The sequence below is a fragment of the Salvelinus fontinalis genome, chromosome 3 (genome assembly GCF_029448725.1).
Source record: "Salvelinus fontinalis isolate EN_2023a chromosome 3, ASM2944872v1, whole genome shotgun sequence".
In the NCBI taxonomy this organism is placed as follows: Eukaryota; Metazoa; Chordata; class Actinopteri; order Salmoniformes; family Salmonidae; genus Salvelinus; species Salvelinus fontinalis.
Genome location: NC_074667.1, coordinates 39,381,242 through 39,490,347, shown reverse-complemented (window position 1 = coordinate 39,490,347; position 109,106 = coordinate 39,381,242). Strand labels below are relative to the sequence as shown.

The window sequence follows — 109,106 nt, the reverse complement described above, 5'->3', positions numbered from 1 at the left end:
TGGTGCCAGGTGTACAGTGTTTCCTCCAACACATTGGTGCAGCTGGCTTCCGTGTTAAGCGGGCGTTGTGTCAAGAAGCAGTGCGGCTTGGCTGGATTGTGTTTCGGAGGACGTGTAACGGATGTGAAATGACTAGCTAGTTAGCGGGTACGCGCTAGTAGCATTTCAATCAGTTACGCCACTTGCTCTGAGACTTTAAGTAGGGTTGCCCCTTGCTCTGCAAGAGCCGCGGCCTTTGTGGAGCGATGGGTAACGACCGTGCTTCGTGGGCGACCGTTGTTGATGTGTGCAGAGGGTCCCAGGTTCGCGCCCGTGTCGGGGCGAGGGGACGACGTAAAGTTATACTGTTACAGACGCATGGCTCTCGCCCTTTTCCTCTCCCGAGTCCGTATGGGAGTTGCAGCGACTACCAATTGGATACCATGAAAAAGGGTAAAAAAATAAAATTATAAGAAAATATAAATAGCATACAATTTTGTAAAGTATTCCAATCTGTTACTTGAACTATTGTATCCGTTACTGAAATGGTTGTTTCAGTTTACATGTTTAAGGTGGTCTCATATCTTAGTCTTCCCAACCCTGGCAGTCATTCTGAATGCAGGTTGCTGGTGAATAAAAAGTTAAAATGTTTATTTGTTGGATTCCAATAGGAATAACACATCACTTTGCAAGCCAGCATAATATCACTTGTAGCACTATATTCTTCCCTTCTGCACACACTCGACACATTACCAAACCTTTTACATTTATGACACTTCAGGGGCTTGTGCACAACAGCTCTTACAGGGTAAATCATGAATACTAATTTATATCAAAGAACAGTAGCATGGATGAAATTAACTTTTTTTCTCTGTCCACCATACAGGTCAATCGACGTGCATCAACCACTCCATCGATGTCTTCAGTTATATCCTCTTCCTTTATTTCTAGCGCCACCCCAGAAATAACCTTGATAGACACCCTGCTACGAAAATCCATGCAGGAAACATTCCACTCCGATATCTTTGAGTCTTAACACACGCTTCTTCTGCTCCGCAGACACACAAAACATTTAAATAAGACCACTAATTGTAACTATCACCGACTCCACACTTCCTTCCAACACATTCCAGATTTTCCTGGAGACGTTAAATGGATTTCCCAAGTAGCATTGATCCAAAACCCTGACCAAAAATGAATCTAGTGGTTTCCTATTTTCCACCATTGCTTTATTTCTCATTTCACTTTTTTCTTTGCCACTGTAACCCACTCATTTTCACTTTCTGCACTATTAGCTTCACTCAACTCACTAGCGGTTTCAAACAAAACTTCAGTTTCCGCCATCTCCGTCCCCTACATCCGTTACCTCGCCACATTAGTCTGCAAGTCATAGAGGAACATTTATTGGTTGATGGGATTAACCAAAGTGATCAATTATCCGGGGGTGAATTACTTCATGAATGTGTATTGTGTGACTCAAAGAAGAAGACATGGCACAAGTTATTGAAGTGTGGGTTTATGTAAAACTGTTGTTTAGAATGTTATATGTCCATGAGAACTTATGCATTTATGGTAGAAATGTGTTTTGGGGCTATCATGATGGAACATTCCTAGCGGAAGTGAGTTCATGCAAAGAGTACTTACTGCTCAGTTGGCCTTTGGCTGGGAGGAGAGCAGGCTAGGCAGGTAACAGGTTGGTTAGAGTAGAGCCATACCTGAGTTTTGTTATAGGCAAGGAGTTTTTGCAGGAATAGTTTATGCTGAGAACGTCTTTGATTTATTCAAATCTTGTCAACACCCCGTGTTATTTTCTGTACAAAGTTTATTGGCCAATTCATCCTGCATCTGTTAATTTTGTAAATAAAACCCTCTAAGAGAGGTGCGCACCAGAACATCCTGTCTGCCTCCTCACTGTCCGAACTACTGCGTCAGCTTCTGCTTCACAACAACATGTTCACTTAGAATCTCACGGTGAAGGCTACACGCCTGAAAATTAATAAATGCAACAACTATGTCTCTGTCACTGGCCAGCACAGTCATGGGTGACACTGGTAACTCAAAAAGTCACTAGAAAAGTAAACCTACAGCAGGGCTATTCAATTCCGGTCCTGGAGGGCCGAAACATTTCTGATTTTGGAATTTTGTATGGTTCTTCAGAGACCCTGAAAAATTGTTCCCCTACAGCCTGTCAAACTCATTCCATGGAGAGCCGAGTGGCTGCTGCTTTTCGTTCCTCCCTTGTACTTGATTGATAAATTAAGGTCACTAATTAGTAAGGAACTTGTCTAGGACTTAATTGAAACGAAAAAACAAAAACCAGCAGACACTAGGCCCTCCAGGGAATGAGTTTGACACCCCTGCCGTATGGCATTGCTCTTAAGATCCTTATTTGGTTCAAACGTGCGCCTTTATTTTTAAGAGAGTATGAGATATAAATAGATATTGATATATGTGGCTGAGAAGATCAGCTTGTTTCATCCAACACATTTATTTGAGAAATGTATAAAATATTATAAATTTTTATTTATTTTAAACACATTTTTAAACAAACATTTGACCCCCTAAATAATATATATTAAATCAGATATATTAAAACATTTCTTCATCTTGTTAAACTGGGAAAATCTATAGTAACAAATTTAGGCCAAGGCTAATCCTATAACTGCTAATAACAGCAGCTAATAACTTTTTGTAATCAATTTAATTCAGCACCTAATCAGATCTACGAGGAGCCTAACGAATAATTCAGCGTCATCCTCTGACAACCTCCTGGGGTCGAAGACAAACGCTTATCTGACAGGTACCTAGCTGAGTCACACGGCCGCCACACTGTCGCACCACGCAGCACACCTCAGCATAACAGCATCTGCCCTACTCTCATCAATACCCCATAAGGACAAAGCGGAAAAAAATTGAAAATATATTGAAAATGAAAAACAGAAAAATCTTATTTACATACATTTTCAGATAGGTGTCACGTTCCTGACCTGCTTTCCTTTGTCATGTATTTGTTTTAGTTGGTCAGGGCGTGAGTTGGGTGGGTTGGTCTAGGTTTGATTTTCTATGTTGGGATTTTGAGTTCGGCCTGGTATGATTCTCAATCAGAGACAGCTGTCAATCGTTGTCCCTGATTGAGAATCATACTAAGGCAGCCTGGGTTTCACTTGTGTTTGGTGGGTGTTTGTTCCTGTGTCAGTGTTTGGGCCACACAGGACTGTTTTGGGTTAGTCATGTTTGTTGGTTTTTGTATTTTGTAGTGTTTGTTGTTTTTCCATTAAATAATGAATACTTACCAATCCGCATCTTGGTCCGATCCATGCTCCTCCTCGTCTGAGGAGGAGAACGACTACGACAGCCGTTACAATAGGTCACAACAACAGACAAACACAGTCTGCTTAAACGAATAACACACAAACAATTATACGTTTTCATGTCTTCATTGAACACGCCATGTAAACATTCACAGTGCAGGGTGGGAAAAGTATGTGAACCCTTGGATTTAATAACTGGTTGACTCTTTTTTGGTAGCAATAACCTCAACAATGGTCAGGAGGAATTTTGGACCATTCCTCTTTACAACACTGTTTCAGTTCAGCAATATTCTTGGGATGTCTGGTGTGAACCGCTCTCTTGAGGTCATGCCACAGCATCTCAATCAGGTTGAGGTCAGGACTCCAGAAGGAGTATTTTCTTCTGTTGTAGCTATTTGGTTATTGATTCACTTCTTTTTTATTTTATTTTACCTTTATTTAACTAGGCAAGTCAGTTAAATTCTTATTTTCAATGATGGCATAGGAACAGTGTTTCATGCCCTTTTCTGAGGAAGAACGACAGATTTGTATCTGTGTTTTGGGTCGTTGTCCTGTTGCATCACCCAACTTCTGTTGAGCTTCAATTGGCGGACAGATAGCCTAACATTCTCCTGCAAAATGTCTTGATAAACTTGGGAATTCATTTTTCCGTCAATGCTAGAAAGTTGTCTAGGCCCCGAGGCAGCAAAGCAGCCCCAAACCATGATGCTCTCTCCACCATACTTTATAGTTGGGATGAGGTTTTGATGTTGGTGTGCTGTGCCTTTTTTTCTCCACACATAGTGTTGTGTGTTCCTTCCAAACAACTCAATTGTAGTTTCATCTGTCCACAGAATATTTTGGCTGTAGTGCTGTGGAACATCCAGGTGCACATTTGCAAACTTCAGACGTGCAGCAATGTTTTTTTTGGACAGCAGTGGCTTCTTCCGTGGTGTCCTCCCATGAACACCATCCTTGTTAAGTGTTTTACATATCGTAGACTCGTCAACGGATATGTTAGCATGTTCCAGAGATTTCTGTAAGCCTTTAGCTGACACTCTAGGATTCTTCTTAACCTCATTGAGCATTCTGCACTGTGCTCTTGCAGTCATCTTTGCAGGACGGCCACTCCTAGGGAGAGTAGCAACAGTGCTGAACTTTCTCCACTAACTCCAAAAAGTTCTGGGTTACTGTAAAGTCCATGGAGAATAAGAGCACCTCCTCCCAGCTGCCCACTGCACTGAGGCTAGGAAACACTGTCACCGCCGATAAATCCACTGTAATTGAGAATTTCAATATGCATTTTTCTACGGCTGGCCATGCTTTCCACCTGGCTACCCCTACCCCGGTCAACAGCCCTGCACCCCTCACTGCAACTTGCCCAAGCCTCCCCCATTTCTCCTCCACCAAAATCCAGATAGCTGATGTTCTGAAAGAGCTGCAAAATCTGGACCCCTATAAATCAGCAGAGCTAGACAATCTGGACCCTCTCTTCCTAAAATTATCAGCCGAAATTGTTGCAACCCCTATTACTAGCTTGTTCAACCTCTCTTTCGTATCATCTGAGATCCCCAAAGATTGGAACGCTGCCGCGGTCATCCCACTTTTCAAAGGGGGAGACACTCTAGACCCAAACTGCTACAGACCTATATCTATCCTACCCTGCCTTTCTAAGGTCTTCAAAAGTCAAGTTAACAAACAGATTACTGACCATTTCGATTCCCACCGTACCTTCTCCGCTATGCAATCTGGTTTCCGAGCTGGTCATGGGTGCACCTCAGCCACGCTCAAGGTCCTAAACGATATCATAACCGCGATCGATAAGAGACAATACTGTGCAATTGTATTCATCAATCTGGCCAAGGCTTTCGACTCAACCACCATATTCTTATCGGCAGACTCAGCAGCCTTTGTTTCTCAAATGACTGCCTAGCCTGGTTCACCAACTACTTCTCTGACAGAGTTCAGTGTGTCAAATCGGAGGGCCTGTTGTCCTGACCTCTGGCAGTCTCTATGGGGGTGCCACAGGGTTCAATCCTCGGGCCGACTCTTTTCTCTGTATACATCAGTGATGTCGCTCTTGCTACTGGTGATTCTCTGATCCACCTCTATGCAGACGACACCATTCTGTATACTCCTTCCATGGCCTCCAACTGCTCCTAAATGCAAGCAAAACTAAATGAATGTTCTTCAACCGATCGCTGCCCACACCTACCCACCCGTCCAGCATCACTACTCTGGACGGTTCTGACTTAGAATGCGTGGACAACTACAAATACCTAGGTGTCTGTTTAGACTATAAACTCTCCTTCCAGACTCACATTAAGCATCTCCAATCCAAAATTAAATCTAGAATCGGCTTCCTATTTCGCAACAAAGCATCTTTCACGCATGCTACCAAACTGACTATCCTACCGATCCTTGACTTCGGGGATGTCATTGACAAAATAGCCTCCTAAACTCTACTCAGCAAATTGGATGCAGTCTATCACAGTGCATCAGTTTTGTCACCAAACCCCCATATACTACCCACCACTGCAACCTGTATGCTCTATTTGGCTGGCCCTCGCTTCATATCCGTCGCCAAACCCACTGGCTCCAGGTCATCTATAAGTCTTGGCTAGGTAAAGCCCCGCATTATCTCAGCTCACTGGTCACCATAGCAGCACCCAAACGCAGCACGCGCTCCAGCAGGTATTTTTCACTGGTCACCCCCAAAGCCTTTTCCTCCTTCGGCCACCTTTCCTTCCAGTTCTCTGCTGCCAATGACTGGAACGAACTGCAAAAATCACTGAAGCTGGAGACTCATATCTCCCTCACTAGCTTTAAGCACCAGCTGTCAGAGCAGCTCACAGATCACTGCACCTGTACATAGCCAATCTGTAAATAGCCCATCCAACTACCTCATCACCATATTGTTATTTATTTTTGCTCCTTTGCACCCCAGTACCGCTACTTGCACACTCATCTTCTGCACATCTATCACCCCAGTGCTTAATTTGCCATACTGTAATAATTTCTCCACTGTGCCCTATTTTTTGCCTCACCCCCTTATCCTACCTCATTTGCACACACTGTATATATACTTTCTCTATTGTATTATTGACTGTATGTTTGTTTATTCTATGTGTAACTCTGTGTTGTTGTTTGTGTCGCACTGCTTTGCTTTATCTTGGCCAGGTCGCAGTTGTAAATGAGAACTTGTTCTCAACTAGCCTACCCGGTTAAATAAAGATGAAATAAATAAAATAAAAAATGTATATACAATTTGTCTTACCGTGGACTGATGAACATCAAGGCTTTTAGAGATAATTTTGTAACCCTTTCCAGCTTTATGCAAGTCAACAATTCTAAATCTTAGTTCTTCTGAGATCCCTTTTCTCCAAGGCACGGTTCACATCAGGCAATGCTTCTTGTAAATAGCAAACTCACATTTTGTGAGTGTTTTTTATACAGCAATACAGCTCCAACATATCCGATCTCTTCTCATTGATTAGACTCCAGGTAGCTGACTCCTGGTAGCTGACTCATCTTTTGGAGAAGTCATTAGCCTAGGGGTTCATATACTTTTTCCAACCTACACTGTGAATGTTTAAAATATGTATTCAAGTACACGATGTTTGTCTATTGTTGTGTCTTACATGAAGATCAGATGAAATTTGATGACCAATTTCTGCAGAAATCCAGGTAATTCCATAGGGTTCACATACTTTTGCTTGACACTGTAAGGTCCCACAGTTGACAGTGCATGTCAGAGCAAAAACCAAGCCATGAGGTTGAAGGAATTGTCCGTAGAACTCAGAGACAGGAATGTGTCAAGGCACAGATCTGGGAAATGGTACCAAAACATTTCTATGGCATTGAAGGGCCCCAAGAACATAGTGGCCTCCATCATTCTTAAATGGAAGAAGTTTGGAACCACCAACACTCTTCCGAGTGCTGGCCGCCTGGCCAAACTGAGCAATCAGGGGAGAAGGGCCTTTGTAAGGGAGTTGACCAAGAACCCGATGGTCACGTTGACAGAGCTCCAGAGATCCTCTGTGGAGATGGTAGAACCTTCCAGAAGGACAACCATCTCTGCAGCACTCCACCGATCAGGCACTCCACCAATCAGACGGAAGCCACTCCTCAGTAAAAGACACATGACAGCCCACTTGGAGTTTGCCTAAAGGCACCTAAAGGACTCTCAGACCATGAGAATCAAGATTCTCTGGTCTGATGAACCCAAGATTGAACTCTTTTCTCTGAATGCCCAGCATCACTTCTGGAGGAAACCTGGCACCATCCCTACGGTGAAGAATTGTGGTGGCAGCATCATGCTTTGGGGATGTTTTTCAGCAGCAGGGACTGGGAGACTAGTCAGGATCAATGGAAAAACTAATGGAGCAAAACTGAAGCATGTATGAGAGCACCAGCATGTTTGTATGAGAGCATGACTGTGTGATCACATTTGCCGTAGCTGATGTAAGACCTTTTAACAGGTCAACCTTCACAAGGCCGCAGGACAGATTACCAGGACGTGAACTCTGAGCATGCGCTGACCAACTAGCAAGTGTCTTCACTGACATTCTCTACCTGTCCTTGGCCGAGTCTGTAATACATACATGTTTTAAGCAGGACCACCGTAGTCTCTGTGCCAAAGAACACCAAGGTAACCTGCCTAAATTACTACTGTCCCATAGCACTAACATCTGTAGCCATGAAGTGCTTTGAAAAGCTGGCCATGGCACACATCAAAACCATTATCCAAGAAACCCTAGACCCACTCCAATTTGCATACCACCCCATCAGATCCACAGATAATGTAATCTCTATTGCACTCAACACTTTCCTTTCCCACCTGCTCAAACAGAATACCTACGTGAGAATGCTGTTAACTCTCTACAGCTCAGCGTTCATCACCATAGTGCCCTTAAAGCTCATCACAAAGCTAAGGGTCCTGGGACTAAAGACCTCCCTCTGCAACTGGATCCTGGACTTCCTGACGGGCCGCCCCCAGTTGGTAAGGGTAGGCAACAACACATCTGCCACGCTGATCCTCAACACGGGGGCCCCTCAGGGGTTTATGCTTAGTCCCCTCCTGTACTCCCTGTTCACCCATGACTGTGTGGCCAAGCATAACTCCAACACTATCATTAAATTTGCCGATGACGCAACAGTGGTAGGCCTGATCACCGACTACAACGAGACAGCCTATAGGGAGGAGGTCAGAGACCTGTCAGTGTGGTGCCTGCACAACAACCTCTCCCTCAACATGATCAAGACAAAGGAGATGATTGTGGACTACAGGAAAAAGAGGACCGAGCACGCCCCCATTCTTATTGATGGGGCTGCAGTGGAGCAGGTTTGAGAGCTTCAAGTTCCTTGGTGTCCACATCACATAACAAACTAACATGATCCAAGCACACCAAGACAGTTATGAAGCAGGTTCGACAAAACCTATTCCCTCATAGGAGACTGAAAATATTTGGCATGGGTCCTCAGATCCTCAAAAGTTTCTACAGCTGCACCATCGAGAGCATCCTGACTGGTTGCATCACTACCTGGTATGGAAACTGCTCATCCTCCGACCGCAAGGCACTACAGAGGGTAGTGCGAACGGCCCAGTACAACACTGGGGCCAAGCTTCCTGCCATCCAGGACCTCTATACCAGGCGGTGTCAGAGGACGGCCCTAAAAATTGTAAAAGATTCCAGCCTCCCTAGTTATAGACTGTTCTCTCTGCTGCCGCACGGCAAGCGGTAACGGAGCGCCAAGTCTAGGTCCAAGAGGCTTCTAAACAGCTTCTAACCCCAAGCCATAATTCTCCTGAACATCTAGTCAAATGGCTACCCAGACTATTTGCATTGCCCCTTGTCCCCTCTCCACACCACTGCGACTCTCTGTGGTCATCTATGCATAGTCACTTTAATAACTCTACCTACATGTACATACTACCTCAACTAACCGGTGACCCCGCACATTGACTCTGTACCGGGACCCCCCTGTATATATATTGTTATTTTTTACTGTTGCTTTTTAATTACTTGTTGCTTTTATATCTTATTCTTATCCATATTTTTTTGAAACTGCATTGTCGGTTAGGGGCTTGTAAGTAAGCATTTCACTCTAAGGTCTACACCTGTTGTATTCGGCGCATGTGATTAATACAATTTGATTTGATTTGTGTCCAAACTTTTGACTGGTACTGTATTTCACGGTAAAGTCTTCGCTAGTTGTATTCGGCACATTCTATTTTATTTGACCCACATTGGGAATATCGAAAGAGAAGGACAGAAGAGGACCAATAACTTAAAATTACTTTGTGGAAGGAAACACGGAGCAGCACCTGAAAGCCTTTTATAAGTTTATTTTAGCTACATCAGATCAGTCTGAGTAAGCACTACCCGCCTGGATCACTACCTCCACACCACAAATTAACAGACTGCAAAGAATCCAGAACTGTCACGATCGTCTTGAGGATAATGAGTGGACCAAGTCGCAGCGTGATATGAATACATCTTCCCTTTTATTTATAACAAAGATGAACACGAAACGAAACACTTTTACAAACTATACAAAACAACAAACGACCGTGAATCTACAAAACGAAAGTGCACACACAAGCTACTAACGTTTAGACATAGACAATTACCCACGAAAGCCTACGGCTGCCTTAAATATGGCTTCCAATCAGAGACAATGAATGACAGCTGTCTCTGATTGAGAACCATTCAGGCAACCATAGACTTGCCTAGACAACTATACTAAACCCAACCCCATACACTCAACAAAACCCCCTATACAATACAAACACCCTAAACTAGACAAAACACACAAACATCCCATGTCACACCCTGACCTAACTAAACTAATAAAGAAAATCAATATAACAGAGGCCAGGGTGTGACAAGAACCAAGCAATAAAACCTGCATTCAGAATACCCATACACACTACCGTTCAAAAGTTTGGGGTCAGTTAAAAATGTCCTTGTTTTTTAAAGAAAAGCTCATTTTTTGTCCATTAAAATAACAGAAATACAGTGTAGACATTATGAGTGTTTTAAATTACTATTGTAGCTGGAAACTGCAGATTTTTTATGGAATATCTACATAGGCGTACAGAGGCCCATTATCAGCAACCATCACTCCTGTGTTCCAATGGCACGTTGTGTTAGCTAATCCAAGTTTATCATTTTAAAAGGCTAATTGATCATTAGAAAACCCTTTTGCAATCATGTTAGAGTTCCTCTGTCCAGTGTCTGTGTTCTTTTGCCCATCTTTTATTTTTATTGGCCAGCTACAATAGTAATTTACAACATTAACAATGTCTACACTGTATTTCTGATCAATTGTATGTTATTTTAATGGACAAAAATGTCATTTTCTTTAAAAAACAAGGACATTTTTAACTGACCCCAAACTTTTGAACGGTAGTGTACATCAATAAGCAATACATCCACCAGATATCCGGAATCAAGACCATCAAAGACGAACAAGCTATAGTAGTACAGAAATACCTGAACAAAGCAATCCACAACCCATCATTCAAGAAAACCGTACAATAGTCACAGCGGGACACAGAAACACCTCTGTCAATCATGCTCCAGGTGTCAAGGCCAGAATGATACAAACACGACCTCACATCCCACACAACATCAACGTACCTCAGTTATAAACACAACTTAACCACAAATAACATGTAACCTATCCCCTACTCCAAACCCTTTCACTAATGCCCCCCCCCCCCCCATACTCCTTAACCTAGTCTGTATCCTCCCCCTCCCCTCCCTCTTACAAATTATTACTAACATCTAAACATTTTTTTTTTTTACACTTTTTCCTTTCTAAACTCCTTAACTATTTTAACTACACTAACTACGTTTAACTCATCTTGTTGGCACTCATCTTTCCTTTATCAAAAAATAAATACATCTCATCCTTTTCTTTTATCTCATCTAGGATTTTTTTTTTTTAAATACCTTACTTCTCATCATCATCTTTTAGTTTATTAAAGTTTGTTTTAATACATTTTTTATTGGGAAATAAGTTAGCTGATTGTGATCCTTGACCCATGAGCACCCAGATACCAATTAAAGGTGTTATCAGGTGCTCCACTAAGGCAGTTATCTATTAACTTGTCCTTGTGGTCATTTTGGGGGGGGAAAAATTAAGCAGCTAAAAGTTTGAATCTCTGAGCACCATAGCACCATTAAGTACAAAAGCTCGACGTACCCAGTTGCTGCCCACTTTTTGGTTGCAAACCATCCTATTTTGTCCCTTTGCTATATCGACATTGTAACGGTTCTCGTCCTTTGAGGAGTAGCAAGGATCAGACCAATACGCAGCGTGGTAAGTGTCAATAATAGATTTTTAATAAATCAAAATGAACACAGAACAAAAATAACAAAACACAAACAAACAACCGAAACATGGTGCATGTATGGTGCAAACACCGAAACAGGAAACAACCACCCACAAAACCAAGTGGAAAAACAGGCTACCTAAGTATGACTCCCAATCAGAGACAACGATAGACAGCTGCCTCTGATTAGGAGCCATACCAGGCCAAACACATAGAAATACACAAACATAGAAAAACGAACATAGAATGCCCACCCCAACTCACGCCCTGACCAACTAAAATAAAGACATAAAAAGGAACTAAGGTCAGAACGTGAGAGGCATCGAACTCGCCACCCTCCCTAGGTGAGGGGGAGATCTTGACAATTTATTGTTAAAATGAGAGGCCACCTGGATCTTTAAATTAAAGATCCTCTCTACTTTCAGTCCCAATGTAGAGTTTGATCTGAAACTATTCCTTAGATTTTTGTGTTTTCGCTATCCATTGTAAATAATATTGTACTTGTAGGCCTATATGAAAGACCATACTTTTTTTACTTCTAAGTTATCAATTAATGCTTTAAAAAAACATGTATGATCGATATTTGCAAATTGACCAATGAAATAATGCCACAGCCTGCCGTGATTACTGTCACAATGGCGTGTATAAGTGGCAGAGGAAGTCAGGCGCAGGAGAGTCAAAATAGAGTGTAGCATGGAGTACTTTAATAAAAGTCCCAGTAATTAGCTCCATAACACTCACGGAAAAATATAATACAAAATCTGGGTACGAAGACCCATCGCACACCTATACACAAAACACACAACACTTGACAACGAACAATCTCTGACAAACACATGAAGGGAAACAGAGGGTTAAATACACAACAGGTAATGAATGGGATTGACAACAGGTGTGTGGGAAGACAAGACAAAACCAATGGAAAATGAAAAGTGGATCGATGATGGCTAGAAGGCCGGTGAAGTCGACCGCCGAACACCGCCCGGACAAGGAGAGGTAACGACTTCGGTAGAAGTCGTGACATTACCCCCCCCCTGACGCACGGGCTCCAGCAGCGCGTCGACACCGACCTCGGGGACGACCCGGAGGGCGAGGTGCAGGGCGATCCGGATGGAGGCGGTGGAATTCTTTTAACATAGAAGGATCTAAAACGTCCTCCACCGGAACCCAGCATCTCTCCTCCGGCCCGTACCCCTCCCAGTCCACGAGGTACTGAAGGCTCCTCGCCCGACGTCTCGAATCCAAAATGGATCGATGTCTAGAGGAGGCGGAGGAACTTCACGCACTTCAGCCTCCTGGAGCGGGCCAGCCACCACCGGCCTGAGGAGAGACACATGGAACGAGGGGTTAATACGGTAATTAGTGGGCAGTTGTAACCTATAACATACCTCGTTCACTCTCCTCAGGACTTTAAACGGCCCCACAAACCGCGGACCCAGCTTCCGGCAGAGCAGGCGGAGGGGCAGGTTTCGGGTCGAGAGCCAGACCCTGTCCCCTGGTGCGAACACCGGGGCCTCACTGCGGCGACGGTCTGCGCCAATTTTCTGGCGCCTTATGGCACGCTGAAGGTGGACGTGGGCTGCCTCCCAGGTTTCCTCAGCGTGCCGAAACCAATTGTCCACCGCAGGAGCCTCGGTCTGACTCTGATGCCAAGGAGCCAGAACCGGCTGATACCCTAATACACATTGAAAAGGAGTAAGGTTAGTGGAGGAGTGACGTAGCGAGTTCTGGGCCATCTCAGCCCAGGGCACGAACTTCGCCCACTCCCCCGGCCGGTCCTGGCAATAGGACCGCAGAAACCTGCCCACATCCTGGTTAACTCTCTCCACCTGCCCATTACTCTCGGGGTGAAAACCTGAGGTAAGACTAACCGAGATCCCCAGACGTTCCATGAACGCCTTCCAGACCCTTGATGTGAACTGGGGACCCCGATCAGACACTATATCCTCAGGCACCCCATAGTGCCGGAAAACGTGTGTAAACAGGGCCTCTGCAGTTTCTAAGGCCGTAGGGAGACCGGGCAAAGGGAGGAGACGACAGGACTTCGAAAACCGATCCACAACGACCAAGATCGTGGTGTAACCCTGTGAAGGTGGAAGATCAGTCAAAAAATCCACCGACAGGTGCGACCACGGCCGTTGAGGAACAGGTAAAGGTTGAAGCTTACCTCTAGGCAGGTGTCTAGGAGCCTTGCACTGGGCGCACACCGAGCAGGAGGAAACATAAATCCTCACGTCCTTAGCTAAAGTGGGCCACCAGTACCTCCCATCAAGACAGCGCATCGTCCGACCTATCCCAGGATGACCAGAGGAGGGTGACGTGTGAGCCCAATAGATCAATCGGTCGCGGACAGCAGACGGAACGTACAGACGACCAGCTGGACACTCAGGAGGAGAGGGCTCTGCACGTGACGCCCGCTCAATGTCCGCGTCCAGCTCCCACACTACTGGCGCCACCAAACACGAAGCTGGGAGTATGGGAGTGGGATCCATGGACCGCTCCTCTGTGTCATACAGCCGAGACAATGCGTCTGCCTTGACGTTCTGGGAGCCTGGTCTGTAAGTAAGAGTAAACACAAAACGAGTGAAAAACATGGCCCACCTTGCCTGGCGAGGATTCATTCTCTTCGCCTGCCGGATGTACTCCAGATTGCGGTGGTCAGTCCAGATGAGAAAAGGGTGTTTAGCCCCCTCAAGCCAGTGCCTCCACACCTTCAAGGCTTCTACGACAGCCAACAGCTCTCGGTCCCCCACATCATAGTTTCGCTCCGCCGGGCTGAGCTTCTTCGAAAAAAAAGCACAGGGGCGAAGCTTCAGTGGCACACCCGAACGCTGAGAGAGCACTGCTCCTATCCCAGCTTCGGATGCGTCCACCTCTACCATGAATGGCAAAGAGGGATCCGGATGAGCCAACACAGGCGCCGAGGTAAACAGAGTCTTCAGGTGTCCAAAAGCCCTGTTCGCCTCAGCCGACCACTGCAAGCGCACCGGACCCCCCTTTAGCAGTGAGGTAATGGGAGCCGCAACCTGACCAAAACCCCGGATAAATCTCTGGTAGTAATTGGCAAACCCCAAAAAACGCTGCACCTCCTTTACCGTGGTTGGAGTCGGCCAATTACGCACGGCTGTAATGCGGTCGCTCTCCATTTCCACTCCTGAAGTGGAAATCCGATGCCCTAGGAAGGAGATGGATTGTTGGAAGAACAAGCATTTCTCAGCCTTGACATATAGATCATGCTCCAACAGGCGACCAAGCACCCTGCGCACCAGGGACACATGCTCGGCGCGGGTAGCGGAGTATATCAGAATATCATCTATATACACCACTACACCCTGCCCGTGCAGGTCCCTGAATATCTCATCTACAAATGATTGGAAGACTGATGGAGCATTCATCAACCCATATGGCATGACCAGGTACTCATAATGACCTGAGGTGGTGCTAAATGCCGTCTTCCACTCATCACCCTTCCGAATACGCACCAGATTATACGCACTCCTGAGATCCAATTTTGTGAAGAAGCGTGCCCCGCGCATTGATTCCATAACTGTATTTATCAGAGGTAGCGGATAACTATATTTCACCGTGATTTTATTGAGACCTCGATAATCAATGCACGGGCGTAAACCACCATCCTTCTTCTTCACAAAAAAGAAACTCGAAGAAGCGGGTGAAATGGATGGCTGAATGAACCCCTGACGCAGGGATTCAGAGATATATGAATCCATAGCCACCGTCTCCGCTTGCGACAGGGGATACACGTGACTCCTGGGATATGCAGCGTCTACCAGGAGATCTATCGCACAATCCCCCTGTCGATGGGGTGGTAATTGAGTCGCCTTCTTTTTACAGAAGGCGAGTGCCAAATCGGCATATTCAGGGGGAATGCGCACGGTGGAGACCTGGTCTGGACTTTCCACCGTAGTAGCACCAACGGAAACCCCTAAACACCTACCTGAGCACTCTCGCGACCACCCCGTGAGAGCCCTCTGTGGCCAAGAAACAGTGGGGTTATGACACGCTAACCAGGGTAGACCTAGCACCACAGAATACGCAGGGGAATCAATAAGGAAAAGACTAATCTTCTCCTTGTGACCCTCCTGCGTTATCATATTCAACGGTGCGGTGACCTCCCTGATAAAACCTGACCCTAATGGTCGACTATCTAAGGCATGAATAGGAACAGGCATATCCACAGACACAATAGGAAGCCCTAAACTATGAGCTAAATTTGTATTAATGAAATTTCCAGCCGCGCCTGAATCTACTAGCGCCTTATACTGGGACTGCAGGGAAAAATCCGGAAAAGTGACAGAGACAAACATAAGTGCAACAGAGGGCTCTGGATGAGAATGGTGCCTACTCACCTGGGGTGATGCCAGAGTGCCCTGCCTGCCTTCTCTATTCCCAGAGGAACCAACCCGGCACCGACCAGCAGTGTGATCTCTGCGACCATAGATGGTGCTCGAGCGGGAACCCCCTCCGGTCTCCCGGTGCACCGTCCCTCCCAATTCCATTGGTTCGGGAGAGAGGGTGCGGGAGGATGGAACAACCAGACCCCGATCTAGACGTCCACGAGTAGCCAGCATGTTGTCCAGCCTGATGGACATGTCCACCAGCTGGTCGAAGTTAAGGGTGGTGTCTCTACAGGCCAGCTCCCGACGGACGTCCTCGCGTAGGCTACAATGGTAATGGTCGATCAGGGCCCTGTCGCTCCATCCAGCGCCGGTAGCCAAGGTCCTAAACTCCAAAGCAAACTCCTGGGCACTCCTCGTCCCCTGCCTCAGATGATAGAGGAGCTCACCAGCCGTTTTTCCTTCGGGAGGATGGTCGAATACTCTCCTGAAATAAAGGGTGAACTCCTCAAAATGGTCCAACGCCGCATTCTCCTCTCTACACACAGCGCTGGCCCACTCCCGGGCTTTCCCGGTGAGGCATGAGACGAGGGCGGAACTCTTCTCCCGGTCGGATGGTACTGGGGAGACCGTGGCCAGATATAAGTTCAGTTTAAGGAGGAAACCCTGGCAGCCAGCAGTATCTCCGTTGTAACCCGTGGGTAGGGGTAAACGGATTTTGTTAGGTTCAGGTGGGGAAAACGCGTTAACGGTAAATCCCAGTTGTGGCAGTGGAGGCGCTGGAGAAACTCCCTGTCTCTCCCAGCGATCCATATTCTGGACAATACGATCCATGATGGCGCTCAAACAGTCAATCTCCTTTGCTTGTTCCATAACGCGCTTTTCCACCTCCATGGCCGTCGTGTCCTCTCCTGCTGACTTCATATATTATATGGTCAGAGATTCTGTCACAATGGCGTGTATAAGTGGCAGAGGAAGTCAGGCGCAGGAGAGTCAAAATAGAGTGTAGCATGGAGTACTTTAATAAAAGTCCCAGTAATTAGCTCCATAACACTCACGGAAAAATATAATACAAAATCTGGGTACGAAGACCCATCGCACACCTATACACAAAACACACAACACTTGACAACGAACAATCTCTGACAAACACATGAAGGGAAACAGAGGGTTAAATACACAACAGGTAATGAATGGGATTGACAACAGGTGTGTGGGAAGACAAGACAAAACCAATGGAAAATGAAAAGTGGATCGATGATGGCTAGAAGGCCGGTGAAGTCGACCGCCGAACACCGCCCGGACAAGGAGAGGTAACGACTTCGGTAGAAGTCGTGACAATTACAAACACCTGTCTGTGTCCTATGAAACCCTATATAACCTGGTGACTTGCAGTGTTTGACATTATACCCTAAAGTTGGTGAAAAATAAATGATTGTTTCAGCGTGTACAGCTTTTCCTTTTCTTTATAGATCACTTTCCTGCAGTCAAATGACCTAGTTGCCTCATTGGTGTAATGTTATTCATACTTTTTATAATTTCATAATTAATTAACATATATATTTTTTGAATGCAGAAATTCCTGTATTTCTATGTCAAATGGTTTTGTTATATATCAGTCTTCGGTGATGTATATAAAGTGTAATATTTGAATGCAAACTACAAAATTGAACACATTGTCTTCTTTTTTTTAAGCCCATAAGAATGCCTGTGAGGTGTATACTTTTGTTTCAAAGTATATTTGTTTAAAAGTCTAAGTTGTTTGGGGGGGTACAAAACTAACATATGGAATTGTTTTCAAATGGTCATATATGGATCATTTAGCTATTTGATTTAGACATTTTTTCCCCCTCCAAAATTATTTTGGACGGTACAGACGTTGTTGTGACAAAACAGATTTTCATGTCTCATGGAATGACAAACACCGTTGTACCTCAGCCACCTTCCACCGCAGATGTGGAAAGCCAACATAGGCGGATCTGATAGATTGAGACACAGCCCATGCAAAGCTAGTTTAAACTAAGGGATTTTGACGGGATTTTTTTATTATGTTACTTAGATTGACACACGGTAGTCCTCTTAAGGACTATCAATTAACATTCTGTGTGACCCTGATTTAGTCCACTGCAGTAAAAGGTTGAACAGGGCGAGGCTATATGCTGTAACAGGCGAGAGCTGCAGTAGATGTGGGGGTGGTGGTTTTGGTCACAAATGCATCGCTATGCATCTACATTCTCATCCAGTGTTGACTAACCATTGGTGTTTATAAATGCATTAAAGCAGACTCCTTCTCTCTCCCTCCCCTCCCATCTCCTTGCCTTTCCCACTTATCCCCCTCTCTCCTATTTTCTCTTTCTTCCCATCCATGTCCCCCACTCCTTCCTCTCTCTCACTCTCTCCCTCTCTCCTGTTCATATTCTTGCAAGTTTCTCTCTCATATTTTTGCCAGATTCTCTCTCTCTCTCTCTCTCTCTCTCTCTCTCTCTCTCTCTCTCTCTCTCTCTCTCTCTCTCTCTCTCTCTACTGCTCTTCTCCCTCTCTTCTTGCCAGTCTTTCCTTCATTTTCTTTCTTTCTCCCTCTCTCCCTCTCCTCCAAGGTGACTTTCCTTCCTCCACAGGCACTGCAGATGTTTTCCCTGAGTGTGGATAAGAAATGAGAAAGATGGGGTAAAAAGACTGAGGGGGAAAAGAGAAGGGGAGGGAGGAGAGGCAGTATAGAGTGAGGTGTAGAGAAGGGGAGGGAGGAGAGACAGTATAGAGTGCGGTGTAGAGAAGGGGAGGGAGGAGAGGCAGCATAGAGTGAGGTGTAGAGAAGGGGAGGGAGGAGAGGCAGCATAGAGTGAGGTGTAGAGAAGGGGGGGAGGAGAGGCAGCATAGAGTGAGGTGTAGAGAAGGGGAGGGAGGAGAGGCAGCATAGAGTGAGGTGTAGAGAAGGGGAGGGAGGAGAGTCAGTATAGAGTGAGGTGTAGAGAAGGGGGGGGGCAGCATAGAGTGAGGTGTAGAGAAGGGGAGGGAGGAGAGGCAGCATAGAGTGAGGTGTAGAGAAGGGGGGAGGAGAAGCAGTATAGAGTGAGGCGTAGAGAAGGGGAGGGAGGAGAGGCAGTATAGAGTGAGGTGTAGAGAAGGGGAGGGAGGAGAGGCAGTATAGAGTGAGGAGTAGAGAAGGGGAGGGAGGAGAGGAGGTATAGAGTGAGGTGTAGAGAAGGGGAGGGAGGAGAGGAGGTATAGAGTGAGGTGTAGAGAAGGGGAGGGAGGAGAGGCAGTATAGAGTGAGGAGTAGAGAAGGGGAGGGAGGAGAGGAGGTATAGAGTGAGGTGCAGAGAAGGGGTGGGAGGAGAGGCAGTATAGAGTGAGGAGTAGAGAAGGGGAGGGAGGAGAGGCAGTATAGAGTGAGGTGTAGAGAAGAGGAGGGAGGAGAGGCAGTATAGAGTGAGGTATAGAGAAGGGGAGGGGGAAAGGCAGTATAGAGTGAGGTGTAGAGAAGGGGAGGGAGGAGAGGCAGTATAGAGTGAGGAGTAGAGAAGGGGAGGGAGGAGAGGCAGTATAGAGTGAGGTATAGAGAAGGGGAGGGGGAGAGGCAGTATAGAGTGAGGTGTAGAGAAGGGGAGGGAGGAGAGGCAGTATAGAGTGAGGAGTAGAGAAGGGGAGGGAGGAGAGGAGGTATAGAGTGAGGTGTAGAGAAGGGGAGGGAGGAGAGGCAGTATAGAGTGAGGTATAGAGAAGGGGAGGGGGAGAGGCAGTATAGAGTGAGGTGTAGAGAAGGGGAGGGAGGAGAGGCAGTATAGAGTGAGGAGTAGAGAAGGGGAGGGAGGAGAGGAGGTATAGAGTGAGGTGTAGAGAAGGGGAGGGAGGAGAGGCAGTATAGAGTGAGGTGTAGAGAAGGGGGGGAGGAGAGGCAGCATAGAGTGAGGTGTAGAGAAGGGGAGGGAGGAGAGGCAGCATAGAGTGAGGTGTAGAGAAGGGGAGGGAGGAGAGTCAGTATAGAGTGAGGTGTAGAGAAGGGGGGGGGGGCAGCATAGAGTGAGGTGTAGAGAAGGGGAGGGAGGAGAGGCAGCATAGAGTGAGGTATAGAGAAGGGGGGAGGAGAAGCAGTATAGAGTGAGGCGTAGAGAAGGGGAGGGAGGAGAGGCAGTATAGAGTGAGGTGTAGAGAAGGGGAGGGAGGAGAGGAGGTATAGAGTGAGGAGTAGAGAAGGGGAGGGAGGAGAGGCAGCAGAGAGTGAGGTGTAGAGAAGGGGAGGGAGGAGAGGCAGTATAGAGTGAGGAGTAGAGAAGGGGAGGGAGGAGAGGAGGTATAGAGTGAGGTGTAGAGAAGGGGAGGGAGGAGAGGCAGTATAGAGTGAGGTGTAGAGAAGGGGAGGGAGGAGAGGCAGCAGAGAGTGAGGTGTAGAGAAGGGGAGGGAGGAGAGGCAGTATAGAGTGAGGAGTAGAGAAGGGGAGGGAGGAGAGGAGGTATAGAGTGAGGTGTAGAGAAGGGGAGGGAGGAGAGGAGGTATAGAGTGAGGTGTAGAGAAGGGGAGGGAGGAGAGGCAGTATAGAGTGAGGTGTAGAGAAGGGGAGGGAGGAGAGGCAGCATAGAGTGAGGTGTAGAGAAGGGGAGGGAGGAGAGGCAGTATAGAGTGAGGTGTAGAGAAGGGGAGGGAAGAGAGGCAGTATAAGGTGAGGAGTAGAGAAGGGGAGGGAGGAGGCAGTATAAGGTGAGGTGTAGAGAAGGGGAGGGAGGAGAGGCAGCATAGAGTGAGGTGTAGAGAAGGGGAGGGAGGAGAGGCAGTATAGAGTGAGGTGTAGAGAAGGGGAGGGAGGAGGCAGTATAGAGTGAGGTGTAGAGAAGGGGCGGGGGCAGTATAGACTGAGGTGTAGAGAAGGGGAGGGAGTAGGCAGTATAGTTTGAGGTGTAGAGAAGGGGAGGGAAGGGAGTCAGTATAGAGTGAGGTGTAGAGAAGGGGAGGGAGGAGAGGCAGTATAGAGTGAGGAGTAGAGAAGGGGAGGGAGGAGAAGCAGTATAGAGTGAGGAGTAGAGAAGGGGAGGCAGGAGGCAGTATAGAGTGAGGTGTAGAGAAGGGGAGGGAGGAGAGGCAGTATAGAGTGAGGTATAGAGAAGGGGAGGGATGAGAGGCAGTATAGAGTGAGGTTTAGAGAAGGGGAGGGAGGAGAGGCAGTATAGAGTGAGGTTTAGAGAAGGGGAGGAGGAGAGACAGCATAGAGTGAGGTGTAGAGAAGGGGAGGGAGTAGGCAGTATAGAGTGAGGTGTAGAGAAGGGGAGGGAGGAGAGGCAGTATAGAGTTAGGTGTAGAGAAGGGGGGGGAGGAGAAGCAGTATAGAGTGAGGCGTAGAGAAGGGGAGGGAGGAGAGGCAGCATAGAGCGAGGTATAGAGAAGGGGAGGGAGGAGAGGCAGTATAGAGTTAGGTGTAGAGAAGGGGGGGGAGGAGAAGCAGTATAGAGTGAGGAGTAGAGAAGGGGAGGGAGGAGAGGCAGCATAGAGCGAGGTGTAGAGAAGGGGAGAGAGGAGAGGCAGAATAGAGTGAGGTGTAGAGAAGGGGGGGAGGCAGTATAGAGTGAGGTGTAGAGAAGGGGAGGGAGGAGAGGCAGTATAGAGTGAGGTTTAGAGAAGGGGAGGGAGGAGAGGCAGTATAGAGTGAGGTTTAGAGAAGGGGAGGAGGAGAGACAGCATAGAGTGAGGTGTAGAGAAGAGGAGGGAGGAGAGGCAGTATAGAGAAGGGAACTAATATGATTAACATAGGGTGTAATAATCTATACTGCTTATTTATCGCACAAAACATAAACATGCTGGACATCACACACAAATGCATGCACGCACACACACAAACACACACAAAACATACTGGACGTTAACAATCTGTTTTAATAAGGTAACGAGGGTGTTAAAGGAAAACTCTAACCAAAAACAATATTTTGCTATTTGTTTCATCAGTTCTATGTTGACAGTCCAAATATTATTATTTTTTTGCATCATATAATGCAAAATGCATCATACAGGGATGATTTCAGTATTTAGAAAGTTACATATCTTGAAAACTTGATTGCTTACAAGCAAAACATTTTGGGACTATGTCAACAATGGATTAATGAAACAAATACCAAAAGAGGGTTTTTGTGTGGAATTTTATTTTAAGAGGATAAGTGAGCTGCAGGGTAAAGTGATGTAAGGTGTTGGTAGAGGACAAGTTTACCTGAACACCAGCAGTAATCTTCATTAGCTTCCTATTGTCACAGCACTGGAGAGAGGGAATGAGGGATGGCGCATATATATTATTATTCAAGAAAAGCGGAGTGGCTGCAGTCAGCAGTAAATACTGTAAGAATCTGGGACAGAGTTTCTAAATTAGGGATCAGAGAAAGAGAGAGAGGAGGGAGCGTGGTAGCAGAAGGGGAGGACGGTCAGGGGTAGAAAGACAGAGTGACAGATTTGGACAGTTGGAATGGATGATTATAAAGTCAGTCCAGGGCTAAGCAGACCTGGCAGGTCCTCCTATTGACTGAGCTAGATTGGACTGCTGAGACACAAGCTGTGCATATTATCTCTACAAGGTAGGTCAATCTTTCCACAAGTGTTAGTGTCAATGGTGGGATCTGAACCCAGGCCTCCAATGGGAGAAACCAACATCCACTACCTTAGCCTGCACAAAACATAATCAGTGACAATCCTAGAAAAACTTGACTCGATAGCCAGCAAATGGTAAATGTATTATTTTACCTCATGTAAAGAGTGGTGTTACATCGATTGTCTATGACAGGTTTTTTGGTGTCGATCTCATTGCAATATTCATAGAAATTGCAAGTCAATAATTGTTAATGATTAATATTGTTGGCCCCATGCCGTCAAAAGGTTAAATACGTGACTAATTGCAGGAACCACTTTTCACAGAGTCCTGTCATAGATTGTAATCAACTACATGCAAATTGTAACTGAGATTGGTCATAAAGGATATGTGATAAACTTTAACAATCATCACATGCATCATACTGACTGCCTTTAGGTCCGATAAGACCTATTCACACTAAACATCGAACAGCACCAATTCCTGAATGCTTAGAGCCACAGTCAAGGCTAACTGAGCAGCTAACATGAATCGAAAATGGCAAACCATGTAGCCTACAATACAATGAATCAGGTCACACCAAAATCCCAAATGGAATGGAATGTGTGCTGTGCAGAGTTGATTGACAGTAGAGCAGGTTCATGATGAGACTGGGAGTGCTCTCTCTCTCCCACACACACACTCAAGCTCCTCTCTCTGTGTAAGATACTCACTATGTAAATGAAAAGGCATGTGTCCACTTAGGCATGTGCACAGTCTTTTTTAATTATTATTCCAGATTTTGTCATGTTCTAATAAGAAACACAATATAACAACACAATAGAAATCATGTACAATACTATCTCTATATACATGGCAATAAATGTACAGTACGATACGCACATACAGAAACAAAATACATTTATATGTTTGATCTCTTCCATGTCTGTTTTCTTACCCTCTCACTCAGCACGGCTGATATTCTGGTCAGCAGATGACTGCTGCAACACAAAATAATCCTTCCACTCAAACCCCTAAGAGCTAGATATTAGAATATTTACATCCCTGAACATGTACATATATAAATACACAGGAATTAATTCCTTCCGTCTGGCTCCAAAATGAAGTAGGAGGGAAAAGGAGGACCTATATTATAGTAACCCACAAAAGAGACTGAAAAAGTTCCTTCACACTTGAGAGCCATACATAGTCTACCCAAACTTTTGATCATACAGTACCAGTCAAAAGTTTGCACACACCTATTCATTCATCTTCACTATTATTGTAGAATAATAGGAAAAACATCAAAATTATGTAATAACACATGGAATCATGTAGTAACCAAGAAAGTGTTAAAAAAAATCTAAATATATTTTATATTTGAGATTCTTCAAAGTAGCTACCCTTTGCCTTGATGACAGCTTTGCACACGCTTGGCATTCTCTCAACCAGTTTCATCTGGAAGGAGTTCCCACATATGCTGAGCACTTGTTGGCTGCTTTTCCTTCACTCTGTGGTCCAACTCATCCCAAACCATCTCAATTGGGTTGAGGTGAGGTGATTGTGGAGGCCAGGTTTCCATCAATGGTCAAATAGCCCTTACACAGCCTGGAGGTGTGTTGGGTCATTGTCCTGTTGAAAAACAGGACAATCATAGTTTTGATGTCTTCACTATTATTCTAAAATAGTACAAATAAAGAAAAACCTTTGAATGAGTAAGTGTGTCCAAACTTTTGACTGGTAATGTATGTAGCCTACCTACTTCATGGCTATAACTAGGCTAATACCTATCACAATAACTGAGGGCTGGTGCAATGATGTAACTGTATATGTTCAACATGCTTCAGAGGGAGATACAGTGCATTTGGAAAGTATTCAGACCCCTTGACTTTTTCACATTTTCTTATGTTACAGCCTTATTCTAAAATTGATTAAATAAATAAAACATCTTTATTAATCTACACACAATACCCCATAATGACAAAGTGAAAACAGGTTTTTAGAAATGTTTGCAAATGCATTAAACATAAAAAAAAACACAAATACCTTATTTACATAAGTAATCAGACCCTTTGTAATGAGACTCAAAATGTTTTTGCTTTGTCATTATGGGGTAGTGTGTGTAGATTGACGATTGAATGTAACAAAATGTGGAAGTCAAGGGGTCTGAAAACATGACAAAAGTAATGTATATATAAAGGTCATTCTACTTGTTCTTTATCCAAAAGTCATTACCAGTTTTTTAATTCTATTTTTTCTTCTTCAATTAAATCATTCAATAATCAAGTTCAAATATTAAGTTTAGAAAAGTAAAAAATACATAAACAAAATCAAATTCTAACACATGAAACATTAACAAATGATAACAATATAATGCTGTCTATTTTAGATATAAAGCCCTGAGGAGGAGGTAGACACAGATCGAAAACAACCTCCAAATGCTGCTCCAGGACCTGTTTAACTCTGAAGCCTGGGATGGTTCACAGTGGTGCAACCATCTGCCCTCTAAGAAAAAGAGGGTTCCTCAAGGGTTCTTTGGTAAGGGTTATGGTTCTATGTGGAACCATAATGACTCAATGAACCCTTTGAGCCCTTCAATGGTTTTTTGCAGTTAAGAAAATCGTTCTTTCATCTTTTAGTGATCATTCAAATGTAGGGGCAGCGGCTCATTGGAATATATTTAGGGTGTGGTTTGCGCACAGCTCTTTTTGTGCAACCATGATTGAGAGTGCTATCCCAGTTGATCTAATCTGTTGTATTATGTAAATGCATATGAGAAAAAGATTGGTCAATAATGATGTCTTATGAAAGACCCACATAAGGTTTTGTGTCAGCTATGAGCTGTTGACTATATCAGTGGTTTTTATTTTTCTCCTCAAGGACCCTGAGCTGTTCTGGAGCTAGCACACCTGATTCAATTTGTGGATTAACACTTATGGAAATGTAACAATATCATATGGCTACTAACCACAATATAAAACCCTGTATGGTTCTTCAAAAGGTTCTTTGTAGAACCTTTGACAAAGGTTATTTAAAACAGGTTCTAATTAGCCCCCAAAAAGGTTGTTACCATAGCGGAACTCTTTGTGGTGCTATATACTGTAGAACCTTATGAAATGGTTCTTTATAGCACCATAAAGGTTCTATTTAGAACCCTGTAAGCATGGTTCTTTACAGAACCTTCAAAAAAGGATTCTAGATAGCACCAAAAAGGATCCGCTATGTTTACAACCCCAAGAACCCTTATTTGGAACTATATAGAACCACACACACGCACACTACACTCTTGTAAACACAAGACATACAGTAAAACATTCAGAATCATTTGAGAAAGGAAATTAAGGAGTTTTTTTTGTTACAACCAAATCTCTATTTTTTAAAATATAAATAGCATGTTATAGAAGGGTGCAGGCATGATTTCACATGTTTTGAGAAACTTACCCCAAACAACAAATTACTTCCTGATCTTCTTTGTGTAGTATGGCCCCCCCCCCCCCCAAAACATGAACAAAGGCTCCAAAAACACCCAAATACATCCTTTTAGAAACTGCAAAGCTCTCAGTATAGTGATGCAGGTCTTTAGATGTTGTAAACATGAAATTGTGTCATTCTGAACTTTACATGTAATGTTATACTCAATGTTGTTGTAACTCTAGCGATACCTCTCGGTCTATTCTACAGGTAACTGCCAAAATAAAGGAAACACTTGAGTAAATGAGGGATACAAAGCATATTGAAAGCTGGGGTGCTTTCACACAGGAAGTTCCAGACACTTGTAGAATCTAAGCTAAGGCGCTTTGAAGCTTTTCTGGCCGGTGTGGTGGCCCAACGCCCTATTAAGACACTTTATGTTGGTGTTTCCTCTATTTTGGTAGTTACCTGTAGCAGCAGGCTACAAGGAGAATGAAACAGCTGGATAGGGGAAACAGATCCTGCCGCGCAAAAGGGAATATAACATTGCGGATAAAGTTCAGAATGGCACAATTTCATGTGTACAACATCTAAAGACCTGCATTACTATCCTTAGAGCTTTGCAGTTTCTAAAGGATGTACACATCACTGACAATCTGAAATGGTCCACCCAAACAGACAGTGTGGTGAAGAAGAAGCAGCAGCAACTCTTCAACCTCAGGAAGCTGAAGAAATTTGGCTTGCTGAACTTTAGTCACTGTCACTAGCCGGCTACAACCCGGTTACTCTACCATGCACCTTAGAGGCTGCTGCCCTATGTACATAACACTGGTCCCTTTAATAATGTTTACATACTGTTTACCCACTTCATATGTATATGCTGTATTCTGGTCAAGGCCTATCCTATTTAACTATTGCTGTACATATACTATTCTTCATATATACTACATATTCTATCTATATAAAGTGCCTTCGGAAAATATTCAGACCCCTTGACCTTTTTCACATTTTGTTACGTGAAAGCTTTATTCTAAAATTCATTAAATTGGTTTTACCCCTCAACTTACACACAATACCCCATAATGACAAAGCAAAAACAATTTTTTTGTAATCTTTGCTAATTTATTTCAAATAAAAAAACTGACATATCACACTTACATAAGTATTCAGACTCTTTACTCAGTACTTTGTTGAAGCACCTCTGGCAGCGATTACAGCATTGAGTCTTCTTGGGTATGATGCTACAAGCTTGACACACCTGTATTTGGGGAGTTTCTCCCATTTATTCTCTGCAGATCCTCTCAAGCTCTGTCAGGTTGGATGGGGAGTATTGCTGCACAGCTATTTTCAAACCTCTCCAGAGATGTTCGATTGGGTTCAAGTCCAGGCTCTGGCTGGGCCACTTAATGACATTTAAAGTATTGTCCTGAAACCACTCCTGTGTTGTCTTGGCTGTGTGCTTAGGTTCATGTCCTGTTGGAAGGTGAACCTTCGCCCCATTCTGAGATCCTGAGCGCTCTGGAGTATGTATTCATCAAGGATCTCACTATACTTTGCTATGTTCATCTTTCCCTTGATCCTGACTAGTCTCTCAGTCCCTGCAAATGAAAAACATCCCCATAGCATGATGCTGCCACCACCAAGCTTCACCGTAGGGATGGTGCCAGGTTTCCTCCAGACGTTTCATCAGACCAGAGAATCGTGTTCTCACGGTCTGAGAGTCTTTAACTCCAAGCTGGCTGTCATGTGCCTTTTACTGAGGAGTGGCTTAAAGGCCTGATCGGTGGAGTGCAGCAGAAATGGTCCTTCTGGAAGGTTCTCCCATCTCCACAGAGGAACTCTAGAGCTCTGTCAGAGTGACCATTGGGTTCTTTGTCACCTCCCTGACCAAGGCCTTTTTCCCCAGATTGCTCAGTTTGGCCGGGCGGCCAATTCTGGAAGAGTCTTGGTGGTTCCAATCTACATCCATTCAGGAATGATGGAGGCCACTGAGTTCTTGGAGACATTCAATGCTGCAGAATTTGTTTGGTACCCTTCCCCAGGTCTGTGCCTTTACACAATCCTGTCTCGGAGCTCTACGGACACTTCCTTCGACCTCATGGCTTGGTTTTTGCTCTAACATGCACTGTCAACTGTAGGACCTTAGATACAGTCGTGGCCAAAAGTTTTGAGAATTACACAAATATTAATTTTCACAAAGTTTGCTGCCTCAGTGTCTTTAGATATTTGTCAGATGTTACTATGGAATACTGAAGTATAATTACAAGCATTTCATAAGTGTCAAAGGCTTTTATTGACAAGTACATGAAGTTGATGCAAAGAGTCAATATTTGCAGTGTTGACCCTTCTTTTTCAAGACCTAACTTCTGGGCCACATCCTGACTGATGGAAGCCCATTCTTGCAAAATCAATGCTTGGAGTTTGTCAGAATTTGTGGGTTTTTGTTTGTCCACCCGCCTCTTGAGGATTGACCACAAGTTCTCATTGGGATTAAGGTCTGGGGAGTTTCCTGGCCATGGACCCAAAATATCGATGTTTTGTTCCCCGAGCCACTTAGTTATCACTTTTGCCTTATGGCAAGGTGCTCCATCATGCTGGAAAAGGCATTATTCATCACCAAACTGTTCCTGGATGGTTGGGAGAAGTTGCTCTTGGAGGATGTGTTGGTACCATTCGTTATTCCTGGCTGTGTTCTTAGGCAAAATTGTGAGTGAGCCTACTCCCTTGGCTGAGAAGCAACCCCACACATGAATGGCTTCAGGATGCTTTACTGTTGGCATGACACAGGACTGATGGTAGCGCTCACCTTGTCTTCTCTGGACAAGCTTTTTTCCAGATGCCCCAAACTTTCAGAAAGGGGATTCATCAGAGAAAATGACTTTACCCCAGTCCTCAGCAGTCCAATCCCTGTACCTTTTGCAGAATATCAGTCTATCCCTGATGTTTTTCCTGGAGAGAAGTGGCTTCTTTGCTGCCCTTCTTGACACCAGGCCATCCTCCAAAAGTCTTCGCCTCGCTGTGCGTGCAGATGCACTCACACCTGCCTGCTGCCATTCCTGAGCCAGCTCTGTACTGGTGGTGCCCCAATCTCACAGCTGAATCAACTTTAGGAGATGGCCCTGGTGCTTGCTGGACTTTCTTGGGCGCCCTGAAGCCTTCTTCACAACAATTGAACTGCTCTCCTTGAAGTTATTGATGATCCGATAAATGGTTGATTTAGGTGCAATCTTACTGGCAGCAATATCCTTGCCTGTGAAGCCCTTTTTGTGCAAGCAATGATGACGGCACGTGTTTCCTTGCAGGTAACCATGGTTAAAAGAGGAAGAACAATGATTCCAAGCCCCACCCTCATTTTGAAGCTTCCAGTCTGTTATTTGAACTCAATCAGCATGACAGAGTGATCTTCAGCCTTGTCCTCGTCAACTCACACCTGTGTTAATGAAAGAATCACTGACATGATGTCAGCTGGTCCTTTTGTGGCAGGGCTGAAATGCAGTGGAAATGTTTTTTGGGGACTTTGCAATTAATTGCAATTCATCTGATCACTCTTCATAACATTCTGGAGTATATGCAAATTGCCATCATACAAACTGAGGCAGCAGACTTTGTGAATATTAATATTTGTGTCATTCTCAAAACTTTTGGCCACGTGTGTGTCTTTCAAAATCATATCAAATCAATAGAATTTACCACAGGTGGATTCCAATCAATTTGTAGCAACATCGCAAGGATGATCAATGGAAACAGGATGCACTGGAGCTCAATTTCCAGTCTCAAAGCGAAGGGTCTGAATAATTATGTAAATAATGAATCAATATAAAAACCTATTTATATAATATATATACACGAAGTTGAAGTCGGAAGTTTACATAAACTTACGTTGGGGTCATTAAAACTCGTTTTTCAACCACTCCACAAATTTCTTGTTAACAAACTATAATTTTGGCAAGTCGGTTAGGACATCTACTGTGTGCACGACACAAGTAATTTTTCCAACAATTGTTTGCAGACAGATTATTTCACTTATAATTCACTGTATCACAATTCCAGTGGGTCAGAAGTTTACATACACTAAGTTGACTATGCCTTTAAACAGCTTGGAAAATTCCAGAAAATGATGTCATGGCTTTAGAAGCTTCTGATAGGCTAATTGACATCATTTGAGTTAATTGGAGGTGTACCTGTGGATGTATTTCAAGGCCTACCTTCAAACTCAGTGACTCATCAATGGAAAATCCAAATAAATCAGCCAAGGATCATTCTTGGGAGCAATTTTCAAACGCCTGAAGGTACGATGTTCATCTGTACAAACAATAGTACGCAAGTATAAACACCATGGGACCACGCAGCCATCATACCGCTCAGGAAGGAAACGCGTTCTGTCTCCTGGAGATGAACGTACTTTGGTGCGAAAAGTGCAAATCAATCCCAGGACAACAGCAAAGGACCCTGTGAAGATGCTGGAGGAAACGGGTACAAAACGATCTATAACCACAGTAAAACGAGTCTTATATCGACATAACCTGAAATCGACATAACCTGGGCCGCTGCCCCAAAACCGTCATAAAAAAGCCAGAATATGGTTTGCAACTGCACATGGGGACAAAGATCGTACTTTTTGGAGAAATGTCCTCTGGTCTGATGAAACAAAATAGAACTGTTTGGCCATAATGACCATCGTTATGTTTGGAGGAAAAAGGGGAGGCTTGCAAGCCGAAGAAAACCATCCCAACCACGAAGCACGAAGGTGGCAGTATCATGTTGTGGGGGTGCTTTGCTGCAGGAGGGACTGGTGCACTTCACAAAATAGATGGCATCACGAGGTAGGAAAAGTATGTGGATATATTGAAGCAACATCTCAAGACATCAGTCAGGAAGTTAAAGCTTGGTCACAAATGGGTCTTCGAAATGGACAATGACCCCAAGCATACTTCCAAAGTTGTGGCAAAATGGCTTAAGGACAACAAAGTCAAGGTATTGGAGTGGCCATCACAAAGCCCTGGTGGTTTGTTCTATATAAAATTTGTGGCCAGAACTGAAAAGCATGTGCGAGCAAGGAGGCCTACAAACCTGATTCAGTTAAACCAGCTCTGTCAGGAGGAATGGGCCAAAATTCACCCAACTTATTGTGGGAAGCTTATGGAAGGCTACCCGAAACGTTTGACCCAAGTTAAACAATTTAAAGGCAATGCTACCAAATACTAATTGAGTGTATGTAAACTTCTGACCCACTGGGAATGTGATGAAAGAAATAAAAGCTGAAATAAATCATTCTCTCTACTATTATTCTGACATTTCACATTCTTAAAATAAAGTGGTGATCTTAACTGACCTAAGACAGGGAATTTTTACTAGGATTAAATGTCAGGAATTGTGAAAAACAGAGTTTAAATGTATTTGGCTAAGGTGTATGTAAACTTCCGACTTTATATATATATATATATATATATATATATATAAACACACACACACACACACTCTGGACTCCGACATTGCTCGTCCTAATATTTCTATAGTTCTTAATTTCATTCTTTTACTTTTTAGATTCATTAGCATTTTTGTGTATTGTTATATATTATTGCGCTGTTGGAGCTAGGAACAAAAGCATTTTGCTACAACCGCAATAACATCTGCTAAATATGTGTATGCAACAAATAACGTTTTATTTTATTTGGGTGTTTTTGGAGCCTTTGTTCATATTTTCTTCGGGGCCCTCATACTACACAATGAGGATGAGGAAGCAATTTGCTGTTTGGGGTAAGTAAAAAAAAATAAAAAAACATGAAATCACAAAAAAGGTGTCAGGACCTTTGTATAACATGCCATTTACAGTACATAAAAAATAGGTTGTAAAAAAAGGTTGTAAAAAAAAAAACTTTTCCTTTAATGCATGACTAATCAAATGATAAACTGTTACTGGATATTGACTCTCATTGAGATCTGTGTGCAGGTAGATATTGTGTTGACTTGTTCCGTGAATGACAACAGGTTGATCAATGTGTGTGGAGATTTTTGCTCTGTACCTATACTGGGATGTATATCTACAGTAACTAATGTTGCGGCAACGCAGGTGATGTCACATATTGCTTTGTAGCTTGGCATTGCCATGGATTAGGAGTGGCCATCTTGTCGTTAACTGGGGGACTAATGAGCTGTGTACATAGATCACAGAGTAGGTCTGATCTTAATTAGAGCTCTGGGTCCACCTGCCATCATCACACATCTGGATGGAGGGAGGTGCTGATGATGTCGTGTGACCTTTGTCAACTATCACATACTGTACACCCAGATACACATGCACGCTCGCTTGCACACGCACGCACACACACAGCTGCACGGCCCCTCATTCTCTCACAGCCACTGTTAGGCAGTTACTGGTGGCGTCACTGCCCTCCAGTCGGGGCTTGCGTCCCTTCCTCTGTCCACCCCCCTGCACCCAGGAGTTGTGAATAACAGTTCCCCCGTTGGGCGCCGGGTCCACCTGCAGCAGGGACACCACCCTCTTCTTGACATGGGTCTTCAGCGCTTTACGCAGCTTCTGCCTGGTGAAGGCATAGAGTAGCGGGTGGAAGATGGTGGTGCCGTATGCCATGGCCAGGAAGCAGAGCCTCACACGTACCAGGCCATCGCTGGGGCCCAGACACAGTATCAACACGTTCACCATGGACAGAGGAGCCCAGCAGCCCAGGAAAGAAGAGATGATGATCAGGGACATCTTGAAGACTCTCCGCTGGCGCTCCCGCCGGTCCCGGTGGCGCCTCACGGCCCTCCTTAGGGCGATGATGGCTGACACAGAAGCCTGGACACCTGGGCGGTCTGCCGCCGCCGCTGGTGGGGGGGAGATGCCGTCAGTGGGGTTAGGAGTCGCTGGGGTGGTGGCGCTGGGGGTGGTGGCGGCGGTGTTGGTGACCCCCGTGGCCCCACTGTCAGAGGTAACCAGGGGCATGGAGGAGAGGGGCGGGAGGGAGCTGGGGGATGGGATGAGGGGCGGGTGGGTGAGGCGTTGGTTCTGGCTGGAGGAACCTCTCCCCTCTATGGCCAGACTCAGCCCCTTCCTCCTTCGTCTCCGCCTGCGGATCCTGCAGCCTGAGTCCTTATTGGAGGCCCGTGGGCCCCTCTTGATGTGGGTGCCGATGCGGATGTTGAGGGCCTGCAGGATGCGGGAGTATGTGAACAACATGACGACCACGGAGATGAAGAAGCAGGGCACCTGCAGGAGGAGGTGGTAGTACATGGCCAGGCCCGTGTGGTAGCCCTGCCCACCCACACATAGCAGTGTTCGGTTCTGCCTCAATGGCGGCAGGGGGTGGGAGTAGTATGGAGTAGAGGGGGTGGAGGGAGTGACGGTTAGCCCAGTGTGGTTTTGCCCAGTGGGGGTCAGTCTAGTAGGGGCTTCAGAATCAGACTCAGGTATCAGATCCCCCATGTTCATCTCCAACCCTCCTCCACTCTCGCTGTCCTCCGCGTCAGACCCTATTGAGAAGAAGTCCCCCTCCAGGAAGGGCAGGAAGAAGACGGCCAGTGATATGGCCCAAACGGCAGCCAGGAGGAGTGCAGCACGTCGCGGAGTCAGCAGCCGCGTGGCTGGGCGGACGGTGATGTCATAGCGGTCCAGGCTGATGACCAGCACATTGATGGCCGTGGCCACACTGGTGAAGGTTACGCAGGCCTCATGGAAGCAGCACAGCGTAGCCAGGCTGCCCCCGCCACTACCGTCCACTGGGAGCAGGATGATCGCCACGGTCAGCGGCAGACACAGCACACACACCAGGATGTCCAGCACGTGCAAGCTGACTGTAACCATGTTGCTGACTGAATCAACCAGGTTGGACTGGGCGCAGTAGAGCACCAGCACGGTCAGGTTGCTGCTGAAGCCGAGCACCAGCTCCAGCATCAGCACGGTGGTGAGGGACACCTGGAAGCCCAGGGGTAAGGGGACGCTCCAGCCCTCCTCAGTCCCCGACACGTCCCCTCTCTCCAAAAGTCCCGACCCCTGCCCATCGCTGGTCTCCAGGAGGTCAGTATAGCCCTTGGTCTCCATGGACACCATGGCACTCGCTCATGCATAGCAACGGCCAAGCCAGTCCATGCCCTGCCCTCTCCTTTTCTCCTGGCTTTGACTGGACGCTGATGAGGGTGATTGACAGGTCTGCACCTCTCTGAAGTTCTGTGGAGAGAAGGAGAGAAGGAGGGTGAATAGCTCAGCCAGTATCTATCACATTTTAGCTATAGGACCTAGAGCTCCTCTTAAGCCTCCAACAACAAATATGCAGCAACCATGATTAATTAACATCCAATCACATTAACCATTACTCTCTCGCGGGAAACCTTCACTCTTGTGCAGACATTTAGAAATGAAACATGACAATTTGAAAAATAAGCCACGGGAGTGTTTTGAGTGAGAATAAAGACGACTTTCGAGTAGTAAGACATGTATAAAAACAATAGATACCATTAATAAGAAGGGGCTAGAAGCGTCTTATATGGTGAGCTACCTATTGGCTAGGACAGGCAAGCCCCACACTATTGTGCAGGACTTAATTCTTCCTGCTGCCGCGGATATGACTGGGACAATGCTGGGGGAAAAGGCCAAAAAAACTATACAGACAATGCCTTCATCAAACAACACTGTTTCATGACGCATCAGTGACATGGCAAGAGATGTTATGAAACAATTACTGCTTCGCATACAAGCCAGTGAATTATATGCGATGCAGCTGGATGAGTCAACAGATGTGGCAGGCCTGGCACAGCTCCTGGTATATGTCCGTTACGTTTATGGGGGGTCAATTAAGGAAGACATCCTCATCTGCAAACCACTGGAAACCTGGACAACATGAGAGGGTATTTTTAAAGTACTGGACAGCTTTGTGACATCAAATGCACTTTGGTGGTCAAGATATGTCGGTATCTGTACTGATGGCGCAAAAGCAATAACAGGGAGACATAGTGGAGTGGTAACACACGTGCAAGCAGTTGCTCGCGACGCCACTTGAGTACACTGCAGCATCCACCAAGAGGCTTGAAAGACGTTTTCGACACTACAGTGAAAATGGTTAACTTTGTTAAAGCAAAGCACCTGAGTGATCTGGGTGTGCAATTACGTAGGTACTGTACTTTCCCGAAACGGACGACACAAACAACTGGATTCGTTATCCCTTCCATGCCCTGCCTCCAGTCCACTTACTGATATCTGAACAAGAGAGCCTCATCGAAATTGCAACAAGCGTTTCTGTGAAAACTGAATTTAATCAGAAGCCACTGCCAGATTTCTGTCAGGGCTGTGCTCAGAGTTTCTTGCCTTGGAAATCGCGCTGTTAAGACACTGATGCCCTTTGCAACCACGTACCTATGTGAGAGTGGGTTCTCAGCCCTCACTAGCATGAAAACTAAATACAGGCACAGACTGTGTGTGAAAAATTATTTAAGACAGACTCTCTCCAATGCAACCCAACATTGCAGAGTTATGTGCATCCTTTCAAGCACACCCTTCTCATTAACCTGTGGTGAGTTATTCACAATTTTTCATGAACAAATAAGGTTTTATATGTAAGATGGCTAAATAATGAGCAAAATGATTGATTATTATTATATTATTATTTGTGCCCTGGTCCTATAAGAGCTCTTTGTCACTTCATGCCCTGCCGAGCCGGGTTGTGACAAAAACTCATTCTTATGTTTAATAAATGTATTGTATATTGTGTGTGTGGCAGGCTTACAATGATGACAAAAAAACAATATTTGAGAGTGTGCTGAAACTGGTGCTAGAGGGGGTACGCAGTTGGAGGTTGAATGTTTTAAGTGGTACGGGACTATAAAAAGTTTAGGAACCACTGGACTAGAGGTATGATGTATGATCAGAGCTGAGACAACAACATGTGTCATGGAGGCACTGGAAATAGTTCTAGGGGGTGGAGGGTGGTGAGAATACTTTTCCTTCTCTGAGGATGGCACAGAGTGTGGTGTGTGTGTGTGTGTGTGTGTGTGTGTGTGTGTGTGTGTGTGTGTGTGTGTGTGTGTGTGTGTGTGTGTGTGTGTGTGTGTGTGTGTGTGTGTGTGTGTGTGTGTGTGTGTGTGTGTGTGTGTGTGTGTGTGTGTGTGTGCCGTGAAGTTGGAGGTGAGCAGATGGAAGTGCCACAAGCAGCACCCACAGCTTTTTAACAAGCCAATGGGGAGATATTGGCCTACAGAACTCCCTATCTCCTGTATTCTACCGCCTGTCTGTATCCCTGAACCAGTAAGGACGAGCTGCATATCTCACTGCCCACATTCTGAGAGAGTAGGCGGGCGGTTCATCCTTACACAACATACACCCTCCATTAACTAGGTCAGAAAACATGCATACGTTATGGAAAAGTCCTCTTTTCTCAAAAAAGACTCATAAATACATATCCAGATAGGAGACACATTCAAGCACTGTTCCAATGATGATCAATCTTCATATGAGTCCAGCCAGTCTTTCTCTGCCCACAGATGAGGTGAAACACAGTCAAACCTTTTTACAAAACAAACACCCTCCAAATCTCTGTTAAATCCCACGCTTTCATTGCTTAATTTAAACCGTGGATAGCTAATGAGAAGAGAGGTTTCACATGTTGATGAGCAGGTTTCATCGTTCCTTGTTGGGGTGCGTTATAGAGCGTATAGGGCTTATTGACATAGCCCAGGGCCAACTGAGTGTGGCGACAGTTAATAGTTTTCAGAGGGGTGCGTCGGAACATAAACAAGGCTAGTAGGAACCAGCAACACCCCTCCCTCCCCTCCATCTCTTCCCTACAACGCTCATCTGTCTGTTTTTTAGATCCAAGCCGTGCCTCCCTCCAGCTTATGTTGCCCTAGTTGGCACATATCTCCTTTTCAAGTTTGATTCTCTCACAGACAAGGTTCTGAGCCACATGTGCAGTTTGCTCAGATGTGGCTCAGAACGTTATGTAACCAAGTTGAATTGGTTAAACTATCTCCTCAGCTTGAAATACCATCAATTCTCTGGTGGACCTTTTCATGTTCAAACTGCATGAGAACACACACTTAATGAAGGGCCAAATTCATTCTGGTCAGATAAAATGACAATACAGAACTCACTTAGGGCACTTTAGTGTTGAGTGTTGAGTGTTGTACTGTTTGTCCTCTCTCCTGCATGCGTCCTATAGATAATGTCTCCTGAACCTTTCTATTTCTATACTATGGCATAAATAGTATACTATGGTGTAAATACTATAGTACTCACTCTAGTGTTTTTTGCAGACTTTATTGTAGTATTTACTGTAGTATACTGTAGTATTGACAGTGGTAACTAAGTAGAAATACTTTGAAGTACTACTTAAGTAGTTTTTTGGGGTATCTGTACTTTCCTATCCTATGTATATTTGTAACTTTTATGCCACTAAATTCCTAAAGAAAAAATATACTTTTTACTCCCGTAAAAAAAAATTACACCCAAAAGTATTTGTTACATTTCAGTGGGGTAAAAATTACAAAAATATATTTTACTGGGTGACTTTCACTTTTACTTTTCTATTAAGGTATATTTACTTTTACTCAAGTATAACAATTTGGTACTTTTTCCAACCCCAAGCATTTACAGTTAACTACATTATAAATACTACAGTAAAAGAAAACTAGTATATATTATTGTAATTAATGTTGTGTTTTGCATTTTGTAGTGTAGTGTTTTTGACATAGAAGTGGAAACTTTCTCCTACAGGAGAATTATTAAATATTGAGTTTCCATAATCATAGGAAGGACTCAGACCTCAAAAGATATTGCAGCACCTCTGCTCCATTTCTGAATCATGTAGGGACACAATATATGATCTACACTTAGCATGTAGGTTTCTCACTTATGGGTAGCACAAATTGGGATATGGGGGAGGGGAATGGGCAGGGTGTACGCTAAATAAACACCGTAGTATTTACTACAGTTCAGAAAGTGTAGTGCTGTTGCGGACTGTAGTGTTTTTACGGACAATACTGTATTAAATACTACAGTTGGTGGGTGAGTAAGTGTTGGTCCCAACATTCTGTCTATTGTAAATAGTTCCTTGACCTCTGTTCCGTTCCAGCGTACTTTAAAACTGCTCTGGTTCAACCTCTCCTTTAAAAGACCAATCTAGTCCCCTCCTCACTGAATAACTTTAGACCTTTCTCTAAGTATCCTTTTGTATCCCAATTTTTTTTAAAGTTATTTTCAAGCAATTGGTGGCTTATTTCAGTATGAACCAACTTATTTGACAGATTCCAGTCGGGCTTCGACTCACTTGGCAGCATGGAAAGTGCTTTATTGAAAGTCAGTAATGACCTTCTGTTGGCTGCAGATGCCAGTGAATGCTCTATTCTTTTTCTTTTGGATCTCAGTTTGACACTATTTATCATAACATCCTTGTTGACCTTGGTAACATCATCCGCAATCATAACATTCAGTTTCACTGCTATGCGGATGACACACAGCTCTTTACCAATCAGACCAAGTGACCAAGATAGCTTAGCTACCCTTCACAAGTGTCTTGCTGATATAAAATGTTGGATGTCTGACAATTTTCTCCTGCTCAATGATAAGAAATCAGAGGTTGTTGTATTGGGCCCACAACCATTTCGCCTAGATTACTGTAACTCTTTGTATACCTGTCTCAGTCAGAAATCACTCCATTGTCTACAGCTTGGCTTTTAACAGGCACCAGGAAACGTAACAATATTACAACAGTTTTAACTTCTCTACACTGGCTACTAGTCACTTTTAAAACGATACAAATTATTGTATTAATCATGTTTAAGGCTAGGCTTGGTTTAGCCCTGTGATAGAAAAATTACGTATTTACCTGATTTGATTGATATTAATAGTTAGCAATTAATACGTAACAAATGGGAAGACATTTCTGTTCTACTAATGCTGTATTTCTATGTTCTCCACTCTTGTTCCCTACAGATAGTCTGGGTGTATGGTCACTAGAGATGGCTTGAGCAGACAAATGAGTTAACGACCTGTATTACATAGACAAGAATGTGTTCAATTAGAAATAACTTAGGAGTAGAACAATCCCTCATTGTCTCAAAATCATCCTTGCAACTGGGAAACTAAGCCAGAGTGGGGTTATGACAACAACCCTGTGCAGATAACGACCGGATGAACCCAGAGTGGATTATGATGCCCCTTGGCCTGGATGGGAGGGGTGGAACCAGCAATGACTAAGCATTCTTAGTGTCAGCTATATAAAGAACTCTGCATTTGAGAGCCTAAAGGTTAGGCTCTCGGCCTGTTGAACAGTCTCATTATTGAAATAATTAATCAATATTATATGAAGATTGTTTGAAGAAATGACAAAGTCTCTCTCAGTATGAATTTCCACGACAGCCCCATCCCATATCTCAGATATTTTATCTCCATATGAGCCAGGACGCAGCCAAAGTCTAGCTTGAAAACGAAAGTAGGCCAGACATTTTCCATTAGGATCTCTAGTGTAGATCAAACTTGCAGATTCAGAAAAGAGGGACATTATAGACAAAAACTTGATGTAATGTGATAACAAATTGTATATTTTTCACATCCTTGATGTACACAGATATTTTGGTCAGTTGATCCAGTGTTGCATGAATGAATAAATAAGGACCACCAATAACAGATCAGATGTATGTTTATTGCAACACATTTTTTTGTCCCTTGCATAGAACTGCTCTGGTAATATTGGCAAAAGGTAAAAGTCATAGTGATTTAACATATTTAGTAGGTCCCATACATACCCTTACATATTTATGTAGATGGTGAAATAATCTGCATTTTCTACCTTATAACAATAAGCTACTGAGGGAACATAGGTCTGAGGGAACATAGGGTTGCTGGAACAAAGGGCTGAGGGAACATAGGTCTGAGGGAACATAGGGTTGCTGGAACAAAGGGCTGAGGGAACATAGGCCTGAGGGAACATAGGGTTGCTGGAACAAAGGGCTGAGGGAACATAGGCCTGAGGGAACATAGGGTTGCTGGAACAAATGGCTGAGGGAACATAGGCCTGAGGGAACATAGGGTTGCTGGAACAAAGGGCTGAGGGAACATAGGCCTGAGGGAACATAGGGTTGCTGGAACAAAGGGCTAAGGGAACATAGGCCTGAGGGAACATAGGGTTGCTGGAACAAAGGGCTGAGGGAACATACACTCTCAGAAATAAAGCTGTAGGTTTATTCCTAAAGGGCTATAACTGCTTGTCACTGGGGTAGTACCCTGTAAGGTCCTCCTTTGAGGTTTTAGTTAAAGTTACATAATTGTACCCCAGTTCATACGTCAGATGGATTTTCTACCTGTGGAGAAAGGTACTTTAATTTTACCTTTATATAGTACCACCATAGTGACAAATCCATTTGTTATCACAGGAAAATATACTCACAATAATATCAGCATTACAAGTTCATGTTGAGCTAATTACAGAAAACAGCTTATGGTTATGAGTGTTACGAAATAAAAGCAGGGCATTCTACCGGTGAATTTTAGAACTTAGACACTGTCTTGTTGGCCTAACATTATATGCTAATTTGACTTTGGTGCAGGTCATATTGTTCAAATACAATCACAAGTTTATTTGTAACATGGACTGGATAATGAAGGTGTAAACGGTACCAGTGGTGGAAAAAGTACCTAATTGTCATACTTGAGTACAAGTAAAGATACCTTAATAGAAAATGACAAGTAAAAGTGAAAGTCACCCAGTAAAATACTAAAATAAGTCTAAAATTATTTGGTTTTAAATATACTGAAGTATCAAAAGTAAAAGTTTACATAATTTAAAAAAATCTTATATTAAGCAAACCAGATTCTGCACCATTTTCTTGTTTTTTATTTATTTACGGATAGCCAGGGGCACACTCCAACACTCCGACATCATTTACAAACAAAGAATGTGTGTTTAATGAGTCCGTCAGATCAGAGGTAGTAGGGATGACCAGGGATGTTTCCTTGTGTGTGAATTGGACCATTTTCATGTCCTGCTAAGCAATCAAAATATAACCTGCACTTTTGAGTGTCAGGGAAAATGGAGTAAAAAGTACATTATTTTCTTTAGGAATGTAGAGAAATAAAAGTATAAAGTCAAAAATATAAATAGTAAAATGCAGATACCCCCAAAAAACTCCTTAAGCAGTACTTTAAAGTATTTTTACTTAAGAATTTGACACCCCCAAACAGTACAGTGAAATGGTAACTTGTATAGTGGAGTCTTTTTTTTAGACATGTAGCTAGCTAGCTAAACAATGAACCATAATCCCAACTCATAACGTTACTACCCTGCATAAATCTGCTGGTAGCTAATGCTAACCAACTAGCTAGGTTCAATGTTAGCTAGCTAGCTAACATTAGGCTATAACTAGCAATGCAAATGGCTCTGAGATACGAATAATATTACTACAGAGATCACACACGTAACGTTAGCTAGCTAGCAAACAGTATGCTTTCACTTGCAATGAAAATTACTTTCTAACTAAATTAGAAACGTATAATAACTGAAAACGTAGCTATCTAGACTCTCTTACCAGTATACATGGATGAACGCTTATCCTTCTCTGTCACGGATGCCATTGCTAACCTTAGTTTGAAGATGTAATCCGGAGACAGCTGTTTAATACAACAGCCTTTTTCAGTGGGTTCTCTTTTTGACTCCCTCCACATTATTTGCAATCAAACACCATAATTTTTTCCATCTCCATAGCTATCATACTCTGCATCCACCAGGCATTCCACTGATTTCAAAACTTGATACTCCAGAAAGTGGAGAGCATTAGTAACACTTATGCAGTTCTTTGTGATATCTTTCAAAATAGCCACATTAGAAAGGGTTACCTACATATACTTAGCAGATCATGTAACAATCATAAGAGTGCTACAAAGCAGACCAATCCAAATTCATCTTTCGGCATGTCCAGCCCATCCATTATCTCAGCCAATCATGGGTAGGTTCCTTTGGCTAGGTTCTTTTTCTGTGGCAAAACCAACAAGTTTCATAATTTAATGTTTTATTCGTATTTACAGATGGCATATACGTTTGTTATATAAGGCACATGAATCTGAAAGTCACTGAGCTCTTCAGTAACGGCCATTCTACATGTTCCAGAAAGCATGTCTTCCAAAAAACACATTTTGATACTCCAAATGCCTCTCCTGTAAAGTAGTGATGAACAACATACACCTAGTTCCCTGAAATAAGACACATTTGCTCCTTATAAGAGGTAAAACTCTACCTCTACCATAGATCACCTAAACTGGTACAATACCTCCACTCATGGGTGGTAAAAAGTACCATCAGAAAGCCACGCCCCCAATAAGCCACACATTTAAAATACACTACATGACCAAACGTGTGTGGATACCTGCTCGTCGAAATTTTCATTCCAAAATCATGGGCAATGCTTCCATTCAGCCACAAGAGCATTAGTGAGGTTGGGCACTGATGTTGGGTGATTAGGCCTGGTTCGCAGTCGGCGTTCCAATTCATCCTAAATGTGTTCGATGGTGTTGAGTTTAGGGCTCTGTCCAGGCCAGTCATGTTCTTCGTCACCGATCTCGACAAACCATTTCTGTAAGGACCTCGCTTTGTGCATGGGGCATTGTCATGCTGAAACAGAAAAGGGCTTTCCCCAAACTGTTGCCACAAAGTTGGAAGCGCGGAATCGTCTAGAATGTCATTGTATGCTGCAGCATTAACCACGAAAAATAGCCCCAGACCATTATTCCTCCTCCACCAAACTTTACAGTTGGCACTATGCATTGAGGCAGGTAGCATTCTCCCGGCATCCGCCAAACTCAGATTCATCCATAGGACTGGTGATGCGTGATTCATCACTCCCGAGAAAGCGTTTCCACTGCTCCAGAGTCCAATGACGGGCAAGCTTTACACCACTCCAGCTGACACTTGGCATTGCGCATGGAGATCTTAGGCTTGCGTGCGGCTCTTCGGCCATGGAAACCTACTTCATGAAGCTCCCGAAGAACAGTTCTTCTGTTGAACAGCTTGTGTGGCCTACCACTTTGCGGCAGAGCTGCTGTTGCTCCGAGACGTTTCCACTTCACAATAACAGTGCTTACAGTTGACCGAGGCAGCTCTAGTAGGGCAGATATTTGACAAACTGACTTGTTGGAAAGGTGGCATCCTATGAGGGTGCCACATTGAAAGTCACTGAGCTCTTCAGTAAGGGCCATTCCACTGCCACTTTTTGTCTATGGAGATTGCATGGCTGTGTGGTCGTTTTTATAAAACTGTCAGCAACGGGTGTGGTTGAAATAGCCGAATCCACTAATTTGAAGGGGTGACATACTTTTGTATATATAGTATTGCAACACACTTAAAACAATAAAAATAAAAAACAAGCCCGCCAATAAAGGATTGTTGGTCTTCTGTTGACCTCTGAAAACATTTTGTTGCTGAAATAGAAAGCACCAAAAACCATATACTGGACCATAGTCCAAAATGCATTTCTTCAAATGGCTGCATACAATGCATTCGGAAAGTATTCAGACCCCTTGACTTTTCCACTTGTTGTTAAATTACAGCCTTGTTCTAAAATTGATTTAATTACAAATAAGAAAATAGAAATACCTTATTTACATAAGTATTCAGACCCTTTGCTATGAGACTTGAAATTGAGCTCTGGTGCATCCTGGTTCCATTGATCATCCTTGAGATGTTTCTACAACTTGATTGGAGTCCACCTATGGTAAATCCAATTGATTGGACATGATTTTGAAAGGTACACAGCTGTCTATATAAGGTCCCACAGTTGACAGTAAATGTCAGAGCAAAAAGCAAGCCATGAGGTTGAAGGCATTGCCTGTAGAGATCCGAGACAGGATTGTGTCGAGGCACAGATCTGGGGAAGGGTACCAAAACATTTCTGCAGCATTTAAGGTCCCCAAGAACACAGTGGCCTCCATTATTCTGAAATGGAACATGTTTGGAACCACCAAGACTCTTCCTAGAGCTGGCCACCCGGCCAAACTGAGCAATCGGGGGAGAAGGGCCTTGGTCAGGGAGTTGACCAAGAACCTGATGGTCACTCTGACAGAGCTCCAGAGTTCCTCTGTGGAGATGGGAGAATCGTCCAGAAGGACAACCATCTCTGCAGCACTCCACCAATCAGGCCTTTATGGTAGAGTGGCCAGACGGAAGTCACTCCTCAGTAAAAGACCCATGACAGCCCGTTTGGAGTTTGCCAAAGTCACCTAAAGGACTCTCAGACCATGAGAAACAAGGTTATCTGCTCTGATGAAACCAAGATTGAAATATTTGGCCTGAATACCAAGCATCATGGCTGGAGGGAACCAGGCACCATCCCTACGGTGAAGCATGGTGGTGGCAGCATCATGCTGTGGGAATGTTTTTCAGCAGCAGGGACTGGGACACTAGTCAGAATCGAGGGAAAGAAGATCAGAGCAAAGTACAGAAAGATCCTAGACAATGCAGGAGTGGCTTGGGGACAAGTCTCTGAATGTCCTTGAGTGGTCCAGCCAGAGCCTGGACTTGAACCCAATCGAACATCTATGGAGAGACCTGAAAATAACTGTGCAGCGACGCTCCCCATCCAACCTGATAGAGCTTGAGAGGATCTGCAGAAAAATCATGGGAGAAACTCCAGGTGTGCCAAACTTGTAGCGTCATACCCAAGAAGACTCGAGGCTGTAATCGCTGCTAAAGGTGCTTCAACAAAGTACTGAGAAAAGATTCTGAATACTTATGTAAATCTGATATTTCCATTTTTTAAATATAAATTTGCCAACATTTCTAAAAAACGGTTTTTGCTTTGTCATTATGGCGTAGTGTGTAGATTGATGAGGGGGAAAAAAACATTTAATCCATTTTAGTAAAAGCCTTTAACATAACAAAAAGTGGAAAAAGTCAAGGGGTCTGAAAACTTTCCGAATGCACTGTATTTGTTGTGCAATACTGTTTCCCATACAACCTTGCAAAACTCACACAGATCTGTTGCAAGTGGCGATGAGCTTCTCCAACTTGCGCCATGGTGATACATTTTGTACATAAGATGTTACAGGCTTTGACAAAATGGGTCCAGCAATCATAATGGGCATATTCATGCCCCTTAAAACCTGTTAAGGATAGGGGGTGCTGTTGTCACTATTTATGGAAATCGTGTAATTTTTGAAACGGCTTCCTACAAAATTCTTGATCGTACAATATGCATATTATTATTATTATTGGATAGAAAACAGTCTATAGTTTCTATAGGCGTTGAAATTTTGTCTCTAAGTGGAACAGAACTCATTCTACAGCAATTTCCCTGACATGGAGTCAGATTTCACACATTTTGGCCCCTGTTCTGGAGTCAGTTTTAAGGCCACTGTTATTCCTATGAGTATACGGACACTGCTTACGTCTTCCCCTGAATGCCTTTACGTGATGACGCTTTGAATGGTATCGATTGCCCAATCACAGCCACTATAAATGAAAAAACCCTGTAGGTAGGAACTCTTTTCTTGGTGCGTCATGCGCGCGGAGGATACCGACCTACTGTTTTTAGTGCATTAGTGTAGCCAGTTATATTTCTCCGGTCATATTTTTACTCGTTATAGGAGTTAAAAACATCATAAGGTAGTTAATTTAAAGCGTTTTATAGCAATTTATATCCGTTTAGTGCGATTTTGGGACATTTATTTCTGAGCCACTGTGAATCTCTGGGCACCGTTCCAGTTCATGCCGAACGCAATGTGCATTTCTGCATGGCAAGAGGACAGCTTTCGACCAAAAGACGATTAGACCCAAGAAAGGATTCTTTGACCAAGATTCTGATGGAAGAACAGCTCAAAGTAGGAACAATTTATTATGATAAATCGTGTTTCTGTCGAAAGAATTAGTGGCTTAGGACGCCATTTTTTTTGACTTAGCTTCGCTTGGCGCAAACTGTATTGAAAAGTAAGGATAATTTAAAAAATGTAATTCCGCGATTGTATTAAGAATTAAATTGTCTATCAATCGCTATCCACCCTATATTTTTTAGTCACGTTTATGAGTATTTATGTATACGACTAGATCACTGTCTAATATGGCGCACAAACATTTTCTGACCAGCTGGGCTACTTTTCTCATTGTCTAACCATGATTTTGGTGGCTAAATATGCACATTTTCGAACAAACTGTATATGTATGTTGTAATGTGATGTTACAGGAGTGTCATCTGAAGAATTCTGAGAAGGTTAGTGAAAAAATTAATATATTTTGGCGATGTTTACGTTATCGCTCTCTTTGGCTAGAATCAATGCTGGGGTAATGTTTGCACATGTGCTATGCTAATATAACGATTTATTGTGTTTTCGCTGTAAGACACTTAGAAAATCTGAAATATTGTCTGTATTCACAGGATCGGTGTCTTTCGATTAGTGTATGCTGTGTATTTTTACGAAATGTTTGATGATTAGTAGTTAGGTAAACACGTTGCTCATTGTAATTATTCTAGTCCATTTGTGACGGTGGGTGCAATTGTAAACTATGACATCTACCTGAAATATGCACATTTTTCTAACAAAACCTATCCTATACCATAAATATGTTATCAGACTGTCATCTGAGGAGGTTTTTTCTTGGTTGGTGGCTATCAATATCTTAGTTTAGCCGAATTGGTGATAGCTACTGGTGTTGGTGGACAAAGAAAAAATGGTGGATTATGCTAATGTGTTTAGCTAATAGATTTACATCTTTACATATTGTGTCTTCCCTGTAAAACATTTTAAAAATCGGACATGTTGGCTGGATTCACAAGATCTGTGTCTTTCATTAGCTGTATTGGACTTTAATGTGTGAAAGTTAAATATTGAAAAAAAAATAATAATAATAATTTCGCGGCTCTGCCTTTTCAGTGGGGGTGGGGGGGGTGTGCCGCTAGCGGCACCCCGGGACTAGACAGGTTAAGGGCGAATAAGGAGTAAACGCATTTCCATTTTTTCCGTTCTTGTGCATTGAAATACTGCTATCCACAGTAAAATATTATGCATGTGGTCCAAAACTAGTGTTTCACAGTGTTGATCAGTACAAAACAATTATAAACTCAGCAAAAATAGAAACGTCCTCTCACTGTCAACTGCGTTTATTTTCAGCAAACTTAACATTAACATGTGTAAATATTTGTATGAACATAACAAGATTCAACAACTGAGACATAAACTGAACAAGTTCCACAGACATGTGACTAACAGAAATGGAATAATGTGTCCCTGAACAAAGGGGGGTCAAAATCAAAAGTAACAGTCAGCATCTGGTGTGGTCACCAGCTGCATTAAGTACTGCAACGCATCTCCTCCTCATGGACTGCACCAGATTTACCAGTTCTTGCTGTGAGATGTTACCCCACTCTTCTACCAAGGCACCTGCAAGTTCCCAGACATTTCTGGCGGGAATGGCCCTAGCCCTCACCCTCCGATCCAACAGGTCCCAGACGTGCTCAATGGGATTGAGATCTCTTCGCTGGCCATGTCAGAACACGGACATTCCTGTCTTGCAGGAAATCACGCACAGAACGAGCAATATGGCTGGTGGCATTGTCATGCTCGAGGGTCATGTCAGGAAGAGCCTGCAGGAAGGGTACCACATGAGGGAGGAGGATGGCTTCCCTGTAACGCACAGCGTTGAGATTGCCTGCAATGACAACAAACTCAGTCAGATGATGCTGTGACACACCGCCCCAGACCATGACGGACCCTCCACCTCCAATCGGTGTAACGCTCATTTCTTTGACAACAAACACCAATCCGACCATCACCGCTGGTGAGACAAAACCGCGACTCGTCAGTGAAGAGCACTTTTTGCCAGTCCTGTCTGGTCCAGCGACGGTGGGTTTTTGCTCATAGGCAACATTGTTGCCGGTGATGTCTGGTGAGGACCTGCCTTACAACAGGCCTACAAGACCTCAGTCTCGCCTCTCTCAGCCTATTGCGGACAGTCTGAGCACTGATGGAGCGATTGTGCATTCTGGTGTAACCCGGGCAGTTGTTGTTGCCGTCCTGTACCTTTCCCACAGGTGTGAGGTTCAGATGTACCGATCCTGTGCAGGTGTTGTTACACGTGGTCTGCCACTGCGAGGACGATCATCTGTCCGTCCTGTCTCCCTGTAGCGCTCTCTTAGGCGTCTCACAGTACGGACATTGCAATTTATTGCCCTGGCCACATCTGCAGTCCTCATGCCTCCTTGCAGCATACCTAAGGCACGTTCACGCAGATGAGCAGGGACACTGGGCATCTTTCTTTTGGTGTTCTTCAGTCAGTAGAAAGGCCTCTTTAGTGTCCTAAGTTTTCATAACTGTGATCTTAATTGCCTACCGTCTGTAAGCTGTTAACGTCCGTTCCACAGGTGCGTGTTCATTCATTGTTTATGGTTCATTGAACAAGCATGGGAAACTGTGTTTAAACCCTTTACAATGAAGATCTGTGAAGTTATTTGGATTTTTACGAATTATCTTTGAAAGACAGGGTCCTGAAAAAGGGAGTTTATTTTACTTAACAGTTGCCAATGAAAGAAGTCCTAAATGGAAAGGATTATTTGTCATCTGCAGCCTCTGCAGTTTATCAATAGAGATTTATCTTTAAACTAAATGATTACCTGTAACGGTTCTCCTCCTCTTCGTCTGAAGAGGAGAAGCATGGGTCGGACCAATACGCAGCCAGGTAGGATGACATAATAAATTTATTAAACACGACGAACACAGACACGAACTATACTTGAAAATATTTACAAAACAACAAAACGACGTAGACTGACCTAAAACAAACTTACAAATACACTAAGAACGCACGAAACAGGTACAGACTACAAACCAACGCTACAGTCCCGTGTGGTACTAACATACATACAGACACGGAAGACAATCACCCACAAACAGTGAGAACAACCTACCTTAATATGACTCTCAATCAGAGGAAATGCCAAACACCTGCCTCTAATTGAGAGCCATACCAGGCAACCCTTTAACCCAACATAGAAACACATCACATAGAAATGCCCACCCAGCTCACGACCTGACCAACAAAACAAAAGATTAACACAATAACTAGGGTCAGAACGTGACAGTACCCCCCCCCCCCCCCCCCCCCCCAAGGTGCGGACTGCGACCGCACCACCTAAACCTATAGGGGAGGGTTTGGGTGGGCATCTGTCCGCGGCGGCGGCTCTGGCGTAGGACGTGGACCCCACTTCACCCTTGTCTTTGTCCGCTTCTGTGGCCTCCTAAAAGTGGCGACCCTTGCCACCGACCTTGGACTGGGAACCCTAGACATGGGTCCCGCTGGACCTAGGGGCAGCCCCGGACTGAGGGACCACTCCGGACTGAGGGACAACACCGGGCTGGCTGGCGGATCCTGGCTGGCTGGCGGATCCTGGCTGGCTGGCGGATCCTGGCTGGCTGACGGCTCTGGCGGATCCTGGATGGCTGACGGCTCTGGCGGATCCTGGATGGCTGACGGCTCTGGCTGGTCATGGCTGGCTGACGGCTCTGGCTGGTCATGGCTGGCTGACGGCTCTGGCTGGTCATGGCTGGCTGACGGCTCTGGCTGGTCATGGCTGGCTGACGGCTCTGGACGCTCATGGCTGGCGGACGGCTCTGGACGCTCATGGCTTGCGGACGGCTCTGGACGCTCATGGCTTGCGGACGGCTCTGGACGCTCATGGCTGGCGGACGGCTCTCGACGCTCATGGCTGGCGGACGGCTCTGGACGCTCATGGCTGGCGGACGGCTCTGGACGCTCATGGCTGGCGGACGGCTCTAATGGCTCGGGACAGACGGATGGCTCAGATGGCGCTGGGGAGACGGATGGCTCAGACGGCGCTGGGGAGACGGATGGCTCAGACGGCGCTGGGGAGACGGATGGCTCAGACGGCGCTGGGGAGACGGATGGCTCAGATGGCGCTGCGGAGACGGATGGCTCAGATGGCGCTGCGGAGACGGATGGCTCAGATGGCGCTGCGGAGACGGATGGCTCAGACTGATCCTGTCTGGCGGAAGGCTTTGGCTGCTCCTGTCTGGCGGAAGGCTCTAGCGGCTCCTGTCTGGCGGAAGTCTCTAGCGGCTCATGGCAGACGGGCGGCTTTGCAGGCTCAATACAGACGGGCAGTTCATGCGGCGCTTGGCAGACGGACAGTTCAGGCGCCGTTGGGCAGACGGCAGACTCTGGCCGGCTGAGACGCACTGTAGGCCTGGTGCGTGGTGCCGGAACTGGAGGCACCGGACTGGAGACACGCACTTCAAGCCTAGTGCGGGGAGCAGGGACAGGGCACACTGGACTCTCAAAGCGTACTATTTGCCTGGTGCGTGGTACCGGCACTGGTGGCACCGGCCTGAGTGCACGCACATCAGGACGAGTACGGGGAGAAGGAACAGTGTGTACAGGGCTCTGGAGACGCACAGGTGGCTTAGTGCGTGGTGCCGGAACTGGAGGCACCGGGCTGGAGACACGCACCATAGGGAGAGTGCGTGGAGGAGGAACAGGGCTCTGAAAACGCACTGGAAGCCTGGTGCGTGGTGTAGGCACTGGTGGTACTGACTGGTGGTACTGGGCTGGGGCGGGGAGGTAGCGCTGGAAAAACCGGACCGTGCAGGCGTATTGGCTCCCTTGAACACCGAGCCTGCCCAACCTTACCTGACTGAATGCTCCCGGGCACCCGACCAGTGCGGGGAGGTGGAATAACCCGCACCGGGCTATGTAGGCGAACCGGGAACACCATGCTAAGGCTGGTGCCATGTAAGCCGGCCCAAAGAGACGTACTGGTGGCCAGATATGTAGAGCCGGCTTCATGGCACTTGGCTCAATGCTCAATCTAGCCCTACCAGTGCGGGGAGGTGGAATAACCCGCACTGGGCTATGCACACATACAGGAGACACCGTGCGCTCTACTGCGTAACACGGTGTCTGCCCGTACTCCTGCTCTCCATGGTTAGCCTGGGAAGTGGGCGCAGGTCTCCTACCTGCCCTTGGCCCACTACCTCTTAGCCCCCCCCAAGACATTTTTGGGGGTTTCTTATTGGGCTTCCTCTCTAGCTGCATACCTTCATAAATCCGGTCTCGAGCTTCATTTTCCGGGTTTCCAGCCACGTCTCCTAGCTGCCTCCTCATACCACCCCTGTTGGGCTCTCCTGCCTCCATCTCCTCATGAGCGCGACGATATTCCCCAATGTGCGCCCAGTGTCCTTTTCCCTCCAATACTTCTTCCCAAGTCCATGAGTCCTGATTTCTTGGCCGCTGCTCAAACTTGCGCTGCTTGGTTCTGGATTGTTGGTGGGTGGTTCTGTATGGTGCGACAAACACTGACACAGGCTATACTTGAAAATATTTACAAAACAACAAAACGTAGACTGACCTGAAACATGAAAACTTACAAATACACTAAGAACGCACGAAACAGGTACAGACTACAAACCAACGCTACAGTCCCCTGTGGTACTAACATACATACAGACACGGAAGACAATCACCCACAAACAAACAGTGAGAACAACCTACCTTAATATGACTCTCAATCAGAGGAAATGCCAAACACCTGCCTCTAATTGAGAGCCATACCAGGCAACCCTTTAACCCAACATAGAAACACAACACATAGAAATGCCCACCCAGCTCACGTCCTGACCAACAAAACAAAAGATTAACACAATAACTAGGGTCAGAACGTGACATTACCATTATGTTGTTTTGTAGTTAGACTGTTTTTACCAAAGTAAAATTGATTGTATAATTGATTAATTAATGCATAACATGGCTGTCTCTAAAAAATGTACATTAACATTTTCAAATGTAATGATACTGAACTCAAAAGATTCCCTACAATTGAACAAAGCAGAAGCTGAGTTTATCTGTCTGGATCAAGAGCCATTCTGTGACTTTGGCTAATACGCCTTATTTTTTGCTGTTGCGGTATCGTTTTGGAATCAAGTATCGTGATGATATCGCGTATCGTGATACAAAAAATTATGGTATCGTAACAACACTATCCACTACAACCATGTCTATGAGCATGAAATATGGAAATTTAAATAGCTCAGAGAATCTGGCCCCAGTTTCAGTCTCTATTGTTTTTCTCTCTGCCTTGGTCTTCGCCTCGGTCCACATACTCCCATTAATTTTGTGAAGTTCATTCTGACATTGCAGTACATGGTTGTCCGTCCACTGCATGATGGAGTAATCTGATTTTTCACCCCATTTCTGTGGATATGTCTGAAGGCATTTTTTGCAACCTGTGTGAGCTTGACCTGGATCTGTGTTGTTGAACAGAAAAAATGATGGTGGTGAAATCACAAGTCTGCTACATGAAAGTCAAAAGTTGGAGAATAGGCTACTGGAGGATACGATTATGAATGCTTTTACAGAGACACAAACAACTCCATAATAATAAACACACACCATGTTCATCCTGCCAAAAATATCTCCTGTCTCTGTTCTTGATGCAGTGGCTGTGTCTTGCTGTTCAACTGTCCATTGATGAGTGAATTTATCATAGAACTTTGTGTTCAAAGTGGGCTATCTTTCCCAAAAGTCTGTGGCGGTGCCCACACTCATTCATGAGCCAAGTCCTGGGTTTGAGATTATCTGCCATGATAGCGACACTAAATCAATTCTGACAGCCAATCGTATAATATGAGAGGCATAGATATTCTATTTAGAATTACCTATACAGGCTTTGAACGAAGTCTTGTGGACCTGTGCACCTAGAGCCAAGATGGTGGATAAATAAAAACGTCTTACTCAGGCCGTTTACCACAGAAAAAATGGCCACAGTTCCGGTCTACATAAGGGGTGGCTCTTCCATAGACACCAATGAGATAGCAGCTGGGTCTGGCCTACTTGTATATGAACTGAATTTTTTTGCCAGTGAGATGTCTAGCTTCCTCTCTGCTGGAGCAACCATATACAGTGGGATTGACGAACTTGTATCACCGAGTTTCTATTTTGATGGGACAGAAAGTGTACTTTCCCATACCACTTCCCTTCAAGCCATGACCCAATTTATTGGGGGTATTTTCTATTCATTCCTGTAGCTAACAATGTAGCTTCCAGAATTTCTATTGGTCGCACCAAGCCATGGAAATGTTTACGGATCAAATGTATAACATACTCAGAGTCTGCAATACTCTACACCCCACAGCCACAACCTTCCGAATGCGACTCCGCAACAACATAAGAAGCAGTCCTATTATTTGTCAACAAAGCGATCTAGCTAGGTGGCTAGCTAGCATAGCTAGCCTTCTCTGCTAGCTAGCACTGTAGCAGCTGTTATGTTAGCAGAGGTAGCTAATGTTAGCTAGCTAACATTAGTTAGCCAAGTTAAATTACTACAGTCAATACAGTCAATAACTAATGTCACTAGCTAAAGGAAAGGGGAATACCTAGTCAGTTGTACAACTGAATGCCTTCAACTGATCATGTTACCTTGGTAGCTACCTTTTCTTACTGTACAAGCCTAGTAAAATACAGCAAAGACAAGCGACCATTGAGTGTTTTTTTTTCATTGATACAATTCGTTTGTGGAGCCTCTTTGTGCGAGGGAACGATGCATCACTAAACAAGAGCATGGATTTAAAACAACTCAGGCCAGGCTAAATCAGATGCCGGACTACATCACGGTGGCTGACACTGTATGAACAAAAGGCTAATGACTCAAGTAGCTAAACTATTCCAGCAACAGCTACAGCGGAGCACTCCTCCAGCGCATGTACCCCGGAATGGTCGACAGGCATTCATTGAGCATATAACTATTTCTAATACACTACACTGACTCCTCGGATACAGCTGAAAATCGGTATTGGACTGAAAGAGAGGCATCGGACGAAGTCGTCAGACACCCCAGACAGAGCAAAGGAACGGTACATCAAAAGCGAAGGCAGAGTCTACAGAGACGGGTTAGTTTATACATTTAAAAGTTGAGACTTGTTCCACAGTTTTTAGTGTGTGTGATTCTTTAATTTGAGATATTCCAGTGTTCAAAACCGTTCATTTATTGGGCAAAATTACTTATTGTCTCCTGTTATTTGACAGGCTCTGGCAAGTTGGTCAAAATAACTCTGCTGAAGTGAAGCAGCGATTTACAGGGGCAATTGAAGACATGACGTCTGATGTGGAGACAGACCCAGAGGACCCGGATACATTTTTAATAACCTCCCGACCCTGGCGCTCCCCTGAGTTTGAGGACCTGATTGAATTAGCAGACAGGAGAAGAAGCGCCTACCGAGAACATCTGATTGTGCAATAGACCACAAATAATCACCTGCACCTTACACACTATTTTCACTGACCCTTCACACTTGCTTCTCAAGAGACTTTTTGCCCTGACTCCCACTCACATATTGATACACACACACAAAAAATTACCTTATTTTTACTACTCTTTATTACTTTGTTTTTTTTAATATAAATTTCTTCGCATTTTATTTTTTACATGATTTTGTTATTTCATTTTTAAATATTTTTTGTAACAAATGTTTTATGTTGTACACTTCTTTTAGTTATTATTTATTTAGAGATGTTGTATTTTTATAATTTGTTTGACTTTTGAACACCTGTTCTTTTTTGGGGGGTGGCGGGGCAATACAGAGCAAATATATATTTTTTGTATTTAATTGTACTTATTTTATTACTTATTTTTTTGGAAGGGGGTTAGGGATATATTTTTTTTAACTTATGTCTTGGCTTATCTTGTACACTTACGACAACCTGAAGAGAGTAGTTACCTGGTGAGGTACCTACTCTCTTCATCCAAACTACTCACAATCACTCGACCTCAACCCAATTGAGATGGTTTGGGATGAGTTGGACCACAGAGTGAAGGAAAAGCAGCCAACAAGTGCTCTGCATATGTGGGGACTCCTTCAATACTATTGGAAAAGCATTCCAGGTGAAGCTGTTTGAGAGAATGTCAAGAGTGTACAAAGCTGTCATCAGGGCAAAGGGTGGCTACTTTGAAGAATCTCAACTATAAAATATATTTGATTTGTTTAACACTTTTTTGAGATCCATATGGGCTTCTGATTGGCATAGCGGTCAAAGGCACTGCATTTTAGAGCAAGAGGCATAACTACAGTCCTTGGTTCGAATCCAGGCTGTATCATATCCGACTGTGATTGGGAGTCCCATAGGGCGGCACACAATTGGCCCAGCGTCGTCCGGGTTTGGCCGGGGTAGGCCGTCATTTTAAATAAGAATTTGTTCTTAACTGACTTGCCTAGTTAAATAAAATATATATATATGTTTTATTTCATAGCTTTGATGTCTTCACTAATAGTATACAATGTAGAAAACAGTAAAAAATAAAGAAAAACCCTGGAATGAGTAGCTGTGTCCAAACTTGTGACGGGTATTGTATGTGCTAAAGTTTCAAGTGGTAAAAACCTGGAAAAAGCCTGCCTTTTCAGAAGAAACGTGTCAAGAGCTTAAGTTGCTACAGCTCAACCACCAACATGTTGTTCATCATGTCAGCACTAAAGAAAAACAAAAGGTCCCATCAGACTTGAAAACCTGAGGCAATATTGAAACCATTTGAGGATGTTTTTTGAAGGGATGGGGGCCCTGCTAGGTGAGCTCCACCTGGTGGTGGATGAGTCTGTTAGACCAGTTTAACAGCTTCCCTGCCGAATCCCTATTCCACAGAAGGAAAAATAATAAAGGCTGTTGATTCAATGGAGGAACAGGGTGTCATTACGAAGGTCATCAAAAATACTAAGTGGATAAGCAACATGGTTGTGGTGGAAAATCCTGGCAAAATAAGTCTGCCTCGATCCAAGTGCCCTGAACAAAGCCTTATGTAGGGCACATTACCAAATGCCTACCATTGAAGAGGTACTGCCAAGCCTGGCAAAAGCGAAAATCTTTTTGGTTATGGAAGAAGCAGTGCAGGACCATGACCACAACCTGACTCAGCTCTTACAAAGAGCAAGTGGAGATGAATCTAAAGCTGAATAAAGACAAAGTTAAGCTCAGGCAAGTATTACATACATGAGACATATTTTAACAGCTGAAGGCCTGAAGCCAGACCCCAAGAAGGTGAAATCAGTACAGCAAATGCCGCCGCCTACAGACGCAAAAACAGTGCAGTGACTGCTTGGTTTTGTAAATTACCAAATTCTTACCTCATTTGTCTGACGTATATGAGCCATTGTGTCGACTGACCAATAAAGATGTGCTGTGGGCATGGCTTCCTCAACATGAGGCTGCATTGAAGCAAATCAAGAAATTGGTAAGCAACCAACCAATCCTGAAGAAGTGACCCTACAATGTGATGCAAGTGACAAGGGCCTAGGGGCAGTGCTCCTACAGAAGGGGCAGCCCATTGCATTTGCTTCAAGGACATCGACATCCACGGAGCAAGGATATGCCCAAATTGAAAAGGAGTGCCTAGCCATAGTGTTTGCCTGTGACCATTTTGATCAATACCTTCATGGTAGGGACTTTATCACGGTGCACACTGATCACAAGCCTCTTGAGGTTATCTCCAAAAAGCATCTTCTGTCGGTCCCGAAGCCACTTCAAAGGATATTGCTAAAGCTTCAACATTATCAACTACAGGTAGTATACAAGAAAGGAATAGAGATTCACATTGCATATTTCTTGTCTAGAGCAGCATTCCCAACAACTAGTCACCCGCAATATCGGACAAATGAGACTGTATATGCTCTACAGGCTGAGTTTGAAGATGTGAACCATGCTACTGATCAAAACTTCTCCCCGCAGACACGGGATGCTATCAAAACTCATTCAGCAGAGAATAAGACTTTTTTATTTAACTGGGCAAGTCAGTTAAGAATAAATTGTTATTTTCAATGACAGCCAAGGAACAGTAGATTAACTGCTTGTTCAGGGGCAGAAGGACAGATTTTTACCCTGTCAGTTCAGGGATTTGATCTTGTAACCTTTTGGTTACTAGTCCAACGCTCTAACCACTAGGCTACCTACCACCCCTTTCTTCCGTATTTTATCCTAAGAGGCTGGCCGGACACAAGAAAGAGTACACCCATCCTGGTGAGGGACTACTGGACATACAGAGTGCTAGTGCCAGAAACTCTACGCTCATAGGTGCCCAATATGCTGCCAGTGCGACACACTGGGACAAGGGCTAACATAAGACAGCTCTTGCGGTACGGGGACTGTCTTTTAAGATAAAGGCTTTTTTAATATTATATAATAAAAATAATAAGAAAGGTGTTGATAATGTAAATATGTATTTTCGCTGTGGTATTAGAATGAAGATGTTAAGATAATGGGCATAATGCCAACCCAGAGATGGAGCTAGTGGGGCACCTACCTAGGATATATAAACAGGTGCCTTATGAGAGTCTGATTAGGATGTCATGACCTGTAACATGTAAATCAAATCAAATTGTATTGGTCACATAGAAAAAGAAAGAAAAAGCCATATCTCAGACTGGCCAATAAAAATAAAATATTAAGATGGGCAAAAGAACACAGACACTGGACAGAGATATGGCTTTTTCTTTACAACTCTGCCTAGAAGGCCAGCATCCCTGAGTCGCCTCTTCACTGTTGACGTTGAGACTGGTGTTTTGCGGGTACTATTTAATGAAGCTGCCAGTTGAGGACTTGTGAGGCGTCTGTTTCTCAAACTAGACACTCTAATTTGTCCTCTTGCTCAGTTGTGCACCGAGGCCTCCCACACCTCTTTCTATTCTGGTTAGAGCCAGTTTGCGCTGTTCTGTGAAGGAAGTAGTACAAAGCATTGTATAAGATTTTCAGTTTCTTGGCAATTTCTCGCATAGAATAGCCCTTATTTCTCAGAACAAGAATAGACTGACGAGTTTCAGAAGAAAGTTTTTTGTTTCTGGCTATTTTGAGCCTGTAATCGAACCCAGAAATGCTGATGCTCCAGATACTCAACTAGTCTAAAGAAGACCAGTTGTATTGCTTCTTTAATCAGCACAACAGTTTTCAGCTGTGCTAAAATAATTGCAAAAGGGTTTTCTAATGATCAATTAGCCTTTTAAAATGATAAACTTGGATTAGCTAACACAACGTGCCATTGGAACACAGGAGTGATGGTTGCTGATAATGGGCCTCTGTACGCCTATGTAGATATTCCATTAACAAAATCTGCCGTTTCCAGCTACAATAGTCATTTACAACATTAACAATGTCTAGACTGTATTTCTGATCAATTTGGTGTTATTTTAATGGACAAACAAATGTGCTTTTCTTTCAAAAACAAGGACATTTCTTTCAAAAACAAGGACATTTCTAAGTGACCCCAAACTTTTGAACGGTGGTGTATACGGGTAAGATAGTCTAGCTAGCTACATTTTCATATATTACACAGTTCTAATTTTGTCAGAAAGTAGTTTTCATTTCAAGTTAAAGTGTACTGTTAGCTAGCTAGCTAATGTTAGCTGGCTGGCTCGCTATTGTTTTCGTGACGTTATCAGCTAACCCATCTATTAAGGTTGTAGATCTATAAAATGGCCACTATGGAAAAAAAGATAAGATATATATGCCATGAAGGCAACCAACCAATCATGTTAAATGAGGCTGGGGACCAGTGCTTAATTTGTAAATTGGGAGGTACCAGAACAAAAAGTGAGCACTAGACGATGGTGACCTGGGGAGCTATGAGGTACCGGAATGCATTAAAAAAAGCATTGCAAGCATATCATCACATTTGTGTAGAGGCACTTACAGAAGTTTCACATATGGGGAACAATTTTAGTAGCATAGGTTCCTGGAAAAATGTGCCCTTATATACAATTCTACATCATTTTATATGACTGGAGACTTTGACAGAATCTTATAGGAGGAAATTATAGTATATCACAGCTCAGGATATGCCCCAGATGCAGACACAGAAGGCGGATAGTACAGATCTCAGATAATTTATTATAAAACACGGGGCAGGTCGAGGAAAGGCAGAGGTTTGTGATCAGCTCAGAGTCAGGCAGGTACAGGACGGCAGGCGGGCTCGGGGTCAGGGAAGGCATAGGTTTGTAATCAGGTCAGAGGCCTGCAGCTTGGTCATGCAGCTGCAGGCCTGGGCAACTCCAGTTTTTGGGGACCTGATTGGTATCGCACTTTTGCCCCATCCCTAGCAAACACACCTGATTTAAATGTATTGCAATTTTAACTGAATATTATGATTAGTTGATTATTGGAGTTAAGTGTGTTAGCTGAGGCAAAAGTGTGACACCAATCAGGCCCCAGAGGACTGCAGCTGCATGACCCAGCTGCGCTTCAGCTTCAGCTCACAGACGGATGGCCTGACATTCTCCTGTAGAATTCTCTGATTCAGAGCAGAATTCATGGTTCCTTCTATTAATGCAAGTCCCCCAAGTCCTGAGGCAGCAAAGTATCCCTAAACCATCACACTTGTTGCCACCATGCTTAACCGTTTGTATAAGGTTCTTCCTGTGGAATGTAAGTGCTTGGTTTTCGGCAGGCATAATGGGACCCATGTCGTCCAAAAAGTTATACTTTTGACTCATCTGTCCATAGAACATTCTTCCAAGAGTCTTGATGATCATCCAGGTTCTTCCAATACTAACACACCTGATTCAACTAATTAAGGGCTTGGTTATTAGTGAATTGGTTGAATCATGGGTTAGCAGTAGTAGTAGTAGTAATAGTAAGCCTTTCACGCTAAAGACTACACCTGTTGTATTAGGCTCATGTGACAACATTTGATTTGAGTAGTAGTTGTACTGGGCTGGAACAAAAGGTCCCCATGAGCAGGAATGGACAATGCTGTTTTGGACTATTTAATGAAAACAATGAAGGTAGAAAGACATTGAATAGTTAGGAATATAATGAGTGTTGTGTCATGCTAACGCTTACCTCATTAACTGCAGTTACTGCACTACTAGAAAGCTGATATAGCATGCGGGGAGCATATGTGAATGAACTACTAGCAAGGTAAAAATACAAATTGAAACATTTGAGTACATGGACAGGGTAACGTCTCGACAAAGTGATGAGAAAATTGGTGTTGTCCCTTGTGACCTTATGATGATTTGAACATGATATACATCCTCTATCCTCTCTTAACGAAGGCACTCCATTCATTTAGGGGATGATTGCATGCTGACGCTGTGAGTGAACTGCAAAGATATCACCTACAGAGTCATCTGATGATACTCATACACACATCTATGTATACAAGAGCACACAATCACATGCCAACACACACACACACACACACACAAATATAGATTTTTTGTAGACGTGTGGTTTGGGGAGCCCAAAATCTGATAACCTTCCCTTTTTCTATGAGCAGCTGTGACTACGACCTAAAAACTAAAATGATTCCCTTTCACAAGAGACGATACGGCAAAGAAAGGACCGAGAGGCGAATAGATAATGTTGAGACATGGAAGAGAGAAAATTCACATATAAAAAGGGGTTGACAGAATGAAAGTTCTCTACACGCGAGCAGTATGCAAGAGGAGTAACCTGTAAGTCCAGTGCAAAGCTGTTCAACTTCATATTACTGATCAACAACTTCTATTTTCTACTTCTAGCAGTAACCATCTGTAGTTACCATGCTGATCTGGCTCATTTGAGGTGAAATATCAATTCTCCAGCTGACCAGGGGCCAGAGGAAGTGGGATCTTGTTTTCCAGACAGGTAAACAAGCTGCCTCAAGCGGACCCTGAAGTGAGACAATGCCTTTCTGTCTCTGTCCACCTGTTCTAAAGAGGCTGCGTTTACACTAACACTTGTAGGCTGCAGTGCTACTCAGTCCATCTTGCATTGATGTGCAACCGGTTCTGACTCTTACCTCTGACAAAGGCACAGTGCAAAATCTAGTTCCAGCCTGTGCCGTGTGTGTGTGTGTGTGTGTGTGTGTGTGTGTGTGTGTGTGTGTGTGTGTGTGTGTGTGTGTGTGTGTAAATTTGATTTGTCACATGTTTTGTAAAACAACAGTGAAATGCTTAATTAAGGGCCCTTCTCAACAATGCAGAGAGAAAAAATAAAAAATAAAAATAATATGCTGAATAAATACACAATGGTTAATGATAGCTTGGCTATATACATGGGGTACCAGTACCGAGTCCATGTGCAGGGGTACAAGGTAATTGATATGTGCATATACTGTAGTTAGGGATAAAGTGATTAGGAAACAGGATAAATAATAAACAGTAACAGCAGCGTATGTGATGAGTCAAAATGGGTCAATTCAGATAGTAAACCAAATAGCTACCCACACTATTTAACAAACTATTTAGCAGTCTTATGGCTTGGGGGTAGAAGCTGTTGAGGGACCTGTTGGTTCTAGACTCGGTGCATCAGTACCGCTTGCCATGCGGTAGCAGAGAGAACAGTCTATGACCTGGGTGGCTGGAGTCTATAACCGTTTTTTAAGGCCTTCCTCTGACACCACCTGGTATAGAAGTCCTGGATGGAAGGGAGCGCGACCCCAATGATGTACTGGGACGTTCACACTACCCTCTGTAGTGCATTGCGGTCGGATGCCAAGCAGTTGCCATTCCAAGCAGTGATGCAGACAGCCAAGATGCACTCAATGGTGCAGCTGTATAACTTTTTGAGGTCCTTTCAGCCTCCTCTTTTCAGCCTCCTGAGGGGGAAGAGGCATTGTTGTGCCCTCTTCACGACTGTGTTGGTGTGTGTGGACCATGATAATTCTTAAGTGATGTGGACCTGCTCCACTACAGCCCACGATCAGCTCCTTTGTCTTGCTGACATTGAGGGAGAGGTTGTTGTCCTGGCACCACACTGCCAGGTCTCTAACCTCCTCCCTGTAGGCTGCCTCATCGGTGATCAGGCCTACCACGTTGTGTTGTCGGCAAACTTAATGATGCTGTTGGAGTTGTCCTCACCACCTGGGGGACAGTCGGGAAGTCCAGGATCCAGTTGCAGAGGGAGGTGTTTAATTCCAGGGTCCTTAGTTTAGTGATGAGCTTGGAGGTCACTACGGTGTTGAACGCTGAGCTGTAGTCAATGAACAGCATTCTCACTTAGGGTTTCCTTTTGTCCAGATGGGAAAGGGCAGTGTGGAGTGCAATAGAGGTTGTGTCATCTGTGGATCTGTGCATACACACGCCCCTTTGTGTGACATGGCTAGCCCTCAGGCCGTACAGAGTTAACAGTGAACAGTATAGCTGGAAGTAAGGTGACTCCACGGAGACAAAGCCCAGCAGACGTGTGATTGACAGGCCAGACAGAGATGGAGGGGACAGGGGAGAGATGAAGACACAACCAGCCTCATGTTCTATTTAAAGATAACCCAAATAGAGGAGAAAAAAGGGGAAAACGCTCCGAGGTCATTAAAGATTCATGACAGATCCAGCACATCTCCCCAAGAAGGTTAAAAACTCCAAACAAAAGACATGCAACCAAATCAACTGGTTTGGCCAAGGTTAAAGGAACCAATATGATCCCAGTTGCCTACGAGAGTCCCCTCAATACCTATCAGAAGCTTAATTTGCAGGGGGTGACATCAGTGTTTCGTGTGTTCCTCTGTGCCCTCTTCATTATTTTGTCTCTGTTCAGATCGATGTGTTTTGGGTACAAAGTATTCAATGTCATCATTGTTCTCAGAAAGACAGCAAGTTCTACCACCTCACCTAGCAGGCTACCAATGGACCTTACTTATGGCTATCGAGCTCATGACATTCAATTGGATCAAACCTGTAGACTTAACCAGCAGATAGCAACATCGTTTTAGCACTTATAACAATATGTTCATTAAGTGCACACTTCCTTTGGTGATAGATTTAACAAATAAACACATGGTCTTTATTAGTCCAAAGTAGAGGCTTGTCACTCTGACCAGAGAGAGAACTCTGCTCCATCTATTACAGTTACTGGGCTCTGGCATAGGTGAGAGTTGACTGACAGCTAGTCAAGCTCCTATAGTTCCACTGAGACAGGAGGCAAATCTATAAACAGATCCGGCTGTCAGGTTCTCATCAGCACTCACAGCAGTGGCATTGGAGACAGTCCCCAGTAAGTCCACAAAATGGTTTGGTATCTGTAAAAGGACAGGGACCACCACTAAATTGAGAGTGAAAATAGAGTGATAAAGTTTATTGATAAAGGTAAGTACTGACCAGTGGAGGTTGCTGAGGGGAGGATGGCTCATAATGGCTGGAATGGAGCTAATGAAATGGCATCTAACACATGGAAACCATATGTTTGATGTATTTGATACCATTCCACTCATTCTGCTCCAGTCATTACCACGAGCCCGTTCTCCCCAATTAAGGTGCCACCAACCTCCTGTGGTACTGACAGAGAGACGGAATAGGGGGGAGGGACCAAAAGAGAGCGAGCTCGACAGAGAGCCATTGAGGAAGGGGGGTTGGAAGAAGAGAGCGATTTAAGAGTGAAAGAGAGAGAGAGTAAGAGGGCGAGAGAGAGAAATATGGGAAAAGGGTGGAAAGACTGCTGACTCATCGCTGTCTTAGGTGTTTCTAATGTCCGCAGTGAGACAATCGATCAAAGGCTTAATTTTCCCACTCAATTCATCCCGCAGTGCAAACCGCTAGCAGCCACCAGCTGGGCCAGCAGCCTCCCTGGCAGCCAACCAACACCTAGCAGAACAACCAGCCTGTCCAAGCCCCAAACAGAGCATGACATGGCTACAGCCAGCTCAATGCAAAGTCAAATAAGAACAGAAATGTAGCTGCCCATTTCAATTGACTTTCTCTGAACAGTCATCAAGAGTAAACAGAAATACATATTCTTACTACAGCTATTTTGATTAGCGCTACTGGGATATTCCATTTAACAATGTGACAGTAAAATAATAGAATATGCTCCACCTGTCATTTTCACTTCTGCCCAGTTGGCTCAATGCAATCCCCCACCGACCAACCCATACACGGATAACACACTCACATGTACAGTACACACACACTGCCTACTGCCTGATGGATGGCTATGTCACATGCACGTACACACACCATATGCCATATTGTGCCACCAACCCACGCACACACATCCTATCCCATCCCTGCACTGCCTCAGACCCCCACACAGGAATGTATTATCTATCCCACACCACACTACACCACCACCAACCAACCAACCAAATCCACTGTGCCATATGCAGATAGAGCTGAAGTGATCACCATTGCCTCTGAAGCTAAGCAAGGTTGGTCCTGGATGAGAGAACATATATTGCTGGAAGTGGTGTTGGAGGGGCCAGTAGGAGGCACTCTTTCCTCCAGTTCCCAAAAAATATATTGACTATATACAAAAGTATGTGGACACGCCTTCAAATTTGTGGATTCGATTATTGCAGCCACACCCGTTGCTGACAAGTGTATAAAATCGAGCACACAGCCATGCAATCTCCATAGACAAACATTGGCAGTAGAATGGCCTTACTGAGGAGCTCAGTGACTTTCAATGTGGCACCGTCACAGGATGCCACCTTTCCAACCAGTCAGATGGTCAAATTTCTGCCCTGCCACAGCTGCCCCTATCAACTGTAAGTGCTGTTATTGTAATAGTGGAAACATCTAGGAGCAACAACGGCTCAGCTGTGAAGTGGTAGGCCACACAAGCTCACAGAACAGGACCGCTGAGTGCTGAAGCGCGTAGTGTGTAAAAATCATCTGTTCTCGGTTGCAACACTCACTACCGAGTTCCAAACTGCCTTTGGAAGCAACGTCAGCAGAATAACTGTTTGTTGGGAGAGTCATGAAATAGGTTTCCATGACTGAGCCGCCGCACACAACCCTATGATCACCATGTGCAATGCCATGCGTCAGCTGGAGCGGTGTAAAGCTTGCCGCCATTGGACCCTGGAGCAGTGTAAACACGTTCTCTGAAGTGAGGAATCGCGCCTCACCATCTGACAGTCCAACAGAAGAATCTGGGTTTGGCGGATGCCAGGAGAACGCTACATGCCCGAATGCATAGTGCCAACTGTAAAGTTTGGTGGAGGAGGAATAATGGTCTGGGGCTGTTTTTCATTGTTCGGTCTACGCCTCTTAGTTTCAGTGAAGGGAAATCTTAACGCTACAGCACACAATGACATTGTAGACAATTGTTATCACCGACAATCGGATGGCCTAACACCCCACAACACAAGTTAAATAAAGGTTAAATAAAAAATAAAATACAAATAAACACACCCACATGCCTGAGATGAACCAAGATCCTGTCCAAAATGGCATAGAGGCCACAGAGGAACCCCTGAGGATAGCAATAGATTAAGAGGACCTTGATCTCCAAGCAACCCTGTGGTCCTGGGGCAGTGTCATCAATATCTGGTGACGGTTTATCGGATTATTGTCTGTAGAAATTCCTCTACGATCCGTTATAAGACCTTCACACATCACATAACTATCGCTAGCCCTGAGAGCCCAAGCCAGTCAGTTAGCCATTACATGCACCAGCCCATCAGTAAGGCCAATCAAGACTGCAGCACAATCAAGCCTTTTTAAAGAAGATAATTAATACAAATCAAGCACCACTGAGTCCCTGTATAATTAAGCTATGATGGAGAGGGTTTAAGCATAGCAGGCCGTGTGGAGAGGAATGATGATGATGGTGCTGGTAGGTTGTGTATTCTAACATGATGTGACATGTAGTACTGTTACATGTCACATTATAATAACATGCTTAAGATTCTATAATTTCAATAACTACTTCCACATTACTTAAAGGGTTTTAAGTGCTAAGAGGTGCTAAGCAACGGTGGCGACAGTTTGTGGCAACCTTTCTGTCATCAGGAGTTAATTGATTCCCTGAGTGCCGTCTGGGGGAAAAATTGCCATTTTAATTTTTAAAAACATGACTACATCATAAGTTGTGTAACCAGATTCACAGAAATGTCACTGTTTTCCAAGAAGAGTATTAAAATCCTGTGTATTTTTCAGACCTATTTCAAATACTTTAAAAATTCACTCAAATACTTTGACCATTTGCTTGAGTCTGCCTGGAGTCACAGATGTGCAGGTTTGCAGTTTTGGTACTTTTCTATTGGTTTATTAAGCCAGACAAGCTGAAACGGACATATATAAAGTATTTTAATCAAATTCTCAAGTATTTGAAACCCAGGGATGGTATTTTCCCCCCTCCCACATGAAAACTAAAGTTTTTGCAGGCAGATTGCCACTTTCACGTAGTGTTTATTTGTCCCAATTTGTCCCAGATAAGCAGGCTGCTGGTGTTGTGAGGGAGGTATCATTTTTTTCTTCTCCCCTCCAGCCCTGCGTCATCCATTTTGTTTTATCCCACTGCTCACTCCCTAGCTAACGGTAATCCAATCAGTGGATCAATGTCACCAGACGCCAGAGTCCCATTGTAGCGTCAGTTTAACACCTGCCTAACACTACAGTAAACTAGCCAAGCTATGGGAGAGGTAGAGGGAGAAGAGAGAAAGAGGAACAGAAAAAGAGGAACAGAGAGATGGGTAGATCAAGAGAGGTTAAAAATTTGAACTTGAAAGCAAAGGGAGAGAAAGAGAAGGGGACCAAAGTGGACCGACACAGCAGCAGAAAGAGAGAGAGACAGTCAGCGAGATGAGAGGCTTAAGCATGGTTAAAGTAATGAAGTTACCGTATGTCTCTCCAGAAGGCAATAAGAGCTCAATTAATACTATTTTTCTCTTGCAAACAGGGCATCATTTGGGCAGGAGGGGGGGGGGGGGGGGTCATTGTCACCTCCCTCAGCAAGACTATCACTCTGCAGTGGCAGACCTCAACACCAGAGGCAGAGGGAAACCAGTACCATATCGTTCTGCACACACGATACATATAACACAGGAGGCTGGTGAGGGAAGGGCGGCAAAAATTGTCTGGAATGGAGTGAAACGAATGAAAACCATGTGTTTGATACCATTCCATCCGTCCTCTCCAATTAAGGTTCCACCAGCTGCCTGCGACTAGGGTTGCAAAGGGTCAGAAACTTTCTGGGAAATTTCGGGAAATTTTCCATGGGAAGTTAAACCCTGGAATTTTGGTAATTTTGCTTAAATTCAAAGTTAGCTTATAACAGTGAACCTTTTATATGGGATAACCATAAGGCAATTCTAGGTCTTGTGGCATATTTTGGTTAAACTATCCCCAATTCAATGGAATTGCAACCTTTCTTCCATCACATGTACGTACAGCTGATTCTCAAGATCTTGCACACTAATGAGATGCTATTGAGCCCACACTGCAACACTGTCTGAGCCAAGGACTACATGCTTTCTGGTAAGTTTTGATTACAATACTGGGTGAGGTGAATATATTTTATATGACATACATGATTTTTTTGTTAACTAGTAAATAGTAGCCTACACCAAAGTGTGTTTAAATCATTTCTAACTTGGTAACAATTTCTGCTAGTTAGTTTTCGCTACCATGTGGGTTTTAGCTTGCTTGAGCCTGCTAACCGAGGAGTGTTAATTCACCTGTCTCCATACATGTTTCATTTTAAAACATTTATCTTACAAAGGAGTTGTTTAAACTAACTGCTTAACTATTTATCTGATGGAATTGGAATGTTGTCCATTGTATGTTCGGACACTATCTGACGTGTGGAGACATTTTACTGCTGCTAATGTAGAAGGAAAAGCTGTGTACATTTGCAAATACTGTGCCAAATCATATGTGAAGAATGCAACAAATATGCAGAATCATCTGGCCAAGGGCATAAAGTTCCCTCAGCGCTCACAACAAGCAACCTCTGACAAAAGTCCCTCTACTTCTATTCGAGGTAAAAATTATGAATCAGACACCTTATCCATAGCAACAGCTCATGGTCCTCCTGGAATCAGAAGGTTTTTTGACTCAATGGAGGAACGTAGTCAGAGAAATGCTGATGAATGTCTTACTCGAGCTGTGTATGCAACTGGTTCACCTCTGATGCTCCCAGGCAATGTGTATTGGAAGAGATTTCTGAATGTTCTTCGCCCAGCATACATCCTTCCAACCAGACATGCTTTATCTACTAATTTGCTGGATGCAAAGTTAAACAGAGTGCAAGTGAAGGTCAAGCAAATCATAGAGAAAGCAGACTGTACTGCAATCATCTCTGATGGGTGGTCGAATGTTTGTGGGCAAGGAATAATTAACTAAACTCAGCGAAAAAAGAAACGTCCCTTTTCAGGACCCTGTCTTTCAAAGATAATTCGTAAAAATCCAAATATCTTCACAGATCTTCATTGTAAAGGGTTTAAACACTGTTTCCAATGCTTGCTCAATGAACCATAAACAATGAATGACCATGCACCTGTGGAACAGTCGTTAAGACACTAACAGCTTACAGACGGTAGGCAATTAAGGTACATCCGAACATCACACCTGCGGGGACAGGTACAGGATAGCAACAACAACTGCCCGAGTTACACCAGGAACACACAATCCCTCCATTAAGTTTGCTGAAAATAAACGCAGTTGACAATGAGAGGACGTTTCTTTTTTTGCTGAGTTTACATTATCTCCACCCCTCAACCAGTATTCTACAAGAGCACAGACACAAGGGACAACAAACACACTGTTCTCTACATTGCAGATGAGCTGAAGGCAGTCATCAATGACCTTGGACCACAGAAGGTATTTGCACTGGTGACAGACAATGCTGTGAACATGAAGGCTGATTGGTCTAAAGTGCAGGAGTCCTACCCTCACATCACACCCATTGGCTATGCTGCTCATGCATGGAACCTGCTCCTCAAGGACATCATGACACTGAAAACAATGAATACACTCTACAAGTGAGCCAAGGAAATGGTTAGGTATGTGAAGGGTCATCAAGTTATAGCAGCAATCTACCTCACTAAGCAAAGTGAGAAGAATAAGAGCACCACATTGAAGCTGCCCAGCAACACCCGGTGGGGTGGTGTTGTCATCATGTTTGACATTCTCCTGGAGGGGAAGGAGTCTTTCTCCAAGAAATGGCCATATCACAGTCTGCCGATATGGACAGCCCTATCAAGAGGATCCTCCTGGATGATGTATTTTGGGAGAGAGTGGTAAGCAGCCTGAAACTCCTGAAACCTACAGCAGTAGCCATTGCACGGATTGAGGGAGACAATGAGTCTGATGTTCAGACTCTGCTTGCAGATGTAAGAGAAGAAATCCGTACTGCCCTACCCACTTCACTGTTGCTCCAAGCAGAGGAAACTGCAGTTCTGAAATTCATCAAAAAGTGTGAAGACTTCTACCTGAAGCACACACACGCCGCAGCGTACATGTTGGAACCCAAGTATGCTGGCAGGACATCCTGTCTGGTGCAGAGATCAACAAGGCCTATGGTGTCATCACTACTGTGTTTCACCACCTTGGCCTGGATGAGGGCAAGGTTCTTGGCAGTCTGGCGAAGTACACTTCCAAGCAAGGGCTTTGGGATGGAGATGCAATATGGCAGTCGTGCCAACATATCTCATCAGTCACCTGGTGGAAGGGACTTTGTGGATCTGAGGCTCTTTCTCCTGTTGCATCCATCATCCTCCAAATCCCACCAACATCAGCCGTCTCAGAGCGCAACTGGTCCTTGTTTGGGAACACACACACCAAAGCACACAACAGGCTGACCAATACAACGGTTGAAAAGTTGGTGGCCATGCGGACAAATTTGAGGCTTGGAAACTGACAATGAGCCATGCTCAACAAGATTGGAAAGTGACAGTGAAGATGAGGCCTCAGAGTTTGATGTTCAAGAGGTGGACATTGAGGGAGTCCAGGGAGAAGACATGGAAGCCTGAGAGGAAGACAACCAAAGCTTTAGTTTCTAGACTATCATTTTACAGTTGTATGTTGTAAACGTATTTGGGAGATGTGATGGATCATTGGGGATCATTCAATATTCCCTTTCTTTTGTTGTTCACTGAAATCATCCCATGTGAAGAGTCAACTCATTAAATTTAAATTTTGTTAAATTTGTAACTAAATAGTTTTTTACATTTCTTTTGGAAGGATTTAATCATTTGCAATTATTTATACTTATGATAAGGTAAAAGGTTTATGTTTCTGTCTCCATTTGACATGGTAAATATATCCAAAGCAAAAAACATCAACTTTTAAATGTTACTATTATTTTGCAAATATTGACATTAATTCCCATATATTCCTGTTAATTCCCACAGAACGTTTCCACCTCTGAATATTCCCCAAAATGTGCAACGCTACCTGTGACATATACACACTCATGCACGCACACGCACTCACAACCATGAACGGATGCACGCGGGCACACATGGCAAGCACGGACACACATTCACACTCACATGCACACATTGCACACAGCGTGCACACATTATGCCCTCACACACATCCATGTACCGATACAGAAACACACACATACATTTGTGTTTTTTCTCCCTGCTATCACAGCTCTCACCCAACTTCTTCTCAATAGGGGGTGCTGTTTGCACTTTGTAATAATTTCGTTCCCAAATTAAACTGCCTCGTACTCAATTCTTGCTCGTACAATATGCATATTATTATTACTATTGGATAGAAAACACTCTCTAGTTTCTAAAACCGTTTGAATTATATCTGTGAGTAAAACAGAACTGGACTTAGAGCAATTTTCCTATGAGGATGTGAGAATGCTGAAATCTGCTGGCTGTTCTGAGATCTGTTTATAAATCTGCCTGTCTTCTATTGGTTGAGATGCACTGCATATGTCTTCCCCTGGGTGTCAGCGAATAGTGAGAATTGAAATGGAGTTGCTAGGCAGAACTGAGAGCTTATAAATGGGCTGGCAACGAGGGGTCCGTCCTTTGTCCTCTTCGCCCTGACGCAGAAAGGAGCTCTGGCTGTCGTTCTAGAACGCTCCGGTTATAGGCCTTAGATATATCCGGCTCTGTTTTTATTCGATATAGGTGTTAAAGACATCATAATGTTGTTATATTAAACCGAGTTATATCAGTTTTTATCGGTATATTGCGATTTTCGGGTATTTATTTGTGCTGCGTTTTAGTGAGTCGGACACGTCTTTGCCATATGGCTAATGTTTACTGCTAATTCGAACGTTGAAGAGGACAATCTACAACCAAGCAACGATTCTTTTGGACAAAGGACACCTTGCCCAAGATTCTGATGGAAGCTCATCAAATAGTAAGAAGTATTTATGATGTTAATTCGTTGTTCTGTTGAAAAATGTAGAACTCATATTCTGCCATTAATCTAGGTGCGGTCTCGCTTTAACGCACGCTGTATGTTGTAGTAACGTTAATTTTAAAAATCTAACACAGCGATTGCATTAAGATCTAATGTATCTTTCATTTGCTGTCCAACCTGTATTTTTTAGTCAAGTTAATGATTAGTTATCGATTAGATTAGGTGCCTCTCCCAAGATTTCTCCCGACATATTGTTGGCAGCCTGGCTACTTTTCTCATTGTATAACCACGATTTTTGCCGCTAAATATGCACATTTTCGAACAAACTCTATATGTATTGTGTAATATGATGTTATAGGACTGTCATCTGATGAAGTTTTGAGAAGGTTAGTCAAAAATGTAACATCTTTTGCTGGTTTATTCGCTATCGCTAACGTGCATGAATCAATGCTGCTGTGTGGTTGGCTATTGTAGTAAGCTAATATAATGCTATATTGTGTTTTCGCTGTAAAACACTTAAAAAATCTGAAATATTGTCTGGATTCACAAGATGTTTGTCTTTCATTTGCTGTACGCTGTGTATTTTTCAGAAATGTTTTATGATGAGTATTTAGGTAATACACAATGATCTCTGTAGTTATTCTAGTTGCTTTGGTGAGAGTTGTGATGGTGGCTGCAATGGTAAACTATGATTTATACCTGAAATATGCACATTTTTCTAACAAAACATATGCTATACAATAAATATGTTATCAGACTGTCATCTGATGAAATTGTTTCTTGGTTAGTGGCTATTTATATCTTTATTTGGTCGAAATTGTGATAGCTACCTATGCAGGAAAAAAATGGTGGAAAAAAAGTTGTGTCTTTTGCTATCGTGGTTAGCTAATAGATTTACATATTGTGTCTTCCCTGTAAAACCTTTTAAAAATCAGAAATGATGGCTGGATTCACAAGATGTGTATCTTTCATCTGGTGTCTTGGACTTGTGATTTAATTATATTTAGATGCTAGTATTTACTTGTGACGGTATGCTAGGCTATGCTAGTCAGCTTTTTTACTGATGGGGGTGCTCCCGGATCCGGGTTTGTGAGGAAGTAGAGGTTAATGGCATATCTCCCCAGTGTCTCCCTCTACCTCACTGGTGATTTACTGTATCTTTCCATCTCTCTATTTGGTCTGCTTTTCATGTGTCCCTCCATTCCACCCCCTCTCCTTACTTTTATCCTTTCTAGCTTGATTTACTTATTGTGCAGTGGATAAATCTCCTCTCGTCACTCATAATCTTGGATCAGTAAATTAATTGCAATGTGTTTTACCTCACTGCTTTACTCAGGAGAAAAGTCTGCACAACGGAACTACGTAAAACTCAACCCACTTCGTATTCGTCTATATTCATCCAACCCTGTTGACACCCTCTGAGTCAGAGGTATAGAGAACATTAGAGGTGCTTGCGGAGGTGCATGGGGCCCTGTGGTTCATGGATTCATTTAAATGTCAAACCATTAAGAATAATAGTCTGCCAACAGCTTTAGGACAGAAGGAATACCTGGAGCCATTGAGTCTGTATAGGCCCTCAGATTCACCACACATAAGCCCATCAGACATACTAACACAGATGGAAACACACTGTATGAACACATTCAAAACCACGACTGGCCCTGGCGTAGACAGCTGCTTATAGAGTACTGAAATATCCTACTCAAGTAGAAGTACTGTTACTCAAGTAAAGTAAAACTACTGGTGTAAAAAACTACTCAAGTAAAAAGTAGCTAATTTTAAAAGTACACAGAGTAAAAGTAAGTTAGTTACTTTTAAAATAAAAGAATTGACTTTATAGCTCATCTCGCTAAGGTTACCTGAACATTGTTACACATGATCTTTTCCATGCAATAAATTGAAAAAGGAAGAGAGGAAATTAATGTACAGTAGGAACTAAATTAATGTATTGTTTGAATTGCAGCGACGCACATCTGTATATAAAAAATATTTGTCAACACTATTAATATTTGAAAATAGATCAAACATTCAAAGCAATTAAAATGTATTGATGAATTAAAAGCAATGCAAAATAAAGTACATAAACATAAAATCCCCCATCCATTTCCTCCCCCCACACATTTACTACCTCACTCACTCCTCCCTCTTTCCTCGCTCGCTTTGCAGCGAAGAGCAGTCCAACACAGCTAAGAAAAAACACTCACAGGCGGCAGAGGCAGGCCGTGTTCAGTTTGAGGGACGGCTTCTTTATGTATGGAAAGGAATGAAACGAGTCCATATTGTCTGATACACAGGCAAGGTACCCAACCAGTTCTGATGTACGTTGTGAACTTTGGGCATCAGTGATTAAAATAAATCCTTTTCATCAGATGAACGCTGCCTCTGTTGCTCTGTGTCCTCCTCTGTCATTGTGTCAAGATGATGCTTCATGTAGACCAAACCTGTATAATGGTACAACAAACACATATTGAATATTTCATAAAATTCTGCTTTGTGGCAACTCAGTTCATCGTATCACTAACATTAAAATAGCCCAAACACAGACTTTCCATTCTTATTATACTCAGATACTGAAGTGAGTTTGTCAGATGTTTTCAGACCCCCCAAAAATTCTAATGTCTAGCAGCACCTATTGTGTAGACTCACATAGTTATATACACAGTTAGACTTACTGAGTCTTTGTCTTTTAGATGAATGTTATCCTAATTTACACAGACAAAGTACAGTACATACAAAAAAATCCTGGGTCTCTCTAAATACTGTATGTCATGACCAAGCAAGCGAAACACTTGCTGACATTAGCCTAATGTTGTTAGCTACCCAGATAACATAAATGACTAACTAGCTAGATATCCACCACCACACAGTGACACTGACGTGCTAGCCATAACAGCTATCACCATGAGGTGGTGGTTAGCCTTGTAACTTATTTAGCTGCAAGAATAGCGTTAGCCTAGTTGTCTAGCAAGCTAATGTTCATAAGTTAGACTATTAGATAGCTAGCTGTACTAGCTGCTAAAATCATCGATAGCAATTTTTTTTGTATAAATCATAGCTAGCTAACTAGCTAGTTATCTTACCTCTACAATGTTTCCTCCAGTTCGAGGCAGAGTTTTTGTAGGCTTCCACCTCCCCCCTCCTGGCTAAGCAAAGCTTGTATTGCATCGCAAATTCTTTTTATTCTCTTTCACGAAACATCTCAAACTAAAATAAGTTATTTTTGCCCTTTTGAAAATCTTCCGACCATCATCGTTCAGTTTGTATGCACAGGTTGATTGGCCTGTATTGGCACGATGCGTAAAATTTGATTTCATTGGTCACTGACTAAACAACGATGAATAGTTTTTTTCTGGCTCTGAGGATCGCTCGCAAACTTTCCATGCCCTCAAAATTGTAGGCTACTCTGTAACGGATGGTTTAAAAAAGGTAGTGAAGGACAACACTTCATTCAAAACATACTTAAGTAAACATAAAACAAGGCAACAGTAAACATGTCGTCCCGCACAAATGATGCAGCGCCCCCCATTGGGTTATTTACTACTGCTCCTGCCTTGGGCTGATCAGTGTAATTTTGAAAATGCAGGATCTCTATGGCAAGACAAATCATTCACCCAAAATCGGGCCAGTGCTTTCTGAGATATTGCGTGTATTTTGTATTTGTATTTATTAAGGATCCCCATTAGCTCCTTCCTGGGGTCCAAACATATTAAAGCACTTACATTACATATAAATCAAAAGATAAAACAGTACATCATATAACATTATTACACAACTACATATAAACAATACAAAATGTTTGATACCGCTATACAATAATATCGCAATGCATGCGTGAACATGTGTCTGTACCTGTGTGTGTGTCTCTTCACAGTCCCCGTTGTTAAGGTGTGTTTTTACCTGTTTTTAAAATCTGATTCTACTACTTGCATCAGTTACCTGATGTGGAATAGAGTTCCATGTAGTCATGGCTCTATGTAGTACTGTGCACCTCGCATAGTCTGTTCTGGACTTGGGGACTGTGAAGAGACCGCTGGTGGCATGTCTTTTGGGGTATGCATGGGTGACCGAGCTGTGTGCAAGTATTTCAAAATCTCTACAGTATCGGTGTCGTCATCCCCGTGGGACGGTTGAGCTCACTTGCGCTAATGTAATTAGCATGACGTTGTAAGTAACAAGAACATTTCCCAGCACATAGACATATCTGATATGGGCAGAAAGCTTAAATTCTTGTTAATCTAACTGCACTGTCCAATTTACAGTAGCTATTACCGTGAAAGAATAACATGCTATTGTTTGAGGAGAGTGCACAGTTATTGTCACACCCTGGCCTTAGTATTCTTTGTTTTCTTTATTATTTTAGTTAGGTCAGGGTGTGACATGGGGAATGTATGTGCTTTTGGATTGTCTAGGGGTTTGTAGGTTAAATGGGTCAGTGCCTTGTCTAGGGGTTTTGTATGTCTATGGCTGCCTAGATTGGTTCTCAATTAGAGGCAGCTGTGGTTCATTGTCTCTGATTGAAGTCAGGTAGGAGACCTGCGCCAACTCCCCGAGCTTACCGTGGAGCGCGAAAGTACGGGCAGACACCGTGTTATGCGGTAGAGCGCACGGTGTCTCCTGTACGCGTGCATAGCCCGGTGCGGGTTATTCCACCTCCCCGCACTGGCAGGGCTAGATTGAGTATTGAGCCGGATGTCATGAAGCTGGCCCAACGCATCTGGCCTCCAGTGCGTCTCCTCGGGCCGGCATACATGGCACCAGCCTTACGCATGGTGTCCCCGGTTCGCCTACACAGCCCAGTGCGGGTTATTCCACCTCCCCGCACTGGTCGGGCTACGGGGAGCATACAACCAGGTAAGGTTGGGCAGGCTCAGTGCTCAAGGGAGCCAGTACGTCTGCACGGTCCGGTATTTCCGGCGCCACCTCCCCGCCCCAGCCCAGTACCACCAGTGCCTACACCACGCACCAGGCTTCCAGTGTGTCTCCAGAGCCCTGATCCTCCTCCACGCACTCACCCTATGGTGCGTGTCTCCAGCCCGGTACCACCAGTTCCGGCACCAAGCCTTCTGTACATCTCCAGAGTCCAGTATGACCTGTTCCTTCTCCCCGCACTAGCCCTGAGGTGCGTGTCCCCAGCCCGGTACCACCAGTTCCGGCACCACGCACTAATGTGCGTCTCCAGGGTCCAGTATGCCCTGTTCCTTCTCCCCGCACTAGCCTTCAGGTGCGTGTCCCCAGCCCGGTACCTCCAGTTCCGGTACCACGCACCAGGCCTATAGTGCGCCTCGAGAATTCAGTGTGCCCTGTTCCTGCTCCCCGCACTAGCCTTGAGGTGCGTGTCTCCAGTCCGGTACCACCAGTTCCGGCACCACGCACCAGGCCTACTGTGCGTCTCCGGAGCCCTGTACGCACTGTTCCTTCTCCCCGCACTCGCCCTGAGGTGCGTGCCCTCAGCCCGGTACCACCAGTTCCGGTACCACGCACCAGGCCTACTGTGCGCCTCAGCAGGTCAGAGTCGGCCGTCTGCCCAACGCTGCCTGCACTGCTCGTCTGCCCAGCGCCGTCTGAGCCGCCCGCCCGCCCGGCGCCGTCTGAGCCGCCCGGCGCCGTCTGAGCCGCCCGCCCGGCGCCGTCAGAGCCGTCCGTCCGCCCGGAGCCGCCAGTCAGCCAGGATCCGCCAGGATCCGCCAGTCAGCCAGGAGCCGCCAGTCAGCCAGGAGCCGCCAGTCAGCCAGGATCCGCCAGAGCCGCCAGCCAGCCAGGATCCGCCAGAGCCGCCAGCCAGCCAGGATCCGCCAGAACCGCCAGCCAGCCATGAGCAGCCAGAGCCGCCAGCCAGCCATGAGCAGCCAGAGCCGCCAGCCAGCCATGAGCAGCCAGAGTCGCCAGCCAGCCATGAGCAGCCAGAGTCGCCAGCCAGCCATGAGCAGCCAGAGTCGCCAGCCAGCCATGAGCAGCCAGAGTCGCCAGCCAGCCATGAGCAGCCAGAGTCGCCAGCCAGCCATGAGCAGCCAGAGTCGCCAGCCAGCCATGAGCAGCCAGAGTCGCCAGCCAGCCATGAGCAGCCAGAGTCGCCAGCCAGCCATGAGCAGCCAGAGTCGCCAGCCAGCCATGAGCAGCCAGAGTCGCCAGCCAGCCATGAGCAGCCAGAGCCGCCAGTCAGCCAGGATCTACCAGAGACACCAAAGCTGGTATTGATAATGGTGGAGTGGGGGTCACGTCCCGCACCCGAGCCGCCGCCATAGGAAGGCCCACCCCGGACCCTCCCCTTCTGTGTTAGGTTTTGTGGCCTTAGTCCGCACTTTTGGGGGGGGGTACTGTCACGCCCTGGCCTTAGTATTCTTTGTTTTCTTTATTATTTTAGTTAGGTCAGGGTGTGACATGGGGAATGTATGTGTTTTTGGATTGTCTAGGGGTTTGTAGGTTAAATGGGTCAGTGTCTTGTCTAGGGGTTTTGTATGTCTATGGCTGCATAGATTGGTTCTCAATTAGAGGCAGCTGTGGTTCATTGTCTCTGATTGAGAGCCATATTTAAGGCAGCCATAGGCATTGGGTTTTGGTGGGTAATTGTCTATGTAGAACGTTTGTAGCTTGTGTATTGCACTTACGTTTGTAGCTTCACAGTCGTTTGTTGTTTTGTTTAATTTTGTTAATAGTGTTCGTTTCGTGTTTCTCTCATCTCTAATAAAAGAGAATGTATTTTTCACACGCTGCGCCTTGGTCCTCTCTCTCACCGCAAGACGATTGTGACAGTTATGTACTTGAAAATGTATCAATAAACCAATTTGGCACATTTGGGCAGACTTGATATAACATTTTGCATTGGATCAGTCTAAAACGTTGTATCACTGCTGCCATCTAGTGGCTAAAATCTAAATTGCACCTAAACTGGAATAATACATTGTGGCCTTTCATTTGCATTTCAAAGATGATGGAACAAAAACAAATATGCATGTTTTTTCTTTGTATTATCTTTTACCAGATCTAATGTGTTATATTCTCCTAAAGTAATTTCACATTTCCACAAACTTCAAAGTGTTTCCTTTCAAATGGTTAACAAGAATGTGCATATCCTTGCTTCAGGTCCTGAGCTACAGGCAGTTAGATGTGGGTATGTCATTTTAGGCGAAAATTTAAAAAAATTGTCATATCCTTAAGAGGTAGCAGACAGCTCAGTACATTCAGCTTGTCAACACCTCTAAGAAAAACAAGTATTGATGAAGTCAATCTCTCTTCCACTTTGAGCCATGAGAGCTTGACATGCATGTCATTAATGTACTTTAAGGGCCAGCCGTTCTGCCACGTTCTGAGCCAACTGCAATTTTCCTACGTCCCTCTTTGTGGCACCTGACCACACTACTGAACAGTGGTCAAGGTGTGACTAAACTAGGGCCTGTAGGACTTGCCTTGTTGTTAGTGCTGTTAAGAAGGCAGAGCAGAGCTTTATTATGGACAGACTTCTCCCCATCTTAGCTACTGTTGCATCAATATGTTTTGACCATGACAGTTTACAATCCAGGGTTACTCCAAGCAATTTAGTCACCTTAGCTTGCTCAATTTCCACATTATTCATTACAAGATGTAGTTGAGGTTTAGGTTTTAGTGAATGATTTGTCCCAATTACAATGTTTTTAGTTTTGGAAATATTTAGGACTAATTTATTCCTTGCTACCCATTCCGAAACTAACTGCAGCTCTTTGTTAAGTGTTGCAGTCATTTCAGTTGGTGTGGTAGCTGACGTATATAGTGTTGAGTCATTCGCTACCTCCACCCCTTCTTTACTAACAACATGCCACTGGCTTTGAGTTAAGCCTGTGTGTCTATACACATTGGCTTAACTCAAAAAGTAAGGGGCCTAAACATTTTTCTATTGTTAATAGAAAACAATATTTTTTTCACCTCTTCCACACTGACTTTACGGAATTCAAAAGTCCAGTTCTTGTCTTTCATAATTTGGTCAGATATACTTGGATGTGTAGTGTCAGTGTTTGTTGCTGGCATGTCATACCTAAGTTTGCTTATCTTGCCAAAGAAAAAGTCCTTAATTAAAGTAGTTGGCAATATCAGTGGGTTTTGTGATGAATGAACATACGAATGAACGAACGAAGAGAGAGAGATCCACAGTCCCCTCCCCAATTTCAATTACTGATTTAGAAAAATACTCAAAAACTACAAGTACTCAGAAAAGCTACTCAACTACAGTAATGAGATTATTTGTAATTCGCTAACTCCACCCCTTCAACTGCTGCCATAACAACAACAAGCCTTTCTTATTTCTAATTCCCTTAGACTTCCATGCAAATTGTGTCTCTCACAATGTAGTGAAATCTTTAGATAGTGAGTGCATAAGCGTCTACATCAGGGATGGGCAACTTTGATGGGCGTAGGGGCCACAAAAAATCTGAACTCATCATTGGGGGCCGCAGTGGCTCGTGGGGGTCTGCGTACCCACATCCATACCCACACATGCAGTCAGAGCCAGCTGTAGCCTTTTGGGGGCCCTAAGCAACATTTTGATCAGCAGGCCTAAAATAAAAGGCACGCAGTTGCCAATCCCTGCTTTACATCAGAACATGCAGTGCATTACAGAACAACTGTAGGATGGAGCAATACTCTACTCACTGTGCAAAAATCTATTATGAGAGCTTCCCTGGATTACTGCAGCAGCAGCTGTAGTGACACACTTTGTAGAAATATATTCCCCCACCACCTCCTACATCACCCTCCATAAATACACACACACACACATCGTGCACAGAAAGACAAACACCAAACACACTAACAAACACACACTTGTGTGCACACTTTCTCTTTCTCCCTCTATCTCTCTCACTTCCATCCAGCATGCCAGTGGCAATCGAAGGTGAGCATTAGCCCACTGAAGTCAGTTAAAACGCCAAACTACAGTCAGGTCAAAACCCTGGTAAGGACAACGAGCACAGGTGAGCTTCTCTGAGACGGTTTTGTTGTGCAAACTCCCAGTTTCATCAGCTGCCCGGGTGGCTGGTCTCAGACGATCCCGCAGATGAAGAAGCTGGATGTGGAGGTCCTGGGCCTAAACTGGGATATGCTTAACACCCCAGCAGTCCTACAATCTAAGCTAGACACCCTCAATCTCACACAAATCATCAAGGAACCCACCAGGTACAACCCTAAATCCGTAAACATGGGCACCCTCATAGACATTATCCTGACCAACTTGCCCTCCAAATACACCTCTGCTGTTTTCAATCAGGATCTCAGCAATCACTGCCTCATTGCCGGTATCCGCGGTCAAACGATCACCCCTCATCACTGTCAAACGCTCTCTAAAACACTTCTGCGAGCAGGCCTTTCTAATCGACCTGGCCCGGGTATCCTGGAAGGATATTGACCTCATCCCGTCAGTTGAGGATGCCTGGACGTTCTTTAAAAGTAATTTCCTCACCATCTTAGATAAGCATGCCCCTTTCACAAAATGCAGAACTAAGAACAGATATAGCCCCTGGTTCACTCCAGACCTGACTGTCCTTGACCAGCACAAAAACATCCTGTGGCGGACTACAATAGCATCGAATAGTCCCCGCGATATGCAACTGTTCAGGGAAGTCAGGAACCAATACATGCAGTCAGTCAGGAAAGCAAAGGCTAGCTTTTTCAAGCAGAAATTTTCATCCTGTACCTCTAACTCCAAGAAGGTTTGGGACACTGTAAAGTCTATGGAGAACAAGAGCACCTCCTCCCAGCTGCCCACTGCACTGAGGCTAGGTAACACGGTCACCACCGATAAATCCATGATAATCAAACATTTCCATAAGCATTTCTCTACGGCTGGCCATGCCGTCCTCCTGGCTACTCCAACCCCAGCCAACAGCCCCCCCCCCCCCCCCTGCAGCTACTCGCCCGAGCCTCCCCAGCATCTCCTTCACCCAAATCCAGAAATCAGATGTTCTGAAAGAGCTGCAAAACCTGGACCCGAACAAATCAGCTTGGCTAGACAATCTGGACCCTCTCGTTTTAGTACAATCCGCCGCCATTGTTGAAACCCCTATTACCAGCCTGTTCAACCTCTCTTTCGTATCGTCCGAGATCCCTAAAGATTGGAAAGCTGCCGCGGTCATCCCCCTCTTCAAAGGGGTGACACTCTAAACGATATCATAACCGCCATCGATAAAAGACAGTACTGTGCAGCCGTCTTCATCGACCTGGCCAAGGCTTCGACTCTGTCAATCACCGTATTCTTATCGGCAGACTCAATAGCCTTGGTTTCTCTAATGACTGCCTCGCCTGGTTCACCAACTACTTTGCAGACAGAGTTCAGTGTGTCAAATCGAAGGGCCTGTTGTCCGGACCTCTGGCAGTCTCTATGGGGGTACCACAGGGTTCAATTCTCAGGCCGACTCTTTTCTCTGTATATTTCAATGATGTCGCTCTTGCTGCGGGTGATTCCCTGATCCACCTCTACGCAGACGACACCATTCTGTATACTTCTGGCCCTTCCTTGGACACTGTGCTAACTAACCTCCAAACGAGTTTCAATGCCATACAAAACTCCTCCCGTGGCCTCCAACTGCTCTTAAACGCTAGTAAAACCAAATGAATGCTTTTCAACCGTTCGCTGCCCGCACCCGCCCGCCCGACTAGCATCACCACCCTGGACGGTTCTGACCTAGAATATGTGGACAACTATAAATACCTAGATGTCTGGCTAGACTGTAAACTCTCCTTCCAGACTCATATTAAACATCTCCAATTCAAAATCAAATCTAGAATCGGCTTTCGATTTCACAACAAAGCCTCCTTCACTCACGCCACCAAACTTACCCTAGTAAAACTGACTTATCTTACCGATCCTCGACTTCGGCGATGTCATGTACAAAATATCTTCCAATACTCTACTCAGCAAACTGGATGCAGTCTATCACAGTGCCATCCGTTTTGTTACCAAATCACCTTATACCACCCACCACTGCGACCTGTATGCATACTCTAGTCGGCTGGCTATCGCTACATATTCGTCGCCAGACCCACTGGCTCCAGATCATCTATAAGTCTATGCTAGGTAAAGCTCCGCCTTATCTCAGCTCACTGGTCACGATAACAACACCCACACGTTCCAGCAGGTATATCTCACTGATCATCCACAAAGCCAACACCTAATGTGGCCGCCTTTCCTTCCAGTTCTCTGCTGCAAGTGACTGGAACGAATTGCAAAAATCGCTGAAGCTGGAGACTTATATTTCCCTCACCAACTTTAAACATCAGCTATCTGAGCAGCTATCCGATCGCTGCAGCTGTATATAGTCCATCTGTAAATAGCCCACCCAATCTACCTACCTCATCCCCATACTGTTTTTATTTACTTTTCTGCTCTTTTGCACACCAGTATCTCTACATGGACATCATCATCTGCTCATTTATCACTCCAGTGTTAATCTGCTAAATTGTAAGTCTTCGCTACTATGGCCTATTTATTGCCTACCTACTCATGCCTTTTGCACACACTGTATATAGACTTTCTTTTTTTCTACTGTGTCATTGACTTGTTTATTGTGTTATTGGCTTGTTTATTGTTTATTCCATGTTATTCCATGTGTAACTCTATGTTGTTGTCTGTGTCACCCTGCTGTGCTTTATCTTGGCCAGGTCGCAGTTGTAAAGGAGAACTTGTTCTCAACTAGCCTACCTGGTTAAATAAAGGTGAAGTAAAATAACACAGATATTAAAAACAATTCCAAAAAATACAATGTAAAACATTTCCTGTAAAATGTACCATAACGTAATTGGCCAGTAAGCTACTGTAATTTATTACAGTATATTACAGTATATTACTGGAATTACACATGCAGCGACATATTACCCAGTGTTCTTTGCAAATTGACATTTTTTTATTTACATTTTGGTCATTTAGCGGGCACTCTTGTCCTTAGGAAATTAGAGTCAGTGCATTCAACCAAGGTTCATAAAAAACATCACAGTTATAGCAAGTAAAACGTTTATGTAACCATTACTGAAAATGTTGTTATAGTTCAGAATACATTGGTCTTCAAAATTATTGTAAATACAACAAGATATATTATGAAATATTGCTGACTATCTGGATAAGTGTAACGGCAGTCTATTTCTTCCTCGGACGAGGCGAGAAGGATCGGAGGACCAATGTGCAGAGTGGTAAGTTTCCATGATTTTAATATCCACGAAAACAAGACACAATACAAAATAACAAAAGGACTAACCGTAACAGTCCCGTGTGGCACAAACACTGACACAGGAAACAAACACCCACAAACCAAACGTGAAACCCAGGCTGCCCAAGTATGATTCTCAATCAGGGACAACGATTGACAGCTGCCTCTGATTGAGAATCATACCAGGCCGTACACAAAACCCCAACATAGAAAAACACATATAGACAACCCACCCCAACTCACGCCCTGACCATACTAAATAAATACAAAACAAGGGAAATAAGGTCAGGAACGTGACAGTACCGCCCCATCAAGGTGCGGACTCCGGACGCACCACCTAAAACTCTAGGGGAGGGTCTGGGTGGGCGTCTGTCCGCGGCGGCGGCTCTGGCGCGGGACGTGGACCTCACTTCACCATTGTTTTTATCCACTTCTTTAACCGCCCCCGTGGCCTCTAGCCATGGGTCCCGAATGGACAGGATACTCCGGCAGCACCGGGGTGCAAGACGACTCCGGCGCAATTCCGGCATCGCCGGCTTGACAGGCAGCTCTGGCAGCTCCCGGCTGACTGACGGCTCCGGCAGGTCCTGGCTGACTGACGGCACCGTCAGGTCCTGGCTGACTGACAGCTCTGGCAGGTCCTGGCTGGCTAGCTCTGGCAGGTCCTGGCTGACAGATGGCTCTGGCAGCTCCTGGCTGGCTGGCGGCTCTGGCAGCTCCTGGCTGGCTGGCTCTGGCAGGTCCTGGCTGACTGACGGCTCTGGCAGCTCCTGGTTGGCTGGCGGCTCTGGCAGCTCCTGGCTGGCTGGCGGCTCTGGCAGCTCCTGACTGACGGACGGCTCTAGCGGCTCCTGACTGACGGACGGCTCTAATAGCTCGGGACAGACGGCCGGCTCAGAAGACGCTGGGCAGGCAGGCAGCTCAGACGGCGCTGGGCAGGCAGGCAGCTCAGACGGCGCTAGGAAGGCTGGCAGCTCAGACGGCGCTGGGCAGGCAGGCAGCTCAGACGGCGCTGGACAGATGAGAGACTCTGGCTGCGCTGGAGAAGAGGAAGGCTCTGGCAGCGCTGGACAGGCGGGAGCAACTGTAGAGAGAAACCGGAGAGACAGCCTGGTGCGGGGGGCTGCCACCGGAGGACTGGTACGTGGAGGTGGCACCGGATATACCGGACCGTGAAGGAGTACAAGAGCTCTTGAGCACCGAGCCTGCCCAACCTTACATGGTTGAATGTTCCCCGTAGCCCTGCCAGTGCGGCAAGGTGGAATAGCCCGCACTGGGATATGCTGGCGAACCGGGGACACCATACGTAAGGCTGGTGCCATGTACGCCGGCCCGAGGAGACGCACTGGAGACCAGATGTGTTGATCCGGCTTCATGGCACCCGGCTCGATGCCCAACCTAGCCCGGCCAGTGCGGCGAGGTGGAATAGCCCGCACTGGGCTAAGCACGCGTACTGGGGACACCGTGCTCTCCACCGCATAACACAGTGCCTGACCAGTACGACGCCCTCTCACTCCACGGTAAGCACGGGGAGTTGGCTCAGGTCTCCTACCTGGCTTAGCCACACTCCGCGTGTCCCCCCCCCCCCCCCCCCAATACATTTTTGGGTCTGACTCTCGGGCTTCCAACCGCGTTGCCGCGCTGCCTCCTCATACCAGCGCCTCTCTGCCTTCGCTGCCTCCAACTCTGCTTTGGGACGGCGATATTCCCCTGGCTGAGCCCACGGTCCCTTGCCATCCAGAATCTCCTCCCAAGTCCATGAGTCCTGTGTCTTCTGCCGCTGCTGCTGCTGTCCTTTACCACTCTGCTTGGTCCTTTGGTGGTGGGTGTTTCTGTAACGGCAGTCTATTTCTTCCTCCTCCTCGGACGAGGAGAGGCGAGAAGGATCGGAGGACCAATGTGCAGAGTGGTAAGTTTCCATGATTTTAATATCCACGAAAACAAGACACAATACAAAATAACAAAATAACTAACCGTAACAGTCCCGTGTGGCACAAACACTGACACAGGAAACAAACACCCACAAGCCAAACGTGAAACCCTTGCTGCCTAAGTATGATTCTCAATCAGGGACAACGATTGACAGCTGCCTCTGATTGAGAATCATACCAGGCCGAACACAAAACCCCAACATAGAAAAACACACATAGACAACCCACCCCAACTCACGCCCTGACCATACTAAATAAATACAAAACAAGGGAAATAAGGTCAGGAACGTGACAATAAGGCCACTTCAATACTGAGATATTCACAGTAACTTGATGCCAGAGCAATGAAACACAGTACAATACAGTAAATGTGACTATTAAACTGTGAGAATATTATTTCTAAAGTATTTTACTGTCATTTTAAGGGATTAGAGCAAGCAAGTTATCTGTAGGAATGTGTATATTATGTAAGAGGTAAACGCAGACGTTCTGTAGATTACTTTGGAAATAATGGTTGACGTAGCGGGACAAGGCGGAGCCGAGTCCCTTTGCGGAATTCATTTTTCCAAGGTAATGTACATATCCCGCTTATACCACATTTGCCAATGAAAACAATATGAAAGCACACATTTACCGGCAGAAGTACTTATTTTTCGTTGATATTTCAATTTTCATATTTTGGATGCTAGAGACACGACCCAGTCGTTTGAGTAGTTGGCTTTTACATACCCGACCCGGTCGTTCGTTCTTTATGTTCGTTTAACATGCTCAATGGCAACATTATTATTCCTTGCTTGCTGCTAGCTAGCCAACTTGCTCCGGCTAGACAGTCACTACCTCTGTAGCCAGAGTAACAACAAAGTGTATTCTGTTGCGTTTGTTTATGCTGTTTATACCACAGTTGCTAGAGAAAACAATACTAAGCACACATTTACCGGAAGAAATAAAACATTTCTGTTTATATTTTCATTTATAAAAGCAAATTCAAACTTTCTGATATTTTGGTTGCTCGAGACACGACCCAGTCACTTGTTCGCTTAGTTTGATATTTATGGACGTGACCCAGTCATTCTTTGTTTCGTTGCAATGCTCGCTGGCAACATTCCTATCCCTTGCTTGCTAGCTATGGCTAACACAGTCAACACATCTACAGCCAGCTTAACAGCAAAGTTGCTGTTTTCTATTGACATTCATTTGGATACATCCATAACAATGAGCTGATAATGCCCGATTTTGCCTGGCATAGCTAGAAAAGTTTGCGTTCTTGCCAGGACACTCGTCAACACTGACTGTTAATTATGAGGAGATTGCATTGCATATCAAAGGCTAGAAGCTAGCTAAATAGTTTGTTGCTAGCAAATCTGCCAATATGACAACCCCCCCCCCCAAAAAAAACGTTGCTAAAAACAGCTAGTCAAACTGGAAACGTGGGAGGATTTTGACAGCATAAAGTCACTTGCGCCATGACTGTTACTTCTGGCGCCGACAGAGATGGCCGCCTCGCTTCGCGTTCCTAGGAAACTATGCAGTATTTTTTTTTTTTTAATGTGTTATTTCTTACATTGGTACCCCAGGTAATCTTAGGTTTCATTACATACAGTCGGGACGAACTACTGAATATAAGAGCAACGTCAACTCACCATCATTACAACCAGGAATATGACTCTCCCGAAGCGGATCCTGTGTTTTGCCTTCCACCCAGTACAATGGATCTGATCCCAGCCGGCAACCCTAAACAACGATGCCATAAAAGGGGCAAACGAAGCGGTCTTCTGGTCAGGCTTCGGAGACGGGCACATCGCGCTCCACTCCCTAGCATACTACTCGCCAATGTCCAGTCTCTTGACAACAAGGTTGATGAAATCCGAGCAAGGGTAACATTCCAGAGAGACATCAGAGACTGTAACGTTCTTTGCTTCACGGAAACATGGCTCACTCGAGAGACGCTAACGGAGTCGGTGCAGCCAGCTGGTTTCTTCACGCATCGCGCCGACAGAAACAAACATCTTTCTGGTAGGAAGAGGGGCGGGGGTGTATGCCTTATGATTAACGAGACGTGGTGTGATCATAACAACATACAGGAACTCAAGTCATTCTGTTCACCTGATTTAGAATTCCTCACAATCAAATGTCGACCGCATTATCTACCAAGGGAATTCTCTTCGATTATAATCACAGCCGTATATATTCCCCCCCCCAAGCAGACACATCGATGGCCCTGAACAAACTTTATCTGACTCTTTGTAAACTGGAAACCACACACCCTGAGGCTGCATTCATCGTAGCTGGGGATTTTAACAAGGCTAATCTGAAAACAAAACTCCCTAAATTCTATCAGCATATCGATTGTGCTACCTGGGCTGGTAAAACCTTGGATCATTGTTATACTAACTTCCGCGACGCATATAAGGCCCTCCCCCGCCCTCCTTTCGGAAAAGCTGACCACTACTCCATTTTGTAGCTTCCAGCCTACAAACAGAAACTAAAACAGCAAGCTCCAGCGCTCAGGTCTGTTCAACGCTGGTCCGACCAATCTGACTCCACGCTTCAAGACTGCTTCGATCACGTGGATTGGGATATGTTCCGCATTGCGTCCAACAACAACATTGACGAATACGCTGACTCGGTGAGCGAGTTTATTAGAAAGTGCATTGACGATGTCGTACCCAGCGCAACGATTAAAACATTCCCAAACCAGAAACCGTGGATTGATGGCAGCATTCGCGTGAAACTGAAAGCGTGAACCACTGCTTTTAACCAGGGCAAGGTGACCGGAAACATGACCGAATACAAACAATGTAGCTATTCCCTCCGTAAGGCAATCAAACAAGCTAAGTGCCAGTATAGAGACAAAGTAGAGTCGCAATTCAACAGCTCAGACACAAGAGGTATGTGGCAGGGTCTACAGTCAATCGCGGATTACAAAAAGAAAACCAGCCCCGTCGCGGACCAGGATATCTTGCTCCCAGACAGACTAAATAACTTTTTTGCTCGCTTTGAGGACAATACAGTGCCACTGATACGGCCCGCTACCAAAACCTGCGGGCTCTCCTTCACTGCAGCCGAGGTGAGTAAAACATTTAAACGTGTTAACCCTCGCAAGGCTGCAGGCCCAGACGGCATTCCCAGCCGCGTCCTCAGAACATGCGCAGACCAGCTGGCTGGTGTATTTAAGGACATATTCAATCAAGCCTTATCCCAGTCTGCTGTTCCCACATGCTTCAAGAGGGCCACCATTGTTCCTGTTCCCAAGAAAGCTAAGGTAACTGAGCTAAACGACTACCGCCCCGTAGCACTCACTTCCGTCATCCGTTTATTTATTGGTTTAGCTTTCTGTAACTTTGGAGCATGTGTGGGCGCATATCGCGTTATGAATGAAAGGTGTCCCATTGTCTTTTCCAAATTTCCAGATATCTTTTCCAACTGTCCAGTTGTCTGGTGTAGCAGTTTCAGGGCTTGTGTGGTGGATGGACATGTGTTTGCGAGGTTTATTTGTTTTCTGGCTGCCAGGACCACGGACAGCTCAGGGGAAAACTTCTAGTCTGCAGCAGAACAGCCACACCTGCCTCCAGTTGTAGTCAGTGCCAAACTACAAACAGTTGAAACCAATCAGTGTCTCCAGTTAACCACGCCCTGGGTTTTCTTTCATTGTCTTTTCTTTGACCCCGGCAGGTGAAGGATTAGGAGGTTATTGGCGAAACAGAGCATACAGTAGAGAAGGAGGTTTTTAAGAAGAAAGGAAATTATGACTTCAAGAAGGATTGAACCCCCAAAGACCAAGATTGGAGGACCATCCACTGGTGATGAAGTGTTTACTCTGTTTCTTTTGAGTTTTGTACATCAGGAAAGCTAACGATGCCTGATAGTAATAAACCGGTTTAACCCTTCACTTGGATTGGTGATGTGTGCTTGTATGCGTAAACCGTGCATTACAAAGATCTTGGTGCCAAAACCGCCACACGGTTTTAATGTCCATTCTAGAATGCCCTTCTAGCCAATCAGAAACAAGTATTCAATGCTGTGGTATAAAGCATATTAATGAATACTAGGTGTTTCATATCACTTGCACTTCTAGAAGTCTAAACAAATGCTTCCAAACTGGCTGTAATTACAGGAAAAAACCAGGCCCCCAGTGTCCGGTCTGGAGTGTGAAGTTACAAGCTATGCTGGTCTGCTATTGCGTAGCAACCTAGCAGTGCCAAAAGCCCTGTTCTGCCCTAAAAAGTCTATGTAAATTACGATCGCCAGACAGGTAAAAAAATAAAAAAAAATTTCTTATCATCTATATTTTTAGGACAAGGTTTGTAGAATTCCTAAAATACAGTATATTACCGTATTCTGTGGGGGTACAGAATGATCACTCACGCATGCAACAAATATAGCCTATTACAAGGCACGCCTTGTGTTAATTAGCCAGAGACTCTTTCACTGCCCATAATTTTTCCACAATGCACCATAGTAAATACTGTAAAATACATTTAAGGTATTTTGTTGTGCATTCTACAGTGTTTCACTGTTGACATTACAGAAAGGTCTTACAGTGTGCTGTAAAACAAATGTACTGTGTTTTACTGTGCATTCTACGGTAATCTACTGTATTCAGTTTATACAGTCAGTGGCGGTTCTAGCTTGTATGGCTTTCTGGGTGAACCCCCCTTCTGCGCCCCCCCCCCCCCCCCCCCCCCCCCCCAAAACACCATTCTGCACTAACTGTAATTTTAATTCAGACATTTGGAACAACACAAATAAATAATCATAACATTTAAAACCATATAAATATAAAAATAAGATTCATAAATATCAAAAAATAACAAAGACAAATAGAAACAAATTGTAGTATATAAATACAAATAAAAAAGATAATCAAATTATTACACTATTACCCTATTGCTAACAAAAAACACACAAATAAAACTAAATTGCACAAATCCTATATCACACAAATACACAAATAGAATAACACACTTACAAAGAAGAGAACCTAATTATTACACTATTGCACTTCAAACAAGAAACACACAAACTAAATTGCACAACTGCCATCTAAACCCTGACCTTTCTTGCATTCCTTGATGCAAAGTCATCAATTACATCATCATAAGAACTCTGTCCAGCAATTGCATGGTTAATACTGATGACAGCAAGGCCACTAAGGCGTTCCTGTGACATGGTGGACCTCGGGTAGGATTTGATGATCTTCAGCTTTGAAAAGCTCTCTGCTTCAGCTATGGTCACTGGAAGAGTAAAACCAATTCTGAGAGCAGTCTACAAATGTGGATACAATTCTGAGAGCTTCCTTTCATGTATTAATATCAGCAGCTCAAGTAGGGTCATGGTCTTTGATGGCAAGTCAGGCAAGTTCTTCAGTTCCTGTGCAAGCTCTCTGCCATCCAAGTCTGAGTGTTTTTTATAGTGCAGTGTTACACTGAGGGCCTCACATTGTTCTGTCAGCTCCTCATTTGAGAGACTTTGGAAGGTTGACAGCACTCCAAACTTCTCTCCCACATTTTCCAATGTGGAAAATCTTTCCTGAAGAGCTGAGGTTGCAACATCAACAATGACATTGAAAAATGTCACCTCCAGCTTCTTCAGGACATCACTCAAAGGCTCATCAAATGATCCGTATGAAAAGTGCCGCTTTGTGGACCTCAGCCCTTTTTCTTGTAGAACGGCCTCTACATTCATACCCTCACAATATCCTTGGCTGACGTTTGTGCAGTCATAAAGCCTGTTGCCCTGTAGCTGCTGAGACCTCTCTGTCTTTCTGAGAAGACTGACTGCAACATCCACATGCATACTGAGAGACTGCATTAGCTTGCTCACATGTTGGATCTGTCTCAAGATGTCATGCCACACCACTGTACAGATGCTGAAGCAATATGATCCCACCTTCTCTGACAAGGACTGGGCTTCAATCTTTATCACAGGGTCTTTGGTTTGATCCCTCACCTCAATCAGTGCCTCTCTCACCGCTGCTGTCTTATACCTCAGTGGCTCGACACTCTTAACTTTACTCTGCCACCTTGTCTCAGTCCATATCTTCAAAGTGATGTCCACATGGATGGCCCATGGCTGTGTGGAGGCTGAGAACAAGGTGTACAGTTTGTGTAAGATGCCAAAGTAACCTGTGGCATCGACAGAACTTTTAACAGCATCAGCCACAACCAGGTTCAATGTGTGAGCCCCACATGGCACAAATAGAGCTCTTGGATTAATTTCCAGGAGTTTGGCTTGGATACCTTTATTTGTGCCTCTCATGTTGGCCCCATTATCGTAAGACTGTCCTCTACAGTCCTCAAAAGGAATGTTTAGCTCCTCTAATCTTTTGAGAATCAGATTGACAAATGTTGGCCGTGGACTCTTCTGCATCCAAAAACCCAATAAAAATGTCCTTTATGTGGGGCTCCTCCTTCAGTGACACGATTATAATCACAACTGACAACTGTTGAGTGTGGCTGACATCTGAGGTGCAATCTAGAATTATAGAGAATAATTTTTCCAGCTTGATGTCACTCACCGTTATTGAAAGGACCTTGCTGCTGAACAAATCAATGAGTTCATTCTGATTTGGTGGCCAAGGTAGCTGCTGGTGTGACTCGAGGTCCCTTTTTGGACACGGTTAAGGTGCTCTTTCATGACTGGATCAAATTGTGCCATCAGTTCAACCTCTTTGAGAAAATGTCCATTTGATGGAGAGTACAGTGTTTCTGTGTGTCCCCTTTGTGACAGATTTCTAATTGCCAGAGACTGCACAATAGCAGTCAGACGTGTCAACACCTCTCTCCATCTTATCCTCTCAGCCTCCATAAGTGCCATCTCATGCTTATGAATTGTTTCCCCTTTTGTGATCCTCATTGCCAGTTCTTTCCATGTTTTCATGCAGTTCTGGTGTTCTGGACTGCTGTCGTGTGAAGTCAGCAAAGAACGTGCATGTTTCCAGTCTGTCAGTCCTGAGTTTTCTAAATTAATTTTCTTCTTAGAAAAGAGTTTGCAGAAGAAGCAGAAAGGCTGTTGTTTCTTTCAGAATACACCAACCAACTTCTAGGGATCATTTCACCACCAAGATCTTCCTGAAATATTGGTGGTGGCAACTTTTTCCATCACTCTCATTCCTTGGGAAAACAAAGTGAGGTGGTACCTCACTTGGTCCTCTGCAAACGAGTTGTGTCCGAATTCTGTCAGTCAGAACTGAAGGCCAGTCAGAAGGGTCTGTAAACAGTGGTTCATCCTCAGCAGCAGGATTTGGTGGGGATGCTGCTACAGGCCTTTCTAACGGAAAGCACATGGGCATTAGTTTACACACATTATTCACTGCATTTATAGTGGTGGAACATCCCACATACATGTTTTAAAATGTATTTTACCTTTATTTAACTAGGCAAGTCAGTTAAGAATAAATTCTTATTGACAATGACGGCCTAGGAATAGTGGGTTAATTGCCTTGTTCAGGGGCAGAACGACAGATTTTTACCTTGTCAGCTCGGGGATTCATTCTAGAAACCTTTTGGTTACTGGCCCAACGCTCTCTAACCACTAGGCTACCTGCCGCCCCATACATACCCAGTAATAATACAATCGTCATTGTTACCTGCAATATGGAAACTTAAAACTTTGCAAAAGGGAAATTATTTATTTTGTTTATGTTATGCAGGGCTACACACATAAACACAGGTGCGTGTACCCACACACACATGTGCGCATGCGCACAAACACACCTGAAGAATCCTGCTGGAGAGAAGTGGAAGCAAATGGGTCTTCATCCTCATCCTCAGGCTCAGACAACATTTGTGAAGACACCTGTGTGGCTGAGAATGTATATGGCTCCTCATCCTGGCCAGTACCAGAGGGTGCTCCAAAATATTTCAGAAGTGCCCTTGAATTTGCATTGAAATACAGTATGAGTCTGACACCCTAAATACATTTGTTGCACAATTAAATATTCATGTCATTATGCACAATTTATCAAACTTTCAGAATAGGAATCAAATTAACCATACAACCTCCTTGGCTAATTCTAGGCACAATACATTCCAAAAGACTCAATGTATCACAAAATATACAAAATCTCAGCATAATATAGACGTCTTATAAGTTTGCCTAAAGCATTGCAAATTCCCCTTACTGAGTTCAGGACCTAGTCAATTCAATCACAGAAAACCTTTATGATGTCACCTCAATGAAAGTTAACCAAATCAATAATGTGCTAGTTAGGTTGTAATCGTTTTGTTGCAGGCTACACACATTATCATGATGAAACTGTGTGAAATGATATCCAATGTTATGTAACCTAGTTGGACAGAAAACTGAATATTGTCGCCCTATGTGTAATAACATAGCAAGCAACATAGCAACATAGTCTGACAAACATAATTGTTATACTAGCCTATTTCATTACATGCATAATATTATACTCATAAAGAGATGACATAGCTGCAATACCTTTATCTTTTGCTCGTTTCTCCTTTTCTTCTTTCCTCTTTTTCCTAAACTGGGCACTGATGGCTTAGACCTTTTGTTATCCATTTGTGTTGATTTGGTACTCGAGCATTACCCATCCACCAACACTGTCAACCAAGAGTCAAGACTAAACCAATTCACCTTGGTGGTGTGCAGACTGGTTTTATATTATTCTTCACGATTTTGAAAAACACTGAAAAAAATTTAACAATAGGTCTGTGAATCTATATACTGTATTCACAGTATTATGAATGAATTGTGGTTTATTTGGTAGCATTTCGTAGTGTGACTAATTTTACTAATTGCATTAGTACTGTACAAAGTTAGAAGTGCGCTATTTGATAGATTCCCCCGCTCACCCTACCTTGGGCTTCCAATGGGGAGACCTGAGGTCAACCTACCCCCGCCCCCCTCCCCATCTTCTACTTCTGAGTGGGAGACCTTTCCAGGCAGTAGCAGTAGCCTGCATAGCTCAAAAACTAGATATGGGCGCCCACTCAGACAAGGTTAATTGACCCCCAGTCCCACACGGTGACATGATATCATTGACGTGATGTGCAAATGAGCGATAGAAAAACGATCGCGCAAATGTCACCATTCCAAATGTTTTTGTGCGGGCGCCCAGTGCCACCACCGGCAAGATGCTGCACTGGATGGTCGCCCATGTCGCCCATACCTAAATCCGCCACTGAATACAGTAAGTTACTGATGAAATTACAAAAATGGTTAACAATGTAGAGTTGATGTGACTTATTTAGTTTTGAGAGAGTACCACATAAATATTTTAAGCAATAATTACTTTTCATTGACTTTTAGTTCAACATACTAGGAGTATTTGAGTTCAAAATGCCTTAAGGTTTACAGTATAAGCTCACATTCATATAGTAAACAAATACACAGTAGTCTATAGGGCAAGGCTAAAATATGGAAGTGTGATTGTCTGACAGTACTCTATACATTTAGGTGGCTGCATGAAAACAAAGTTGTTTTACTACAGTGACGCCCCTGATCACCTAAAGGACTGCTCTTGGGACTGAGTGCTACTAGTCCATCCAGTATATTATGCTGTAGCAGGCCAGGGCTCTTCTCTCATTCGCCTTCATTTGGCCTCCATGGGAAAAACTCAAATAAACAAAATGCATTCAATGAATGAATTGAAATCAACAAAAGGTAGCCATGCTATATGACAGTCAGTGGGGTTTACAATGACAGTTGGTCTCTGTAACATTTACCTTCCACAATGTAGCATACAATAAACATCTAGATCATGTAGCCTACTAATACAGTATACAGTAACAACAATGCACTTGGCCCACTTTAAATATACATCGGTTTAGTTGTCATTCCAAAGCATCCTGAAAAACAACCATTCGATTGACAGACTTCTCAGCAGGAGTCTTTTGGCAAGCATCCCATACACTGAGCTGGTAATGGCGCTCTATGGACGTCTCCTCCCGACCCACTAAACCAAGTGCACAATTCTACTGACTCAGATTACGTGCTGGGTCCGTGGTATGATAGCCGCAGGAAGTACTTTGGGGGGTAGTAGTGCTGCGTTTTTAAATGTTTTATTTAATTTAAAGGGGGTGTGCTGAAAAAATATTTGTGCCCGAGCCACAGACGCTATGTAGGACGGCTAATACAGTACTATTAAAGGCCCAGGGCACTACTTTTGTGAAAAATAATTTTCTTCAAAAATATATAGATATTTCATTAACATTTTTTTATTCTGATTTTCAGGGGGTGCTGCAGCACCCTCAGCACCCCTACTTCCTGTGGCTATGTGTGGCATATGCCTATGGCTTCTACTGCAAAATGTATGTTAATGTTGCATAATTCAAAATGTTTAATTCAACAATTTCTTCGACCTTCTTTTATATATATCAATGTATAAAACAAACAAATAATCATTCAAGAGATAAATGAACCATAAAGATGAAAAAAAATACATAGTGGATGAAATGGTGGTGGGCTAATGGTAGGCTATAACCTATATAGAATCATAAACATAATGTAAATGGATAGATATCTTCCGAGAGGTTTTTAACTTACCTTCTCCGGACGGTTTACGAGGGGAATTCCCGCTACATTTACTGCAGGTGTCCGCGCGCTGCGCTATCTCTCGCGTGCACGGAGCACATATTCACTCCAGCGGGCTCCAGGACAGCTGGTTGTTGCGCGACGTGATCGACGCGCCTTTAGCGCGGGATTGGGAAAAAATCATCCACGGGACAAGAAAGAGTAGTTACTAGTGACCTTTTTTCTGTCCATTAATCAGTTAATACCTCCAACTTTTAACGTTTTCCCTCTCAGGACGCTATCAGCTCCTTGTCTCCCCACAGAGAGTGAAGAATCCCATACATAGATAGATCAGTCAAACGTTAACACATGCACGGCAGCGGGTAGTCGCTCTTGGAGCACAGCGGCGCATCCCTCATCCAATACGGTCACGATCTGCAGGCAGGAGGGAAATCGAATGCTTTAGTTGAAAAGGGAATGGAATAGAAGCGAGGGAGGGGGGTGTGATGGGTAGCATTACAAGGAGGACCTGAGATTCATGAAGGGCGAACGCTCCCCTGTAGTAATTCCGTGTGATTCCCCAAATACTGAAAAATCTTCTGCTCCCTCTCGTGTATAGTACAACACTCTATTATACCCACTCCACCCCACCCTTCTCTCTCAGAGCGAGGAATTATTGTGAGGAGATGATGCAAGAATAACAGGTGCGCTCGAGCATTAAACCGTCGACCTTTTCATACTCTATTAAACACATTGTATTCAGACATTTTTCCATTTAATTTGGTTATTTTCCTCTATTTTCCCATGTATTTGCTAGAGGGAAGGGGTCCACTCAATCAATCACATTGACTTGAATATGAACAGGTATCAGTAGGCTAGTGAAAAACTAAATTACTTTATACAGTACATTGTCTGAATATGTCAGACACTTGCACAAAAAATGGCAGTCAGTAGCTAGGTTTCCATCCAATTGGCGACAGGTGTTCATGCAAATACTATAGAATCCGCATAAAGAAAATATGCATATTTTCCCACAAGTGGTGTGTTTTCACCAAATTGACTTTTTGTGGATAAACATCAGTGCGTTATGGAGTAGTTCACACCTTTTCGCTTAAAATTTCACTTACAGAATAAAAATCTACATTTCTATATGTTTCCATCGCATTTTCAACTCTGCCTACTCTGGTCTTGGCACGTGCTCTATAACCAACAGCTCGCAGATAGCCTACAGTGCGGGTAGGCTGGGCGGATAGGCAAATCTACATGATGAGATTATTCTGGATAAGAGCCGGAATATTTTTTATTTGTCAAAGGGGAGTCAAGTATAGTTCATGTCACCAGAGTAAGACCCTCAATATTTCTCGGAAATGAGCATCAAGATCATAGTGCACTTTCACCACCCTGTGAAGTTCATCATCATTTATTTAATCTGTATCATAATAAACTGCATGGTATCATCGCGTGACTCCAAATTTACTTTGATATGATGGTTATTATATCAATATTTTTGCATCATGTCGTTTCCACCACCATTTCTCCCATAAGTAATTTTACTGACAGATAATTATCTATAATTATCCATAATAATCTCATCATATAGCCTAGACTAGACAACCCGCACAGCCTACCGGCACTATCTCTGCAAACTGTTGGCTAGAGCGCAGGTGCCAAGATCTGACTAGACACATTTGCTATTTGACTCAACCGTTGTTGTGACAAAACTATCGGAAATTAAGAATGCAATGGAAACACATTCAATTTTAGATTTTTATTCGGGACATGAAAATTTAAGACAACACTTAAACCAACATATACATTGTATGTGCACTACATCGTCACACACTGATTTTTATCAAATCCATTTTGTGGAAACATAGGCCTACCACTGGTGGGAATGTGCACAAATGTTCTTTATGCGGAATACACAATATTCAAGTTCAAATCTGTTGCCAATTGGATGGAAAAGCTACTGTCAGTCCATATCCGACCATTTCAATCTCTACATGTGAGAGGGTGAAACATTAACCTACATAAATGATGAGATGTGTCAACGTGTTTGAGGGATGAATAAGGTGAAGGGTAAAATAGGTGACATATAAAGGGGAGAAGGCACGGGGATTAGGTTTGTATGGGAATCTGTCAAGAAGACCTTGAGCGAACATATGCATTTATAGTGCATTTGAAAGTATTCAGACCCCTCGAATTTTCCACATTTTGTTAAATTACAGCTTTATTCTAAAATTGATTAAATTGTTTTTTTCTGCTCATCAATCTACACACGATACCCCAGAATGACAAAGCCAAAACAGTTTGTAGACATTTTTAAACATTTATTTATAAAAGAAACAATAACTGAAATATCACATTTACAAAAGTATTCAGACCATTTACTCAGTACCTTGTTGAAGTAACTTAGACAGCAATTACAGCATTGAGTCCTCTTGGGTATGACACTACAAGCTGGGCACACATCTGTTTGGGGAGTTTCTCCCATTCTTCTCTGCAGATCCGCTCAAGCTCTGTCAGGTTGGATGGGGAGCGTCGCTGCACAACTATTTTCAGGTCTCTCCAGAGATGTTCGGTCAGCTTCAAGTCCGAGCTCTGGCTGGGCCACTCAAGGACATTCAGAGACTTGTCCTGAAGCCACTCCTGCTTAGCTGATGTAAGAAGGGCTATATAAATACATTTGATTTGATTTGATTTACATTGATTTGCTAATACAAGTAAAGGCCCAGTACACAACTTTTGTGATTTTATTTGTTTATTTATTCATATACATTTTTTTCTTCAGATTTCTCAGGGGTTCCAGCACCCCTACTTCTTGCACCTATGCCTCTGAAAAGGCTATTTGAGGAACCCATGTGTAAAGAATCCTACTCATTACTCCTTGTGCTTAACTACGTCACATTTGTTTTGAGCCAAGTTCGCTATGGGCTTTGAACGGGGCACCTGGCTCACACCCGGGAGGCAGCCCAGTTCCAAAAGGAATGCAATGAACTTTCACCCTGTGCAAAACACACCTACCCTGGCGCCTAGGCCAGATTAATCAAATCCACTCACTGGAAATACAAAGATGGAAGGCAGGCGGGAGGAGAATAGATCAGGTGGGACCATTCTAGCCAATGTGAGGGCAGATATGCATGTGCACAACAGGCCATAGAGTTTACTTGTCTTTGTATCTGTGCCATTATAGAGCATGTGACAACATGGGCAGTGCCATTGAGTCTATCTCCATTTTAAAGTAGTCAATTTTCTTATTCTTCCCCACTGATTGCTCCCAACTATTAGGAATCTCCACCAAGTTGACTACTTTAAACTGGTGGAAGCCCTCAATGGCAATGTCCATGCTAAAACTGGTTATATCCATGATGAGTCCTCTATCTATCTCTATTTTATTTTTTATATATTTTATTTAACCTTTATTTAAACTAGGCAAGTCAGTTAAGAACAAATTCTTATTTACAATGACGGCCTACTCCGGCCAAATCCTATGACAACAGCCACAACTCCGATATAAAGTTGTTTTTTCAAAGTTGCAGAAATGCCACGTGCGTCCACTTATATCAGTGCATTCGTAACAATCTAACCATTACAAAACTTCTAATTTGATCAATAAGCCACACGTAGCAACTGAACAATTACATTTTTTGTTGACCAAATTAGATATTTTCTCATTGAGTTCCATACAAAAATTCCTAACTTCGTGGGCTTTTTTTTGTGTACAGATTTTGGGCGGTGTAAAACCTCTTGCTTCGCTTCTTCCTCTGGCTACATTGAACCTTTAAAGGTGTCTCCAAGAACCCACCATCTAACCAAAGGTGCAAATTCAAACGATTGACTAGCAATGGTTCCTAGACGAACTCCAGGGTTTCCTTGAGGATCTCCAGGGTTTCTGCACTAGTCACCACTAATTCTAAGAGTGTATCGTGCTCTCTCTCTTTGTCACACACACACACACACACACACACACACACACACACACACACACACACACACACACACACACACACACACACACACACACACACACACGTAGCACTCAAATACATGAGTAATCAACGACGTTCTCTAGCGTCTACCTGTCTGACTATCAAACCCTCGCCATCGCCACACGTGCACTAAACTTCACAAAGCAAGGAATGATGGGAAAACACAGTAGTGTATTCAGAAAAAAGCGAGAAGTACATACTAAGGGAAAATAAGGGGAGAGAAACAGAGAGAGAATGCAAATCTTCAGACGCCGGAGGGTGCTGCTGGGGAAAATGATGGTGAGGTCGGAGACTCTGAGTAATTTAATTGGATTTTAGATTAGAACACAGTGGTTTGACTGACAGCTCTCTGGCTCTCTGGCTCTCTGCCTCTCGCCCTGTACATGCCGAGATCTTTGTCGCTACGGGAGGTTTTTCAAGGCCATTTCCTGGTGTGCTACTGTAACAGTTTAACTTTACGTCCGTCCCCTCGCCCCGAACCGGGCGCGAACCAGGGACCCTCTGCACACATCAACAACAGTCACCCACAAAGCATCGTTACCCATCGCTCCACAAAAGCCGCAGCCCTTGCAGAGCAAGGGGAACCACTACTTCAAGGTCTCAAAGCGAGTGATGTAACCGATTGAAACGCTATTAGCGCGGACCACCGCTAACTACCTAGCCATTTCACATCTGTTACACTACACACACACACATGCAAACACACACACACACACACACACACACACACACACACACACACACACACACACACACACACACACACACACACACACACACACACAAACCTCCAACACATGACTTGACAAATAAAATAAGCTTGAAAAATAAATGGATAATTGGACATTTGATCAATGTCTAATGGGGGACAATTTGTTCTTAAATAAGACAAAATAATTTATAACGGAATTTTCCAGTACAATATACAGTAGGTTCCACCAATCCCTTTATTGTTTGAGATACTTTTAAATGTACCTTCAGAGGTCATTCACTTCAATATTCATCAGTAAAGAAAAAACTGTTTCAGTCTAAAGAGACAAGACTAACAAGAGAAATACAGGAACTAAGAGTACAGGTAGATGGCAATAAAAACAGTTTATATCTAAAGAGACAAGACTAACAAGAGAAATACAGGAACTAACAGTACAGGTAGATGGCAATAAAAAGAGTTTCTGTCTAAAGAGACAAGACTAACAAGAGAAATACAGGAACTAACAGTACATGTAGATGGTAATAAAAACAGTTTCTGTCTAAAGAGACAAGACTAACAAGAGAAATACAGGAACTAACAGTACAGGTAGATGGCAATAAAAACAGTTTCTGTCTAAAGAGACAAGACTAACAAGAGAAATACAGGAACTAACAGTACAGGTAGATGGCAATAAAAACAGTTTCTGTCTAAAGAGACAAGACTAACACGAGAAATACAGGAACTAACAGTACAGGTAGATGGCAATAAAAACAGTTTCTGTCTAAAGAGACAAGACTACAAGAGAAATACAGGAACTAACAGTACAGGTAGATGGCAATAAAAACAGTTTCTGTCTAAAGAGACAAGACTAACAAGAGAAATACAGGAACTAACAGTACATGTAGATGGCAATAAAAACACTTTCTGTCTAAAGAGACAAGACTAACAAGAGAAATACAGGAACTAACAGTACATGTAGATGGCAATAAAAACAATAGAACAGAGGTACAAAACAAGTTAGAGGAAAAACAAAAAGAACTGGAGGAATTTATTCAATGAACGATCTAATGTATTTGGAAAATTTTACGCCATATGTATTGAATTCAAAGTAAAATAAATCGTGAACATGAAAAATACAGTTGAGAATGTAAACATTATATTTTCGAGGACGGGTAAAATAATTGATGTGGAAATCAAAAACCAAATAATTGAAAGTAAAATGCATAGAATTGTAAACAAAAATAAGACATCAAAAGCAAAACCACAAAACTTGGTGCAAATCATTTTAAAGCGAGAACAAAACTCTATGACAAATAATTAAAAAAAATATTTGAAAATGAATGCAACATTTTTTTTCGGTTAAACTTTCAGAGCAACAAATCCTATTGAATACATTTTGCCTACGCTCTTGCCTGCATGTACTACCTTTTGGTTACGCTACTCGTATCTTTGAGTTTGAGTTTTGGCATTATCTTTCCATGAAGGGCGGGGTTTAGAGGGAGGGTAGAGTCTCCATTGGTCTGCTAGTTTTGGAGTGACGGTTCGTCTTACCCCATCAATGAACATTTATATTGCCCACTTAAGGAGACGGTCTGACGTCACCACTACGCGTCAAATCTTCCCCCCTGTGCCCGCATGTTCTGAACATGGCGAATCGGTTACCAACACCTGCGCTGAATGTTGTGCAACAGGTCATTCATATGTTTACCTAGGTAGTTAGAAAGGTTAGAGGCAGTGACACATCAAATCATTGATTGGGTTTAGCCGAACTTTCACTCCAAAACTAGCGGACCAATGGAGACTCATTGTCTATGCCTCCCTCTAAACCCCGCCCTTCACGGAAAAATAATGCCTAAACTCGCAATCGAAAAGACTGGCAGTGAAAGCAAAGAAACAGACATTGAAAGCAAAGATACGAGTAGCGTAACCAAAAGGTAGTACATGCAGGCAAGAGCGTATGCAACATGTATTCAATACGATTGGTTGCTGGGAAAGTTTAAACGAAAACGATTTTTGCATTCATTTTTAAATATTATTTTTAATCATTTGTCATAGAGTTTTGTTCTCGCTTTGAAATGATTTGCTTATAAGTTTTAGGGTTTTGCTTTTGATGTCTTATTTTTGTTTACAATTCTATACATTTTGCTTTCAATTGTTTGGTTTTTGATTTCACCATTCATTATTTCACCCGTTCTCAAAAATATAATGTTTACGTTCTCAAGGTTATTTTTCATGTTGACAATTTATTTTAAATTCAATATGGCGTGAAATTGACCCCATACTAATGTGATATATTACCAAAATAAAGCAAACTGGATGGAATATGGAGAAAAATACCGCAGATTCTTTATGAATCTTCCACACAGGAACGCTACCAAAAATAGTTTGCAGAAACTCCTTACTAAAGACGGGGTCATCCATGATTCTCAAATTATATTTTAAAAGAAGGAAGCTAAATATTTTAAGCAGATGTTTTCTTTTTTTTCTTTCTTTTTTTTTAACAACAAATCAATACAGGAAGTACATGTGGGAACACAAGTATATATAAAAATATACAAAGGACATTGGGCCAGGGGGTACAATATCACATTACACAAGGACCTTAATACACTTATAATTTTAAAGGAAACTTCCTTAATTTTGTTAACAAGTAGGTATGTATGTGGCAACATCCAAACTTTTTTTCAACAGATATTATTAATAAATCCAATCCAATAAGGCATGACATAAGGTATAGATACAACATCCTGCTGAAACAAGGTTTGTATCTCTCTGTTGTTGAATGGACCAAAAGAGAAACAAATCTTTCCTACTGATGAGTCAACAGGGTCAATGTAAGGTAGGCTCTGAGGGTCAGGTCTTGACACGTTCCTGAATAACAGAGCAACACCTGAGGGAATGGCATCTAAAACAATTGCAAAATCTTTAGGTGTTACAGTGACCTTGTAAAGTGATAAGAATTCCTTATAACTAAGTAAAATACCCTCTGCATTTACCAGTTGGCTCCAAATCAAATTTATTGATATAGCCCTTCTTACATCAGCTGATATCTCAAAGTGCTGTACAGAAACCCAGCCTAAAACCCCAAACAGCAAGCAATGCAGATGTAGAAGCACGGTGGCTAGGAAAAAACCTATAGAAAGGCCAAAACCTAGGAAGAAACCTATAGAGAAACCAGGGGTGGCCAGTCCTCTTCTGGCTGTGCCAGATGTTTTCTTTTCTGTCTCCTCTTCACCCTTCTGTCTCCTCTTCACCCTTTGAATGACGCCGATTACTGTAAGGAATTCTTTCCAAATAATCAAAAATATGAAACATTTACAAATGCACAAAAAGATCAGTGCGAAGGCCGAATTACATAACCCCAGGGCTTGATTGCATACCAGTAGAGGGACTGTATATCAAGCCTTTTTTATATACTCCAAGCTCCATTATTAGCTTTAACTACTATAGGTAGTCTGTCAGGTACTCAGCAGGAAGGTCTGATTTCACTACTACTAAAACAAGCCCAAATGGCAAATATAATGATCCAGTATGCCTCTTCCACTTCAATGTTGTGATGTAAAAATACTTGGGAAATGCATAGCACTCAGAAGTAAAAAGGTTTTACCAGGTATTGTTCATCCTGATCAGACAGGTTTTTTACATGGACGATACATTAGAGAAGATATACGACAACTACTAGAAATAATAGAACAGCATGAAACATCTAAGAAGCCAGGCCTGGTATTCATAGCGGACTTTATATATACAGTACCAGTCGAAAGTTTGGACACACCTACTCATTCAAGGGTTTTTCTGTATTTTTACTATTTTCTACATTGTAGAATATTATTGAAGACATCAAAACTATGAAATAACACATATGGAATCATGCAGTAACCAAAAAAGTGTTAAACAAATCAAAATATATTATATATTTCAAATTCTTCAAAGTAGCCACCCTTTGCCTTGATGACAGCTTTGCATACTCTTGGATTTTTTTCTTGCTTTATCTGGGATGCTAAACCAGACAAGATAAAGCGGGCCTGTCTATATAAGGAATATGAACTGGTTGTGCTGAGATGATTACATACGAAAGCAACAAACTTCTCTCTAAAAGCTTCACTTACTTGAACCCAAAATGGTTCTCAAGTACAGTTGAAGTCGGAAGTTTACATACACTTAGGTTGGAGTCATTTAAACTAGTTTTCAACCACTCCACACATTTCTTGTTAACAAACTATAGCTTTTGAAGTCGGTTAGGACGTCTACTTCGTGCATGATGCAAGTAATTTTTCCAACAATTGTTTGCAGACAGAATATTTCACTTATAATTCACTGTATCACAATTCCAGTGGATCAGAAGTTTACATACACTAAGTTGACTATGCCTTTAAACAGCTTGGAAAATTCCAGAAAATTATGTCATGGCTTTAGAAGCTTCTGATAGGCTAATTGACATGATTGAGTCAATTGGTGATGTACCTGTGGATGTATTTCAAGGCCTACCTTCAAACTCAGTGCCTCTTTGCTTGACATCATGGGAAAATGAAAAGAAATCAGCCAAGACCTCAGGGAAAAAAATGGAGACCTCCACAAGTCTGGTTCATCCTTGGGAGCAATTTCCAAATGCCTGAAGGTACCACGTTCATCTGTACAAACAATAGCACACAAGTATAAACACCATGGGACCATGCAGCCACCATACCGCTCAGGAAGGAGAAGTGTTCTGTCTCCTAGAGATGAACGTACTTTGGTGCGAAAAGTGCAAAACAATCCCAGAACAACAGCAAAGGACCTTGTGAAGATGCTGGAGGAAACGGGTACAAAAGTATCTATTTCCACAGTAAAATGAGTCCTATAACGACATAACCTGAAAGGCCGCTCAGCAAGAAAGAAGCCACTGCTCCAAAACCGCCATAAAACCACCAGACTACGGTTTGCAACTGCACATGGGGACAAAGATCGTACTTTTTGGAGAAATGTCCTCTGGTCTGATGAAACAAAAATATAAATATTTGGCCATAATGACCATCATTATGTTTGTAGGAAAAAAGGGGTTGTGGAAAGCTACCTGAAATGTTTGACCCAAGTTAAACAATTTAAAGGCAATGCTACCAGATACTAATTGAGTGTATGTAAACTTCTGACCCACTGGGAAAGTGATGAAATAAATAAATGCTGAAATAAATCATTCTCTCTACTATTATTCTGACATTTCACATTCTTAAAATAAGTGGTGATCCTAACTGACCTAAGACAGGGAATTGTTACTAGGATTAAATGTCAGGAATTGTGAAAAACTGAGTTTAAATGTATTTGGCTAAGGTGTATGTAAACGTCCGACTTCAACTGTAGATTACTAAGAAAAGCTCATCCCTTGTTTAAAAATGCCCATTTTGCCTGTGTGCAACCCTTTCTCATTTTCGATTAATTGAAAATGAAACGTTGTTCTAAGTACTCCTCTTTTTCAAACAAGCAATGCGTATCTGGTTGCAATTTCAATTTCACCTCCTGAAAAGATAGAACAAATATTACAACAAATATTATGGTTGAACTCAAATGTGCTGCTTAATAAAATACCTGTATTTTTGGGAAAGATGTTTGAGAAGGGTATTCTGTTTTTTAATTATTTTGGAATGGTAGAATTCTGTCTTTAATGGAGCTTGTATGGGAAGGTCTGCTGAATCCAAGATTGCAACCAATAGATTACAGCACTACATCAAAAATGGAGAGGGAGGAAGTAGGGAACTGGTCTGTCTGCCCAATATAAAGGATTAATACTATCGGAGGAACAGTAATAGCATAAATAAAAAATATACCAGTTACATTTGAGGACCAGAATGTTGACAGCTGTGCCATACAGATTGTGCCATACAGATTTTTGATGTTCCTATTCCATGGCACAGGGTGTATGAGTTGATACCGTATATAAAATGACGCAAGATTCATAATTTCATGCTTTTCAGCTGAAATGATTGTACAGAATTCTTGCCACCAACAACATTTTGAATATTTGGGGCATACAACCATCGCAGCTCTGCAGAGTTTGGTGTGAGGGTACAGAATCGACTGGATGGGGAATCTGTCCTTGTGTCCTTTGGCGGGACGCTTGACCCTGGTTGATCCTGTTGGTCGCTCTGTAAGGGAGCGTCTGCTAGATGACTGAATGTAATGTAAATGTTGTGTGGCTTCACTGCAGGTAGATTGTATGTTTTCAAATTCAATAAAAAATGAAAATAAATAAAATGAGCTAGATGAGTTGTCCCACAAAGACAATAGCAAATTCGCAATTGAATTGATGCTAATAAAACAGTCTGTTTTTCCTGAAGATGACTGATCTTTTTCCCCCGAGGTTTAATTTACTTTTTCACAAATGACTAAAATATTAATCCCAGGCACCTAGTCAATAAAGCCATTGAGAATTAAATTAGGATGTGCTTAAGCTCTGATTTACAGTACATTCAGCCCCAGCTTGCATCGCCCTTGAAGGCTGAAATGCAGCGTGAGTCTGACCTTATTAGTGCAGCAGAAAGATCAGCTGGAGTGGATATCAAAACTGAGACTCTGCCATTTAAATTGCAACAACACTGCTACATGTCACCCAGCGACTCAGACATACAGTACCAGTCAAAAGTTTGGACACACCTACTCATTCAATGGTTTTTCATTATTTTTTATTATTTTCTACAATGTAGAATAATAGTGAAGACATCAAAACCATGAAATAACACATATGGAATCATGTAGTAACCAAAAAAGTGTTAAACAAATAAAAACATATGATGTATTTTAGATTATTCAAAGTAGCCACCCTTTGCCTTGATAACAGCTTTGCACACTCTTAACTGGCTTCACCTGGAATGCTTTTCCAACAGTCTTGAAGGAGTTTCCACATATGCTGAGCACTTGTTGGCTGCTTTTCCTTCACTCTGCGGTCCAACTCATCCCAAACCATCTCAATTGAGTTGAGGTCGGGTGATTGTGGAGGCCAGGTTATCTGATGCAACACTCTATCATGCACCTTCTTGATCAAATAGCCCTTATACAGCCTGGAGGTGTGTTGGGTCATTGTCCTGTTAAAAAACAAATGATAGTCCTACTATGCACAAACCAGATGGGATGGCTTATCGCTGCAGAATGCTGTGGTAGCCATGCTGGTTAAGTGTGCCTTGAATTCTAAATAAATCCCAATAGTGTCACCAGCAAAGCACCCCCACACCATCACACCTCCCCCTCCATGCTTCACAGTGGGAAAAACACATGCAGAGATCATCCGTTCACCTACTCTGTGTCTCACAAAGACACGGCGGTTGGAACCAAAAATATCAAATTTGGACTCATCAGACCAAAAGGACAGATTTCCACCAGTTTAATGTCCATTGCTTGCTTCTTGGCTCAAGCAAGTCTCTTCTTATTATTGGTGTCCTTTGTAGTGGTTTCTTTGCAGTAATTCGACCATGAAGGCCTGATTCATGCAGTCTCCTCTGAACAGTTGATGTTGAGATGTGTCTGTTACTTGAACTCTGTGAAGCATTTATTTGGGATGCAATTTCTGAGGCTGGTAACTCTAATGAACATATCCTCTGCAGCAGAGGTAACTCTGGGCCTTTCCTGTGGCGGTACTTATCCTCTACAGAGTACTTAACCCGGATCCGGGAGCACCCCCCACACCCCCCACACTGATTAGCATCGCTAGCATAGCGTCACAATTAAATAGTAGCATCTAAATATCATTAAATCACAAGTCCAAGACACCCAATGAAAGACACAGATCTTGTGAATAAAACCACCATTTCAGATTTTTTAAATGTTTTACAGGGAAGACACAATATGTAAATCTATTAGCTAAACACGTTAGCAAAATGACACCATTTTCTTACTCCAACAGTTTCTTACTCCATCAGGTGCTATCACCAATTCGGCTAAACTAAGATATTGATAGCCACTAACTAACAAACAAATTCATAACATGACAGTCTGATAACATATTTATGGTATAGCATAGTTATTTTTTTTTAAATGTGCATTTTTCAGGTATAAATCACAGTTCTACATTGCAGCTGCAATCTGATATAGTGCTGATGCAGCTAGAACAATTACAGAGACCAACGTTATATAACTAATTACTTGTCTTAAAACATTTCAGAAAAAATACACAGCGTACAGACATTGAAAGCCCAACATCTGGTGAATCCAAACAATATTTCAGATTTTTTAAATGTTTTATAGCGAAATTAGCATAACTAGCTAATTAGCATAACCAGGCCAGCCAAAACCAGCTGGACGCGCCCGACCAGTTCACATGCACGACAGATATATGAAATAACATCGTAAATTGGGTCTTACTATTGCTGGTCTTTCATCAGAATGTTGATCAAGGTGTCCTTAGTCCTGATGAGTCGTTCAATCCATTCACAATGGCAACTTCCCCTCTTCATTTAGCCTGGGTACTGGTCGACTGGCACGGTCCATGTCCAAAGTTAAAAAACTCAAAGAACGGAACACGGCAAAACTCCCGAAAAAATTCTAATAATCTGATTAAACTATATTGAAAAAACATACATTACGGTGATATGGTCACATGTATCAAACAAACTTCGACACGGAGATAGTTTTCATCCGTAACGTCAGCATAACAAAAGACAATGCCACCTCTGAAAACGCGCATTTCAGAAACCGGAAGTTGTCGGTCACGCTAAAGAAATAGGTCTTATTTCACGTCAGTACAAGATAAACAAAAAATTTCTCCTCTGACGTCTTCCAGACACCCAGAGGAAGAAGAAGGAAGTGTCATTCGGGTCATAGGTCGCGTGACCATATATAGGCAGAGCGTTGAAGCGAGCATACACATCTTGCATTCTTCTTCTGGCTCAGGGAAAGTGCTGTGAAATGACCTGTGTTTGACTCAGAGACTCAATTGGAACGGTTTTAGAAACCATAGCTTGTTTTCTATCTAATGCTATATGGTTATA

The 109,106-nt window shown here is 43.6% G+C and overlaps 2 protein-coding genes across 2 annotated transcripts; both read right to left on the bottom strand.

Moving 5' to 3' along the window:
- Positions 1 to 23,273: 23,273 nt before the first annotated feature.
- On the bottom strand, positions 23,274 to 96,116 carry LOC129847533 (G-protein coupled receptor 22-like). Its single transcript, XM_055915295.1, has 2 exons — positions 95,506 to 96,116; positions 23,274 to 34,085 (listed from the first exon to the last, which is right to left on the bottom strand). The coding sequence occupies exon 2, from the start codon at positions 33,966 to 33,968 to the stop codon at positions 32,262 to 32,264; it is 1,707 nt and encodes a 568-aa protein (XP_055771270.1). The 5' UTR covers positions 33,969 to 34,085; positions 95,506 to 96,116; the 3' UTR covers positions 23,274 to 32,261.
- LOC129847549 (uncharacterized) lies at positions 89,704 to 95,499 on the bottom strand. The gene is made up of 2 exons (XM_055915296.1): positions 92,712 to 95,499; positions 89,704 to 92,261 (listed from the first exon to the last, which is right to left on the bottom strand). Exon 2 carries the CDS (start codon positions 91,363 to 91,365, stop codon positions 90,262 to 90,264), a length of 1,104 nt encoding a protein of 367 aa, XP_055771271.1. The 5' UTR covers positions 91,366 to 92,261; positions 92,712 to 95,499; the 3' UTR covers positions 89,704 to 90,261.
- Positions 96,117 to 109,106: the final 12,990 nt, after the last annotated feature.

Excerpts from the sequence above, each read along its gene's own strand:
- LOC129847533 (XM_055915295.1), bottom strand. The coding sequence starts at position 33,968 with ATGGTGTCCATGGAGACCAAGGGCTATACTGACCTCCTGGAGACCAGC.
- LOC129847549 (XM_055915296.1), bottom strand. The coding sequence starts at position 91,365 with ATGCAGAAGAGTCCACGGCCAACATTTGTCAATCTGATTCTCAAAAGA.